This window comes from Manis pentadactyla, chromosome 10, assembly GCF_030020395.1.
Source record: "Manis pentadactyla isolate mManPen7 chromosome 10, mManPen7.hap1, whole genome shotgun sequence".
In the NCBI taxonomy this organism is placed as follows: domain Eukaryota; kingdom Metazoa; phylum Chordata; class Mammalia; order Pholidota; family Manidae; genus Manis; species Manis pentadactyla.
Genome location: NC_080028.1, coordinates 79,449,467 through 79,583,224, shown reverse-complemented (window position 1 = coordinate 79,583,224; position 133,758 = coordinate 79,449,467). Strand labels below are relative to the sequence as shown.

Here is a 133,758-nt window from a genome sequence, read left to right as displayed (position 1 = left end):
CCTCCATTAGGGGAAAAAAAGCAGGGATAGGAGAGCTTCTGGGTTTGTGACCATGTAGAGGTTCAGGGAGAGTGGCCGTTCCGAGCTGGCCTGGAAGCCGCACACCCTCTCCCCATCTTGCCCCATGCTTCCCTTCCATCTTGCTCTTCCTGAGTTACATCCTTTTGTAATAAACCAGTAACCTAGTGAAGTAAAATGTTTCTCTGAGTTCTGAGAGCCACCCCAGCAAACTTAGCTGATTCAGCTAAAGGAACCCAAGGAAGGAGGCTTTGGTACCTCCAGTCTACAGCCCGTGGGCCACAAGCACAGGTGACACCCTGGACTTGCTATTTACATCAGCAAGTCGGGGCAGTCTTGTGGGGCTGGCCGCTGACCTGGGGGACCTGATGCCATCTCAGGGTACATGTCAGAACTGAGCTGAAGAGTAGGACACCCTGCTGGTGTCAGAGAGTTGCTTGGTGGTAGTGGGAAAACTCCACGTGCCAGAAGGGTCCCTGAATCTTACCCTGAGTCCCCAAGTCACACCCCCTACTAGTCTGGAATCCTGGCTGAGCTCTAAGGTGTGATTCCTTCCTGAATTTTCTACAGCCTTTCACCCACCCACCCACTCAATATTGCTACTTATTTTAACAATTGAAAAGAGCAAAGCCTGAGATCTGAAACAGCTAAGCTTTCCTAGCCAGCAGGCAAGGGCTGTCCAGAGAAAACCAAGTGAAGTCAAAGCAGGAGTAAAACTAATGCCGGGGTTCTTGTTCACAAAGCCGAAGAATGAGCTTCACAAACACTCGAGGTGGGAGAGCAAGGTAGAGGCTTTTATTTAGAGGTAGAGTGAGAGGACAGAGCTCCTGGCTCAGGCCAGGAGGGGACAAGAGAGTCCGTGGTGGTGAGTTGTCTAGGGGATTTATAGGCGGTTGAGGATTTTCAGGAATGGGGGTAAAGGACTAGGTGTGCAGATTTGTTGATTGGTCCCAGAAAGCTCATTTTTGATGAGTACAAGAAATTTGCTGTTCTGATTTTTCTCAGGATAGCAGTTTCCCTCTGAGAGCATATCAATTTTAAGACCGCCTGCCCTGCCCCCAAGGGCTGGGCTGTTGCCTGTTTGCTAGAGTGTGTTAAGAATCTGACTTCTTAACTTTTTGGGATGTTTATAGCTGGACTTGCTTACCAAATTAATCTTTTGCCCAGGTAGCAGATTACTTGATTGGGATTAGAGAAGGAAACAGCACATAGGTACAGTTAAAAATAGGCTGGGCCTTTTAGCAGGCTAAGATTAATTTTATGATTTAATTTCATGATCTAATGGATACAATAAAGTCACAGGCTATGCTGAGATACTTTTCTTTATCTGTGGAACACTCAAACATTCCAGGCCAAGATGCCCCTGTCCTTTTGAGCTTTAACTGATTTCACTGAACAATGTCTATATTCCTAGTCTGGTATCTTTATCCTAGAGAATTACTGTGACTCTGACTTTGCATAATGCTTAACACAGAGTTTCCATAGGGACTTCTTTGCACATTGTTGCACTGTTCTGTCTGTAATGATCTTGCGTTGCCTTTTTTTCTGGAGGCCCTCACCCTACTCTGCCTAAACCCATGGTTCCTGTCTCAAAACCAGATACCTTTTATTACTTAGTAACTGTTGAGGCCTGCGGGGGGGGTCACAGCAGCCTCTCTGAGCAGTTTCCTCCAGGGCAAACGATGCTCCAGACACCCACTTCACAGGGCAATAAATGAGGATGAAGCACAGCAGGGACCATGTTGCCACCCCAACTTACGCAGGAGCTGCCTGCCTTGCATTTAAATTGCCACTGAGAATCTCAAGCCTTATTTCTTGTCTTTACTGTGGTGGCCTCAACAAGGAAAAACTGCATTCTCTCTCTCTCTCTTTAGGTTTGGTTGATTCTCTGCTCCCAGAGTCCTGGTTCTCACAACCCTGGGTGGCTGTTCACCTACCGCAGCCGCAGGAGGGTGAGGGCTAAGAACCCAGAGGTGGGGGCCAGGCCCACCCTAGTCCTCATTCCTGCGTCTCTGCTCCCAGCTGTGTGTTCTTGTGTAAATGACTTAAGTACTCTGAGCCCAGATGTTCTCATCTGCAAAAGGGGATGACTTAGTAACAGTGCTTATTATTTTATCAGAAAGACACAGTGAGATAATACACATAATGTCTTCATAACAATAAGATGTTATTTTTCCTTTTTCTCTCCTTGTCTTACTAATGTCCAGTGGAGTTTTCTGGAGGCTGCATGATGTGAAGAATCACCACAGACAGAATGCAGAAGCAGATGTCAGAATCCAGTTGTCTTCTATTAAACCAGACTTTAAAGAGATTTGCAAATATGTAAAATAATGCCACTCTTCTTGCTAAATATTTTGGGAAAATATGGTTGTTTTTCGCTTTTAAAAAGTATTTATTTAACATGCAATGGTTTTGTTATTGTTCTTTTAGAATTACTAAATATTTAAAATTGTTTCTTCATTTAAATGTTAATTTGGCAAATAGCTATAGGTATAAGTCACATAAATGAAAGCTCTTTGGGGTCCTTCCTTGTAGAGGGGTCCTAAGATCATAAAGTTTGAGAACTGCAGCTCTGTGACAGGCTTGTATGAACCTGTACATCTAGTAAAACTCTCTTAAATATTCTTTCTCAACCCAAAGCCATACAGTGTGTTAGCAGGTATGTTCTGCTGAAAGTAACCCTTCTCTGGAAAGCCCATTTGTGGGAATAGAATGGGTAGGAGAAAGTTGTTGCAACTCTACAGATCTTGCTGGTCAGTGTGCAGCAGATTGTTAATGAATCAACAGGGACTCTATTTAAATTAATCGCTAAACACTTTAACAGCAAGTTATCCATGACAGAGAAGCTGAAGTTTGGAGTGTGACTTCTACACACTTGGTGATTATTAGAGTGGAACAGGGCCCCATGGAAGCCCCCTGGGCCAGAACCGCCAAGAGCACGAGTCTGGGTTACGAGAGGCAGCCTGACCGACTGGTGGTCTCTGGCATCATGTGAATCCAGGGTGGGGCCTGCTGTGTAGCACAAACTCAGGTGCCTGGGCTCTGCTTTTCCTGTTGGGTTCAGTCCTGGCTCTACTGCCTTTGTAGCTTGTCTCTCTGTGCTTCCGTCTCTCCATTTGTCAAATAGTTAGGGTTGTTGTTTTAACAATTAAATAAAAGAATTATCTGAGTTGGGGACTGGCCCGCAAAATCTGTGATTCTTTTCCCCAGACTGGCCAGCCAGTGAACGAGGAAGGATGTGGTCTATGTGACATCTGTCTCCCTTGCTCAAGAGGGAGCTCCAGACCCTGAGCTTCCATTCTTTTCTGCCTTCCCACTGGTCAGGATGGTGGCCACCAGAATGGCCTTGGAGTCCACGGATGGAAGATGGTACTGCAGCCTCTGAGGCAGCAGAGAAGCCCGAGGGAGCCTCCCCCAGGGACTGAGAAGAGAGACAGAAAGGATTTCCTTTCTTAAGCCATGTCATTGCTGGGTGTCTTTGCACAACAGCACAGCCTTCTACCCTAAAACCTTTGTGCTAAGCACTTGGAAGGGTGTCATAGGTCCCCTCCCCAAACCTACTTCATCATCTGGTAAAGGATGGCAAGATAATAGCACCTCCCACCCAGGGGAGTGGTGTGGCTTTAGTGAGATAAGCTATACAAACTGTTGAGTTTTATTCTGACACTGCTAAAATGCATTCTCTTTAGTGACTATTTTCAATATTTCTGATCATCTCGTAAATTTCCACCTATAGCCATTGTTCTGAAGCTTGATTCAATCACTGCATCTAGCAGGTGCTTTCCCCAGCTGGGGAGCACCTGAAAATTAGGACCGTCTGGTTTCCATTCCCAGGCCCCTCCTTGTCCCCACATAGCCACAGCCCATGGGGGCTGGAATAAAACAGAGAAGCAGGTAATGGGGTCCAGTAGCCATGTCTTAGGAAATGTCCCTGTGCTCAAGGAGCCTGTTGACACCATGGTTATGGTCAACACCTTAATCCAAGCCTGACTCCAGAAAGCAAACAGTCCCAAATGTTTCATAAGTCATGGCTCTAATATTCTATAAATTGTGCAACCTCCACGATCACACTGATGACACCCCACAGTGAGCAGCAGGAGGGGAGCCCTTCCACAGCATTCATGGCCGACAGAGGTCGGCAAACTACACCTCCTGCCTTCTCCCCCACTTCCCTGCCATATGGCCCCCTGCCTGCTTTGTAAATAAAGCTTTATTGGAACACAACCATGTTCATTTATTCGTGTATTGTTTCTGGCTGCTTTGTGCTATATCCGTAGAGTTGAGTATTTGTAACAGAGACTGAATGGGTTTCAGAGACTAAAATATTTACTGTCTGGCTCTTTACTAAAAACTTTTGCTGCCACCAGACCTACAAAATCACCCAGGAGTTAACGTCCCCAGAGTTCAGGACACTGTCAGGGAAGACTTACGTGCCCCCCTTTCCCTCTCAGAAGGTAGTAAAATGCTTGAGGTGGGGGAAATGTAGGTGGGAGAGGAAGTAGTCCAAACACCTGTCTGGTAACAAAGATGAGCCATCCTCAGAAGCCCTGCAGTTTGAAAGACAGACCATTGCCATCAACATGGTTAGTTTGAGGATTTCAATATAAATATAATCTTTTCCTATTTTTGTCTAAGCCACGGAGAAAAGCATTGAACAGGACAGGATTGTGAACAAAGTATTCTCTAGAGGCATATCTCCGTGTGAGATGTTTCCAAACATGTAATTTCAAAATAATTATGCCAAGGGGAAGATGCCAGACGAAAAAGAGTACATACTGCATGATTCCATTCACACAAAATTCTGGAAAACATCAATGAATCTGTTGTGGCTACAAATCAACATTCACTTGAGGATGGGGGTGCAGGAACAGAGGAGGAGTATAAAGGGGAACATGCAAACTTTTAGGGGTGATGGACATACTTATTAGCTTGATTGTTGTAATGGTTTATCAGTTCAATGGTACACGTACAGTTTATCATATGTCATTTATACTCAAAAGTTGTCTTGGGGAGGTATAAGAGCCTTTCTATAAATGGGGTCTTACATGGAAATGTAGACCATCCCAACATGAAAGAGAAGCAGTGGGACTAAAGCCCAGCGGGGCGAATCAGGGGACCTGCTAGGCTTCTAAGGGGTTTCCGTGAGTCCACGTGGACTCCACAGAGTGTGGTTATAAAGGTGTGGGGGCATGTGGGTGCCCTGGTTCCTCCCGTACGTACATTTCTATATTTAAATGGGTGTGTATTTCTTGGAAGATACATGTTGGTGCTGTTTCTTCTGTTTGGTGTTAAAAAGTCTTGAATTTATTCATTCATGGGCTCAGCCATTTACCAAGTGTAGCTACATGCCAGGCCATGTTCTGAGCTCTGAGGATGAACAGAAAGCATGACAAAGCTGCGCTCACCGGGCCTCCCATCACTGTTCTCCATCCTCCTGTCTGCATTCTCCCAGCTTACAGCCACACCCAAGTGTTTCCCCGAGTTACCCAACATAGAAACACGCAAAAGCTTTGCTGGCTCTTTGTCTCCCTCTAGCTGCCCCAGTCTCTCCCCCTTTTTCTCTGTAGATCAGTTCCTTGGGAAAGAAGCCAACACTGGTCGCCTGCAGTGGATGCTCTGGATGGTAACCAGGTCTCCTTACAGGGCCCAGACACTTCGCCCACTGCGGGGACAGCTGCTGGTGCCTCCCAGGTGAGTCCCTCCCTAGGAACTGTCCTGGACCAAAGGGGGTGGCTTCCCCTGCACCCAGCAGGGGTCCGTGGGGGGTCCAGGCCCTTCCACTGTGACGGCCGTCTCAGCTACACAGTCCCTGGAGGTGGGCGGAGGTCTCCGATGCCACCCCATCACCACTCAATCCCTCCCTCTGCCCAGTCCCGCCCCCCTCCCTCTCTCACAAGGGGGCACATTCCGACAGACCGCAGCTGCTCAGATGTCCTCTTAGAACGTGACTCTCAGACCCACAGCACCACGCCCACTCCGTTAGCCCCTCGCCCCTCTGTGAGGCAGCTTTTGCTCCTAGCCATGGACGGTCCCCTCTGTCTCAAATCCACGCATAGCTTTTCCCGCCAGATTTCATTTCTTGACAGACAACATTGGAGAATGGGCTTTCTTCCCCTGAAATTTCCCCCTCCCCAGATTCTGAGATTTCCATTTTCTCCTGCCACCCTCCCACCCCCAACCTCTTTGTCTTTGAACTTTTGACCCTTCCTTCCCAGGCCCCCAGGCTCCTTCCTCTTCTCAGGTGATGGTGTTACCTGAACCTTCATTCTACATCCACTTCCATTTCCACAGCGTCAGCCACTGCTTTTGATAAACCCAAACTGGTATCTCCACTTACAACTTCTTCTTTAAACATATATACATGCAATCTCTCTATCCACCCATCCATCCATCCAACCATCTGTCTATCCATCCACCTATCTTTCCTCCCTCCCTCCCTCCCTCCCTCCCTTCTTTCCAGCAAGTATTTCCTGAGTACCTACTATGTGCCAGGCCTTGTGCTAAGAGCTAAGGATACAGTGATGAGCAAATGCAGTGTCCACTTTACTAACACCCAGCTGCCACCTGGACAGCTCCACTGGGCTCTTCCCTCGGCTCTTTGACTCACAAAGAGCCAAGCCAAACTCTCTGCTACCCCCTCCATCATGAAACCCACTCTTTTTTTTTTTTTTAATTAAGGTATTATTGATACCTCTTATGAAGGTCTCACATGAAAAACAATGTGGTTACTACATTTACCCATATTATCAAGTGCCCACCCACACCCCAACGCAGTCACTGTCCATCACTGGAGTAAGATGCCACAGAGTCACTATGTGCCTTCTCTGTGCTACACTGTTCTCCCCGTGATCCCCCACACCATGTGTACTAAACATAATACCCCTCAGTCCTTCTCCCTCCCTCCCCACCCGCCCTCCCACACCCCTCCCCTTTGGTAACCACTAGTCCCTTCTTGGAGTCTCCTGAGTCTGCTGCTGTTTTGTTTCTTCAGATGAAACCCACTCTTATCCTCTAGGATCCCCTCCCCTGGCTAGTAGCAGTTCACAAAATCAGGAATGGGGGGATCATCCTGGACGCCTCTTCACAATCCCAGCATCAATCTCAATGGTCCTCCCTCAGGCATTCCTCTCTTCCCTGGATCTTTATGCTACAGTCCTGGTTCCGGCTTTTATAATTTCTTGCCTCAATCTCCATGTGTTTCCCAGCTAGCCTCAAGTCCCACCTGCTTCCAGATTTTCCTCCACAACCTTCCAGAAGGAGATGGCTAATCGCCCCTGCTCAATCGCATGCCCACCTTGGATCCCCTTTCTACTCTTCCCTCTGGGCTCTGAGCCCCAGGAGGCTGATTCCGACATGTTGTACCACTGGGGAGCCTTTGCTTTCTGGCATCCAATTAGATTTGGACAGTGAGAGGCACCAGCAGGAGATCAGAGGCTGGAGGAGCGCAGTCGGTCCCTCTGTGTGCTCCCCATCACCCCTGCCTCCCTACTGCCTCCCTGTGGTTCTAGTAGCTGCTTCCTCTGTGGCCACAGCTCTGCAGAGCTCCAAAACACTCTTCTCTCTGCCTGCCAGTCTGGGAATAACTGCTCCCTATAATGGCTAGATGACAAGTGTTTCACCAACCCTTGCTGGTGCTCCTAACCCTGTCTAATCTCAGTAAACACTCCCTTTATGAAATTGTCTTTAAGTTATTTTGCATGTGATATCTCTCTTTCATGAGGGAGCCCTGACTCAGAAGGCTTCCCGCTGTCTGTAGCATAAATTCCATATGGTACACTCTACTAGGATCATTTGCCCATATGTTTACTGCCCTCCTTGGTTGCCTGGACCTTGGGTGTGGAGTTCTACTTTCTTTTTTGGTATGAGTTTAGTAGATTTTCCAAGGAGAAAGGCTTCTGGGGGTCTAGTTGCCTGCTTTTTTTTCCTGCAGGGAGTTATATCATTAAACACTCTTTTGGATACAAGCTACAGAAACCCAACTCAAACTAGTTGGAGCAAAAATGTTGGCTCACGTGACTGGAACGTCCAAAGCTTCAGGTCTGGCAGGATCCAGTGTCTCGGGTCATGTCATCCTGGCCTGGTTTCTCTGGCTAGGCTTTCTTGTCTTTCTTATCAAGCAGACTTTTTCTTCACCATGGCCTTTAGAAGCTCCAGCTAATGTCCATTCAGGTTCAAGTCCAGTAGGAAGCAGAGATTCCCCAACAGATTTGACAACAGTCTTAACAGCCCTGGGTCACACGCCTATTCCTGAACAAAATACCTGGGCTAAGGAGTGCAAGCTCTTTGTCTCTGCAATCTTTGGGTTGTCCCTGAAAAAGTCAGGTTGGTATTTTCTAGAAGGGGGAAGACAAAACAATGGACAGACAAAACCAATGGACATCCACTGTCTTTGCTTATCAGGAAATTGGATGCCCCCAAACCCCTGCCATGAAAGTGTGGATGTGCCTGGGAACAGAGACGGTCCTTTATCTTCTTGCCATGACCCTTTCCTATCACACAATATCCCCCAGATCCATACGCCTCCTGAGAACCATTTCAGACTCTTTCTTAAACTAAGCAATGTAGTTATAGACTGCATGTGTGACCATCAGTTTTATTTTCCCCAAAATAAAAATGAGATCACACTAGGACTTCCAGCTCAAGATGGAGGCATGAGTAGGGTGGCAGAAATCTCCTCCCAAAACCATATATATTATTGAAAATACAACAAATACAACTATTCCTAAAAGAGAGACCAGCGGATATAGTACAACAGCCAGGCTACATCTACATCTGTGAGAACTCAGCACCTCACGAAGGGGGTAAGATACAAGCCGCGGCCCAGCAGGACCCAAGCACCACCCCACCCAGCTCACCAGTGGGAGGAGAGGAGTAGGAGTGGGGAGGGAGTGGGAGCCCAGGACTGCTGAAGAACCAGCCCTCATAACTGCACTGGGAGCGCAGACACGCACTGCATGGTATGCTGGATATTAGAGAAATGGAGGGGTGGAGTCCGAGACAGAGACTGTGAGCGGGTCCCCACAGCCGGCTCCCCTGGGACAAAAGAAAAGCAGGGCTTTTTAAAAGTCTTAAAGGGACAGGGACTTAATAGCTGGATGGAATCGTCCCAGCACACTCAGCCCAGCAGGCTGGGAATCTTGAGGAACTTTGGACCCCCTAACCCCCTGGGGGGTAAAGCAGCCTAAAGCTCCTCATGGCGATAAGCAGCCTGCCATTCTCTTCCCCCTGGCTGGTGCTACAAGCAAACCGGCCGACCCCGCACAGCTGCGGAGCAGCCAGAAAGCAGCCCCGCCCACAGCAACCAGAGTCCCCTCCCAGTGTGCAGCTAATTGGGACAGGCAGTGGAAGCCGAAGTAAGGTCCGGAAGGCACAAAGGGGCACTGTTCTCGCAGGAGAACACACCTGGTGAGGCTGCGACCCCCCGCAGCGCTCTAGGCTAGCCTGAGGGCAGCCCTGCCCACAGCAGCTCAGGAGATTGTCCCAGAGTCTGTTCCCGGGGTGCAAGTAACTGGCACAGGCAGCAGAGAAGGGCAAAGTGACCAACAAGCAGGAAGGGACTTTGTTCTGCCACCTGCCTGCGACTTATCATCATGAAAAGGCAGAAGAATCTGGTCCAGTCAAAAATCACTCAGACAACCCCAGAGAGAGGGCCTGGTGAGACAGATATAACCAATCTTCCTGAAAAAGAATTCAAAATAAAAGTCATAACCATGCTGATGGACCTGCAGAGAAATATGCAAGAGCTAAGGGATGAAGTCAGGAGGGAGATAACAGAAATGAAACAATCGATAGAAGGGCTTAAGAGCAGACTGGATGAGGTGCAAGAGGCCATTGATGGAATAGAAATTAGAGAGCAGGAATGCAGAGAAACTGAGGCAGAGAGAGATAAAAGGATCTCTAGGAATGAAAGAATATTGAGAGAACTGTGTGACCAATCCAAGTGGAACAATATTCACATTATAGGGGTACCAGAAGAAGAAGAGGGAGAAAAGGGATAGGAAGTGTCTTTGAGGAAGTAATTGCTGAAAACTTCCCCAAGCTAGGGAAGGAAATAGTCTCTCAGACCATGGAAGCACACAGAACTCCAGATGGGACTCAAGGAGGTCAACACAAAAACATACAATAATTAAAATGGCAAAGATCAAAGGACAGAGTACTAAAGGCAGCCAAAGAGAGAAAAAAGATTACCTACAAAGGAAACCCATCAGGCTATCATCAGACTTCTCAACAGAAACCTTACAGACCAGAAGAGAATGGCATGATATATTTAATGCAATGAAAGAGAAGGGCCTTGAACCAAGGATACTGTATCCAGCACAAATATCATTTAAATTTGGTGGAAGGATTAAACAATTTCCAGACAAGCTGAAGTTGAGGGAATTTGCCTCCCACAAACCACCTCTACAGGGTATTTTAAAGGGACTGCTCTAGATGGAGGCACTCCTAAGACTAAATAGATGTCACCAGAGAAAATAAAATCACAGCAAAGAAAGCAGACCAACCAAATACTAACTAAAGGCAAAAAATGAAATCAACTATTCACAAAAACAGTCAAAGGAAACACAAAAGAGCTCAGAATAAAACACCTAACATATAAAGAATGGAGGAGGAGGAATTAGAAGGGAGAGAAATAAAGAATCATCAGACTGTGTTTATAATAGCTTAATAAGAGAGTTAAGTTAGATGGTTAGATAGTAAAGAAGCTACTCTTGAACCTTTGGTAACCATGGATCCAAAGCCTACAATGGCAACAAGTACATATCTTTCAATAATCACCCTAAATGTAAATGGACTGAATGCACCAATCAAAAGACACAGACTCACTGAATGGATAAAAAAAGCAAGACCCATCTATATGCTGCTTACAAGAGACTCACCTCAAACCCAAAGACATGCACAGACTAAAAGTCAAGGGATGGAAAAAAATATTTCATGCAAACAATGGGGAGAAAAAAAGCAGGTGTTGCAGTACTTGTATCAGGCAAAATAGACTCCAAAACAAAGAAAGTAACAAGAGATAAAGAAGGACATTACATAATGATAAAGGGCTCAGTCCAACAAGAGGATATAACCATTATAAACATATATGCACCCAATACAGGAGCATCAACATATGTGAAACAAATACTAACAGAATTAAAGGAGGAAATAGAATGCAATGCATTCATTTTAGGAGACTTTAACACACCACTCACTCCAAAGGACAGATCCACCAGACAGAAAATAAGTAAGGACACAGAGGCACTGAACAACACACTAGAACAGATGGACCTAACAGACATCTACAGAACTCTACATCCAAAAGCAACAGGATACACATTCTTCTCAAGTGCACATGGAACATTTTCCAGAATAGACCACATACTAGGCCACAAAAAGAACCTCAGTAAATTCAAAAAGATTGAAATTCTACCAACCAACTTCTCAGATCACAAAGGTATAAAACTAGAAATAAATTGTACAAAAAAAAAAAAGAGATCACAGTAATAGGTTTTTCTGCCACTGTACTTTTTCACTTAACTATGTCAGACATGCCTATTTATAGCAGTTTACGTAGCTCTATCTCATCATCCTAGAGGCTGAATAGCCCAGCTTCTGGATGAACTATTTAACTGGTCCCTTCTTGGAGCAAATACTGTTGGCTCTTGCCCAATGTCCACTCTCTCCTCCTGTAATCACAGAACCCTCAGTTTTGATGGGGAAATGACATTCAGAATAAAGACTATAGGGGGCAGCCTTCCAGCTTGGAGTAATTAAGTTCTGCCTAACGGGAGGTGAGCGTAAGAGATGCACTGACATTGGGGTCAAGCCCTTACAGGGAAGGGGTATGCCCTCCTTTCCCATGCTACTGTTTCTTTCTCTTCTCACTGGCTAGGATGTGACTGTGGGAGGGAGATATCCGGGCCTATGAAGATGAAGGAAACTCAAGGATGCAAGGAGCCTGGGGCTGATAATCCCCAGGCTCCATACAGCCAGATGACTCAGTGACACATAGCTGCAGTAACATGGTCCTTGTTGAAGCCACTGCTCTTTGAGGTCTGTCATCCAGCTGCTGAACGAGTACCTTCAACACGTGCTCCTATAACCAGCAGCATGGGCATCACCTGGACCACACCCTGTGTCTGGCGAATCTGACTCCGAATTTTAACAAAATCCCCAGGCCACTCTATGCACATTAAAGTTTGAGAAGAACTTCCCTGATAACACTTGTTGAAGGGCATTTCGGTTGTCTGTTACAACCAAGGTCGCGGAGTATGTTGCTGTCGGTGTACTCCTCTGGAGCAGAATCTCTCTAGGTCAGATCCTGGACATGGCCTCAGGGCACTGCTGGTCCACAGAAGATGGACCTTTACAAAGGTTTTTGACGGTGGTTTGTTTGGCTGTTTTTGATTCTGGTTTGTTAAGATTTAAGGAGGCTCATGTGGGAAAGCCACCTAATCTCTCGTAGAAAACCTTACTTCTTCAAGCTCCTTCCAGAAAAACAGAGTCACAGTGCACCCCCTGGTGGCTTCTGTCCATTTGCAGGCAAGTGGGTCCATGGCTAGATCTTGGCGACCCCAAACCTGCCAAGCAAACCCACAACTGAGGGTGACACCGTCACCAGGGCCAGTGGGGGTCTGCAAGGCCACGCCCCACCAGGACCCAGAATAATCACATAAGCAAAGGGTTGTTTGCAGGAGTGCTATAACACTATAACACCAGACTGACCAAAAGGAGCCTTTTAAAAATCGTTTAAAAAATGGCCACATGGAGTCATAATTGATGCACAATAAACCACGCATATGAAAAATGCCCAATGGATGAATTTTGACATATGCACACACCTACAAAATTGTTGCCACAATACTCATCATCACCCAAAGTTTTCTAACCACACCCCCATCCCAGATAACCATTCATTTTCTGTCATTAATGCTGACTTGCATGTTCTAGCATGTAAGTGGCATTACAGTGGATGCCCTCATTTTTGTCTGGCTTTGTGCACTCGACATTATTATTTTGAGATTCATCCATGTTGTTGTGCTTATCAATCGTTCCATTATATGGATATACGACTGTTTATCTGTTGGCCTGTTGACAGATATTTGAGTTGTTCCCAGTTTTTGGTGAATGTAAATAAAGCACTATGAACAACAGTGTAAGTCTTTGAGTAGACACACCCCCTCCTTTCTCCTGAGTAAATACCTAGGCAGGGAAACGCTGGATCACGTGGTCTGCGTATATTTAACTAGGCAAGAAACTGCCCAGCTCTTTTCTGGAGTGGGTGCACCATTGGACATTCCCACCAGCAGGGCATGAGAGCTCCCATTGCTCAAAGGGGTTCTCCGGCCTTCCGAAGGCCTGGTGAAGACCTGCCTCCTGTGGAAGTCAGGCAGACAGGAGTTGGGATCCTTGGCTCCATTGCTCACCAGGCACGTGTGGACGAGGCATGTAAACTGAGTGCCTCAATTTACTCATCCTATTTGCTGCCTGACTTTCTGGACTCCTTTGTTTTAAACCCTAATCGTGTCCCCGCCCCCTGCCCCCAACTTTAACTGGGAACTGTGTTAGGACAGGGCCCTCTACCCACCTTACACAAACTCACCTCTTGACAGAGAGTTGCCTCTCAGCCGCGACATTGCCACCCTGGAGGCAGGCTCTACTTGGCACCAGATCTGGAGCTCAGTTTCACCTCAGTAATGTGAAGATGACACCTTAATCATTGGTGGTGGTGGGTGATGATGCTATTTTATAAATCTTCCTGTGTTTTACAGTTGGCTGGCTGGGGCAATTCTCTATACCAAACACATCAATCTTTGTGCAGGAACCCTCGAACTTTTCACCCAATAAACAAGGCCTGTAAATAGCCTCAGGGCAGGTTAGCACCAAAGGGGATCGCCCCCAAACTTAGCTTTCAGAGCCTTTGGCTCTCATCTATCACTCAGCGTGTCCTCTTCTGTGAGTTGGCTGGACTGTGCATATGGCTTCCCTCATTAGCCAACGCCAAGTCCTGCTCTACCAGCAGGCTGGGGTGCTTCCCAACCCAGTGGGTCAAAAGCCAGCCAAGACATGGGCATCCTGGTCCCCAAGGGCTTGGACGGGGCCTGCAAACTCAGGGTGTGTCAGTGGGAAGGGAAGTCCCTCTTCTGCCCCTTTGTGGGAGCTGTTTCTGCCCCCTACCTCATCCAGAACTGAAGCTCTCCATCCCTGCTTCTCAAAGCGGGGTACACGGGCCTTATCACATCTCATCTTTCTGCAACTTCAAAGACTTTTTGAAGACTGATTTAATTGGCTGTATAAAACCCCATTTTTAGATGAGAACAGGTATGATGGAGTAGAAGGTAACATTCATATGTAGTTTTAACCTAAAATACAGAGCCTCAAACTCCATCCCCAGATCCCAAAGGACCCATATATTCCCTTCGCTCCCTAACTTTGGGGGTGTGTTGGTGGAGAATCTGAGAAACACTGTACTATGACTGTTTTCTGTTCTAGTGGGTGCTCTGAAAATGAAGTGGGGAAATGCACATAAAGAACAAGGCATGTAGAGCACCCTTAGCATACCATTCCTCATCCCCACCACCCCATGACCTTGCAAATGCTCTCAGAGGAAGTCCCTCCTGCAAAGGGCTGGCCTTTTTAAGGGGCTCTCAAGGTTCATTTGGGTGTTGGTTCTGACTCGTTCAGTGACCCTGCTGCTGACACTTGAAATCTAAGGATGGGTAGGAAAAGATCTCCTAAACTTTGGAGAAGAGGGAAACCCAGTTAAGTCCTAATGCATGGAAATGACCTCTCACCTACCCACCGAGCCAAGTCGCTCAGTGCCAGGTTCAATTTGTTCTAGATCTGGACATCTCCCTCTTTACCCAACCAGTCTTCATGCTGTGTAACCTGGGTGGACCTTACCTGTCAATAGCTTCACCTCTACCTCCCCCAGTTCATTTGCAATTTAACAGTCAACAGACAGCAGTTGCTGCTCCTGGGGGTGTTTATCAGCAACTACCATGTGGCTGACCATGTGGACTACAAAGACGAGCACATATACTCGCCAGCCGTTGGTGGGTGCAGTGCCTCATGACGGCGATTGGACAGGGGTCCCATTTTTGCAGTAAGCAGCAAAGGGAGGAGGTGCCTATTCTTGACAGGAAGGAGTATGGGGCAAAGTAGGTTGTTGGGCAGGCCCGCGGGTGGAGAGCAGAGTCGGGCAGCAATACAGACCTCGGTATGTTCAGACCCAGAAGGCATCCCAGCAGGCAGGGGCCATGTGGCTCTTGTAAGCTGGGTTTGGAAACACGTGACTCGACACATTGAAACGTTTAGACTGACTCTCGCAGCCTGTCAGTGACTCGAGGCCACTAAGCCAGGGGAACATCACTGTTGGGACTAATGGCCTGAACTAAGGCATGGGCACTTGAGAGGGCTCTGTTAAGGGAGGTCAGGGATAACACAGCTGGGTAGGAAATAAAGCTGTATTTTTTAAGGGCTGGGCAAAAATCAGTAACACTTTTAAATGTTTTAAATCAAACACTTTATTTCCACATAACAAGCGCAAAAAACTCCCAAACACTTTAACAATACAAATAACGCAGATATGAAGTCAATTATACACTACTCAAAGCCCCATAAGGTCAATCAGCTTAACGTTCCAAACATTTCCAGACATGGTTTTTCAAAGCTACCTTTGGTTTTTGGAAAAACCAGTATGGAGAGGTCAATATACATCGAATGCACTGAACAACATTTGCTTATAGTAAGGTGTCCAACGTCAGCTTACACCCGGCAAGGTGGAGCAGAAGGTGAAGTCACACACTGAAATACATACACAGGTTTTGCCCCTGAGCTCCTGCAGTGAGGAGTGAGGGCCGTGAAGGGGGCAGAAAAGGCCAGTCCAAGTTGTGGCGTTTCTCATTTTGTAACAGAGGTATGAGAGTTTAACACTAGAACACTGTCAAGTCATTAAGCTTCATGTTCCAAATGGTCTCTTGCTGAGGCTTGAGATGGGCACAAATGGTGGGGAAGATGAAGTCACAGAAGAATTTTGAGCAACAAGATCCCAAAGATGCCCAAAGAGGGTAGGAAGGAGCAAGCTACAGTTTCCCATTGTCCTCACATTATTTCAGGGTGAAATGGTGAATAAGTTCAGATAAAATGTTCAAATATTTGCTTACATTTTTGTTCAGTTGCTCTGTGAGAACCCTCATACATAGCAACTGTGAAACTTTCATTATAAAAAAGTGTACAAATAAATTCACAAAAAAGAGACAATTAATGGTGAGCAGCCAAAAACTCATGGTTTATTATATCTGAAGAAAATTTCATAATTCAAACACAACCAAACTGTACATTTTACAATCACATTCTATTTGTAAACAGTTAAAAGCCACTGACTTCTTTTGCATCTTAGGACACAAACAGTTAGAATCAAGGCAATGAAATGATGGCAAATTCTGTACTGTTAAAATTTTTACCCTTGTTTAGTCTCTCTGACTAAGCAAGCATTATAATACCATTTGTGGGCAAAAAAAGGGGGGGGAGGAGAGAAAGAAATTTTAAAAATGGTGTAACTCGTTAGTTTGCAACAACATTTAAAATTTTCTTTATACAACGAACAATTCTGTAAGCCCAATACCTTGGTTACAGTATGCATAGTTACTGATTTCGGCTTTAAGGTACAACAGTTAAACATTAACACAGTCACAAGAGAGCAGAAACATATAGAGCCACTTGATGGATTACAAAAAATTATTATCTATTATTAGCAAACCATTATCACTCACTAATAAAAAGACAGCATCTGAAAGCAGAATGTCATATTCCAGCTTTAAGCGTTTTTTTGTTTTTTCTTTTTTTTTCGGCAGAGAAAATTCTTTAACAGAGCAAATACGTAGTAGTATCAGTGCTAAAAGTTGGGGTTTTTCTTTTTTTCCTATAAGAAACTACAAGGAGTTTTTTTTACTGGGGAACTGGTTTTCCTGAGAACCATGCTCTTTGATTTAGGACAGGAATAGAAAAACAAAAGAACATGGCCAAATGCTGCTCCTTTTTCCCAGAGATAGAAAGCATCTTTTAAATCATCCTCCATTTTTTTTTTGTCTTTTAAGTTTTTTTTTAAATGATGGAAGAGTAAACATTTTTTTTTTTCTCAAAAAACAAACAAAAATCTGTAAACAAGAAGGTTCAACGTGGGAACCTTCAAAACAAAATGGAAAGCCTATTCAAAGTGCAGGGCCCGGCCTGGGTGGCAGGTGGGCTGCAAGTCACAGCTGTGGCCACAGTTTTTCAAACTGCAGAGCGAAATTCTTTAGTTTTATAACATGAAAAAACTGGTGCAATACTTTTCATTTATAGTCCTAAGTCAGCATCATAACTTGATCTTTTAAACTCCACAATACCACAATAAGGTAGGCAAACATCAAGGCATAGTAGAGAGCGCACACCTCTTCAGAACATCCTTGAGTAAACATTTACACTGGAACAGCTCCCCCCAAGCGGCCGACGGGGCGGAGGGAACAGCATTCAGTGCAAAGTTAAAAGCTCATACATTATCAGCCCAAAAAAATGGTCTTGCAAAAAAAAAAGGAAAGAAAGACAAAGAAAAAAGGGGTGAGGAGAGAGGAGAACAGAGGATGAAAAAAAGAACCCAAAGGCTAAACACGATGAATATACACAAGTGAGCTCATTCTATATGGTTCAGCATGTATGGCGCTTTTTGGGAGTGTAAATAGATAGATACCTTTTCACATTATAATATTGGCCTGCATGATTCAAGTATTCAAACTGATATGTTTCAGGGAAAACAAAGTGGAAAATGTGCAGAGAACAGCTGTTCCCACAGGTGGCCCCTGGCTGCAGGCGGTGAGCCCAACTTAGTGCTCCTTTCTTTCGCATCTTGAGGTCACAGTTCGTGAGTCTACATCTACATGTCACATGGACTCTCCACCCCCACCCAGGTGGTCAACAGAAAGAAAAGCATTAATGGGGGATGGGCTGCTAATTCCCCGGGGGTCGCTGCTGCTTGGGGGACCCCACAGGCTTGTGGAATAATGTGGGGTCCCCCAGAGTGAAGTGCCGTGAAGGTCTCCACAGTTAGTTCCCGACAGCCCAGCACCATTCCAGTGATTGAGATCGGTCCGGCTGGAGAACGAGTGGGAACAGTCGAGGGAGCCCAGCCGGCTCTGGCTGGACCCGAGAGACTGCCAGCCAGGAGAAGGGGTCAGAGACTGGCTTTGTGCAAAGAAACGACTGATCTCCTCTTCACTGGCAAACTCAGCAAGAATAGTAGTGTTCCCCAGCACACACCTGGAGGAGACACAAGCAGGCCAGTGAAGACGCAGCTATCTGACGGCTGGGACTGCTTCCCAAGTGAGGGTGGGATTCGGTCTCTGACCGGTGGAGGAACGCACAGGACCAGGCAAGAGACCCACGGCTGGAAGGACACACACCCACGGTACCCAGCACGCCCTGCTTGGAAGGGGGGATGACGACACGGCTCCCAGGGCTCTCCAGGGTCCAGACACGCTGCCCCAAGAGAACCTCCCCCGTGTCGCTGTGGCACAACATCACAGCTTTTTGTCTCCTATTGGCAATTAAGGGACCCTCTAGGGCCACTCTGACCATGTGTGACACTTCCTTTATTACTACCAACCTTGGAACCCAAGGTACAGTGAGGCTGCCTCACTGTGAAGCACCCCCCGCGGGACCCCGTGCGCTGGCCCAGAGTTGGTGCACAGTGCCACTGGCTGTGCCTCCACGCACAGGGGGAGCCTCAAACTTCCCATCGGCAGGCGCTTTTCAGGCACCACACATCCAACACCCAACTTACATGTGCAGAGACTTCTGTGCCTTCACCACCTCTTCTTTTGAACTGTAACGGACCAAAGCATTTCCATGTGGGAGGTTCAGGTGGAATGTTATCAGTGGGCCATGCTGCATGCACAGGGTCCTCAGAGTTGAGCCATCGATCTAGGAAACAGAGTGGGGAGCCGCCCATGAGAGGCGTGTCACCAGGCCCCTGGGGGAGGTCGTCCCAGGCCGGGACTCTGCTCCTCTCTCTCTTGCCCAGGGTTCTTCACTCCTGGTGCCACTCTGCACTGGGGCTCACTGCTGTGATGGGGTCCAGTGCCCCCCTCCCTCTTCCACTGGTCCCAGAGCCGTACCTCTGTGGCCTCTAGACTCCTGGACATTCCCCAGATCCCCAATTCCTTAGTTAGCCATTGCCCCTGCTGTGGCTTCATGTCTTCGCTCTTCCCTGCCCTGAGGACAGGATTCATCAAGGCACTGCTCCCTGGGGGAGGAGGGGGGTGGGCTCTTAACATCCAGCCTCCAAAGGAGGGGGTGGTCCAGGGACTACGAAAACAGACTCATCTAACAGGGCGGCCCCAGGCCTCTCACCGCACCAGATTCATCTGAGTGCCCTTATAAAACAGCAGATGGCCCATCCCAGCCCAAATCTACTAAACCAGTCTTTTGGGGTGAGATCTAGGTACTTATTTTTGGTCAGCTCCCATGCACACTTACAGTGTGGAAATGCCTGGGTCCGACCACAGCCTGTCTGAGGCATCTGCTATCTCCTCTGCCTGGCCTGACATCCACTTAATGCCACTCAGTGGGTTTGGCAGCCCTCATCTCAAAAGTAAACCAGGCTGGAAACCTTCGCTCCCATGCTCCCTGGCATAACCACATAAACCAGGACACTTGGCACCCTTACCTGAGGCGTGAGGTTTTTCAAAACAAGCCAATTTGTTATTCTCCCTGAGCTGCTCTCACCCCAGCTGGAACCTAAACAAGGAAGAAAAAGGGCAGGTCAGTTTTCCAGAATTGTGGCCAGACGACTCTCTGGGACAAACACATCCTGGCCAAATCACAGGAACTTAGGAGGATCCTGAGCTCTTGATGCCCTCTTCTTCCTCTGACTTGCCTGCACTTCCATGTGGGGCACTTTCTGCTAGTCCCAGATGCCAGCTCACTCTGACCCTCACCAGGCATTAATTCCTGGGGCAGGTGGCTTTACCTCTGGGGAAGAGTGGCTCAGATGGCTCAGATGGCTCATCACACGCAGGCTAGTGAGCCAGGAAAAGCATATGGTTTCATTTATAAAGCTTTTGGGAGCTTTTCATTTATAAAGCTAAAATGCTCTCAAAACAGTGCCCTTTGGGAAAAGGCCTTAGCCTGTGATTATCTCAGGCACTGTCTGATGGCTCTGCAAGCATCTCACAGGGTATGAAGCTTACAGATTTAAGAGCTTGCCATCACCCAGACATTTCTCATTTTTGTCTGTGTTGCCACAGGAGCGCCCCACCTGGCCTTCCTGCTCAGCCCCATGGTGCGCATTCTCCCCCAGCAGCAGAGCTTTAGAACATGACCAAGTCACCCCGCTGTGCTCACAGACACTTCAGTGTGGCTTAGGAAGCTGGTTCCATGACACAGCTCAGGTCTACTCATTTCTCCCAGAACACTGCCCCGCACCCCCCAAATCTCTAATGACCCTAACGGGGAACCCTTGTGCTGTCCCAGGTCTGAGCCTTGGCATATGCTGTTCCCTTTGCTTTGCCTGGCTTACTCTCTCAGGCTTCCTGACGCCACTCAACTCCTCCAACCTGCCTTAGTGTGGGGGCTCCTCAACCACGTTCACTATCATCCCTCACTGTGTACTACCAGCCACTCAGTTGGCATCCGAAGATGTCTGTGGCCTGAAAGACCCACTTATATACAATACCAGTTATATTAATTTGCATCTAGTAGCTTGGAACAGATTCAAGGGTTCTTTTCACGTAATTAAAACTTCCCCCCAAAGGAAACACTGCCAAGTTTTATTTTGGCCAATCACCTGTCTAAAGATCAGAAATTACTAATGAGATTTTACTATCATTTTCAGCCTGGAGATGAGAAAAATTCAGTACAGTTCTGGGGCAGGTAAGAAGGAAGAATAAGACCATGTTTACTGGTAGAACTGGAAGACAGCTTAGAGTTACATTTGTGGTGCACGTATTTGGCAGGAGGCAGGTGGGGACATGATGTCAGCACAAATCCAGTGCTCATTCTTTCGAGCAATACCCTTTGTCCCAGTTTTCCTGGGCCAATCTGGTTTATGCCCTTGGCCCTGTATGGCTAATTAACAGCCTCCCTTTCACTCTCAAATGGCCCTGTTTAAACAGGAGGTTTTATGATCACCCTAAGCATAGGCTAAGCTTCCACCCAAACAGGACCCATCCTGCAGGGCCCAGATGCACTGCTGTCACCATCCCCGCCTCATCAAACAGCTTCTGTTCTGTGTGACCTGCTGTTAATCTGCAAGCCTGCCATGAACGGCAAATTACTATTAATTTGAAGATGAGCTTTCAAGGAACTTCTGAAGGAAAGGAGATTCTCCATTACAGCAACTTTATCAATGACTGTCTGTATCTTTGGGTAAATAAATGTTCTTAAGTAAACTGGGCAAAATTTAAACTAAAATTTAGGACTCACAAAAACATGGGACCTGCAGGAGAGAGCAATGCACTAGGAATTATTTCATTTAAGTTCTAATCCTACTTCACTGGGAGTAGGTAGTGCACTAATTTACTACTGAGGTCTCTGTTGAACTAGTCTGTTGGTACAGGTTAGTGTTCAGCCCATCACCCACACGAAACTACCTTCTGCACTTCATCTTACCTGGGGTATACCTGGCGTCAGAATTTCCCCATCCTCCACCTACACGCAGGGGAGAGTTATCCCACGTAGACAAGGGTGGCTTCTGACCAGTCAGTCCCGGAGGTGGGCGGGACGGAGCAGTGATGTTTTTAGGTGGCAAAGGGACCTTCCACAGCTCATGAGCCAGAGAGGTGTTTGTAACTGAACCAGGAGACCATGTCAATTTGGAATCACTATTTCTGGCTACTCAGAGGGAGGAGACAAAGTCAGGGAGGGGAGAGAGAATGCTTTCATAAAAGAGAAAATTTAAATAGTGGTAACATCCATTCTCCCACTAAAGACAAACAAACAAACATAAAGAAACTCTACTGAAAAACTGAAATCAAACTGAAATGCACAGGGAGAAGAACAAAAAGCTGAAAGGCAACTGTGCCCTCAACTTCAAAAGCAGCCCCCACTCAGGAGGCATCACAGAAGTTACTCCCAGGGTGTGTGCCGAGGGCTAGGGCTGCGGGGTGCTGGGGTGTGTACGCCACCTCTAATCCCGACACATCCTCGGAGGTCGGGGAGGCTTAACAACTTGCCTATGGGTCCAGGGCACAGCCAGGACTCAAACCTAGGCCTGTCCGGCTTTAAAGGGAAGAAAAGAGAAGAAAAAAAGGAAGCAAGCAAACTCATTTCCTGACCCACACCGCCTCACAGCAATGGGGTGTGCAGGGGCCAGGGGCCAGGGACCCAGTCACCTATTTCAAAATCATGCTAAAAAACATGAGGGGCCTTAGGGGATGGAAAATTTTAAACATCTGTCTCTGTCCTCTATTTTTCTGCTTGATTTATAAAGTGCATGTCCTTTATTTAAGTCAGCATGACTGAGAAGTGTGGTCAGAAGACTGGTCACAACACAGTTAATCACTGGCCTGTGACAGCCGAGTGCTCACTCAGAGTGAGTGGGTGTGAACCTTGATAGCAATGGGGCAGTGCCGTGACTCCCAAGCGTGTCACCTTTTTTCTAGCAATTTCAAGTTGAGGTTTATTTTATTTTAGAAAAATACCACTTTGCGAAGGTTTGGAAATTACAAAACTCCTTCACAAGCAAAGAGACTGAGAACTGCTTTCAATTAAAATAATTTAATCACAGAGCTGATGGCTCTCAGAGGAGGGAGGGAGAGCTGTTCAGTGAAAGTTGATTCTTTTAGTCAATGACTGCTAGATATGGCAAACTTTTAAAAGGGACAAATGGTGTTAAAAGTGTTTCCCCTGGCTCACAAATATATTCCCCTACCTCCCCAAAAAGAAGACTGTAGAGAGAGGAGAGATTAGGAGAGATTAGAAACAACAGCCGAAGCCCCGGTTTGACTTGCCCCAGCTCTGCAGGGCCTTGGCAGCCCAGGACAAGGCCCACCTGCAGTGCTTTGTGCTGTACTGCTGAGGGGGACGCTGTAGTTGGAGGCACGAATGGATGACCAGGCACTAGTTGAAGGCAGCGTGGTGTTCAAGGATGAGGATGACCCTACATGGGGGAAGAGCCCAATTAGCCACCCCAGGGGCAAGGGACACGGCCTCTGAGAATAAGCAAAAGAACCCAGTGAGTGGCAACCATCAGCCCCGAGAAAAGGGACAGGTGTACTCGGCAACCAGGTGGTGGTGTCCAGAGCCAGCCGGCTGCCCCCTGTGACTCAGGAGTCTTCCTTCCCTGTTTTCTCCTAGTGGCCTGTGAGAGCACCCTGCAACCACCCCCAGCGCGACGTCCCAGTACCGGCTACAAAAGGAGGACAAATTCTTACTGTCCCTAACCTCCAATGACTTCCTGACCCTGGCACTGCCGCTAGCAGTCAGCCAGGCCTCATCCTTCTCCACTGTGCCCCATACTCAGTCTGCAAGCCAAGTCTTTCCCCCTGTTCTTTTAAACCCCGCTTGACCACTACTCTGGTTTAGCTCCAGACTGGCCTTATCGGGATCAATCCGACACCTCCCAACTGGTCTCCCACTCCCATCCATTCTGCTCACCACTGTCAGATTACCCCACCTTGAATGTTGATTCTTCCACTCAAAACTTTCAATGGTTTATTTAATATCACATCTAAATTCCTCTCTTGCCTTTCAGAATCTACGATCAGCAAGCAGCAGCCCTTGTTTCTGCAAGTCACCAGATTCCTTAATTAACCACCCAGCTGTAAAGTTTTGTTTGGCCCTGTCCCCAATTTGCTCTTGTGAAAGTAGTGGCTTTAACTACTTCTACATAGTTGTCTGTTAAATCCAGCCATGCTAGAATGATGAGGATTCTTTTCTTACCATTGTGATACAGCAAACACCTGTTAACAAATTATACATTTAATGTAAAATGTGGACTATTTTACATTTTATTACAAACTGTTTAAAGGGATAGATGGGAAGATAAATGTTACAGAAACAAAGAAACTATTTTCCTTCACCTCCTCCCCCTTTCTCCTTGTGCAGGACTGGAATGCCTGTAAACGCCTGGGATGGGATGTGGGAAGGCGGGCGGCGACTGTGCCTGATGGCCCACAGGAAGTGTACCTGGGCTACAGGGGCCCCTAACTGGTCTTATTTTCACTTTCTGAGAGACAAAGCCAAATTGCTTCTCCAGATCAAAGTCCTTTAATATCTAGAGGACATAAACAAATAATGTAACAGCTTTTATGAAACACCCATTTCTTAATAACCACAATACTGGAACCTGTTATGAAGTAGTAGTAATTACAATTATTGGAAAGTGAATGCTTGTTGGTCACCTGTGTTAGTTTATTAAGTAATACCTGTGTTAATTTATTAAGTTAATATGTGTGTTTACTCTATCAAGTGATAATAAATCCTCATCATTCTAAAAGAGGCTAAGAGTCATCTACGGGAAAGCGGAGAATTCTGTCCTCACTGTCCTGAGTCCCTGGGGAGCCAGGTGCTGGGGTTTGCTTAATCTACTTTGAGACATTCTGAAACTGTGTTGTCCAGCATCATTCAGAAATTGACTTGTGCCCGCCTACATACCACTGTTCCTGTCCCTGAGGTGGTCAACTTCCCGCACAGTATTAATTGAAAGATTGTTTATGACACTGCCAGGAGTGACGTAAGGGTCAGTTTCAGGGTCAATGTTTGGATAACCTTTCCATGGTTCACCAGGGCGAAATTCTGAGAATGAAAATTTTAAATTAGTTCAGGCTTAATCATCATTTAAAAATCCATTATTAAATATCTGAAACTTTTACCTCTGAAGCCTATACAATTTTCAAATATTTTCTAATTAATAGCACCCTCAGAGGCTGAATCAGTAATACAATAGTAAGTAATACAATATAAGCTGTTATTTATAAACAACTTGCAAGTTTCTGTCACTGAAATCATTTCACTGGGTCTATGTATTTTTAAACATTAACACTTTAAAGTGCTGCATTACAAATCCCGAAGCCACAGCAACTCACATAGGACAAAGCAGACCACAGGTATGTTTGTGGTAATTCCTCAGTATACCTGAAACACTGTCAAGTTAGCCCCCTGACACAGCTAAAGAGGAATGACAAATGAAGGCTTGCATACTGTTCCTCCCTATGCCGGTCAGCGGGGCTAATCCCACTTCCCCTGCTCGCAGGGAGAGTAAAGCTGCTGGTAACAAGCCAGACACACTCGCCTGCACAGCACTCGATGCTCAACTTTTTGTTCCTCCTTTCTGCATTCCTTCTTATTCTTAGCACAGTGCGGTCCAATTATGGAGAGCTGGGCTAAATCACGACTACATCTAGACGTAATGAAATAAATCTTGATGCAAACAAACTCTCCAGAGAGAAGCTATTAGCATTTTACCTGGTGGCCAATTAACACTGCTAGAGCCGTTAGGCGATTTGGCACGTGGCCAGCCATCTCCTATTGAACCTGGAGGACTGGCTGGTGAAGTACTGCTATTCATAAAGTCATAGGGAACAAATGGAGACTCTTCCAGCCTGAAACCACTTGAAATAGCACCTGGAAAGAGAAAAATGACTGTGAAATGTGAGCAAAATATACTGAATTTCTTGCAGTTCCTTAAGTACAGTAAGAAAACGTTCTACCATAGCCATAGCTTCCAGGCTGCATTATGTAGATTATGTGAAGATACAAGGAGAAAAGAAAGCTCTGTGATCTCATCCAGACTTCAAATGCTTTTAACTCTTATATATTGAGATCTGAAAATTACCACAGTGGATTTTATTCCAAGAAGGACATAAGTACCATAACCATCAATAAGTGACCAGAATGTGAGAATAAAACTATTTCCAAACCAATAAAAGACCTGTATTGTGGCCTAAACTGAGGACAAGTACAGTGACCTATACAGTATTGGTAAAGATATTCATTACCAGAATTAATGAAATCCCATAAAAACACAATCTGCTCTCACTTAGAAAAGATCATTTGCTTTCTTGTGATTTATTCTCCATACACATCTTTGAACACATCATACAAGGACTAATGCTTCCCATAAGCAGCAAAACACATCATTCTCTCGCCATTCACTCATGAACAGTGCCGGCCACTAGGCTAAGTGCTGAACACAGAAAGGAAAGATAAATGGAGATCTTGCCCTCAGGAACAATGCAGTCTTAACAAAAAGCCAACTACATGAACAGAGAATGGAAGGAGCGTATGTGGCCTCGCCAGGGCAGGGCTGGCATGTAAAGGATTCAGGGAAGAGATTCTACGCAGTGGGTACAGCCTGCAGAGAGACCCTAGGAGAGAAACAGCTAGGCACATCTAAGGAACTGAAAGACCATTTTGTCTGAAAAACAGTAAGTGGGAGAGTGAACAACATGGAGTGGGGCCCTCACCTTGAAGGGCAGGGGTGACTAAATATGTTTGGTTTTAAATGTTTGCAATTCAAAGGTCATGAGGTGGGGTGTGCCTGCTCTAGCCGCCCCGGGCGCTACCTCTCCAAACCAGCCTATGCCCTGCTTCTTCCCTGAATGCACAGAATTTGCAGGGTTTTGTAGGACACAGCAAAGAGTTCTGTACATTGAAGGGTTTTCAGAAGAAGAGTAGTACAGTCTGCTTTGTTGTGAGATGACTTTTGCTGCAGAAGTGGAAGTGGGAAAACCATTAGGAGGAACGCTGTTAAGCCAGTGAGACACAAAGGATGAATGAACTGTATTTGGAAGTAGAATGGGTAACTACTCAGATGGGCTGGATGTGGAGGTTGGAGAAAGGAAGAAATCAAGACTCCCTCTTAGATCCACATATCAATCAACTGTGAACAGACAAAATGTGGTACCATCCAAGTATAAAAGGAATGAAGTTCTTATGCATGTTACACTGTGGATGAACCCTGGAAACATTATACTAAACCAAAAATGCTAGTCATAATGGACCTGACAGCACATGCTTCCATTTACAAGAAGGACGTAGAGAAAACAGAAAGACTTGTTTTTACTTATGGCTGGGAGACATGGGAAAATGGAAGTGGGAGGAGTGATGCCTCAGGGGTTCTTCTGGGGCAAGGAAAATGTTAAAAAACTGACTGTGGTGATGGATACACAACTCTGAAGATATACCAAAAGTCACTGAATTATACCCTTTAAATGGAAGAATTGTATTATATGCATAAATACATTACAAAACTTAGAAGAGAATGTCTCAGGTTTTTTACTTCAATAACTTGAGAGGAGGAGGCATCAATACACGGGGACAAAGGGGTTAGGAAAACAAAACCAAGGAAGCACCCAGTCCAGCAAGTTAAGTTTGAAACAGATGAAGGAAAAGCCCTGGTTCATGGATTCAAGGCCGCTCTCTAGCTACGAGCTTCTGGTCAAACACAGCAGAGTCCTGGACTTCGTTTCAGCCTTGCTCATTCTATCAAGGTCCCCCTGCAGGCAGGTCACAACACCCAAGCTCCTATGTCAACAGCTCAGAGATGGCTGAGCTGGACTTGACAGGACCTCGACAGGACCTCGTGCCACCACCATCGGCAGGCACAAGCCTAACCCTGACTGCACCACTTCAATTTCATTCCTGCCTGTCTCTGGCTTTCCCATCTAATCACTTCTTATCTGAATGAATTTGATATCTTTTTTTGTAAACTGAACTGAAACCATATGGGAGTGAAGTGGATTTAATAAAGCAGTAGCTTCAAGTACTACAGTAAGCAAGCAGAGCTGCCAAACTGCAAGTGACTAATTCTTACCCAAGAACCTGAAGTGATAAAACTATTCCCTTCTTTTAGTAAGAAACAATTTTGATTTATTAAGACTACATTTTATTAAAAAGGAAAATGGACTTGACATAAGAGGCAACTAGGTTCCAGTTATATTCAATTAATCATTGCATGGGAAAATACCAGAAAAATGAAATGTAAATTTATGCAAAAGTTCTAGGCAAACAGAGCTGGCTTTACCCTGGAGAATTGGCCTTGTCTTGGAGGTAGGGCATCTAATGAGGTAACAGTGAAGACAGTAACAGTAATGGGGACTAAGACTTAATGACCAGTATGTGCTTAACTCTGTTCTGGTGCCTAAGTGCTCCAGAGATACTGCCTTATACATCCTCAAAACATTGTAAGAGGTACTATTAATATTCCCATCTAGCAGATGAGGGACCTGGAGTTCAGAGAGCTATTGACAAAGTAACTTATCCTGATGAGTAGCAGAGCTAGTTAGTAGCAAAGCTAGGTTTCAAATCCAGGGGCCACAGTTCTGTTACCACTTTGCCACTGCTAAGACAGTGGCATTCCCACTCTCAAGAAAAATTCCAAATGTAATATACCAATGAGTGGCAAATTCAATTTAGAAGCCAAGTCTATTTGATTTATGGTCCAATGTTCCTTCTATTACATGATAATTTCACCTTTAGTTTCTGATAACCATCAGTCCAATGTGTATAAACTAGCAAACCGAGCTTTAAGCCAAGTGTAGTCAAAGTTTCAAGAAAAAATCCAACTGAAAGGAAAAGAATGAATGCCACACACAAAAAAAGTCCTTTTAATACTAACTGGGGAGACACAGATTTGATTTTGTTTAGATTAGAAGACAAAGTCTCTTGTCAATTCCACTTCCTACATAGCTGTATGTGTGTGTGATTGCAAATATTTCAAAATTATTTTGTTGTGCATCTCTCGTACAAAGCATTGAGTCAGATTTTGCTACTGTATGAGTCAATCTGATTTTAATAATTAATGTGGCCCATTTATATTTATCAAACTGACATATTTGATTTTAGTTTACTCATATTTTTATTTTATATCATGCCTTCTATTTCTTTAAGGGTTCTTTAAAAACTCTGAAAATGTGTCATTTGTTTTCATTTTTTCTGAAAATGTGGAAGGCTTATATTTTTATTTTAGTGGGTATCTTTTTAACTTGTACATTTAAGTCTCCATTTCTTTTTAAAATTTTTTCAAATTGAGACATGACTGGCATATAACATTAGTTTTAAGTGTACAACATAATGATTTGATATTTGTATATACTGTGAAATTATCACATACCTCTTGAATATAATGACAATACTGGGTCAGGCTGCTGTCACCTCTTGTTTGGCTAACCTCTGAATTAGGCAGAGAAGTTTCCCAAATGCTCTGACTGAAATCTTTCAAAAATGCAAATTGGGTCATGTTACTTCTCAACTTAAAAATCCTCCAGTTCTCCCTCACAGAGGGGGTAACATTCACAAGCTTCACAAGTTTAAAAGGCTCTTATAAGTCTATCCCCCACCCACCCTCCCTTCACCTCTGCTTGGCTAATTTCTACTTATCTTTCACATCTCAGTTGAAAAGTCACAGGCTTCCTGGAAGCCTTTCCCAGCCACCCTCAATCCCAAGACTAAAATAAATATCCTTCTGTATATCTATCCCCTCCCCAAAACATTGTAGAACTCTCTAGGTACGAGGAAGGGGAGAGGATTTTGTAAACTGCCTTGAAGTCACAGCACCTTAGGACCAATACCACAGAATCCCAGGCCAGCCCTTCCTGGATGCACAACTTTCTGGTCAAATGTCCTTGCCTCCACTCCACTCTCCCTCCCTTAATGAATCTGGTTTTCTCAGGACATGGGGTAAAGGGTTAGCGCAGCAGGCTCAGGATGCACACTGCGGAGAGCTTCAGGACTGGCTCTTGATCAGCTCTTGGGCTCTTCTAAGGCCAGAGAATATACTGCCAGACAAGAGTACCTCTGCATACCGTGGGCTTCGGCCATGCCTGGTAGTTTATGGTAACAATCTGATTTCTGCTGGATGCCTGTTTTTGTTTGCATGGGGCCTGGGTCATATTGTACTTGACCACTGAAGGGTCTGCAGGGGGCTGGAGACTGAATAGCTAAGATCAGTCACACTGGTGCCTGTATAACTGATCCCTGATAAAAACTCTGGACACCAAGGCTTGGGTGAGCTTCTCTGGTTGGAAATACTCTGAACATGTTTTCACACATTATTGCTGGGAGAGTAAGTCCACGAGACTCTACTGGAGAGGACAATAGGAAACTTCTCCTGGACTCTGCCCTATATGCCTTTTGCCTTTGCTGATTTTAATCTGCATTATTTTGATGTAATAAACCATAATCATGAGCATTACAGATTCTGAGTTCTCTGAGTTTTTCTAGTAAACCAGTGAACTTGTCACAGAGGAAAGGATCTGCCCTTTCTTCTTTGCCTAACATTCTGTTTCACTAAATGCAGATAAAAATAGGACCCACTTAAGATTGTGTTGCAAATTGAGGCCTTTCCCACAGGCCTCCCTCCCCAGGCTCAGCCTGTCTCTGATGTGAGCCTGAATACTGCTATCAGATTGCTCCCCCTTAAATATCTCACTACTATTCTCTACACTATGAAACAGGAGACCCTATTTTCTACAATAGGTAAACACAAATGTCATCATTAATGACAGGAATGACTTGATTAACATTTCTCTATTTTTTTTTAAATATAAAGGGGAAAAAAAAATCAAACAAATAGAAAGAATATGCTTGAGAAGAAGATTCTAAGTCTCCACCAGGAGGGAGGGAGGGCAGAAGAGATACTAAGAGAAGAAAAAAAGCCACTTATAAAAAGTAGTAGTGCTGGGAGAAAATGACAGTATTAACAACTGGAGAGTTATTACGATAAGAAAAAGAGCTTTCTATAAATAGAAAAAAAGCCAAGATTTTAAGACTTGAAATTTAGAGGACTCTCATATATATACATATACATATATATATAAAATGAACCTCTTTCTTTCTAGAGATGAAGACCAAAACCACAACCAGGTCAAGGTGTATTTTTGAAGTTATTTTTACAAAGAAGGAAAAAAATACAACAATGAAGAAATAATATAAGCAACCAAACAGAAGAAATCCTATCAAACTTTCTTGATTTTTAAGAGGACAAAATAAAAACCTGAGGACAACAAATAATATCAATGAAAGGAAGACTACTGGCCCTGGATTGGTTAAGATTAGTAACACTGCCTGCTCAAGTAAATAAAATGAGAACTCTAGGGGCGGGGCAGTAAATAGAAGATAAAATACAAAATTAAAATTAAAAAACAAAAATATAAAATTACCTTATTAATTTAAGTGAATAAAAACAAACTGATGAAAACAGCTAGCTGCATATAAGATGACACCCAACTGCCTGCATGTCAGATGCCAGGCAACGAGATGAGAGCTTAACAGTTATTCTCTCATTCAATTCTCCCAACAATTCTATGAGGTATCACTTCCTTTTTACAGGTGCAAACACTGTGGCTGAAAGAGTTTAAGACCTGGGGATTTAATCCCATTTGCATTTGACTTCAAAACCTATGCTGCCTGATGATGCCCCATGTTTACAATGCATACTACATGCCAGCACGCCCTAAGTATACTGGGCACTGAATAATATATGAACACATATATTACATCTACAGATGCAATGAAAGGAAGGGAATATTTTATTTCTACAAAGAAACTGAAGCTCAGATATACAAAACAGACACAGAAAAATTCATTTTAACCTGAGACAACAGAAAACCACATGGTACAAACATTTTTCTAGGTCTCCATGTTCTATCTCTCCAGCCATTCTTTTCCAGGTTTCTTTACTACTAGTGGCTCCAAGATTCCATCCTTGTTCTTTTCTCTTTGAGCCCTCCCTCTGGGCAACCTCATCCATGTCCATGACCTCAGTTCTGAGGAATATTAAGTCTTACTCTAGCCCAGTTTTCTTCTGAGTGCCAGACCTCTCATTTCTTACTGGGCTTTTCCACACTGAGTGATCCCCAAAATACCACACTCAACACATCTAAGAATTTATTATCTGTCCACCATCCTGCTGGGACTCTTACATGTGTTCTACCATTAACGGCGCCGCCAGGCATTCATCCTTTCACCTAGCCAATCTCACTGTGTGCTGCCATGTGCTGGCTGGGGTACCAAGGAAGCAAAAGATAGGCATTCTCCTTCAGTTTATGTCCTGTGATGGAGACAGGCCTAGACAGTACTCACACAACATAGAGATATATAAAGAGGTGCTATGGGAGCAGAAAGCCTGGAAAAGGTTTCTTGGAAATGACTCAAGGTGAGTCTTAAAGGTCAGCCTGAAGGAGGTACATGATATGTAAGCCTATTTTTACAGAATGAGTTTAGTTACCAAGCCCACCGTCCTTACCACTCTCTTCAATGCATTCCTGTCTACTGCCCTCCTTCTCTCACACTTAGACTACTTTAAGTCTTACATTCTGCTAGATATCCATCATTGTAATGTTTAAAAGGATTTATAGCATAAAAGTTTCCCATGATTTGCCCCCTACCTATGACTCCAGCTTCACCTTCCTCCCTCTGTCATTTGCTCCTTCACCTCTAGACATGCCCACACAATAGAATTCACCAGGCTGTTCAGTCTCTGAACTTTTCATATGCTCTACTACTTCTGTTACTTATTTTCTAGCTGTTATTTGGTAAACTTGGAAGACTCCATTCATATGAGTCTCTCTATAAAGCCTTTCCATACCTGCCACACCCATAATTTGTTATTTCTGACTCAATCCTCTAATGAATTTCACATCATTATGTGTACTATTATACTTTTGGTACGTATTTTTGTAGTACTGTCACAGTGTACTAAAGCTGTTTATTCATTTTTGCTACCAAATAATGAGCTCCTTTAGGGCAGGGATTTTTAACCTGCTGCTTACATATACTTAATTGCCTGCATGTATGTACATATATATCTATGTACTCCAGGTGGCCTAGCACAGTCCTTGGAGAGAAAATATTCCATTAATATCTGCTAGATGAATAGATATATAAGATGAAAATTCTATTTAAAAAAAATTAACTGGTGAGGAGACAAATATTGAATCTGTATGATTTACACATAGCAAAACAAAATATGCAAAGAAATGTGTCAGTACACAAGAAACTGATAAATCAAATTATGGAAGTTTTTAATATCCTACATTTAATTGAGTAAATTAAGTGGAACATTGGAAAAATAAAACCAACTGCAAAAATCTAAGTGACCAACAAAGGAGGAATAATTTAAAAAGTAATAAATGTATTAATCTCATTGCTATTCTGTACAATAGTACAATAATGGTCAATTTTGTTTTAATAACCAATAAAGCACTGTTTAATAATGAGGAAAGGTTCTAAGAGAACTTGACTTTGAAAATAAATATTTAAAATAAAATAAAGGCCTAAATTTAGTATTCTACTACAGGTTTTTGTTTTCAAAGGCAGAATGTAAGCAAATATTTTATACCATGTTTGCTGGAGTTTTGATCCAAAGACGTATTCACAGAAATGCTGTCCACTGTAGTCCACTTCCTTAGTCTTGACTGTGGCTCTTTAATACTGTTCATATCCATATTTACATTCAAGTTTGAGTTCAAGCCTAAAAATAAATAATTAGGAAAAAACCACTTTATAAAATACAGTACATTTTCCTTCTGGTTCCATGACTTCCATTTTCTAGAAAAACATATGTAACTAATCTAACATTTTCAATCCTGCCTAATGTCCCTTAATGAGTCTCATCCTGCAAATGTGACAGGGCCAGGTGATTACAAAGACAAGGTGCACGGGACAGACACTCTGGGCTCCTGGCCACGGTCATGCAGAAACAATGTCGGGAGAAAGAGCCACAGCCAGGTTATCAGAGAGGGCGACACATACAAATCCTAAATAGCTACTCTAATATTCATTACAAAGTTTTCAAACCACAAAACTGCTAAAACTATAATTGCATTAACTGTAGAAAAATGATGTCCCTACATAATTTTGATTATTTCAAAATTCCTCAGCAAAAATAAGAGAAACACTTAAGGAAGCCAAATATTAAAAAGTTTATTTCTAAAATACATCTTCAGCTATTTCCCAAGACTGCCATGCATGAAGAATTATACATGATTACTTTCAGTTGCTATCTTTTGCTTTTAAACAACTATTTTCAACTGGCTGACCAGCCAAAGGAATATTGTCATTTAAAGGTAAAAATGTCCTATCTCTAATTACACCTCATTATACCTAATAATTATCCCATATCCCAAGATGAAATTTACTTGAACTTTGCTGATAAAAATCAGACTTAGATATTGTGATCCAGGGACCATCAATATCAGAATTATTTTGAGATGAGTGTTAAAAATGAAGGCTTTTCAGTGGGAGCCAGAATCTTTGCTTACCACTCTACTCTACCAGGTGGTTCTTATTCCAAAGTTTTGAAACAAATGGTTTAGATACTAAGGTCTGATAAGAGTCCATGTGGTCTCAGGTTAGTAAAACTTAAAGACTGTAATAATATGAATTCTCTAATATCACTCCTTTTCTTGTGGAGAGCAATTAAATTTGCTGCTCTCTAGACTCATCAATTAGAGCCAAAAGCTGGCAAATTTTTTCTGTAAAGGTTCAGGTAGCAAATATCTCAGGCTCTGTGGGCCACAATATGTCCCACACTTTGGGTCTCAGTGTCTCTATGAACTGCTGTAGCACAAAGCAGCCACAGGAAATACATTTAACAAGAGCACAGCTGTGTTCCAAAATAATTTCATTTACAAAATCAGGCAGCTGGCCAAATCTGGCCAACAAGATGTGGTTTGCCAATTTAGACAACCACACTGGTGTCTCCATGGGTAAAGCAGACTTTCTTAACCAGGAAAAATTACCTCTTGCTGTAAAGATGGCCAGAATAGGAAATCCCCTATTTAGAAACTCATCTCCTCACTGGCCCAAAATGTCCAGTATGTAGTCCAACACTGAGAGTTACTTCCCTTCACTGGTGAAGCCCAAACCTCTCACTGTACCTGGGCAGGCTTTAAACCCTGTACTGTGGCGTCACCTGGGCACCACCTAATGGCTTCAATGGTATTCAATCATAGTGGCAACTGCCAAGGGAATTGCTTCTGGGCATGTAAAGAAATCGCTAATAAGCATCTCAAGGACTCAAAGTGTAATCTGTGTCCTAGCTGAGAGGCCATGGCAACACTAGGGAGAGCGAATCAAGTGCCAGGGGCAATAGCAGGCCCCAACCTCTGCCCACAGCCCAGAACACGCTAGTTAACTAAACCGTCTTCAACACAGTTGGGCTAGCAATCAATCATCAATGCTGGTTTACAACAAACCATTTAAGGGGAGAGAGAAGGAAAAAGCTAATGAATAGGGTGTGAACAAACAGGGTCAAAATATAATCCAAGGCACAAGCAAAAGGGGACCTAAGGAAAGAGAAAACATACAAGCTTGAAATTTCCAGTGGGAATAAAAGCTTAGAGACACAATGATATAGGGATGGGGAAAAGCTATCACAAATGTAATAAAAACAACCCTTTCTCTCACCCCATTTTTCTACCTGAGATGAGTAACCCTTCTTAAGTATTTAGATAGTAACTAAAATTTCAGGTTCTGTCAACTACAGAGGTGGTTGTTCCCAGCTGTTTCCCCAAAAGCAGCACTGCTCAAAATGTCTCTGGTGTGCTGTTCCTAACAGTAATTTCAGTCCTCCCCTCCCCTGCACATCTTACCAGATACCTGGGTATTGAGAAGCAATATTCTCTTTATTCTAACCCACTGAAAATAAGTGTGGAATATTTCAAATACTGTCATTTTCTTGAACGGAGAGAGGCCCCCCTGCATGAAGACAGGTTAACCCTAGAAGAGGTATGGCAACGCTCGGAGAGAGAACAGTTCAAGAACGTGTGGCTTCCACAAGGGATTTGCACTAGCAGGTAAGAGAAACCCGTAAGCCTGCCCTGTGCATCTGCTGGATGCTCTGGCCACAGAGAAACCCACCTATAGGGAAGTTGCTGAAAGCATTTATTGGTGATGGCCCTTTCTGCAGCTCAGGTGTAGTGTGGGGCATGACATTTTCAAGGAAAGATTTCATGGCTGGCTGATGGATTGACTGCTGCTGAGATGGCGGCGTCTGTTGCTTTACCAACAGGTTTGGATCAAGTTGACGAGACTGCTGCATCATTTGCTGCTGCACACTAAGCGGTCGACCCTGAAAACAACAAAATGGGAAAAATTGTGGAGAACTCTTTACAGATACCCACATATTCCTCCTCCCTTTTGAATTCATATTTCTCCACAGGAAGGTGAACAATCCCCACATACCAGTTAATATGACTCCTGGGCAAAAGATGCCTGCATAAACACCGTATTTCACTGCATTTTAAATAAAAGCACCCCGCCTCTTGTTGCACAAGCAGCGTTCAAGCTGAGTTTCTGTGCGGCAAGGGGAAGGGTCTGGTCTACCTGCTGGTCTTGTTGCTGTCGGTTCCCAGAAGGCACGCTTCTCTGACTCTGCGCCCTTTGCTGCTGCGCTAACAATCGCTGCAGGGAAGGTTGAAAAAAGGTCAGTGGTATCATGCCATCGAAGAGTAGTATGCTTCAGAGTGACTGTGGCAGATGGACTCCAAAGGCAGGGCTTTCTCTAGTCAGTGCCAGCCATGTCCTGCCTCTTCTAGCACAATCTTTTCCTTGGATTCTCTGGCCATTCTGCTGAATTCAGTCTTTTGTCCAGTATAAATTTCCACTTCATCAGGGAAATTTTTTCTGACCATGCTACCCCATACTTGGCTAGACTTGCTCACAAGGAATTCTACCCTTCGAGTTCACTATCTGTGCACTGCTAGACTAAGCTCCTGAGGGCCGTAACTAAGACTGTTTTGTTTACTGCAATGCTTCCCAGAGTCTAGTGTTTAGCACATAGTAGACACTCAATAGTTTATTGAATAAGTCTGTTATTCTACTCACCTGTAATTGGGAGATCTGAGAAAGCTGGTTTAGTTGGGATAGCTGGTTCAGCATGGCTACCTGTTGAGGGCCAAAGAGCGGGTTCAGGCCACCGTTGTTTGGTGCATACTTCAGCAATGAAACTGGAACCTTAGGATCACAATGGTGAGTTAATAATGGTGATAAAACAACTAAACAAACTAAATGTACTGCATATTGTAAATTATCAATAAGCAATTAAATATGACTATCATTGGAGGGTTTTTCTAATTGTCTTTCTTTGCTTTACTAATTTACTGTTCCCTATGGCCTTTCATGGGTTAAGCAAAAGATGACAGAGATGAATCTTAAACCAGTCAATTTACTTTGCTATTGTCCTTCTCCCCTCAAGACATTTTATAGACAATGGTAAATTTTAGATTTAAATTATCATTGCCTCATTTTCTTCACCCTACCTACATCCTTTTATATTAAGAACTAATTCAGAATTAGCTTACATCTCAAAAATGCCAATAAATATTAGGATCAACAAGTCATCTCACTTAAATAAAGCATTATCCAAGGCTCTCTTCCAGGTAAACAGAAGACAGTACAGTGGGTCTTTGTTTACCTGAGGGGAGAGTAATGGAGGAGGCACTTGAGCACGGAGATTAGGCTGAGATGAACTAAGAGGTTGTGCTGGAGGCTGCTGCATGCCCCGGGGTTGTGCTGCTGTGTTTCCAACACCAAACATACTGGGATTGCCATTCTACAGAAACAAATCACAACACAGCAACAGTGCGATTCCTTAGGGACAAACATCCCACTATCATCCTGTAATACTGACTTCTACACAACAATGACACATAAGAGAGATATTATTACTTATACAAATCATTCAACAGAGAGCCTAAAATACATATGTGGACTTACCTGTCTAACAGAATTCAAGTTTTGCATACCCAGCCCTGCTATGGAGCCAAGGGCCTGGTTAGGTAGTGCACTATTTGAAGGGGGAAGCTTCATGCTTTGACTGGACATAAACTGCATGTTTTGGGATTCATCTGCTACAATGCCATCCTGATCGGACAGACAAAAAGACGTGCAACACCAGCCAAGCAAACAAGTGGAAGGGAGAAATCATTGCAGGAACAGAAGAGAAGTCACATGACATTCCAGCATCAACAGGAAACAGGTAGAAAACAGAAGAGATCAGATTAGTGTTAATGCTAGAGTACATAAAAAGAACCAAATATATTTTATGGGATTAAGAAGAAAATATATAAATGAAATCCCTATGCTAAACAGAGACATAAAAAGGACAGTGAACTACAAATCCAGAAACAGGATTTGGCACTGGATTATAACACTTTATATTAAATGTTCTAAAATACTAATGAGAAAATTATGCTGTTAAGTGGTTTATTAGCCACAGGACTAAAACAAACAAACAAACAAACAAACAACTTACCTTATCAAAATAAGGACTGCGCTCCATGGAAGACTCTTTGGAAATCTGAGGCCGAGAACCAGGGCCTTTCCCGACCGTTCGATTGTAATCACCAATATTTAGGCTATGTTTATCTATGTCCATTCGTTTGTCTTGTAACATTCCTAATAAATGCAGGAGACTATGTTATCAAGTAGGAAGAAAATTAACATAGCTGGTTTCAGATAAATTTATAGTAGAAAGCAAAATGCTCATTTCCCAGACTGAAGTGACCTCTGCCTTGACAAAGGTGTGTAAAAAATGCACTTGCATTCCTCACAAGTAAAATTGGGTTTAGCAGATAGTTATTTTATTGAACCAATTAACTCAAAAACAGACTGGTAAATGGAAGGTTAAGACACCTTTGGTCATCTTTGATTTGCTTAATTTTATAATAAAAACACAATATCCATTAATAAATAACAAAAACAGCAATATAACAAACCACCATCTAACAGATGCTTACTATGTGCTAGGTACTGTTCTAGAGGTGTTCTGATTTAATGTTTGTAATTCTGTTACTATCACCCCCATCTAACAGATGGGGAAACGAGACCAGTTTTTCATCTACCCTACTCTCTCAGGTCTTGTTCTATCCACTACTCCCCTTATTCTGACTTCTTTCTGATAAACAGGACTTCCTCTCATGGAAACCCTCCATCCTGCAACATCTTTGCTTGAATACTCAGCTCCCAAGCTACCATCCTACTTCAACAAACCGTTTAAAAGTGAGCACTGCTCTCTGCCTCCACATCCTTACCAAAAGACCATTCTGTTTTTGCCTCCTCTCTTTACAGCAGAACCCACTTCTTTGTGTTTCTTCAATGTTGGGACATACCAATGTCACTTGTAATAGGTGAAACCAAGCACGTGGTAATTTCCCCCACCTCTTCCTTCATTGGTCTTAAAAGTGGCATCTTTTTTCTCCCAGTTACACAGCCTTGAAACCTTGGTCTTCAACTTGAAAAAAACCTTTTTTCTCACCTCCCTGTTCCTCATTCTCCACATTTTCTCAGTCCTGAAATCTTACCCATTACTTCTGTGTCACTACTGTCCCTCTCTGAGATGTCTGTTGCCACTGCCACCATCATAATACTCACCCCTCACCCTTACTACCCTCATTCTAGGCAAGTGGGGAGGAAAAACTTTCAACAAAAGAAAAGTATTAATATTAAAATAGTTACAATTTTAAAATGCTGTCGGTTGCCAGAAGTACTGTTCCAGTTATGGGTCAGATAAGCTAACTCACCTTTCAGCACTTCTATGAGTTCTCCCTTGAATGTCAATAATCCTTTGCAACAACTCTTCTTGCTCACTGATACACCCAAGCGAGCCACACTGAACTCTCCTCCCCAACCTCTACATCTAATCCTGTAACTACCCCCAGCCAACTCTACTTCTTTCTAAGTCTCTTTCCTTTCCAAGCTGTTCTTTTTTGATAACCCACATTATTTTTGCCTACCCAAATATTATCTTTTAAAAGAGCAGCATGCTGCATCTTCTTCACAAACCATCCCTCCAACACTTCTGCATCCCTTTGGAAGCCAGCTGACCAAATACAGCAGTCTCCTCTCAGCCTGCCCAATCCTCTAGGAAGATCACGAGTGACTCATTCCAATCCCCACTGTCAAATCCATTCCCTGACAACCACATCTCTCGTCCATCTATTTTTGAGGCTTTACAACCATGGATGTCTAATCACTTACACTTATTATCTCCAGCTCTACCTCTTCTGAGCTCCACATCCAGACTTTCTGCTTACTGGACATCACCACATGGTTTTCATAGGAACTTTAAATTCAATGTCTTGTATATCAAATCTGTTACTCCTATTTTATTTATCTAAAATAATGGCCAGTTACTGATTTACTGTCTCTTAGCTCCAAATTCACCCCTTTTGACTGCTCTGTGAAAATATATCTGGGCTCTTTACATTTTTTCCTCAGCCAGCTGGCACTGAGGCTGTCAGTAGTGGGTGCTGGAGAGCTCCTACAGGAGGAAGGTTTGCTTCCTGGTCCAATATGCTCACTTGGTTGGATGTGGTAGTGTAATGTAGGTGGCTTCTCCCACACCCTAGTCCAGCAGTGCAAGGTGGTCAGCAACACTCAGTGGCTGACTCCCAGCATTCCCACATACCTCCAGCTTTGTAGCACAGTGTCTCATGAACAGCTTTTCCGAGCACCCTAGAGGGCAGATTTCCAGCAAGTTTGACCAGCTCAGCTTCATAGCACCTTCAAGTGGGCCATGGAGGGGGCAGAGCCTTTTTCTCATGGAAACAGACACATACTCTAGATATGGATTTGTTTTTCCTGCCTGTAAAGCTTCTGGCACGCATAGTCTCACAAAACGCCTTAACTACTGTCATGGCACACTGTTCACAGCACTGTGTTTGAGTAAGGAACTCATTTCATAGCAAATGAAGTATAGTAATGGGCTCATTCCTATGGGATTAACTGGTGTTGCCACATACAGCATGACCCAAAAGTAGCTAGCCAAATTGACAGATCACTTACTGAACACTCAGTTACAAGGCAGGCTGGGAGAAAATGTCCTACAAGTATGGGCTTCTGTCTTAAAGGACAGGATACAGTGCCTCCCACATTACTAAAATAGGCCTAGGAATCAAAAGGTAAAAGTGGGAGTGGCTTCTCATACTACCACACCTAATAAGGCACTTAGAGAATCCTTGCTTCCTGTTCCGGCAACTGCAAATTTAGCGATTTTAGTACTCACAAGAGAGAACGCTTCCACCAGAAGACACAATGGCCTGGAAGATGAACACTGCACTTGCACATTCTGCCACTCATCCAGCAGGCAAAAGGGGACCTCATCCGACTGGAGTGACTAACTCTAATCAGCAAGGGAAAATCAGTTTCCCAATACAAATTGAAAGCACTGAGTTCCCTGGAAGCAAGGTATTCTCTGCAGGTGCTTCTTAGAAATTCCATGCCCAGTAGTAAAGGCTAATGAAAAACTACAGCAACCAAAAAAGGTAGGACAGTTGAGGGCCCAGACAGTTTGTGGATGAAGGTTTGGATCACCCACCAGCAGAAGAACCCAGAGAAGCTAAGGTACTGGCTGTGAGTGGGGCAAGTATGGAATAGGCAGAGAGAGCAGGAAGCTACAGACACCAACGACAGCTTGTGACCAAAATGAGAAAGGAGGACAGTAGTAATTGTTACATGTATGTGGTTATTTGTATAGATCAATCACTTTCTTCTTTCTCTTCCCCATTTTTATTTTATTCACATGCTGCTGAAAGGTAATACAATTTAGGTAATAGCCAGTCACTGAATTTGAGGGGTTGAATCATAGCTAGTGACAAATACAATGAATCTTGGGACACTATGTGTCTCATTTTGTTGAGACAGCAAATGGCTCCACTTTTTAGACAGGAAGCTGTGTCTTGTGAAACAGCAAGAGCCCTTGTACCGTCGTGAAGGGACTGAAACGTGTAGAGGGTGCCCAGGAAAGCTGAGTAGTCAAGGGCAGGTGCACCATGCCACCCCTGACTTACTGCCCTTGGCTCCAAATTCACCTTTGAGGGCTCTGTGAAAAAAATGGCTCTGGGCCTCTTACAAGTTTTCCCTTTGCCAGCTAACCCTGAAGCTGTCAGCAGAGGCTGCAGGGGAGACACTGCATGCAGAAAGGCTGTGGTCCCTGGTTCTGGTGTGCTTCCTGGCAGCAGGGCTCCCCTTGCCCCTGGTTAGCAGCTCCCCCAGCAGAGCGTTTCCAGTGAGCCGCCTCCCCTACAAGGTGGATTTCCTGCCCTTCTGAGCATGGCACCAGTGACCTCTGCCATGCAGTGAGCCAAGGTCACATCCGACAGTGTGGATCTCAGCCCTGCAGTCAGATGGGATGTGAGAAGGGGGTTTTTCCTCACTATCTCAGTCCTAATGTTAATGACTTCTATCTGCTATCCATGATCTCTTTATTGGTTACCAGCTAATACCTTGTTAATATAAACGTAAAGAATTACCAGAGTAAACTTTCCATGTTCAAATTACCATGTACCTTCTCTCTCCTGCCTGGACTAAAGACTAATACAGTAATACTACCACCTAATTAACTGTCCAGGCAAGAAAGCTGGGAATCTTTTTTCTTTTTTCTGGTATCATTAATCTACAATTACATGAGGAACATTACGTTTACTAGGCTTCCCCCTACACCAAGTCCCCCCCACAAACCCCATTACAGTCACTGTCCATCAGAGTAGTAAGATGCTGTAGAATCACTACTTGTCTTCTCTGTGTTGCACAGCCATCCCCGTGCCCCCCCCCAACATTATACATGCTAATCATAATGCCCCCTTTCTTTTCCCCCTGACCCTTTAACCCTCCCTTCCCACCCATCCTCCCCAGTCCCTTTCCCTTTGGTAACTGTTAGTCCATTCTTGGGTTCTGTGAGTCTGCTGCTGTTTTGTTCCTTCAGTTTTTCTTTGTTCTTATATGCCACTTATGAGTGAAATCATTTGGTACTTGTTTCTCTCCTCCTGGCTTATTTCACTGAGCATAATACCCTCTAGCTCCATCCATGTTGTTGCAAAATGGTAGGATTTGTTCTCTTCTTATGGCTGAATAATAGTCCATTGTGTATATGTACCACCTCTTCTTTATCCATTCATCTACTGATGGACACTTAGGTTGCTTCCATTTCTTGGCTAATGTAAATAGTGCTGCGATAAACATAGGGGTGCATCTGTCTTTTTCACACTGGGCTGCTGCATTCTTAGGGTAAATTCCTAGATGTGGAATTCCTGGGTCAAATGGTATTTCTATTTTGAGCTTTTTGAGGAACCTCCATAATGCTTTCCACAATGGTTGAACTAATTTACATTCTCACCAGCAGTGTAGGAGGGTTCCCCTTTCTCCACAACCTCACCAACATTTATTGTTGTTTGTCTTTTGGATGGTGGCGATCCTTATTGGTGTGAGGTATTATCTCATTGTGGTTTTAATTTGCATTTCTCTGATGACTAGCGATGTGGAGCATCTTCATGTATCCATTGGCCATCTGAATTTCTACTTTGGAGAACTATCTGTTCAGCTCCTCTGCCCATTTTTTAATTGGATTATTTGCTTTTAATTTGTTGAGGTGGGTGAGTTCTTTATATATTTCGGATGTCAACCCTTTATTGGATCTGTCACTTATGAATATATTCTCCCATACTGTAGGGTGCCTTTTTGTTGTACTGATGGTGTGCTTTGCTGTACAGAAGCTTTTCAGCTTGATATAGTCCCACTTGTTCATTTTTGCTTTTGTTTCCATTGCCCGGGGAGATATGTTCATGAAGAAGTCGCTCATGTTTATGTCCAAGATATTTTTGCCTATGTTTTTTTCTAAGAGTTTTATGGTTTCCAAGAACCAGCTCTTGGTTTCACTGAGTTTTTTCCTATTGTTTTATCCTTCTCAATTTTATTTATTTCTCCTCTGATCTTTATTATGTCCCTCCTTCTGCTGACTTTAGGCCTCATTTGTTCTTCTTTTCCCAATTTCAATAATTGGGACTTTAGACTGTTCATTTGGGATTGTTCCTCCTTCTTTAAATAGGCCTGGAATGCTATATACTTTCCTCTTAGAACTGCTTTTGCTGCGTCCCACAGAAGTTGGGGTTTTGTGCTGTTGTAGTCATTTGTCTCCATATATTGTTTGATCTCTGTTTTAATTTGGTCATTTCTTTGTACAATTTATTTCTAGTTTTATACCTTTGTGGTCCGAGACGTTGGCTGGTAGAATTTCAATCTTTTTGAATTTACTGAGGCTCTTTGTGTGGCCTACTATGTGGTCTATTCTGGAATATGTTCCATGTGCACTTGAGAAGAATGTGTATCCTGCTGCTTTGGGGTGTAGAGTTCTGTAGATGTCTATTAGGTCCATCTGTTCTAGTGTGTTGTTTAGTGCCTCTGTGTACCTTCTTATTTTCTGTCTGGTGGATCTGTCCTTTGGAGTGAGTGGTATGTTGAAGTCTCCTAAAATGAATGCATTGCATTCTATTTCCTCCTTTAAAGGAGTGCTTCCATTTAGAGCAGTCCCTCTAAAATTCCCTGTAGAGGTGGTTTGTCGGAGGCAAATTCCCTTTACTTTCGCTTGTCCTTTAATTCTGTTAGTATTTGTTTCACATATGTTGGTGCTCCTGTATTGGGTGCATATATACTTATAATGGTTATATTCCCTTGTTGGACTGACCCCTTTATCATTATGTAATGTCCTTCTTTATTTCTTGTTACTTTCTTTGTTTTGAAGTCTATTTTGTCTGATACTAGTACTGCAACACCTGCTTTTTTCTCCCTGTTGTTTGCATGAAATATCTTTGTCCTTCCCTTGACTTTTACTCTGTGTATGTCTTTGGGTTTGAGGTGCGTCTCTTGTAAGCAGCATATAAATGGGTCTTGCTTTTTTATCCATTCTATTATTCCGTGTCTTTTGATTGTTGCATTCAGTCCATTTACATTTAGGGTGATTATTGAAAGATGTGTACTTATTGCCATTGCAAGCTTTAGATTTGTGGTTACCAAAGGTTCAAGGATAGCTTCTTTACTATCTAACTGTCTAACTTAACTTGCTTATTGAGCTATTATAAACACAGTCTGATGATTCTTTATTTCTCTTCCTTCTTATTCTTCCTCCTCCATTCTTTATATTTTAGGTGTTTTATTCTGCGCTGTTTTGTGTTTCCTTTGACTGCTTTTGGGAGTAGTTGATTTTATTTTTTGCCTTTAGTTAGTATTTGGTTGGTCTGCTTTCTCTGCTGTGATTTTATTTTCTCTGGTGACATCTGTTTAGTCTTAGGAGTGCTTCCATTTAGAGCAGTCCCTCTAAAATACCCTGTAGAGGTGGTTTGGCGGAGGCAAATTCCCTTTACTTTTCCTTGTCTGGGAATTGTTTAATCCCTCCTTCATATTTAAATGATAATCATGCTGGATACAGTATCCTTGGTTCAATGCCCTTCTGTTTCATTCCATTAAATATATCATGCCATTCTCTTCTGGTCTGTAAGGTTTCTGTTGAGAAGTCTGATGATAGCCTGATGGGTTTTCCTTTGTAGGTGACCTTTTTTCTCTCTCTGGCTGCCTTTAATACTCTGTCCTTGTATTTGATCTTTGCCATTTTAATTATTATGTGTCTTGGTGGTTTCCTCCTTGGGTCCCTTCTGTTGGGAGTTATGTGGGCTTCTGTGGTCTGAGAGACTATTTCCTCCTCCAGTTTGGGAACGTTTTCAGCAATTATTTCTTCAAATACACTTTCTATCCCTTTCTCTCTCTCTTCTTCTTCTGGTACCCCTATAATGCAGATATTATTCCGTTTGGATTGGTCACACAGTTCTCTTAATATTCTTTCATTCCTGGAGATCCTTTTCTCTCTCTCTGCATCAGCTTCTCTGTGTTCCTGTTCTCTGATTTCTATTCCATTAACGGTCTCTTGCACGTCATCCAGTCTGCTCTTAAGTCCTTCCAGAGATTGTCTTATTTCTGTTCTCCATCCCAACTTTAGCCGTTAGCTCTTGCATTTTTCTCTGAAGCTCCATCAGCATGGCTATGACCTTTATTTTAAATTCTTTTTCAGGAAGACTGGTTAAATCTATCTTCTCAGGCTCCTTCTCAGTGGTTGTCTGGGTTATTCTTCTTTTTCTGCCTTTTCATGGCGATAGAGGTAATCGTGGGCAGTTGCCGCATGTGTCAGCTGGGAGAACAAAGTCCCTTCCCGCTTGCTGGTTGCCTTCCTCTCCTGTAAGAATGGCGACACCTAGCGGCTTGTGCTGGGCAGCTGCGTGGTGATGGGGCCTCTGAGTCTGGCCCGGGTGGCTGCGGAGGAATCTCTGGGCTGTTGCTGTGGGTGCGACTGCTCTCAGGCTGCTCCCCTGCTATGGCGGGGCCGTGCTGGATGGGGAATGGACGAGAGGCTGCTTATCGCTGTGAGGGGCCTCAGAGCTGCCCTGCCTCCCAGAGGGTTAGGGTACCCGGAGTTCCCTGGGATTCCCAGCTGCTGAGCTGAGTGTGCCAGGACACTTCCATCCAGCTGTGAGGCCCCTGTCCCTTTAAGACCTTCAAAAAGCACTCTTTTCTTTTGTCCCAGGGGAGCTGGCTGTGGGGACCAGTCGCAGGTTTTACTGTTCTGTTTCCCTAATATCCAGCACACCACGCACTGTGTGTCTGCACTCCTGGTGCAGATGACTAGGGCTGGGTATTTAGCAGTCCTGGGCTCCATCTCCCTCTGCGCTCTGACTTCTCTCTTCCCAGCAGGAGCTGGGGTGAGGGTGCTTGAGTTCTGCCGGCCAGGGCTTGTATCTTACCCCCTTCGTGAGGCGCTGAGTTCTCGCAGATGTAGATGTAGCCTTGCTGTTGTACTGTATCTTCTGGTCTCTCTTTTAGGAATAGTTGTATTTGTTGTATTTTCAAAAATACACATGGTTTTGGGAGGAGATTTCCACTACCCTACTCATGCCGCCATCTTGGTTCCTCTCACTTATCAGAATCATTTTTTTATCACACCCAGTCCCTCACCCTCTGTAATAAATTGGATCAAACCGGTTGTTGACTTTTGTTGACTGTAACTCCTGTTATCTTCATTGAATTAGATTCTTCCTACCTACAGTCTTAATTTAGAGCTCTGTGAGAGTTCTCATTGACTACTGCAACAAATCTCTAACTGGTTTTGCTACGGTCAGTGTCTCTTTGTCCTCTGCTGCCAATTTTTTCTGGCTTAGGTATTTTCAATTTATAGCCATGATTATTTTTCTAAAATAAAATCCAATGTATTTTTCTAAAACATTAATCTACAACATAAAACAAATGTCTAATGCTTAAAATTCTTTAACTGCATACTTTTAGAATGAAGCTCAGACCCCCAAACTCCCCATGACTTAGCACCTACTAGTTTCCTAACATCTTCACCTCGGTGAGGCTTTTACCATTAAACACTTCTACCATCACAAACACCTTAAACTGCTTCTCCCACTACATGCTACTTGACATTTTCCCAGTATGGTTTAAGATGTTTCTGCCATATATCTGAACCTTTGTACACAGCTCCTTAAATTAAGAAGACTCTATCACCTAACCCAGATAGCTCACTCTTGCTAAGACTAGATTTGAAGTAATCAGGGGCTGCCACCTTGGATTTGCACTTTACAGGCCCCTCAGCGCACAGCATCACTGCATCCTAACGTATGCTAGAGAGCCCAGGAGTACTGCAGCAAGAACTCGGGTCTCCCCTCTCCTGGTCTCGGTCAGCACTCTCTCAGTAAGATCATGCCACAAGTATGTTTGTCCATTAATGATGAATATGAACTTGAACTGTTAAATTTTTCTTACCTCCAGAAAGGTCCATCTTATTGCTCTGTACATTTTCTTCTGGTGAGTCTCTCTGAATTATGAAAAAGCAGCATGTTAGCAGGCTTTAACTTATCAATGAAAATAAATTTAAAAAGGAAGAATTTTACTTTATTTCATTATTTGTGAAATCCCAGGGGATCATGAAAGTTCATTTTTCACACATACACATACACACTTAGAAAAGATTATACTGACCAGTGTTTTTAGCTGAAACCATAAAGATAAGAAAGGCTTCATAGTCTATTTTACTCTAACCTCAAGCATACTCATATGGACTCAAAGATAAAGAATAACTTGTTAAGAAAACAAAAAATGAAATGAAGGTAAATTTATGGACCCCATTAAAAGGGGCAGGAGCAGCTAAGAAAACACTTACCGAAAAACTGATATTTGAAAACTGCTTTACAAATGGATTTATCCATGCTTCTTCTTGTTTGTTTCCACCTTTCATCATTCCCTTTGAAAAATACAAGAGCAGAAAGATGCCATAGCCACCTTTATTTATCTGAGCATAGTGATGGATCAATAACACTTAAAGACAATTCCCAACTCTCATTTTTAGCCAATAAGTTTTCCTCCAACCAACTCTTTATCAGAGTCATTAGCAATTAAAAATCAACTTATTTGATTTTCAACTTCCTTTGCTCCAGTTCTCTGGTATAGCTGTAATGTACAGAGAAATCTCTAAAGGCAAGCAGTCAGAAGGAAAAAACAGAAGCAAACGGCCTCAGTGACCCACAAAAAGAAAAATGGTCCTTTGAATAATGAAGAACTGTACATCAGATAGCTTCCTGTTTACAAGTATGTCTTCCAAGATTAACTTTAATTTGGACTTGTTGAATTCTCACACCAAATCAAAGTAAAAATAATCATTAGGTTCTCAGGTTAGTCAAAAGAAACCAATTCAACCCGTAATCCCATAATTTAATTATGCTATGGTACACTGTAACAAAAAAACACATTTCCATATGGAGAAGTATTTTAAAATTTCAATTTGGGTTGCCAAGAATACAATATCCCCAGCAGCAGCTAGAGCTGGGATTTCTCCTATTAGGTGTTGGCCTTCTGTGGCTGGGTGGGGTATGGGCAGTCCAGAAATTACTTTGAGACTTGAATTGAGAGAATGAATGGCCCATGGTCAGCAATCTGGTATATAGGAGTCTGGAAGCCACAGAGACAAGGTTTCCCTTTCATGTGAGGATCACAGGACCATTCTCAGCCTCTTCCTCAATTTCCCTTTCCCATTGCTACTGCCTGTTCCTTCTGACTGTGAAAGAGAACACAGCTTCATAATTTCCCCCTCTAAATGCAGGTCTCTGAAGCAAGCAGCTAACCCTTTCTGAGACTTCTGGTCACCTTTCATTCCTTTTCCTCTTTCACCTCCATCCCCATGCCTAACTGACTTCCAAGGTCTTCTGTCCATTCTATTCTGAAATGTTTCTCAAATCAGCCCCTTCCACTATATATCCATTTCTGGTTCCCAATTCAGGCCCTCCTTTCTAAGCTTAATGACTGTGGAGAAGTTTCCTGAGATCCTTAACTCTGGCTTCTCCTCTGCTCCAATATATCTTTTATACTATCATTGGGTAGCTCTCTTTAAAAGGAATTTATTAAAAAAAAAATAAACTGATGTTAACTTTTATTCAATTTCATGGCTCCATATTTTATACAGAACAAAGTTCAAATTATTTAGCACGGTACTGAAAACACTTTACAACGTGCCCTTTATCTAACTACAGAGCCAGAGCACTTGTTACCTCTTTCCAGAAATTCTACATTTTAGCATGCCAGGCTACTATTCCTTAACACGTCCCACCCCAGGAATCGTCCAAATTCAAGCTGACACTCCTCAGTGCTCTCCTAATGCCCCATGCTAGACTCTGAGCTCCTTGAAGGTATAGCTCATATTCTCGTATATTTGAACCCCCAGCACCAAGCACAGTACCTGGCACACAGCAGAGGCTAAATAAATGTTTGCAGTTGCTTTCTAAAAGATTTTTTACTATAGAAACAAAGGAGAAAGAGTAAAAAGGCTACACACCCTTTCCCTTCTCCTTTTTTTGCCACTCAGACCCTGTAAGGAAAGACAAAGTCACAAAACAGCATGGTCCAGTGGGAAGAACACAGGGTTTGGAATTGGAAGACCTAAACTTAGGTACTTGCTCTGTTACTTACTAGTTATACAAACTTGGGCAAGTCACCACACTTTTTCCAGATTCAAATTCCTCATCAGTATTCTATACCTCAGAAGGTAATGAGGATTAAATGATTTATGTAAAATATGGGAAAGCTATAAGCTTCATAAGGTATATAGTGAGGCAATAAGCAAATCAGCCAAATGAAAAAATTTAAAAAATGAAAATGGCAGGTCCTAGACTAGAATCCCAGGATTCAAAGGGAGCTAGATGAGCTACTGCATAGTTGACTCTAAGGTGCCAACAAAAAGAAATTATTCTTAAATTAGGTGAGGAAGATATATAAGAATTAACTGGGGGACTGGGCACCTATTTTGCAAATAGTCCCCAGGGTAACTGAGACCAGCATTCAGAACCACCTCTTCAGAACTAGTGCTCTAATCAGTTGTTCTCAAACCTGGCTCTTCATCAGCAATACTTGGGGAGCCTTTTCAGGATAAGAAACTCAGTCCTATTTCCAAAACTACAGCAGGCCTGGGGAACAGGAAGTCTTTTAACAAATGCAGCATGATTCTTATGCGCAGCCAGGTTTGGGAATAACATTTGTCCACAAACAAAAGAGCAAAGCCAAATCTGGCTCATTCCTAGGGATTCTTGTCAAGGGACCTTTGCGATAGGGGAGGGTCAAAGATAAGGAGGACGGTGACTCTAGGTAAAGGGAAGGCTGGGAACTCCAGGTGAGGAGGTGGAATGGGAGATGAACTGGAAAGTGGGATGGAAAGGGTCAACATGGAGATCTGCCCTTCTCTGCATCCTCACCAGCGCAGGTACCACCCTGGGGGGGGCGGGTTGTCCCAGGCAGCACTGGCAGAGGGGGAGGAGGAGGGAAACCCCAAGCTGTAGCAGTGGGGAGAAAGGAAGTTCCTGTGGTCTCATATTTTTCTAGGTGGCTGCCCATTCAAGAGGCTATACCTAAGTTGGGGACTGCCTGGACTATACTGATTGCCATAAATGGGCAGGTGGAACATTAATTTTCTGAGGGTGAACTACCTTTGGAATTTCAAGTTTCAAGGGCTTTGCCCTTGAAATGTTTACCTTCGATGATATTTTCTTTGTATATGGAGGCCAATTTAAAGATGAGTTAAGCTCTTGAGACGAATTACTATTCCACATTCCAATCTCTACATCCTCTTCCTCTTCCCAGCCAGTGGGGCGATTTCCAGGCAATGGCATATCATCACCACACCAGCCATCTTGCATAGATTTTGGCCCTGATTGTGGATTTGTGATACAAAGAGAAACATATCTTAATCAAACCATTCTTTCTGGAGGATGAGCAATCATTGAAGGGGTAAGGTAGGGGGGGAACCTAAAAAAACCCACTTTTATTAACCATCCCAAATTTTCAATTCAAGAATGTATGTTAAATACTGAGTTAAAAGTTCCATTAAATAAGAATTTATTTAAAAATTTATTAAAAACTTCAATAAAACATCACCCATGCTTTTACAAATAAAGGGTTCCTAACCAATGGTGGTATTCTTGTTCACACTTCCTAACAATCCTCATGGTGACACACAGGGAGAAGTGTGGATGAAATTTAAAAGAATTAATTTTGATATATATTTTCAAGGGGAATGGCCAAAAAGTATGACAAGTAATAAGCAGAAAGTATCTCTACATTCAGCCTTTGGAGTTCCTGCTAGGTATCCCATATCCAACCTATGGGATAGTGACAATGCTCATCTGAATTCTGCAGGTCCTTCCTGAGCTTTTGCTCATATTCTGTATAAATCTCAGGGAATTATCTGGAACCTCACCCAGACAGTGTGGGTACATGTCCCCATGACTATTATATTCAGTCTCTCATGTTGATAGCCTGAAAGTTGCTTGACTATTCTGGATAATCTAATTTACTAAAACATAATTTAGATTTGGAAATCTAAACAATATGCAAATCCTTAACAGTTACACAGTTATAGAAGAACTAAGATAGGAAAATTCAGAAAGATGAAGAGCAAACCACGTTACAAATTCAAAGAGCCAAGTAGTGAAACCATCAAGTATGATGATACATGGATACATTATCTACCTTGTAAACACTATCCAATTACTTGATTATAGCCAATGAGAGACCACCACTACTACTGAACAGCTATCAGGAATGATCAATAACTTACCAGATTTGCCTAGTGCTTGTGGACCAACAGAGCTGGAGCCCCAGGTGGAAGTGCTGGACGCCGCAGCAATGGGTTCCCCCCAGCTGGGACCACTGTCTATGGGTTTACCCCATGCTGAAGTACCATTATCCACAGTTGTGGCTGGAGTAGAAGGTTCCCCCCAGGGCTCACCCCAGCCTTTAGAAAGTGTGGGAAAAGAAGTCATCAGCACAAGGTAGGGAGGCACAGTGGAATAAAGGGCAGTAGGAATACTTAGGGAACAAAACATGAAGACCTTCACATAAATGTACTGAATAATGATGCTGTGATGGGCAAAAGAGACGGCATCTGTTTTAAGTAAGAAGACAAATCATTTCCCATTTTATAGTTTAACTATATGGTGTAAATTTTTCTTTCACTTCTTCTTTCATAATTGCCCTCTAGGGGTAGGGCAGATTCTTCTGAATGACCTTAATTATGGCGAGTCATTTTTTTATCTCTTGGAAAAGTCAAGTCATTCTGAGCCAAACCTAGTTAATTAAAGCAGGTGATCAAGATGGAAAATAGTGTATAAAAAATTTTTACTGTAAGTGCAACCTTTCAACATCACTCTTCTGGAAAAAATAATTAATGACAAAACTGGTAATAGGTATTCTATATTTATATGTGCTTAATAGTGCTTCTTAAAAACTTTGAAGTATTAAGTTCTTCAAAGCAAAGCAAAGCCATCAACACATTATTTAAAAGTTTCAAAATAGCTTTCCCCTTACATACATACCTGTGTTTTCTAAGAATTCAGAATTCAACCTAAATCAATACAATAAACTATACTCAGGAAAAAAACAAAAACAAAAACACCCAGGTGCTGAAAGCTTAGTTCATGAAAACCTTTCTATCTCTATGTCCAATGGGATTATTGCTCAATTAACCCTCTAATGACAATGCATTCCAGTAACACTTGGTGTAATGTCATTGTCAAGATAATCTGCCGAGACAGGAATCAATTCCTGTTGTAAGAGGGAAGTGGGACTATACTAGAAACGCAACAGCAAACGCTCTTAAGTGCACACACATACTTACTGTATCTAACAGACTTGGATTTCTTTCCTACTTAAATAAATCCCTTGTAGGCCAAATACAATACCTAGTATTTGCAGAGTATTGTATCTAAGACCTGTTTTATTTCTGGTGATACTGAAGTCAAGTAATAGATCCAAAAACTAACAGAACTGAAAAGAGTGTAGAGAATTCCCACTTGACCCCACTTTCCCAAGTCTGCCTGTTGTGACATTCCTTATAGAGGATGGAGTATGTGAACTTCTCAGCCAGTAGTGCCAGAGGTAGGGCTCTGCTCCCTGATGGTGAACACGTCTCCTTATAAGCTTCTCCTGGACTGGAGTGACAAGGCCTTTGTGCGCATATCCAAATACTTTGTTACCTAGATCTTACAGCAGCAGTGAACTGAAACAAGGTTTATAATACTGTGAAGTATTTGGTAATCCCAACAGAGGCCCTGAAATGAGAACTTACCGGAGCCACTGCTGGCCTCTCTGTTTGACACGGCACTTGCAGATGGTAGCAACTGATGTACCTGTGCTTGCTGGTCTGAACGGCTGCTGCCATTTGGGATGTTTTTGTTCCACATGTTCACATTTTTGTAGTTGTATTTGCTGGGATCTCCCCAAGCTGAAGTTCCATCATCAATCTCCATTTTGCGACGTATGGATTCTGGGGATGGTTCCTCCCAGCCCGTGGGCTCTTCTTCTTTTGTTGGGGCTGGTATAGGTCCTCCCAACCAGCCTGTCCCAGGAGGTTTGCTTGTAGCTGGTGGGATTCCCCAAGACCCGACAATGTCCTGGTGCTTGTTCCAGTCTGGAGAACTGACTGACTTTGATGAATCTCCCCACCCTAGAGACTGATTTGACTTTGGAGGGTCTCCCCACCCCTGGGAAGGATTAGGTTTAGAAGACTCATCCCATCCTGATGAATTATTTGGATTTATGTTATTTCCCCAAGTAAAAGAACTCGTTTTACCAAGTTCATTCCAACCAGAAACGGACCTGTCACTGTCACTCCCTCCTGAGCTAGATTTCTTATTAGCCTCACCCCAATGGTTACTCCTTGAAGTTTCTCCCCAGTTATCACTGGCAGAAACGGGCCACCCTTGGTTTGACTTCTGTCCATCACCCCATCCCTGTTTGCTCTTTTGCGAATCATTCCACGCGGCCTTATCTTCTTTGCAATTCCCCCACTGATTGCTCTTGACCATTTCTGTAGCAGCAGAATCATCTTCCCATCCCCCCTGGCAGTTTGAGCCTTTGGAATCTCCCCACCTCAGAGCAGGTTTGGGCTCTCCCCACCCCGAAACAGATGAGGTATCGTTACTGTTAGGGCTAGTCTTATCTACACATGCCCCTGAGTTACAAGTCTGTGTTGCAGAGCTTCCCCAGGCCTCTGTCCCATTGTCAGTCTTTCTTTCCCCTCTAGGTGATGTTTCAGTATCCCAGGCAGTATTCTGCTTAATAGGAGTCTGTCCCCAACCAGAGTTGGATAGGACACGTGGATCTAAGTCAGTTCTGTTGACAATGCTTTGGAGTAATATGTGCTGATCGATTTTTCTTCTATCTCTACTCTGATTTTCCCCAGTTGCTTTTTCCTCAAGGCGTCCAGTGCTTTCTGTACTACCTTCACTCTCCACTGTACCTCCTATTTTGGCCCACACACTGTTCTGCTCGTTTGTCTGAGATGAGGCAGAACCCTGATCCTCTTCCTCAGTAGATTTCCATCCATTTGTAAACTTCTTACCATTGCCATTTGCACTGTCATTGGAATGCTGATTGCTAGGCAGTTTGTTCCACTCCACGCTGGGTATATTAGTGCCAGTGTTTTGTGCAGGAGTTCCCCATCCTCTTCGACTTCCTCCAGAATCTGCACCATTTACACTTCCCCATGATGCACTCTGGGAATTTGCTGCCCCAGATTCCCACACATTTCCTCCTTTATTTGTGTTAACTGGAAGGTTAGTGCCTGTAGGCCCATTTATGCCAGGCTGCATTAGAGTTGCATTCACAGTGTCACCATTAGCTTGGCCATTAGGACTTGAACATTTGTCTCCAGAGTAATTAGAACCATAGGCACCCCATGTAGTACCGTAAGAGCCTCCGCTTTTTGATTCTCCATTGCTCAAGTGAGAAAGGGAAGTGCCATTCATAACCGACGGAGCCTGTATCTGAGGATGATTCATTGTGCTCACACGCCAGGCCCCTGTATTACTAGGCAGTTCATTATTCTGTACTGAACCGGAGTTTGGTAAACTAGAGGTCATAAAGTTAGTAGTGTTATTTGGTCCAGTCATTTCAGTGGTAATATTTTGAGGTTGACCACTGAATGAAACCTTCTGTGTACCACTTACTTCAGATTCACAAGTTTCCTGAAGGCTTCCCCAGGTACCATGGGTAGAAGAGCCACCCACTTTAGAGTTAATACTCTGATTGTTAGGCATCTGGCCTATGGTACTGCACTGATTCGTGATGCCAGAACTACTGCTTCCTACAGGCCCTTTTAGGGCAAGTCCGTTGTTCTCTAATACTGGCCAGGCACCATGGTTGCTAGCTGAATTCAAAGTGCTTGGATTTAACCCTCCATTTGATGAAGAACTCACAGTGCCCCAAGCATTCACTCTATTGTTGCTACTTTCTGATTTGCTCTCAGGAGCATCCATAGAGACCTGACATGTGCTTATTACGGCTCCATGGGAAAACCCCCATGGCCCAGGACTACTTCCATGGCCCACATTATTGCTGCTACCAACCACAAACTTATTTTGGGAACCAAGTCCAGCACTATTCCGAAGACCATCTTTTTCACCTCCTGTGCTCCCTGAAGCCATGATAGTGATGTTCCTCTCTGATTCAGAACTGGAGGCAGAATCAGCATCCATGCATTCTGAAGCCAACTCTGGATCACTGCCAGGGACTGAGTGCCATGCTTCTTTTTCAGGGGAGTCACTTATAACAGCATTCTTACAGTTTGTGCTAGAGTCATTTGGAGATGACACAGGTCCCTGCTGCAAATTTTCATAATGGGATCCTGAAGTATTGTGGTTTATGTCTAGAACAAAGGAGAAGTACAAAAAATTATGAAGTGTCTGAAAATATACACTTATAATATATTAAGTGTATGTAGCTCCTGAACATTAACAAGATATAATACTTGGCAATATGGTTACAAGGGCATTATTGGTTATATCCCAGCCACCAACTTTCCATATCCAGTAACTAATTCCACATAGGCAGCGAATGTACAGCTTTGCTCATTGATTTTTATCCTATGAGCCCAGAGCAGTAGTACTCCAGGAACATAAGAGCCCCTCAATAAATATTTGCTGAATGAACAAACCGTTATCAGTAAGTAAAAGAATTTTGGAGTCAGGAATGACTAGGTGGCATAAATGTATTAGGATAATGGAACAACCCAGGTTTAGAGGCCAGACATGGGAAAGCAGCAGCTGGGATGCAGCTGGGTAAGGACAAGTAAACAGGGAAAACTTGATGAAGTATATTAGAAAAAGATCCTTTTCCATCTTCCCTTTCTTAGAATGGCTTTTCTCACAACTGTTTTGGTTATTATAACAAGTTTATAAGAATTACAAAGCCTTATCTATTATGTTTTCATTTAATTAGTATTCATATTCAACCTGAAACATTGCACACAAGAATACTTTTATTTTCATAAAAATTTCTTAATTTACCTTCACAGCCACGTTAATTAGAAGGAAACAGAGAAATGATTAATTGATATAAAGACCACAGAATTAAAATAATTAAAAAACCAACTGCTGACACAGAAGATCATTAATAAGCAGTCATACATCCTCTGATTTTAGGTTTACTGCGATAAATTATCATCTAGTTGTTTTGGTGAAGAAGGGCAGGCAGTTCTTGTGCTTCTGATACTTCCCCAGACTCATCACTCTCATTCAGTCTAAAGGTCTGGTAGTTATAAATTCCTGAGATATTAATGTACGATGCCTGCATTTAGACTGTCTTTAGGGCGTTGCTTATATTGTAATGCTGTGCTAGAGCAGTAATCAGAATCATATGCAGTACTTTTAAATAATACACACACTAAGTCATGTCCCAGAGTTAATGAACCAACTGCCAGAGGTTACAGGCCTAGAAAATAAATGTAACTCATTGTTAGAGTATTGCTAATATGGAAAATCAGATTCACTTTGTATCATTCCCTATCAAAGCACTATTAAGCAGCAAAGGGTGATGAGCTAGAAAGCACAGCAGGCAAAAGGACTAAAGAGAGAACAAAGACATATAATTCACCAAACAGAAGTATTTTAAAGTTCCATAAATGATTCTGATTTCCAATCCCTGCTTAACAATCATTTTTCCAGGCTGCCAAATAAAGGTTGTCATCTTTCAGTGGTCAAGAGGAGGATTTTTCTCATGAAACAAAGGATACCAAAAAAGACAGGCAGTCTCTCTGGGTAAAAACCAATCAATACAGTAGCACTTACACAGCAGTAGGGTCACCCACACTATCAAGCACTTTACATGCCCTTCTGTCCCTGAATGCTTTGACGCTAGAGCACAGGTGTTACCTTCACTTTGTAGATAAGGAAACTGAGGCTCAGAGGTTCGTTTATAGAAAATCAAGTGAGAAACTCAAGATTGCTCATTAGGTATAAAGTAAGGTGTCTAAGAACACAGCTGTATCTCTGGAGACACCTGATTCAAGTCTGGACTCGTGGTAGTAGTTTATGACCAAATCGGGACACAACAGTACTTCTTTACCTGTTTGTTTAGTTAACAAAACTGTCATATGTACTCAGCTCAGTGCCGGCTTCAAATAAGGGCTCCACGAAGGGCAGATTGGCATAGTGGTTAACAGCACAACTCTGAAGCTAGACTGCTTGGGTTAAAAAGCTGCTCTCCCAATTATTAGCTGTGTGGCCACAGGCAAGATCCCCAATCTTTCTGTGCCTTAGTTTCCCCATCTATAAAGTGACAGCAGTAACAGTATCCACCTCACATTTGAGAATTAAATGACTAACAATTAAAAGTGTTTTGAACCATATCTGATCCAGACTAGGTGCTTAATAAATGAGGGCCATTTTTATCACTAAGCATATTAATGATTGTGTTATTTTTCAGTCCTGTCTCCAAAGCACATTTTTAATTTCACCATGTCTTCTTCACAAAGAACAAAATGAAAAATCGTATCACAACTTGCTTATTTCACACCTCTGCTTAGGTATCTCAAACAGAATGCTAACCCCTGGATTATACCCCACAGGCACCTCCTCCCAAAGGAAGAAAATAATCCTGATTATTTACTAGTTTTCCTCATCTCAGCAAGTTTCCTAAAACCTAAGATTTATGTTAATTCCTTCCTGTGCCCAGCAAATTCAACACATCACCAAGTCCCAAAACCACTCATTTTTCTCCAAATCTAAACAATCCACCTATTACTATCCTTTTCTTACACACTGTAGCAAAAGTAATTTCTGCTGCCATTATTTGCTTTTTCTTATGTGTGTGTGTGTGTGTGTGTGTGTCTTGTCACTTTCATATAGCAGGAAGAAAATAAGATTAGTAATATTACATAAACCTACCTAAGGTAAAAATAAAGGAATGGACCTGTAATTTAACAATGAAACATCAGAGCATTCCCATAAAAACAGAAAAAAGATAGGAATGTTTGTCATCAGCTCTAGTACTCAATCTTCTTATGGAAGAACTAACTGATGAAATATGACCTAAAAACAAGGTAAACATGGTAGAAAACAAAAAAGGTTAACATGTAGAAAGCAACTGTTTTCCTATAAGCCAGGAATTATCAATGAGAAAATGTGATGGAAAAAAAGATGCTCACAAGAACTATAATGAAACTTGGAATAAAGCTAACAAAAATACTTAGTCACATATTAAATTGTACTGCAGACCACAGAAAGCAACTTGAGTAAGTATAGAAACTTGTTTCTGAATAGGAAGATGTAGCAATGTTCTAAGTTAATTCAATTATTAAGAAATTGCTAACAGGAATCTGTAGCTTGATTAAAGTGACTTAAAAATTCATGTAAAACAAAAGAGAGAATAATACAAAAGAAATCTCAGAAAGAAGAGTCATGGTGGGGGGTAGGGGTAATTGCTCCATCATGCAACAAACAGCATTACACTGCCAGGGTACAAAAGCACTGCTATTGAACAGGAAAGTAATCCAGAGACAGACCCAAGTACATGTCAAAGGTCAGCATTTTAAATCAGTAGGAGAGAAGAAATACTCAGTACTTGTATTTTTAGTTTATTTCAAAGTAATTTATCAAAACAAATTTTTCAAATTTATCAAAAATAATTCCACATGATTAAAGTGTTAAAAGATGAAATCATGAAGTTATTCATGAATGAGTACTTTTTGTACATAAAAGCAAATAAATAAACATAGAAAATATGACACAGATTTGACTACTTACAAAAAAAAAGTGAACTTTTATGTCAGAATACATCAAAGGAAGGAAGAAGGAAAAGTAAACCAACCAGCAAACAGAATACATTTTGCAAACCCATTCTATCACTTTTAATGATAGTAAAAAATTCAGAATATGGTTGTGACCTGGATGGGAGGTAACAGTGGTCTAAATTTGTCTTTTGCTATATACTCCTATGTATTTAGGAAAATAAGGAGAGACGCCATCAGTAATTATTAGTTAAAATTCTGTTTTTAATCTACTCTATACTTTCAAAAAAAAAACCCTAAATTAAAAGGCTATTTTGAAAACTGCATTTATCAAGGGCGGAGCACAAGGACCTTTTTGGTTACAAAAATGTAACTTAGAAGTCTAAGAGTCGAGGGTGGGTGGGGTGGGGAGACAGATACTAGCTTAACTAAAGGTATAAAAAGGAACAGGACTCCTTAGCAATCACAACTAAACTGTTTCACAGAGAAAGAGACTATTTCAGAATTGGAAGAAGTCAAATAATGTATTTCCCTTACAGAAAAGGAAGTCAAAATCCACCATTACAAATGATCTGGAGGATAAACATACAGGAACATCATTAAGAAGATGATCATTAAGCTTTTCCAAGAAATAGTGAGAAACAGTAATACTGTAAAACGCTGTGCTGGTGTGCGGAAAGGGGGCAGTGGCTGAGTTTTACTGAATGTGAGGTAAAATGCAAAGTTAAACACTGCACTAGTGTACTGAGATTTGGAAGATTGTACTTTACTGACAGCATACAAAATTCAAAATATCATCAGCATCCTACTCTCATGCAAAATTACCTTAGAAGATTGGGGGCAGCTGCAGTAACCATGCCTCAAAAAGAATAGTGCACAATTGCACAAGATCTATTCAAAAGGTCAGAAAGGATATATGGGGGCAGAGCATATAGACTGGTGGTAATTGAAGTGATTTATAAAGAAATGGCACAATTTATTCAGGAAGAATTTAGGGCCAAGAAAATTCATGTATTTTTCTTATTAAACATATTGCCTGTAACAAACAAAATAATATGTGTGCCTTAAAGACTTTTAATCTCACCAAAAGGAAAAGACCTTCAGAAATAAATAGTACTTAAGTTTTACTTACTAAAGTAGTTCCAAAAGTAGGTAATGGTATTGTTGGGAATATGAGCAAACCTTAGATGCACAATTTTAAATAGCACTTAAGTGAGAAAGTTCAAAATGTTTCTTTCACTTTTTCCAGCCTCTAGTAAAGAGGTTGGCAAACTTTTTCTATAAAGGCCTAATTAAGCAAGTATTTCACGTTTTGTCACCAGATGGTCTCTTTGGCCAGCTACTCTGCCCCTTTAGCTTGAAAGAAGTCACAGACAGGTAGATGAGTGGGTGTGACCATCTTCAAAATGACTTGGCTGAAACAGGCTGCAGGTCAACCTGCTCTAGATAAAGAATACACAATGTAACACAGCCACATGTAACGCATGGATCGTGAACTGTTTCGACTGAAAAATGGAGCGAGGGTCATGAGTAGAGAGCTATGAAGACAGCGAGGAAGGCTGCTGCTCTGCCCAGATGGTCAGTGCCTCCACCAGGTCAACGGTGGGGGCGGCACACGGCAGAAAGCTGAGAGAGATCTTGGAGTTAAAATCAGCAGGGTAAACCAGTTTCCTGTGAGACAAGAAGAGGGAGAGTCAGCATGTTAAGACTTCTTGATGGATGACTGGATGAAGAATAGAGGGCGCCAATCTTTTGAGCAATGGAACCCAGAAGGAGAAACAGGTATGTGGTGCCACAGTGAATTCAATTTTGAACATGCTGAGTTTGAGGGGCCAGCATCAGCTGATGACGTATAGAGGACATGAACCTAAAGTGAAGAGAGATTTGAAACAAAGCCACAGGAGGTAAAAGATCTGAAAACTGGTCAAAGAAAAATGAAAGAATGAAAAAGCTTTAAGGAGGAGGAAGTGATCAGCAATAAAAAGTGTAGACATCTATTAATAGAGATTAAAATGGGTAAGTCTGCTTTTTAACACAATTAAAAATAAAAAAGTCTGAATATAACGTTCACAAGACCAGTGACCTTAGTAAGGGCTACCTGAGTCAAGTGAACCAGATTACAGAGAACTGAGTTATGTGAAGTAATGAAGAGCAAATACAGACTACTGCTTTAGGAACTCTGAGAGAAATTCTTTAACAGCCTCCACAGAATAGGGTTTAAAGGAATTTTTTTAAAGGATGATAGAGACCTGAATGTTTATACACCAAAGGAAAGGTACAAATTGAGAGCAGGAAGTGGAAGTTATAGGATGGCAAGGATGTATACCACACTGAAAAGACAGTCAAGAGCACAGATAGGATCAACAGTGCTTTAATCTTTAACTCTGGAAACTTTAATGTTATCATTTATTCATTAAACAGCCCCAATTCTTAGTCATTCATCATTATAGCTCAAATGCCTTTGAGCTTCTTTTTTAAACAAGTTCAAATGTAGGAAAAGAGATAAACAGTAACAGGAAAACACCCACATACTCCTCCCCCTTAAATATACTACTAACACAGTAGAAAACTACAATGTACCCCTTCTCTGATTACATTATATATATATATGGGAAAATATTAACTGTTGGATTTGGGTGGAGGGCAGATGGGTGTTTGCTGCTCTATTTAACTTTCCTGCATGTATCTTGTCAGTCAGATGATAAAATTTGGGTTGAACACTGGCTAGTAAGAATAATATTGCTGCCAGCCCTGTTATACATACTAATCCCCCACTAATCTTTTATTAACATGGTCTATAGGCACCTCCTTCATTCAAATAAATAGAAGGTATATTTGGACAATAGCAGGGCTTGGTACCTTAGGACTCTAAGGAATCAACTGCAAAAGAAAGGTCTTAAAATGTTGACTGAGACCATCATTGAGTGTCTGATGTAACAGTCACAAACTGGCAGCTCAGCCTGCAGTTGTCTGGTTTGACCAGTACAGGGTTCTAAAAACTTCAAATGAGAATGTAAACATATTTAGGCTGGGTACAAAATTAAAATATTTACCACAGGTCTCATCATTCCTTTTCATCTTTTACTTCACTTACCTGCTAGCTTGTGAAGGCATTTAGTTTGTGACCTGATTAAAAGCACCTAAACTCATCTAGGTACTATCCCCACTCTGATTACACTGCACCAATGAGAAATGCCTTGTATGAGGACAAGGGAGGCACAGCCAGTGCTCTTCATTTTTACCAGGAAAACTTCAAGCAAATTTCTATGACTGTATTATGTGTATTAATTAAAATGCCAAATCTACTTTTGTTCAGGAGAAACAAATAAGCCAAACACAAACAGACAGAAATGAAAATAAGATTATGTTCCTATGATTACAAAATACATGTAGTTCACAACCTAGAATTTTCATGTTTCTAGGCTGTTGCTCATGCTGTTTATACAAGCACATACCCTTATTGATCCCTAGGCTAATCTCAAATTTATCAAATAAAGGTGATACTATCTAATCTGTAAAATGAGGATTAAATGGGTTAATACAGTGTGTGGGTCATAGTAAGAACTCCATAAGGGTTAATTGTTATACTACTTTTCTTCTTATTATTATTATTAACCCTTCAGGAGCCAGACAGACTGGTCTTATCTTCCCTGATTTACAGACACCCAATGGCCTAGCAGGTGGCTAAAGTTTCTATCATCATTCTTAGTAATACCTATAAAGATAATTTAATGTAAATATATGACATATGCTGATAAGTAGGGATTCACAAGATTTTTAAAAAGACAGAAGCACCAATCTGTGGTCTTCTGCAGAACGCTTTACTTTCACCAGCTGCATTCTGATTGGGGATTTAATTCCAGACCTCAGATTGCTGTATTCTCTTAACCCTGACCTTAACACCGTCCACCCCTACAGTCCTTTCAGAATCAGGCAGGACATTTTGCCTTCTCAGCCTTTTTTTGAAGACATCTTCCTATGTCCGTATCTTTGGCCTTCTCATCTGAATGTACACCTCTAACACTTGGATTTTTTGACCCATACCCATTTTTGAGAAACAACATTGTTACACTCCTGTTGTTTCCATTTCAAAACAGCTTTGCTTTTTCATTTACCAAATTGAAAAAGCATATTTAACATTAACTTTCTAAATTTATTACCCCACTTCCCTGTTTGTTTTGTTATCACATACCATCACTTAGCTTACAGTAGTAGCTACTCAAGCTTATTTGCTGTATTAAAAAACTTCTCCTAAAGTTTAAACCTTTTTTATTATGCTGATAACTCAATATATCTGCTTCTAATCTGACATCCCAGATGAACTTCAAGACAAATTATTAATTGCTTGGCATTTAATATTTCTAAAACCAGGCTCTTCTTCCTAAAAAGTGCAAGCCCCTATAAAAATTACAAGATAATTCATTCAGTGCCTAAATATTAGTCACTAAGCTAGTTGCTTTAACACATCACATGATTTAATCCTCAAAGCAACCTTATAGTTTGGGTACTACTGACCACACTTTTAAGACTGGGAAAGTGGGTCAGGTGTGTTTTAAGTGATTTGACAAAGTTTGCACAGGTAATAAATAGCTAAGGGGGCAAAGCAGAGAGTAAATATAAATGCAGGAAGATAATTAAAGTTTGTATCCTCTCCAATAATAATAAGCTTCTCTAATTACCTATGCTAGAAAAGAATCACGTGTTCTCTTCCTCTTTATCTACTCAGTATGTTGCCAAAGCACAGCATGTGTGTTACAAGCATAGCTCTGGAATCAGATCGACAGCAGTCCAGTCTCTGCTACTTAATATTTGTGTGAAATACCATAATATAATGCACAGTAGTTCCTAATATATATAAGAAAGCACAGAGGAAGAAAGAGAATAACTCTAACTGGGACACTTAGGAAAGGCTGCTCAAATGGGATTCAGACACATGAATTAAGTAACCTGCCAAAGGTCACACATGCTGGTACAGAAATGTTAGACTTAAACACCAGGTCCACTTGGCTCTGGAGACTTTTTGTTCATAATGAGGATGCTGTGCCAGTTTTCATGTATGGGAACATTGATTTTCCTCAATTCTCTAACTTTCGGTAAAAAAAAAGCTTCAAAAATTGTTCAATAAATGAATGGGCAAACCAACCGTCAGAGCCTATCAAAACATGCTGAAACAAACTGAGTTTTGAGAAAATTATAACCACATACTAGACTGATTTTTTCTGCCTCACCATCATTACTGAAGTAGAAAAGCCATTCTGACACAGTAACTGAATGCATGTGCTGTCAGAATACAATTTTCATGTGTGGCAGTCTTTTTATGGCACATAGTAACTGGGTGATTGTGGGCAAGTTATTTAATGTCTGGTGTCTCAGTTTCCTCTACTGAAAGGTGAAAGTAAGAATAACTTACATCTCAGGGGGTGCTGAAGATTAAGTGCAGTAACACGTACAACTGCTTGGCACATAACTTGGGGCAGAGGATACTCAATTTTAGCTAGTCTTATGATTTTTAGCTAGAAGTTGCTTATTAAAATGGGTAGAATCACTTTAGAAGTAGGAGGGGCAGTTAGTTAACCCTACAGGAAACACTTTAAGATTCCCCACTTATAATTCCCTATACAGAATTCTTATTTTGCAAACCAGATACTGATGAATATAAATACATCCCAAAAGCCATGAGTTTATGAACTTGCTACACTGCTAATGATGACAGTTGGAATCTTGTAAGAAATGCCTTCTCTCACCTGACTCATTTTTGCTGTTCTGCACCTCTCCGTTACTTTGTGGCTGTTGATTTGTTAAAGCACTGCTTTCTGACTGGCTGCTTAACACTTTAACAGCAGATCCCAGGTTTGCTGCTATGACGGGAAAATGCTGACCCCTCTTTAGAAGCTGTTTGTGTTCCTGGTGGCGAAATCGTGGTGGAACTTCACGAGGATACCGAGGCAAGGCCTGTGGTGGCTGTGGCTGCGGTGGCTGCTGCTGTGGCTGTGGCTGCGGCTGCGGCTGCTGCGGCTGCTGCTGATTGTTGGCTGTGGCTCGCTTGGCATTATTATTAGTGCTGGTTGCTGTGGAAGTGCCGTTATTAGAGTTGGCAGGCTGAGGCTGGCTTACACTGGGCTTTATCTGTTCTGGCACTAATCCCAACAAAAGAAAAGGGGTGGAAAAGATTAGCCAGTAAAGTGTACCTCCAAAGCAAGCCATCTAAGTAAAAAGGTGCTAAGAAAGCAATCCTAAAGGAACATTAGCTTTCCATGTGTAGAGAATATCCTCATTCACAGGCTCCAGTTTTCTTAGGAGAGATCACTGCCCAAAGTCAAATTTTACTTTCACTAATTACCTATCCCATAAGGGGCATGGAGACCATTGTCAGGCATTCCTGGCCTGGATGACAATTCATGTTCACCGTGTCTCTCCCATATTATTCTGCGATCAGGGAACAAGCACTGATTATACAAATACAGAATTCACAATAACAATAAAGACAAGAACAAACATGGCAAATAAAGTTTTGGTGATCCTAAAAGAATCTTCAACTCCCTGGTAACTGCTCTTCATCTGCCTCATTTTAATGCATTTGGTCCCTATTTTTCATCTTTGAAAGACAACACATCAAGGATAGAGAACCACCTGCCAGTTTCCTTACAAGAAGGCTTATAAGGAAGTTTTTTTGTGGTTAAAATGTAAGGTCTGAATCAAATTAGACAAACTCAGAATAGGGAAGTAAATACAAACACAATAAAATTAAATCTATGAGCTAATCAAAATTGGAGAAATAACTTGGATACCCAATCTTAAGCAAATCTGAGAAACAGCCATTTGTCTGTTGTATGAACAATCAAAAACTACAGTCAGTTTTGGGACTCCTAAATGAGAGTAAGCAAGCAAATAAATTGATGGCAATGCCTTAAGTTAGTGAAAATATACCCGACTTCTAAAACTACAAGGAAGCAGCAATGCATATAACCTTTTGGTGCCAGATGGATCCAGGTTTCAACCACAGCTCTGCCTTTACTAAGCTTTATGTCTTTGAGCCATATGTGTAAACCTGACTGGGCCTGTGGTCTCTTCTGCAAAATGGGGTGACACCTACACCTTGTAATGCTAAGGTTACATGTTAATGTTTACAGAACACCAAACACAAGACTATATAAACAGTGGCTATTTTTTAATGACTAGCACAATACCACCCTGTACTTCTGTAACAGTTTAATGTTTCTGGGAGATTTTGATGCACCCTCAGACATGCCACTGTGTCTCCATGGGACCAGTGAGGACCCTGAGAGAAAACTCTGTTCAAGGGTTAAAAGCTCTAGGCCTGAAATTAAAAGGTCCACCACTCACTAGCTGGGTTATCTCTGTATCTTTTTCCTTATCATACAGTACAGTCTTCGTCTAGCCCCCATAGCTACCATAATGTAAACATTCAGTAAACAGAAGCTATTACTCTGGCCCAAATTAAAGAAATACTTATCAAATACCTACAATGTATGACACTGTGATAGTACTGGTTACCTGTGCTGTTTCCAATAGTCATTCAACTTCCTCTCACACACCCTCAGGTCTAGGATCCCTTAGACTTAAGTCTAGCCTCACTGTTGTCTTCTTTCTCTGAACAACTGGTGGATTTGGTCTATATTATTAATACTTTTTAATATGTGATTTGGCCTCTCTTTTTTTTTAATATGGCTGATTTTTCTGAAGTAATACAAACAAACTTTAATTCAAGAGGAATTATACTGAAAATATAAATAGCTGTTGCTTGGAATCCTTTCCATTCTTCTTGAAGGCAAATGAAAAGCCTCTTATTAATAATTTGGGCCAAGTACATTCTAGGCCTAATTACTTTATGTATGAAAGCTTTGTCTCCCAGACAATTTAATGCTCCCAGATATGTTCCTTTGTCATGAGGAAAATAAGGCACTAGAATATTCTAAAGGCACTAGAATATGCTAGTACCTTTGAAATCAAAGGAGACAATAAAGTGTATGTAACTAAGACATTTAAAGGAACATAAGATGCTAACTCAGCTTCTACATGCTTAGTGCTGGGCTCAGCATGATATCTGGCAATTGCATGTAACCTTAAAGTGGTATAGTTGCCCACTGCTGAAATACAGGGTGGCTGTCTGCCACTTAACTACTAAAAGGGGAAGACTGGATAATTTAATACCCAAACAAGATGTTATCTATGTGAAACAGCAGAAGGAAAATACCCTTTAATACATTCAAGGAATTAGAAGACAACCTACATGCGAACACTGTGATGACCAAGATGAAGATGTGTACAGGAACCCTAACACTACATCAAAAAGTGATGGGGAATTCAGAAACAATATCTACATCTATCACCCAGCAACCTCACCCCTACCTCAAATTCAAAGAACTGTTACACTTCTTACTGGTAAAGTACCACAGGCAAAATAAGGCTAAGCTAGGTACTCGCTCACTTCCGGGGCCAGAAAACTCACTAAAACCAGTAAAAACATTAGACAGTAACTATTTGATTATAAAACCAAGTAATGTGAAATAAAATTTCAAAGGTAAAAATGGAAAGTATAGAAGCAAACAGTGTATGGGTGGATGGCAAGGATGGGGTTGCTGGATAACAGATATAAATATTGAATAATTTTGGTTATCATGTACATGTAGTTAAAATTTAGACTAATTATGTCAGGAAGTATCCAAACCACTGGAAGGCAAAAAATAAAAATAATAAAACCTGATTTGCTCAACAGATACAAAAAATGCAATAGAAATAATTATTTCAACATTGTGCTTAATATGAAATACAAAATAAGATACCAAGCATAAGCTCCAAAATATGTTGTCATAATAAATGTGACTGGGTTAAATTCACTTGTTAATGGAAGCTCTTTAACTTAATAAAAGCTCTTAAGTCTGTTAAGAAAAACATAAGGAATGTATTTTTGTAAAAATCACCCCTGCAACAAAAAAACAGTACAGGAAAACTGGGGGAAAAACAGAGAGACACATATACTGCCAAATAAGATTAACAAAATTTAAATGAAAGCAGTATTAATATCAGATTTTAAAAATTCAACAGGCAGTAAAAAAGGTATTTCATATTGATAAATGAAACTAAAAGATATAAACAGGTAAGAACCTTTATACAAAGAGTTAGTATCAAAACATGTACTCCAAATGAAGAAAACCAGAAAAAATATAAAAACCATATACCTTGAAAAGTTTAATAGAATACCTTTTTTGACAACTATCCTTGAAACAGTCATAAAAAGTAAACACACACAAGCACACCATCCAGCCCAAAAGAAAACATCAATAAAGTGTAAACAGAAATAATATAGGTATTTCTGAATTACTATGCAATCACAGTAGGAACAAAAAAACTAGCAAATGAAGCTGCCTTAAATAAATTTTGTGTTGAAGAAATAAATACCAAAACTACTGCAGGGTTATCAAGAAAATAGTGAAAACAATATACATACTTTAAGATATGTCTAAACCAGTGCTCAAAGAAAAATTCATAGCCTTTATTTTCAATAAACAGGAATGAATATAATGTACCCAACTCAAGTGTAAACTGAATTAAAGAAAAAAGAAAGGAATTAAAGGTAGAAATTGATGAATTTACAAGTGAAACAATAAACCCAAGGCATAGTTCGATGAAAAAAATCAGTTAACCTAGCTCTTAAAACATGAAAATAGAAAAAGAGATGATTTTCTAAAATTAAGATATCTCTTTAGGCTCAACTCTATAAATAATTTGAAAACAGGAAAAATAGATTATTTAGCATAGACAAAATGGAGAAATTTATGAAATCACCTATCAGGATCAGAAAGTTTCACTGATCAATACTACCATATATTCTTTTTTTTAATTAACATACTTTAAAGAAACATTTATCACCAAGTCAATGCTATTTAAATTGTTGTAGAACACAGCATAAGATGGGATAAATAAATCAGACAAAATTTAAGAAATCCCAAACAATGGGGAAAAAGAAACATAAATAGCACTGAGAATTAAAAAAAAGACATTAACTTCAAATACAGATTCTAGAAAGACAAGAAAACACTATCTACAATCTAAACCAATAAAACAGAAAACACAGCTAAAATAAACAATGTTCTAGAATATGGCTTGGCAAATCTTATCTGTAAAGCATCAGAGATAAACACTTTAGGTTTTGCAGGCCACAGTCTTTGTTCCGCCTACTCTGTCATTGTAGCACAAAAAAAAAAACAGTCACAAGCAACACATTAAATGAATGGATATGACTGTTCCAATGAAACTTTATATACAAAGATACACAGTGGGCCAAATTTGGCCTGTAGACTCTAGTTTTTCATCTCTACTCTAAGATATAATTTACCAGAATGAGCTATAAAGGAGAAGATCCTCTAGTGTAAGAGAAGGTTTTATGCATCAGGTCCAGATGACTTTATAGGGAGTGTGTATATAAAACCTCAAGAAACATAGTATCAATCTCCAAAAAACTGTTCCAGAACAAAAAATAGTACAGGTTCAAAAGACTGGCTGGATTCAAATTTTGGCTCTGCAACTTACCTACCAGCTGTATGGCCATGGGCAAGGTACTTAACCACTTTGTTTCTTCATCAGTAAAATAGCATGGTAAGTATTAATACCTATACCATGTTGGGTGGTAGTGAGGCTTTAACAAGACAATGGATATAAAGAACTAAGACTAACCCCTGGAACATGATTAGTACTCAGTAAATATTAGTGATTACCATTACCATCTAGGTGAGAAAAAGAGGAGCAATAAGGATGAACCCTAGATTTCTGGTCTGGAACCTCAGCAGACAATGGTAGCACTGACAAGACATAAAATAGGAGACAAAAATTAAGTCTGGTAAGAATATGAGAGAGGCTGAGTTTTATTTTTTGATGTTGGGCTTGTTGTTGCTATTAGACAGCAATTCTCCAACTTTTTGGCCTTAAGACCCCTTTACACTTTTAAAAATTATTGAGAACACCAAGGATCTTTTGTTTATGTGGGTTACATTTTACCATATTAGAAATTTAAAAAATATTTAATTCATTAAAAAATAAACCCTTTACATACTTAAATATGTTTTGAAGAATAATTTTCCAAAACAAAAAAAAAGTTAGTTTAGCACATGCATTGTTTTACATTTTTGCAAATCTTTAATACCTGGTTTAACAGAAGGCAGATAGACTGATTCTCACATCTGCATCCAGTGTGTTACTCAGCCTCAGGCAACCTCTCAGGAGTCCTTAAATAAACTCTGAAAACCACTACTATCAGATATGTGTAGAATGCAAGTGAATAGATGGTTCTAGAGTTCAGTAAAAGTTTGTGGCCTGAAAATATGGATTTAGGATTCAGCAGACAGGTGAAAAAGAAGTCACGAGAGTTGCAGAATGAAAAGCCATGGCAAGACCTAAAGAATAAGTTTAAGCAGCAGACAGAAAAGAAGTAAACAAGTTGCAACCATCAGAGGCAGGACAGGAGGACTCATTTATTTTAGCAAATGGCCTCATTATCAATTTGATTACTCAAGCAGAGATCTCTTCCTCAAATTCTCCCTGTATGTAGATCTAGTCAGTCAACAGGTCCAATAGATTATCCCCTGGATATAATTCAAATGCATCCTGCAGTGATTGAGCCTCTCATTAATTTACTCTTAAAAAAACCTCCTAATTTGTTTCCTGGGCTTAAGTCTTGACCCTGTCCCCCATGCCCCTCTCATTTTTCTCCCCAAATCTATCATCTCTCTGCCCCAAATTATCTATTGCTAAAATGTTTTCAGAATTAATCTAAAGTCCTTCACATGGCCTCTACCTACCCTTTTCCAGATTTATATTCCGCTATGTCCACATACATCTCCTCTTCCACACCAAATATCTGCCATTCTCCAAAAGGTATCCTGCTTTATCATGCTATTCCTTTTGCCTAAAATACCTTGATATTTTCTTGCAAATCTTTCCATCTTTCCTAGGCAACAACAAATTGCTGCTCCCACCTCAGCTAATCTTAGAAGCATTTTATGATTAGCAACTTCCCCTCCTCTACTCCCATAAAACTCTTATTCATCCTTTACTTCGCACGTACTCTGTAAGTGCTGGCTTCTTAGTTTTCCCCTTTATCAATGGCATTCCCAACACAAGCACAGAACATGGTCAAGAACTACTGCCTGAATGAACAATTTAGTAACTGTCAGCATGTGAGATGACTGAACCTGAAGAACAATGCAGAATGATACTGAGGAGGAAACTTTGTGGAACACCGACATCCACATGGCAGAATCATCAAGAACCAGTCAGAAAAGAAGAGGAACGAAGAATGATCAAGAGAACTAGAAAGAGTAAGTACAACGATGGCAGCTGGTTTGTATGCTGCTGAAGAGAATAACTCAGTGGTTACAAATCTCTACTCTAAAATAAAAACCAGAGCCAGTGTCCAGAGAACAAGATGAGTTCAGACAATGTGACTGCTAATGTGGAAAGACACCCTATCAGTTATAACATATTGTCCACAATATCAGAAAAATATCATGAAGAATTTCATTCATCTAATATAAAACACACAAATCCACTACACTTTTTTATTTTTACATTTTTTTGCCATAGTGTGGCCTAACTGGTCTTTTGCAGAGTTTAAAGGAAATGGGCAAAATCTGAGTTTGGCCCAGAAATAAACAAGTTTTTTTAATTTTTAAAAAGGAAAAATCATTTATTCAAAGAATTTAAACCAACATATTCCTAAATTGTCCTCCAAATCAAGACTTCTTCCCAATCTGTGAAAGAATGAAATGGACCAATATTGCAATTAAATTAACTTGCTATTTCATGCATTTTCTGGTATTTCTTATGTAAAAACACCCTAAAGTGTTCTTAAAAAGCCTATGAACCGGAAAAAAAAAAGCAGCACAGCAATTGTCTTACATTCAAGTAAAAAACCAAGGAGAGATAACAGGTAATTTAATATCCAATGTTCTAAAAATACCGCGTTTTAAACTTATAAAGATAAATGTTATTTTACTTACTATTTTAAATATTTACTTATTTAGATCTTTAAAATAATATTTTCTAAATGCTATTTTAATAAATTTATTTCAGAAAATAATAAAGGAACTTCCTTTTGGCTAGCTACAAATTTAATAGAAACAACAGTTTAAATATGAACCAACCATCAACCACCTTGGATTACTACCAAATTCCCCAAACACCAATTACCATCCCTTACTCCCAAGCCCCTCCTTTATTCTTATCCTTCTTAAATCTATACAATTTAGCTTTACATAATAGTTTACAAATTGGCTGCAGTGTAAATCTGAAAATACTGAGACAAATAATAGGGATACTATACACAAATGCCATTTAAAGACATGATTTCACTTAAAGTACTAAATTGACCTCCAGAAAATAAAACCACATACAGATTTGCATTTAAATTCTTAAAAGGATGAAGTAGTTAAAATTGCCAGTTTTAAATACTGAATAAGCAACTACAGAATGTAGACTGCTTTTTAAGACTTTTTTTTTGGCAATTTATAAGTTCACCTAAAATTAGTATTTCTAATCTCAATATGTACCACTTATACAGGCAAAACAAAACCATCAACTTAAGCTCTTTGAGGACAAGATGGCATGTACAAAGGAAAGCTCCTCAGAAAATCGTATTCTCACACCAAAGAGCAATATAGGATTCTAAGTGATTTATATTTTATTTTTATTAAGAAAAAATTTCCTACATTCTCAAATGAGATTATGCCTAAACAACAAGATTAAAGTGTACTGAAGCAGTTCACTAACAAGCTAGGGTTTTCAAAAATTCAAAGGCAAAATTTCTAGCTGTCAAATAATCAGGTTAAATGCCAAATGCTCAATGCTTAAAAAATCCTTATAATTGTTCAAATGATATTTACAAAATATTTGTCATCTATAGATAAATATTCTTTAAAATTTTCATTACAGGGATTATTTTATGCTCCTCAGAGCCACAAAATAAAATAACTTTTGGAATAAAGGTTTAACATGGAAATCCAAAGAAAGTTGTGCTTTCCCACACTGCAGCTTTCAAAGGGAAGACATAGTGCCACTCCACTGCCCTGAAATACTGCCTGCCAACTTCCACTGTATTTGAGGCCCAATAACTTGAATTCCATCTCCTTATATTCTTATATTTTAGAAGGTGGGGGTCAGGAAGGGAAAGAACCCAGCTGCAGATGCAAAGAGCAGTTCTATTCAATTGAAATGAACTTATAAATCCAATTTATTTATAACATGACCAAACATTGTACTGCTACAAAAATCCTCCTCATTAATAAGCATACAGAATGATTTATAGTATACTTCCCCTGTATAATATACATCCCCCCTCCTGTACTAACTTCAGTCTGTTCTAGAATACTGAAGGGCCCTAAAGGGCACAGAGCAGGAAGTATGGCTTTTAAGCTGATACACATAGATGCAGTGCTAGAACTTTTGTTGTGGATAATGACTGCAGTTTCAAGTGCCACCAACCAATGTGGGAAATACCTAAATGCTTGCCAATCCTTCTGCTAATCCTTAGCAAATCGGTTTAACAGGATATGGCTGTTTTATAAACTTGAAATAAGACTTAAAAACTAATATAAAATATAACAAAAACCATATTTCCATTTTATACAGGTACAAGCAAATATTATTGTTAAAAAATTCCTAAGGAAAAATACCGAACAGCAAGATATCATAAACAAAATTCAGTTTTTGATAGTTTAAAATTAGCAATCAAATTTAAAACAAATATTACACTGAATTCAGTTAGTTTTAATTCATTTCACAGACCCTAGAAAATAAAGAAGTTTTAGGGAAGTCTCTGGGTCTTCTTGGGTAAGCACCTCATTCTGCTCCCTTAAACTCTATTTTCCTACTCAATGCAGAAGTAGGAACTCTATTTTCTACCCAAACACCTCCCATCTTAAATTACCAACACAGAGAAACAAAGCTGACTTGTCTCTGATAAAATCCTCTAAGTTTAGATCACCAAGTGAGGTATTTCCCTGAGCATCATTAATGAAAGTCAGGATGAAACCACCCTAATAACAAATTCTGCTCTTCAGCAAGGAATCTGAGCAAGGTATATCTGTTCTGAAGTATAGATTTTTAAGAGCTGGAAGATACAGACATAATATTCACAATATGATGTTCCAAGATCTTTGGTTAATCTGTCCATCAAATCTTGTCCAAGTATGTGAGATTTTGTAAAGTGCTGCAGGTAAAATTGTAATATTTCCAGAATATATCGCTTGGCTTTAGTACATCTGCATATCAATAGGTGTTCAGAGGTGGAAAGAAGTATAGCTTTAGTGCATTTGCATCATTCCTCAAGAGTGGAGAGAAGTTCGTCTTCATATCAATGGGTAATTACCTGGACAACAGAGGGCTTATCTTTACCTGAGAGGTGAGGGGGAGGGCTGGTTTTGCTTCTGCTGGAGCAGGAAAGAGAGAAGGGACCGGGCTGCAGTTTGTAAGCAATAAACGATTTTAAACTTTATTTCTCCCTTTGACTGATTTCGATTTCTAGAGGTATTTTGCCCCGGGATTTCCTTTTCACAGACTTACATCTGGCGCAGTCAACAGGACTCCTCTGAACCTGAAATCTGTTATAATGGGTGCGACCTTTGGGAGGGCCGCCCCTAGAAATGATGGGGAGAAGTGGCACTCGCGCCGAGGGACATGGGTCTACACTCGTGTGGTCGTGGAGGCACCACCACCGCTGCTGGCCACGTTAACCCCAGCCCATGACCCGAGCCTAAGGCTACTGCTTCTGCCACTGCTGCTGCTCCTGCTGCCGGCTGGAGCCTGGCCACAACTATGGAAAGGAGCAGAGGTCCAGGTCACCTTGATAGAGAAGCAACTGGCTGCTATGTACCACACCTTGCTGGCTATGGAGCCCATTGCTGGAACAGCTCCGACCAAGGTAATAACCAACTATCCCATCATGGGGTGGATGAGAGACTGGACCCAAAGGCCACAGAGTGGTGTGGCACAGACACCTATATATATATATCATGTGACTGGCCATTTGCCTTTGGCATCCCCAGGATATAATGAAGCAGACACAACATTGGCCCAAGTGCGCTGGCTAGAAGGAAAGCCTGCCTCTGATGTGGCCCAATGACTTCATCAATGTTTATTGCACATGGGGCAAAAGACAATGTGGGCTGTGGGCTGTAGCCTGTCAGCGGGGCTTGCCATTGACCTCTGAAGAAGTCATCCGAGCCCAGAACGAGTGCCCTGCATCTTATGCAGATCAGCAAACCACCAAGAGGGGCCTAGAGTGTCTCTTTGCAGCCTATGGCTGATTCCTGGTGATTGAGAGCGATCAAGGCACCCACTTTACTGAACATGAGTTGCAAGATTGGGTGCAGCAATTAGGAATAAAATGACATGGCCATGGACATTTCAACACATGGACCGGCAATAGCTGGCTCTTCTGGCACCATGGGGAAAGGCCTGGAAGCTGGCCTCCTCTGTATTCCTGGAATAACAGCAAAGTGGCCCCCCAAAATCATCATTATTTGCTTCTACAGTCCTTGTATCCTGGATGCAACCCCTGGCTGCAGCTGCCATGTGAATGCTGGAATGGATGAGCTTTGGACTTAATCTGCATGGGACTTTGAACCTAGCTAAATCCTCTGGCTTGAGAATTATCATAATTGTGTTGCTGTTGTCAAGAAAAAAAAAACACTTAAAGAGAGGCTTGACTTTGTCTAATGTTTGGTAAAAGTTTAGTGAGCTATATAGCATGGTTGTTAAGAATAAGTAAACAAGTGTAGAAACATATTTTGTGCTTAGTAAGAGATTGTGCAGTAAAGTACATTTACTTAATCTGCATAGGATGAATCCTCTGGCTTGAGGATTATCATGATTTTATTGCTGTTGCTATTGTATGTCATTAGTTTGGTTGGAAGAGGGGAACAAGTAAATTGTAAGGGAAGATTTCTAAAGGGGTGTCCTGTAGGTAAAAATTGTATTTCCAGAATATCTCGCCCGGCTTTAGTACATCTGCATATCAATAGGTGTTCAGAGGTGGAAAGAAGTATGGCTTTAGCACATTTGCATCATTCCTCAGGGATGGAAAGAAGTTCATCTCCATATCAATGGGCAATTACCTGGGCAATGGAGGGCTTATCTGTACCTGAGAGGTGAGGGGGAGGGCCGGTTTTGCTTCTGCTGGAGCAGGAAAGAGAGAAGGACCCAGACTGCAGTTTGTAAGCAATAAACGGGTTTTAAACTTTATTTCTCCCTTTGACTGGTTTCGGTTTTTAGAGTCATTTTGCCCTGGGATTTCCTCTCCCTGGACTTACAAGTGGAATGATGCAAAATACACTTTTCAGGTAGTACGTGCTTTACAAGAAAAAAAGATGCCCTTAAGTATCCCTTTCATAAAAACTTAAAATTCTAGAAATTATCCCCAAACTTATTTAATTAGAACTGCTATGGGGCACTTGTTAAAAACAGATTCTTTAGCCTCACAAATGTACTAAATTATAATTTTATGTTTTAAAACAAATATTGCATGTGGTTCTCATGTCTGAGTAAATTTGGAAAACTGTTCTCACAGATACTGTAGGAATAACGAACAAGCTTTTGACTTCCATTTGTGACTCAAAAAAGAGACAATACCTAACAATTCAACCGGAAGTTAGTAACAAGAACTAAAAAAGTCCCCAACACACTGCAGTGCTTTTAAAAAATTTGAGGGTCCCAAAAGTTACACAATTAAAGAATTGTTGTAAGTCACTAAAGATACAAATTATTTAAGAAATTACAGTATGGGTAGCTGATTTTTTTAAATTAGAAAAAATTAAGTTCAGATAAATCCAACAATATTCTAAAATGTTGAAGTATTTAAAAGCTTTCAGAAAACACAGGCAAAAATTTTTCTAAATCTGGATAAATGTAGGTTCCCTCAATAAAGGTGAGTAAAGGAATCAAAAGTAAAAAATTGTTAAGTTTGACCAAATAAAATTATGCAGTATACTTTTTCAAGGTGTGTATGTGCGTGTATGTGTATTCCAAATTAAAAGGCAAACTGGAAAACATTTGTTCTTTGGAACAACTTCAAGTAATCTATTCTCTTCCTTCCCACCGCCTACCTCAATTTTTCCCTAATGGAAGGAAAAGAGGTACTGTTCTGGTTTAAGGCTGTTAAACCTAACATAGGGAAGCATTCAACAGTCACTAGAGTTTAGGACTGGAGTTCAGGATTGGAGTTCAAACTAAGAGCATAAGAACATTAGTTAATCCATTCCTTCTTCTGAATTTACATCTTCACCTTCTGCATATGCACTCCCTATGGGATCTGGTATTGGCAAAATTTAGATATTTCTGCCTGGTATCTCATCCTCAAACATATGATATAGTCCACAATGTTGGAAATATTTGCATCAAACACATCAGATGGAATGCTAACAAGCTTATTATATACAGAGAGCTCGTGTAAGTTGGTAACAAACACTTAGGCACAAGAGATGAATGGGCAACAAACAAAAATGGGAAATTCTTAAGAGGGAAAAAGTACAAGTTACTGAGCATCTGATTCCATTTTAAATATAAACCAAAGCAATAAAATGCCACTTTTGGCCTGCCAAACTTACAGATGATACATCACATGCTCATGTTGCAAGCTATTCCTTGCACTACGGCCGAGACAACACACTGTGATTCACTCATGCTGGGCTGGGTTCTACTTTAATGAGAGGAAAGAGCAAATCATCGTCTAAGTGAAGAGGAATTCTGAAATGACTGGGGAAATTGCTAGTTTGTTGTTTAAAGGGGCTGAAAGGTGGCTAGGATACTGCACAACCACAGTGATGAAATTAAAATTTATCAAGTATCATCAGCTGGATGTCAGGCAATATATCTTGTATCTCTTAATCCTCATCATGATTCTGTAAATTTGAAATATTACTTGCATTTTACAGATGAGACGACCAAGGCTTAGAAGAAGGCTGCCATGACCAAATATCTAGTAAATGGCAGAGCTAAAATTTAAAACTAAATCTGACCCCCAAAACAATTTCCTCCTAGTATAAAGTTCCAACTTACTTACAAAAGCAAAAGCAAACTTTCCAAAAAGAGAATGACTAACTATGGCTTAGTCACTCTGAAAGCTGAAAATCAAAAATTTATAACCAATATCTATAAGAACTATACTAAGCATTTAGTACCTCTAGATCCTGTGGCTTAAGTTCTATAGTATATCATTTCAGTCCCACAACATTAAGTAGCCTGGATTACCTCCTTTTAAGAGTCAAAGTGAGGTTTAGAGGTTAAGGAATTTGCCCAAGGTCACAGAAATAAGAACTACAAAGGCAGTATTAAAATCCAAGTCCATCTGACCCAGAAGCCTGGACTTTCAACACTAAATTGTGTTTATGTTAAAATTCCAGGATTATCTTTAGTAGATGACTCAATGCTTTTTGCTTCTGGCCAGATGTTGCTTTTAAGTCCTGTTTTTTTCAGGCATTTTCACTATGGCTACAGCACTGAAAGGGCACCCTCACTCATATGCATTCTGAGGCACAGCTGCTTCTCTTATCAGAACTGAAGAATATAAAAGTACAAATTATGATATAGACTGTTTTTTTCCCAGTCTGGAGCTTTCTCTTACCTGGTTTTAACGGGTAACACTACACTTGCTAATCTATCCTTATTCTTACTCCAAAATTTAAACCAGAAGACTCCTGATTTGTTTTCTTTGAAAATGAAGACCTAACTGTTGCCAAGGCAGAAACTCAGGACTCAGGGCACAACCTCAGGATGCTCCCACAAGCTGCCAACAACAACGGGTCAGTCTACGAACCTAGTTTTTAACAAGTTTACCTTGCTAACTGCACTAATCTCTGCTTCTCGTATCTATTTTCTGTCTTCTTTGTTTTGCTCTAGTCTCATTACAGATACTTAAGTTAAAAAAAATCTTTTATTTCTATTTATTTTAATAATTTAGTATTTCTAAGCAAACACACCTACATTTGCTAGAAATAAAATGGTTCTTACCTAAAGCAAAGAGGAGTCCTTAGCATTTTCCATTACCTCACTGAGTACATAAATTTAGGTTTACATGTATAAATCTGTATAAACTTCCTTTCTCAATAGGAGAAATGGAAAAATGGTGACTTCGATATGCCTAAAAATAAACAGTTTTACTGACTATATCCTAAGTAGCCCATTTCTCCCCACCCTTGTGAGTGCAGAGCTACAAATCTTATTTGTTACGTAGCTCAAAGACATCTTCACAAGAAGAAACATATTCACCATTAGTAAATTCTTGGCCAGTGAGAACCTCTGCTTTTCCTTCGAAGAGATAGCACACAACTCTTTGCCTTCGAAATCTCTCATAAAGCAAAAGTACTCATGGCACATTTGGAATCAGAACTGGTCTGAACAGTATTACTTAACACCTGGCTGCAAGACAAAAGTCACATTTCCATTATACAATGCGGAGAAAAACACCGAACTGAGCCCCAATTTCAACAGCGGAACTTCCCAACCTGTGTGGCAGAAACAGATTGTAGGTGCTGATGGAGCACCCCAGAGCCTGGGTAACCAGACTCTCTAGGATTGGCATTTTTGGCTCTAAGTGGCCTCTTCTGTTTGCCCTAACAGCCCCATGAATACAGTTTTCTACGGGCACCATTATGTGAACAAGGTTAGGCAACACATTTCAAGTCACGATCGATTTGGTCCTCTGCTCTCTCCTCTGAACATCTATGCAGTACGGCAATCCGTTGTCGACCCACTATCATTATCATAGGAAGCTTGGGGACTGAGAAACTTTGTATGGAAAAAAATGAAGTGGTAAGCTGAGATCACAGGTAAATATACTTACCTTTACTACACTAAAACAAAAATGAGAATGGGAACAAAGCACAGTGGAGAGAAGGACTTGGGGTGATCACCAACAGTGCATGAAACAGGGTCAGCACAGAATAAATAGTTCATGAATGTTAAATGAAGAAAACAAAGGCACTTTATGTATGGATTGGATCTTAAGTTTGGCTTAGTGGATTACTACCCAATTATTTTTCATTTTTTGTTGTTCCCAAAACGACCTCATGCGATTGTGAAACATGGCTGACCCTGGCAGTGACGATTAAAAGAGAAAGTAAAGAACTGCTTTATTTATTAATGGGAAGGGGCAAACATTTTCCTTTCTTAGATTCAAACTGAGTCAGTCATCTCAGTTGTATTACAAAAGTTAAACTGTGCCCTTTGACCTTATCAATTTCTCGTTCAACAAGCACAGTGGAAAGGGACTTTACTATCACCCAAGCCCTTCAGAAGGTGTTTCCTCCGTCCTCCTGAAGAATGCATGAAATGGAAGCTATGTATTTTTTTTGGTAAAAGTCTCTTTACATTCCTTGAAAGAGTTGGAGCAAGACATTTCAAACTTAATTGGCAGTCAGGTTTTGCTCTATTAAAAGGATCAGTTTTCATTGCACAGAGGTCTGAAAAGCATGGAGAAAGCTTCTAGAATCAGCTTCTTGCTTGGTCCTCAAAACCCCTATTTTTTTCAATTCAACACTCAAAGATGCAATAAATAATTTAAGAGCTTTCTCTTATGATTCCTGAAAAGCCAACCACCTCACACATCACTAAGTTGTTAATGTCTTCCTGAGTCACACAGTTATACTGGTGATAGAATTTTAAATTTATTTCTTTGTGTTCAACCAAGAGGGAAATACTATAAAGTCTGTTACAATATCTTCCTGAATTTTTTAAAGATTTGTTGTTTTAGTTCATTCACTGAATATTATTGAAAGCATAGGCAGAAGTGTAGCATTCCTGTTTTGTCTTCCACATAACTACAAGGTGTTTTCAAGAAAAGGCAGCCCAAAGTCCAGCAGAGCTGCTGGTCAAACACCCATCAGCTGTGACCACAACTGTTACTACCTTGATTTCATCTACAAAAATGCAGGCTTACACTGTGCTAGTACACACTGTTGAAGCCCTACTGCCACATTAGTTCTAAAACATCCTACTGTATGAAGTCTCAGAGTTGCCAGCCTGCTGCCCTGGCCCCTCCCCTGGTCTCACACATTTCCCAAAATTCAACAGCTAAAGGGTTACTCTTAGCACACTAAGCTTTTAGGACCTTTTCCTACTACATGTTCTGAGTCACTGGTGACCATTTGTACTAGTGATTACATATTTATTTTCCTTGTTTACATGAAGTATACATAAAGCACAGTGCATGGCACAAAGTGCTCAGTTAGCTATCATGATGTCTCCAATGTAATGACTTGCAGCTGACTTAAAGCTCTCAAATATTTTGATCACTCCCTAGATCAATGGATTTAAGCAATGTAATTGTGTTTGATTTTAAAAAAAACAAAGAAAACAAATAGGTAAGAATTTATGACTTCTAATTGTGGCAGGTACAAAAATGTTTTAAATGTTGATTCACCAAAGCAAAACAGAATGAACAGCAGTAGACTCACAGACACTGAGAAGAACTAGTGGTTACCACGGGGAAGGAGGTGGAGGGGAGGGTGAGGGGAATAAAGGGGTACAAAAATTGTCAATCATAAGTTGGTCACGGGAATGGCAGTACAGCATGGAAAATATAGCCAATGATTCTATAACATCTTTCTATGCTGACAGATAGTAACTGCACTAGTGGGGGTGAGAACTTAATAATATGGGTAACTGTTGAACCACTGTGTCATATATTTGAAACCAATGTAAGACTGTATATCAATGATACTTCAATTAAAAAAATGTTGATTCACTATTTTTATGAGTTTTTAGCTAATCCAGAAAAAAGAACAGCAGTAATAATTTTTAATTTTTTTGGACTGATGTGACATCAAAAAAAAAAAAACTTTCATTCATTTTTCTCTGTTCCTGTTTCCATCCCAGCAACCCTTCATCTTTTGGAGCTCTAGGGTTTATTATTCTCTGGAATATAGCTTACTTATGAAATCACCTAAAGAAAGCACTGGCAGGGTACACAGGTAGGTAGGCAGATAAAAAAAAAGAAATTAGCTGTAAAAATTAACAGTGCTTCAGAGAATCAGTTAATGATTCTGTAACATCTTACTATGTTGACAGTGACCACACTAGAGGGGGTGAGGATTCAATAATGGGGGTAACTGTTGAACCCACTGTGTTGCAGGCTTGAAGCCAACATATGATAATATATCAATGATACTTTAATTTTAAAAAAACTAACAGTGCTTTTTCTTTTGCAAGGACTGTAAAATCAGCAAGTGTGCTTCCAAAAAACCAGTGTCAGAGCTAAAAAGCTACTTTTTAAAACAACTTGTATTCTTAACCAAGTGCCCAAGGACATTCTGAAGAGGGAAGATTAACACCTTCCTTGCCTCCACATTATACAGGCCACAGGGCATCTTAAACTTTATCTACCTATTCCTATAAATTTTTCAGCACTTTACTCCTTGCTGTTTGTTTCAAGGTGATATTCAAAGTGTACATATTTTTAAAAGTCATTTCAAATATTTACATATTCAGATATTCCTGCTCCTTACAGTTTTTCAAAGTTCAAGTCACAAAATAAGAATAAAAACTTTCTAGAATTTCGTTATGCCACGCATTATACTGGTACACATTTTTATTAGATCAATCATGAATCCACTGCATCAAAAAATAAACATCTTAATTGTCTTTACATACAAAAGGCTGGTCAAAAATTTACTTTATGCTACTTTACAAAAATCCAAAATTTGTATGAACTGTTTTACCACTTAGTGGCAGCAACTTCAGTGGGTGTTATTTAACCAGAAACAGCAGAAGCCGTCGTAGAATGAAACAGCTCATTAAGGCAGAATTCATAGGGGGTGCTGCAGTGTAACTAGCTGTGCTCAGTCTGAGCACTAAATCTTGTCTCTCAATAATTAAGAAGGCTCTAGAGTCACGCAGTCCAAAAAAATTAAAAATTCAGTTCCTCAGTCATGTTGGACACATTTCAAGTACTCAGCAGCCACATGTGATACAGACTCTAACGGAGAAAGACAAAAATGAGGTGGACAGTATAAACTGCAAAAGAAACTACAGTTCTGGACTAGGTAGATCCCCCTTATTTTTAAATGTTGGCAACCAATTAAAAACTTAAAGGGTGATAATAAAAACATGACATGGAGACCACAGAAAACTAGGACACTGGGGAGACATGACCACTAAATGCACTGTGTATCTAGCAGGATCCTAGAACAGAAATGTTAATGAGGAAATGGTGAAATCTAAATAAAGCATGGAGTTCTGTTAGTACCAATGTCAGTTTCTTAGTTTTGAGAAATGAACCACAGACATGTAAGATGTTAATAATGGGGAAACTGGATGGGTTGTATATGGAAACTCCCTATAGTATCTTTTCAACATTTCTATAAATCGTAAGTTATTCCAAAAAAGTTTAGTAAACAATTGTGTGGGCCAAGCACGTCCCACAAGCCCTCAGTCTGTAATCACTAATCACGACAAACCCAAAACCATGAACACCACACAGATATTACACACGGCACAAAGACAAATACATAAGCGTGACCAATTATGAGGGAGCTGCCATCAAAGAAAGGATGAAGTGAGCAAAACAGCTGGCAAAACATCGTAACGCATTTTGAAGTTACTTTCATATAGTCAGCCTAACATCCTCAGAACTGAGGAAAACGTAAAAAGATAATGATTCAACAAATATATTCATATTTTATGTACGGATATAAACAGATGATTTACATTTGAAAAGGATATAAACAGTAGATATTCAAAGATCATCTTGGAGAAACAAATACCCATGGGCCAGTCAAAAAATCTAAGAATATAATGAATTGCCCCAAATTTAAGATATATTAATAACATCCTAAGAAATCAGGAAGGAAGGGATAATGGTAATTGGAGCGATCCATTAGAAGATAAACTGAGAGGTTTAGAAACTTTCAAAGGCATTCAGGGCTGAGAAATTGCATCAAAAAGAATCAGAAACAGGAATGAACATGAAAAAGGTAAGAATGATCTGAAAGGTACAAAGGAGTAATGAGAAACAGGTTGCTTAGATAACAGAAGCTCAAATTAAAGAGGGTCTTTAAAGCCAACCTGAGTACTTTGGTCTTGAAGCAGAGCAGCAAGGGACAACTTAACATTCCAATACAGGGAGTGGTGTGAAAAAAGGTGGAGTTTTAAGGAAATTAATTTGGTCATGCTCCTACTAAATTAATTTGGCAATGTTCCTCTCTACATCATTCTACATCCCTATAACTTTCCTAGATAACCAGGTTCAAAGCCACAGTATCACCTTCATGTCCTCTTCTGATCTCACCAGTTGTCAATCCTATTACACCTCACACATCTGTCACCCACTCCCTACCCCCTACTGCAAAGACCTCAGTTCAAATCCTCATTACCCTCTCTATGCCTTCTCTTCCCTCTGACCACTGTCTCTTCAAACAAAAACAAAAACAAAAACCCTTCAATCCTGCCCACTTATCACTGGGTACTTAATACTTTAGGAATATCACAACTGCAAACAAAATCGCATTATTTCTGGTCTCTGCCTTCAATCATGCTGATCCTTCTGACATTTCACTTTTTTTGGCTGTTTTACCTTTTAAGGTTCATAATCACAAGATCTTCCTTAACCCCCTGTGTTAAATAAGCTAATTATCACTTCTCTGTGCTCCAGGACAACCTAGGCACTTTTACCTTACCAAATCATATTTTACTATGCTGTGTTTAGTTATGTGCTTCTATTACCACTATTTCTCAAGTAAACTAGAAGCTGAGACTGCTCTTGTTTAGCCCTACACAACTGCACCTAGTAAACGTTACTGTGACCAATGTTGACCTCAAATAAAAAATACAGTAAGTACTGACTGCATATAGCAACCATATGCAGGTATCAGTTCTGATACAGCTAAAAGTAAAAATTCCAACACTTTAAGCCTAACAAGTTCAGCATCTGAGAGCCCTGTACCTTTCATTACCAGATAGTCAACCCCTGGGAGGGCTAGGAATTCCTGACTCAGGATCTGGGAGGGATTAGGTTCCTCTTTCCTTACCACCCAGTTGTCTTTTGCTTGAAATGTGCCCGGGGCTATTCAACCTGGCACAATGACAGTAACGTTAGCAATCTATTCTCAGTGACAATATAGAGTGGGCGTCGCTGCCTGCCTACATGAAGAAGTGGGGGACAACAGTATACAAAGAACAAAAAATAAAGTAAGAGACAGGGTGAGAGTCCTAGAGATAATGCCAGATAAGAAGACTTTAAATGGAGGAGGGAAGGAAAGGTACATATGCTCAAAGACTGAAATCAAGGGAGCATGTTAGGAAATAGCGTTCTCCTAGGAGACAGTTGTAAGGTAGCTGTTGAGGCAGTGTGTTTTAAAAGCGGTAATATATACCACAATAAACCATAAACCCCAAAAGATGACTCCAAGGTGATGTCACTGAAGAAGTCTGTCCCCACCCCTCTGTTCCTTTCATGCTCTCTCTCCCATCCTGGAGGTGAATAAAAAGCATATCAACAACCTTGCTTTAATGAAAAAAACAATAAAAATAGCTTTAAACAACGTACCTTTGATTTTTTGTTCAGTGGCCTAAAATAAAAACAAACAAACAAAAAACAATGTAAATATGAAACTGAAAGAAATGGATTGTTATGATAAAATGCTTGTATAATTACTATTATATAAGACATATACACTTCTATTAAATAAGGAACCTGTCATTTAGATGAACTGCCCAGGAAAAGATATGCAAAAAAAGCATGCTTTTCCCACAGATGTGCCCCATTGTCCCTATACAATGTTTAATAAATTTTGGAATGTTTCATTAAACAAAAAGCAGAAGACATCACTGTTTGACAATATGTAATTAATTTTAAAAATGAACTGCACTTTCCTCATCATTTACTTTTTTTCCCCCTCATCATTTACTTTTAAAGTGATTTTTATGTAACTGTCACCTTTACATTTAATGGATCTAATGAATTTTGCATGTTTAAATGGCTTCAAAACTTCTTGCTTCAAATGAGAAAAGGTAAGTTTTCTGAAAGAAATGTTGCATATAACCATTCTGGCCTAATTAATAATAAATTTAACTCCTGGAGGTTGGGCTGTTATTACAGTTAAACTCATAGTTAACTTTTAGCTATTTTTGAGTGTGAAAAAATTTCAGAATTATTTGTCACTTTTGACACATCTGACAACTCATTAAAAGCACTGTGTTCAGAAGCTAAGCTGACAGGAGCCCTGCTTTCCCACACCTGCCCTTACTGCTACTGTCTCTGATACCACAGGGACAGAGGTGGCTCAAGAAGCGAAGGGACGCCTCCAGGTGCCTCACTTAACCTGCAAGACCTCAGATAGAAAGAAGTGACTATAAACAGAGGCCGAAAGCAGAAATCAACCTTCTGACTAACACCAATTGTATGGGAGTCCTAAAAATAAAAGATACAAGGATAGACAGGGAGATGAGGAAAGACTGAATAATTAGTAACTGAATAACCAGGAATTGTTCCTAAATGAAGATAAAATTTTTCTTAACTGCCATGGGGCAAGATAATTCATTTTGCTTAATCATATCAAATTACTGTTACCAAAAATATCTTTATAGAACCATATGGCAATTACCCTAATTCTGAAGCCATGCCAAACATTAATCTCTCTGGAAAGCCAGAGTCAGTCTAGACACTGAAGTGCTTTACGGAGTTTTAGAGAACTAGTGATACGTTGAATAATGGAGGCCCATCTTTTACTAATATGTGTAAAAATTTTAAAAGAAATTGATGGAAGGACAATGGCAGAAGACCACTCAACTAGCCTGAACACTTCATTTATTTTGGGAGAGATTGTTTTTAAACTCTGAAAGTAGAAAACAGTTTTACTAGAACTCAGTATATTAATAATCTGAAGTAGAAATCTCATCTCAAACAATTAAGTACATAATTTTCTGAAGACAAACATTAGCACAAAAATTATTTTGATGCTGAAAATCCTTCTTTTTTCCAACTCTTATGGTCTCTTGCACAGTTTACTTCCTAAGGAAAGTCACAGTACATAGAAACCATGACCACAGTACTAAATTCCAAGACACACAGTGTTGCTCTTCCAGGCCTTACAACATAAAGGTCATCTATTTTGCACTCCTTTGGAAAAACAACGCCATGATGCTTCAGAACAAGTCAACCTCATTGGATATTTTGTCATCTACACAGAATGGCACCAAGGAGATGCCCAAAGGAGTCTGCCCAGCAAAGCCCTGGCAGAATGAAGGAACCTAGGTACTAGAACCCAAGAGCTCCTAAACTGCTAAGGAGGAAATGGCACCGACGGAATTCCATCTTCCGGGGACTTAGTATGTTACTCAGACTATCAAAAAGAGATTTTTCCAAGTGGTTTTAAGAGAATTTATCTGCACTGTTCAAAATGGTAGCCACTATCCACGTATTACTGACTACTGACCACTGAAATAAAGCCAGTCCAAAATGGTATGTATAAAATACCAGATTTCTATTATGTAGTATTTTTAAAAAGAAGGTAAAAACTCCACTAATTATATTTTATACCGATTACATGTTAAAAGTACTATTTTTGATATACTGGGTTACATAAAATATATTAACTTCAACTGTTTCTTACTTTTAAATGGCCTTGTCATTTAAACCCTCTGGGTCTCAGTTTCCTAATTCCTGAAATGGCGTTGGGGGAATGGTATTGCTTATTTTTCAGGGTCATTACGAGGCACAAGTAAAATATAAAAAATCTTTTCTTTACAACACTATTCAATCATGAAGAATCATTGTAGACCCTCTTGCATAACAAAATTAAAGGATTCTGGCAAACCTAGGAGCAAAATGGTTTTCCATTTTGAATATTTTTTTCTTTAAATAAATAAACCAGAGCTGGGATTCCACAACCAATTAACACAACTGCCTCAATTTGCTAATGAAAGGATGAAACAAGTGGCAGACACACAGCATGCAACATGCTTTGTTTCTGTTAGGCTCTGCACAACTTGTCCCAACTCCTGGATCCCAAAGCACACTTGAGTTTTTACAACTCAGAGTCTAAAGCCAGACTGCCTGGCTTTGAATCTTGGCTTCACCACTTAAAACTGCATGTGACGTTGGTCAAAACTGGTTAACTTCTCTAAAGCTCAGTTTCTTTATCTCTAAGACAGAAACAAAACACCTACCTCAGAAATGTTGTGAGGTTGAAAAGGTTTAACTCATATAAAGAGCTTGGCCAGGAAGGGAGGGAATCTTAGGACCGTGCCTAGCATAAAGAAGAGCTTGCGGCTGCCATCAGCCCCACCTGGCTCAGTCCTTTCTCTTATGTTGGGAGATGAGCGGACAAACTCACTCCCAGTTCCTAAATCTTGCTTTTTTCTCTTTTTCCTAAGGACCTACAGTGTCTTTTAACAATGCCATGTAATGTTAACTACCATTAGAAATAAAGAATTAATAGTTCAATTCACCTATTTTAAATGAGATAATTAGTGATCAAGAGCTTTTCTGTGATTTCTTAGGAAGCAGCGCCCAGTCTAGAACACAGGTCTGCTGAACAAAATGAGTTAAATAAAAAAAAGTAAAGAACAAGAAAAGAGAATAGTAAGCTGAAATAAGGGGCAGGCCTGTAAGAGAACACCCAACAGCCCTAGAGGAGTGCAATGTACCAGGCCTGGTTATGGACCACCTAGGTCATGAGAAAATTTGCTACTACGCTGCTGAGTATGATCTCTAGTCTCACAACAAAATGGTCTTTAAGAGACACAGCAATACTGAAATTTCCAAAGAGGGGAATGAAGTTGGAAGTTTTCTGCAACCTACGTCTCATTTAAACTAGACCACAGTGCCTTTAAATCCACAAAGTCTATAAAAATCCCATCAGCTCTTAACAGTGACAAAAATACTTAGGAAGACATTCTCAACCCCAAATGATTCCAATTGTATTGCTGCTTCCCTCCAGCCCTCAACCATTATACGCTTTCTAGGAACTACAATTACATATTTAAAGTAAAGGTTACACTAAATTACCTCTCTATAATTAACCTATTTCTCAGCCTCCTTTTTCCTCCTCACTACTCTAGAAATTTCTTCAAAAAAACAGAACCTGGAAATAAATCCACAGTAGCAACCTATTGTGACTACTGTTGCCTTTTTTTAACGTACAGAAACTACATTCTCATGCTGTATTATTTTCCAAGCATTAGAATCAGAAGGTAAGTAAATAGCCATGATGCTTAAATGTGAAACAGAAGGCTTTTCAAAAAAAAAATTAGAAACAAAGCCACCCAGTCACTGATCTCTGCTATTAACCAGAGATGTATTTGGGCTGAAGTACAATAAAAATCACATAATTTTCCTGTAAAATTTCTTTTAAAGAGGCATTTAAATATCTAAGTTTTTATTTAAATAACAAATAAGAAAAACTGTCATAGTCAAAATATTCTTGGTGTCTTATGGTTTATATAAGGAGTTGTGTTATCTGTTTTTTTATTTAAAATAGAAAAACAACTTATGGTCTGAATTTAAATTTCTTTAAGACTACAGTGGTTATTAGAAACTGTTAAATTTGTTTCTGGCATAAAGATTAACTGCCTTATAAAAATTATCATATCATATCCTAATATAAAGTTCACCTTTAGATTGTGAAAAGTAAAGCAAAAGTATAAAGGATAAAGCCATGGCACTGAGTTTTGGAAAAGTAGCAGCTGGGAGACTTAGCTGCTTTTAATTCTATTCCTAGTTATGTCACCTTGATGAAACCACAATTAGTCACTTAACTCATTTTAATGCTTGGGCTCCTTATATACAAAATGAATGGATTAGAACAGATAATATCTGAAGTCTTTTTAGGAAATAAAAACAGTTTTTTCCAAGCATACACAGATTACATTAAACAGGTAGACTGTTCTTACCGTAGTGAGTTTATGTTCCAACATTTACATAAATGGACCTGCCTAAACTGACTTAACATTGATGCCTGTCACATACGTGCATACACCTACCTCCAACTACAGACAAAACAACAGTCTTGAGGAAAATTGCCTTGAAAACTCCCTTGATTCACAATCTTTCATATGGGCTTTAATAGTGCAAATCTAGGAGTTTATTTTTTATTTTTTAAAAGATATTTGGTAACAGCTTGTAAACATACCAACTGTCCTCACTTCACCAATGAGTTGTATTCAAATTCAGATATAAGCTGGTTACTTGGAATTTAAGCAGACAGTGGCAGTTTAGCCGACTAAACATAGTGTTTATTAGAGTTTATTAATCTTTCCTTTATATTATGCTCAATGACTAAATATCACTGTGTCTATGGGACACCCAGGAATACCGTATCAAGGTTAACGACCTGGCAAAGGAAGATAAACTCCCCATTACCACTAAGCCTCTGATGATGTGGGTTCTAGGAGGACGTGGGTGAGAGCCTGGAACCGTGGGGTGAGGCAGGGATGAGTGGGAAAGAATATGAAACACTGTCACTTCAGATTTGGTGAAAAGCCAAATGGCACAAAAACCATTATTCACGTGTTAAAGACACTGACTTGGTGATTTAGAAAATGGTTATAAAAGAATATAAAGATGAACTTTAACAATAAAAACCATTACAACTTAAATTTTATACTTGTGTTGACCATTTTAAAAACACATTTAAAGAAATCATTCCAGTGACTGATCCTCCTTTCTTACAATTTCCACAGTAAAAAGGGTAAATTCCAAATAAACGTACTTCATTACATACTCCTTAGGCCTCTCCTCCAGCCACTTCACATACATCCTGACTTAGCAGCTAAATCTTGAATTCCTCCAAAGCAGGGATCAGCGGGCTCTAATGCAACACTCGGATGCTTGCCATACTACTGATTCCACGTAAAGTATACCCAGGCATCTTTCTCCCCACATCTCTTCCTTAGCAGCTTTCTTTGTTAAGCAAATGGCCTTCACACCATGAAACAAAAGTCTGATAAGCCTTTCCCCAACCTTGTAGACTTACATAGGATACAACTTTTTCATAACAAATCCTGAGCAACAATTGAGCAACATACATCAACAGGTCTCTGACAGAAACCTAAGGCAAAGTCAATGTGAAAACGAATACTAGAAACCTACTCCAAACCCTATGACAATCACAGAGGCACCTCTTCCAGTCACTCTTGAGAACAACCAAAAGGCTGATGCCTCGGGCCCCCCCCACCTCATCACTCTTCATCGTCCCCAGTGCTCTGCACTCTGCCCTTCCCCAGTACTTGCTGCTCACACCCGAAACTCAGCATGTCCAGAAAGGAATTCTATTTTTTTCCCTTTCTTTGTATTCCCTAACCTGGTTAGTTGCTCCCAAGATGTACTTAGTCACTAAATCTCGAACCTAAGCGTCAATCTTGGTTACTCTCCCTTCATACCCTTTCAACGAATTCTGTGGGTTCTTTTAATAGTGCCTTCACCCGTATCTCAGGCTCTGGTTTCTAGCCCTTCCAATCCAACCCCACAATTTGCCAAGGTAAACATTCTAAAATACAAACTTTCATGCCATTCTACTAAAACATCTCTGGTATCTTCCCCAACTCCAATGGCCAAAACCCTGAGAAGGGCAGGCAGCTGCCCCAAGTTCTCCAGGCTCACCCTGACATTCCTCCCCACTTGACTCCCAAGGCCTGGCCAACCAAACCTGTACACGCAGACTATGGGTGCTCACATCTGAATTTACTCTGCTTGGAATCCTTTTCTATTCTGCTTTTCCCTACTCACTTGGCTCATTTCTATTCTAAGAACACCTCCCTGTCCCTCTGCCCCATCTCAGACTGTTAGCACTTCTCTCTCTGCTCCAACAGTTCCCTACATTTTTTCATATTAAATAATGTGGAGGTAAGTATGATGCTGCAGTCAATATCCAGTTCCTGGCACAGAACAGGTATACATTAAAAATTAAAGTCACAGTTTTTCATTAGAATACAGAAATGGAAGAGTAATTTCACTGGTTCTTTCAGAACATTTTTGAGGTCCTTGAAACCTTGATACAGTAGGACAGCACCCAGCTGAGTTATCTGCCATCAGCCTTTATAAAAACTATAAATTATAAAAATTTTTATAACTATGGACACAATTTTTTATTTTTCTACAATTTGGATTGCTTTGGTTACTGTTTCTGACAATGTACTGGCCAGACATCCTTTGCAGCAAATTATGTCTCAGGCTTATTTACAAATATCCTAATGTAAACTGAAAATTTTTTTAATCAGTCCAGGTACTAAATAAAAAGAGAAAAGGAAATTGACACTTTATTTCCTATTATGTATATTACTATTCCCTCTATTACTCTACTACTATATTACTTTATTTCCTATTATGTGTATATATTACATTATCACATTTTACAAAACATGAGGAAACTAAAGCCCAGAGGAGCTAAATAAAGTTTAAGGCCACTGTTCTGCATGGTATGTGGGAAAGCCAGATTTCAAACCCTCTCTATGCAGCTATAAATTCCACACTCTTCTCACTCATAAAATGATGCTTATGAAAAATCTAGGAACAGCTAATGAAATATAAAGACCTATATAAAGCACTTACTTACCTTTGAAAAACTACACATGATTAACTATGCATTAAATTGTACCCACTTGGCAAGTCACTATAAATGCACATTCAAAAACATTTAATATTAAAATGAATCTCCACTGAAATTAAAACATTAAATGAAATGCTTTTAAAAATCAGTTAAGAGTTTCCTTTTAAATCTATGTTTAAACTGCTTAACATAAAATTAGTTTATACAAATACTACCTTCTTTTGAGCAGCTTCCTTCTTTTTCTTGTCGTCTTTTTTCTTTTTCTTTTCTTCCATCAACTGTTCTTCTTCTTGCACTAAATCCCTGAACCACACAGTTGCAATTAACTTTCCCAAAATGTATTAAGAAATAAAAATAATGTTGCATACAGATTCATTTTCACTCTTATTAGGAGACATGGCAAATTATCCTTTTATCATTCATTGAAATAAAACACAACTTGCAACCTAAATCTAACTACACAGCCACTATATGGCGCTTTCCTTTAAGTCAGTCACAAGTAGTAGAGCTTTAATTATCTTAATGTCATGTCAAGGAAGACAACATAAAATTAGCAAATTTTACACTGGGGAAACAAGCTACTCCCTCCAATTACAGAATGTAAACAATATCCCGTGAGCCAGAGTCACCTTGCTTCTGGGGCCAATTATCAATTGGTAGCTAAGGGCAGTCAGTGCCTGGAACCTCCTACAGTCCTCTACTGCCCAGGTATCTGAGCTACCTTTCTCGTTCCTTGCTCAAAAAAGTTTTACAGGTATTTTTATAACACAGATTATTCATAAATAGATGATGTATTTCAGCATTACAATAATTCTGCATTCTATAAATATTCCAAACTGTTCTATCAATGCTTGGGAAACAGTCAATAATGCACTCATTATGTAAGTTTATTTTAATTCTTAAAATCACAGACACTCAAAGTGGTCAACAGAACCTCTGGCTCAGGATTTCAAAATGACAGACTGGGCAAATGTCTGCCTCTGCCTTTCCACTCTACCTTACTGAAATGACAGGAAGAGAGGTAATAATTTGAGTAAGAGCTGAAGAAAAAACAAGAGCAAAGGAAGCTACAACACAAGAATAAACACAAGAGAAATCTTAAGTACATCTTATGTGTTATCCCTGGTGGAGCTCTAGAGAGGTTCAGAGATCATATCTGGCAGAGTAGAAACAGGCCGGGAGTAAAACAACTGCCAAAGGAACAGAAAGGCCACGGCCACTCAACCCTTCCCACCACTTTTCAACCCCATGCTTACAGGGCCACAGGAAGCAGCTACATTTGAAATCAGCCTAAAACCAAAGAAACACTCTCAAGAAATTAAACTTTGGCAGGAAGCAGGTAAGGCTCCTACAACAGGTTTGGTGTCCCAGATCAAAGACTTTCTTATTGGAAACTACTGCCCCCTCCACCACATCCTCAAATGAAGCCTGCCAATCAACACCCTTCGCACATACAGAGCTCAGCCATCAGCCCTCCTATTCCAGGTAGGAGACTACTGGGTAATTTGAAATCTACATAGTTAGAGCAAGCTACCATACATTAATCACCCTGGAGTCTAGAACTAAACCTTCCTTCAGAGTATCAGCAGACAACCAAACATCATCAGATATGTGTACAGTAGTGGGGATAGAGAAGATAAAACGAGAAAGGCAAATACATAAGAAACTTTCAGTGCTGTAGGTGTGCCACAACTGGCTTTGCTAATAGAAGAAACTGAGAGGACATGCAGATAGACAGTGAAAAACAGAACAAGTGACATGTACGACTAAGGCAATTCTGTAAAGTTATAAGTATGTGACTGCTTACATCACTTAGCAGTTAGAAGAAGAGTATGATACTGTGGCCATATTTCATTGTCATTTTGTTCTGAGTACAACTGTCTGTAGCTAACAGAACAACAAAACAGATTTTTGCCAACTGCAACGTTGACTCACTGCCTTTCACACATTCTGTGTGAGGGGGGCAAAGAGAATAAGCCAGATGCTCGCTCACACCATGATGCCAGACAAGCCGAGGATCAAGACAGCCACAGCTTACAAGAGGAAGAGTAGAATAAGTAAATAAAGGTGATTAAGTTACATCGTCATGCTACCCTTAAGAAAGAGCACTAGCTCTGAATATTTAACCTTCTTTAGCCCCAGTTTCTTCATTAGAATTGGGGATAAATTACTGCATACATCTACTTATCATTTTATAAGGATTAAATGAGTGCTTACTTCACAACAGTGCCTCTAGTAAGCGCTCCGATGTCCAGTCATGTACCCGCCTCACCAACACTCAGGGGCACCAGAGAGACTGCATCCCCTCTGACTCTTCTCAACACATATCGGGCACTTACACAGAACATACACAAACATCGGGAAGCTTCAGTATCTGTTCTTTGTGTTCTGTGAACTACAGACACATCCTTTTCTAACCTTGTTCTTTGTCACTATGATTTTACCCCAAGGGATCCCTTACTATTTTCCTGGAATTTCTTCTCCCTACTCAAACTTCATTTCGAAGGCTTTTTGATGAGGTTAGCACTGCTTTTCTGGCCTAAAATGGTCTCTTTGGTACTTAAAAGATGTAAGACATACCACAATTGCAGTGAGGGAAGTATTACAGTATTAGCCAAAACTGCTAAGCATAAAGAAAAAAAGTTCTGATCTTTAGCACTGTCCTCACATTCAACTAACCACATTTTTCTCACATCTACTTCAGAAAACCAACTGGAAAAAATATATAAATATGCCTCCTGGCTCCAAACACTTGTTTTCAGGATTTAAATGCTAATAGAGATTCATTAAGACGCTGAGTTTATTATTTACCATATCTATCAAAAGGAATAAGGGCTGACAGATCTGATAGGTCCTAGTGGTCCATCATATTTTAAACACGCTTCACAAAGACAACACTCCAGTCAGCAATCATTCATCCCCTGAAGGTCAGTGGATATTCAAATCTCAGTGGATATTCAAATCTCTTAAGTTCTAGACCTAGGAATGAGAGAACAAACCTCTGAGTGATTAAAATGTTAGTGACTATGATGGGTACTTGATGTACATTTTCCCATTTAACTGTCACTTTAAAAAAATGATAGGTAAAGGTATTTCCTTTTATAGATGAAGAAACAGAAGCTGAGAAGGGCTAGTGAGTTGTCCAACATCATGTAGCTAGTACAGGGTGGAAGGAGTCAGGATTCAAATGTAGGTTCTCAAAGTTATGGTCTTTCCTCTCACCTACACCATGATACCTATTCTCTTCAGAAACCACAGAGAATAAATCCTTTTCTTTACATAAATTAAGTGACAGATCTTCTGACTTAAAATATATCTGTTCCCCAGACTCTGGAAATTAAATTGCTAAGTAAGGTGAGAAGATTGTTGCAGTAATCCAAGTAAATCTGTCATGTCCTGAACCACAATGGTGGGAGTGGGGATAAAAAGCAAAGAAAAAATCCAAGATAATAAGAAGAAATGAGAACAATTGACAATATTAGTAAGAATGACAAAATAGAGATATATTAAGGACAACTCTAGACTTTAGAAAGCAAAATTTTAAGCTGAAGGCTCTGATGTCAGAAATGACAATCATGGGGACAAAGGGTTAGATGTTTTTATCTTGCTTTATGATAGAGAAAATAGAGGCCAACTTTCCAGAAGGCCCAAAAAGGCCAATCAGTCAGCAACTTAACCATAAGTCAGCTTATCTTCACACAGAAGCCAGCAGTACAAGTTAGTTATGAAAATACATTTCACATCTTCTGCCAAAAAATGTTGGTCTCCTACTTTTCCTCTTATTCTTTATTCTATTTTCTCCCACCCTTCCTGTTTCTCCTTTTTCTGTTAGTCAACCCATACCCCCCTTCTTTTCTTCTCCTTCTTGTCCTCCTACACTTAAATTAATCACCAAAGCTGACCTACCACTAATGGTTAAGAAGTCACTGGTAGCTTTCAAACCTGTAGTATCATCAGATAGTCGAGATGGAAACCCAAATGCAGCAAACATAGGTAAGAGTAAAATCAGGATTTGGTCAGTTTTTCAAAAATTCTGGCAGTGATATGAAGAGAACAGGATAAAAATGAAGTCTTTTAAATTATTTTTAAAATAAGGAAGACTAGTACTTATTTGGAAGTAGAAAAGGGGTTAAAGAATAAAGATTCAGAGAAGGTGATAATAGATGGAATAGCACAAGAGGGGCTAGTTTACAGCCACAGTAGTTTAATATCCACAAATACTAATGTAGTTAAATAAAACTGATACAGTCATAAAGTGGAATACTATCCATTTATAAAGCAAATAAAGAAGGCCTCCATGTTCTGATGAAAGGATCTGGAAGTTGTGCAGTTATTTGGGGTTGGGGGGAAACTATGGCTTAGTATACTATCTTTTATGTTAGAAGGTGGAGAGAGAACTATATATATCCTCATGTGCTTGTATTTGTATAAAGAAAGTCTGGAAGCACACAAACTAATAAAAATATCTATTATGTGACAGGAATATGGGGAAAAAAGAGGACAAGAGACAGGGTAGCAGCAATACTGCATTTTCCTAGATAGCATTTGATTTTGAACCATGAAGCACAGGCAGAAATCTTGGAGGCACAGGTGGAACTATATATATCCTCATGTGCTTGTATTTGTATAAAGAAAGTCTGGAAGCACACAAACTAATAAAAATATCTATTATGTGACAGGAATATGGGGAAAAAAGAGGACAAGAGACAGGGTAGCAGCAATACTGCATTTTCCTAGATAGCATTTGATTTTGAACCATGAAGCACAGGCAGAAATCTTGGAGGCACAGGTGGAAGTTAGGAGTCAGCGTATCTTCCTGTTTAGAATGAAGAGAAAGTAGGGCATGAAGAGCAAGCAGTGAGCATCCAGATGATACACAGTCTGGTTCTCTTCAAATAGTAGGAAGCTGAGCTTGAAGGGAGCTTCCACTGGCCCCATAACCTGAACAATAATACTTGCTAAGGATTCCAACCACCAGTTAAATGAAATGGATGATCCCTGAGTCCTTAGTGATAGTAAAACAATGCATGCATGCATGCATGAATGAATACGGTTAAAGGGGTAGATCTTATAGAATGTCAACTAATACAGAAAGAATGGACTTAGAAAATCACTATTTGGCAATCCATTGATTCAGACAAGAATACTGATGAGAAAAAAGATACTTACATAGCCTCAAAGTTCTCCCAACAACATATAGTTGGCCCTTGAACAACAAGGGGTTAGGGGCATCAACCCCCTGCACAGTCAAAAAAACACATATAACTTTTGGCCCCCTCAAAAAACTTAACTACTACTAATAGCCTTGTGTTGACTAGAAGCCCTACTGGTAACATAAATTGTAATTAACACATTTTTTTGTTACATGTATTATGTACTGTATTCTTACAACAGAGGTAGAGAAAAGAAAATTTTGTCAAATTGTCACAAATCTCCAAAAATATTTTCAATATATTTTTTGAAAAAATCCATGATAAGTGGACCCACGAAGTTTAAACCCATCAACTCTAATTATTAATTACAAAGGGAAAAATACTAACTTTACAGGGGCAAAGCCTGATATGTGTCACCTTAAACAAGTTACCATCACCAGCAATGGGATAAACGGACATCATGCACCTTCTGGTATGACGCACTAAGCGAAACACATTAGTTCTCTGCCATTCCTGTCCAGAATGCATAGCCTGAATCTACTCAAGAGGAAATAAAAAAAATACAGGCTGAGGGATAATCTACCAAATAGCTAACCCATACTCTTTAAAAAATATTAAGGTATTCGAAAACAAAGACAGACTGAGAGACTGTTCCAGAATATGGGCAACTAAGCAAACATGAAAACTACATGCAATCTGTGCTCCTGGATTGAAGCTCTTAAACAAAAAAATTTTTTCTGATTTACTCTAAAAGGCATTATTGAACTGGCAAAATTTGCTTAAAATTTGTAGATTCACTATTAAGACTGTACCAATATTACTTTATCAACTTTTAAAACAGTATTGTACTTACTAAGAAAATGTCTTTGATTTTAGGAAACAAATATTCAAGTTTCCTGGGGTAAAATAAAGGAACATCATGTTTCCAAGTTATTCTCACATGGTTCAGGAAAAAACAATACATATGTAAAAAGAGTGATACAACAAATGAGGTTAAATGTTAACATTTGTGGCATATAGGTGAAGAATATTCAGGAATTCTTTGCTCTATTCTTGCAAAATTCCCTATATCTTAAAATTATTTAGCTCAAGTTGAGGAGCTGGTAAGATCAGAAATATAAGATACCCCACCACAAAAGAAACACTCTGATTTACAAAGTGCTCTAAGAGCATCCATTCTGAATCCACAACCCTGAAACAGAACTGGTGGTATTCCCATTTGACACTTAAAGAAACCAAGGATTAGAACACCTAAGTAAGTGACTTGTATGGTGCAGGGCAGTGGTAAGCCTGACCCAAAATCTGGTTTGCGAACTACCCTCCTAAAAATTCTACTCCTCTTTTGAGGCTTAATTTAATAACTTGTTCCTTCATGATTCTTTTCAACTCATACAAACCTCACCCTTGACCTCTAATTGAACAATGCTCATTTTCTATTTATTTCAGATGTTAACCTCACTCTTCCAATCAGACTAATCACTGCTCTGGAGACAAAAACCAGTTCTACTTACAACCCCAGCATTGAGCACTCCAATTAAGTGCCAATTCCTGCTTCCTTCTTTTACTACCATTCTCACCCCATCACCACCACCAAATGTGCACCCTTTTCACTCTTATTCTACCCAACTCTACTTCTTTAAGGGACAGTTTAAATCCAATCTATTTAAACAAGCATTTCCTGGGCAGTGTAGCATACAGTTAAGAGCTCTGCCTCTGATGCCATAGATAAGTGGGCTTAAATCTCAACTCCATTACCTACTAGGGTAAGGAACTTGTTTAATTGCTCTGAAGCTTCCATTTTCTCATTTATGAGGTCTCAAATTGTAACTCCCTCAAACAATTGTGAAGATTGGGTAAACTAATACAGAGGAAGTGCTTAACAGATCCATGTAAGCATACACTAAATGTTAGCTACAAGAGACAAGGTACAAAATCACTGTGCTAGACTACGGTTAGGGTCCAAAGGCTGCAACCAAAGAAGGAAGGACAGACAGTATAAAAGGGAATTGACACACCTTTCAGAATAGCCATCATCAAGAAGAGAAGAGATAGCCAAGTGGTGAGAGGACATGGAGAGAAGGGAACCCTAGAGCACTGTTGGTGAGAGTATAAATTGGTTCACCCACTATGGAAACAATAGGGAAGTTCCTCAAAAAATTAAACATACAACTACCAATGACCCAGCAATCCCACTTCTGGGTATCTATTCAAAGGAAATGAACACAGGATATGAAAAAGATATCTGCATTCCCACGTTTACTGCAGTGTTAGTTACAATAGCCAAGATATGGGATATGGAGACAACCTAAGCATCTGTCAATGGATGAAGAAGATATGGTGCATATATATGCATACAATGGAATATTATTTGGCCACAAGAAAGGAAATTCTGCCATTTTTGATAACATGGATGGGCCTTGAGGGCATTAAGCTAAGTGAAACGAGTCAGACAGAAAAAAAATACTATATGGTATCATTTATATGTGGAATCAAAAAAAGTAAAACTTGTAGAAACAGTACATGGTGGAATGGTGGTTACTAGGCACCGGGGAACTGGGGGTATTGGGGAGTTGTTAAAGGGTATAAACTTGCAACTAGAAGAGGAATAAATTCTGGAAATCTAATGCACAGTCAACAATACTGTATTATGTATTTCAAAGTTGCTAAGAGACTATATTTTAAATGTTCTCACCACAAAAAATGAGTATGTGGCATGGAAAAAGTATTAGCCAACACTTCAGTGGTAATCACATTGCAATATATACGTGTATCAAATCAAGTTATACACCTTAAATTATAAAGCTGGATTTCAGTATCTTAAGACACACACACACACACCACACCCAAGGGCTGTAGAGTACCATGGGGGTGGGGCGTAGGGAAGTAAGTGTAGAAACAGAATTGATTTTTGTCAATCTTAACAAAGCTGGGAGAAAATTTTTTAAATAAAAAATGAAAATAGAACTGAATATATAAAAACCATTATTGCAGCACAATGCACAATGACTTAAATGCCAAACCAACAGCTCAAGACCCCAGATTCCAAACCAGACCAAATCAGAGATATCACAAGAGAAAACTACAGATCATAACTCTATGAGCACAGACACAAAAATCCTCAACAGAAGACTAACAAATCAAATCTAGCAACATATAAAAAGGAGGACTTATCACAAGGCCCACACAAGCATTCACCCCAGGAATGCAATGTTGGCTTAACATGAAAATCAATCGATCTAATGTATTAACAGAATGAAGGACAACACCTACATAGATAACAATGCAATAGACACAGAAAAGCATTTAAAGAAACTCAAAACTCTTTCATGAAAGACAAGAACACTCAAACTAGGAGTAGAAGAGAACTTTCTTCACCTGATAAAGGCCATCTACAAAAAGCTCACAGCTCATCTTCCATAATAGCTAAGGATGAATGCTTTTCTGCTAAGATTAGAATCAAGAAAAGAACATCCACTTTTGTCACTTCTATTCAGCACTGTACTATAGCTTCTAGTCAGGAAATCAGGCAAGATAAATAAATAAAAGGCACCAAGATCAGAAAAGAAGTTATACTTTGTTCACAAGATAACATGATTTTATATATAGAAAGTTCTAAGTAATCCCTCCTACCACAACACATGCACACACACACACAAATTAGAAATAATAAACAAGTTCAGAACAGCTGTAGGATACATGCTCAACATACAAAAATCAACTGACTGATGTGCTACAACAAAGATGAACACTGAGGATATTATGTTAACTGAAATAAGCCAGTCACAAAAGGACAAATCTATATGATTCCACCTATATACATGACGTACCTAGAACAAATTCATAGACACGGAAAGCTGAATGGTGGTTCCCAGGGGCTGAGGGAAGGGGAGAATGGGGAGTTACTATTTAATATGTAAGATGAAGAGTTGAGATGGGTAGTGGTCATACTTGCACAACACTGTCAATGTGCTTAACATCACTGAAATGTACACCCAAAAATGGGTAAGAAGGTAAACTGGACATACCAAAATTTAAAACTTTTGGGCTTCAAGGGACATTAAGAAAATGAAAAAAGCAACCCACAGAATGAGAAAAAGTATTTTTAAGACTCTTTTCTAGAATATATAAAGAACTGTTCAAACTCAACAATAAAAAAAATCAAATTTAAAAATGGACACAGATTTGAATAGACATTTCCTCAAATCAGAGAAACAAATAGCCAATAAGCACATTTAAAGATACTCAACAACATTAGCCAGAAAAACAGATCAAAACCACTATGAGATATCACTTCACACCAAGATGACTAATATCAAAAAGAACAGTTAAGAAGAACAGGTAAGAATGTGGAGAAACTGGAACCCTCATACGTTCCTGGTGGGAATGTAAAATGTAGTGAGCTGCTTTGGAAATAGTCTGGCAGTTCCTAAAGAGTTACACAGAGAACAGCTACATGTAAGAGAATGAAACTGGATCACTGTCTAACCCCATATACAAAAGTAAATTCGAAATGGATCAAAGACCTGAATGTAAGTCATGAAACCATAAAACTCTTAGGAAAAAACATAGGCAAAAATATCTTGGACATAAACATGAGCAACTTCTTCATGAACATACCTCCCTGGGCAAGGGAAACAAAAGCAAAAATGAACAAGTGGGACTATATCAAGCTGAAAAGCTTCTGTACAGCAAAGGACACCATCAATAGAACAAAAAAGCATCCTACAGTATGGGAGAATATATTCATAAAAGACAGATTGATAAAGGGTTGACATCCAAAATATATAAAGAGCTCACCCACCTCAACAAACAAAAAGCAAATAATCCAATTAAAAAATGGGCAGAGGAGTTGAACAGACAGTTCTCTAAAGAAGAAATTCAGATGGCCAACAGGCACATGAAAAGATGCTCCATATCACTAGTCATCAGAGAAATGCAAATTAAAACCACAATGAGATATCACCTCACATCAGTAAGGATTGCCACCATCCAAAAGACAAACAACAACAAATGTTGGCAAGGTTGTGGAGAAAGGGGAACCCTCCTACACTGCTGGTGGGAATGTAAATTAGTTCAATCATTGTGGAAAGCAATATGCAGGTTCCTCAAAAACCTCAAAATAGAAATATCATTAGACCCAGGAATTCCACTTCTAGGAATTTACCCTAAGAATACAGCAGCCCAGTATGAAAAAGACAGATGCGTCCCTATGTTTATTGCAGCGCTATTTATAATAGCCAAGAAATGGAAGCAACCTAAGTGTCCATCAGTAGATGAATGGATAAAGAAGATGTGGTATATATACATCATGGAATATTATTCAACCATAAGAAGAAAACAAATCCTACCATTTGCAACAACATGGATAGAGCTAGAGGGTATTATGCTCAGTGAAATAAGCCAGGCGGAGAAAGACAAGTACCAAATGATTTCACTCAAATGTGGAGCATAAGAACAAAGAAAAACTGAAGGAACAAAACAGCAGCAGAATCACAGAACCCAAGAATGGACTAACAGTTACCAAAGGGAAAGGGACTGGGGAGGATGGGTGGGAAGGGAGGGATAAGGGCGGGGAAGAAGAAAGGGGGCATTACGATTAGCATGGTGGGGAGGAATGGGGAGGGCTGTGCAACACAGAGAAGACAAGTAGTGATTCTACAACATCTTACTACGCTGATGGACAGTGACTGTAATGGGGTTTGTGGGGGGAACTTGGTGAAGGGGGGAGCCTAGTAAACATAATGTTCTTCATATAATTGTAGATTAATGATACCAAAATTTTTTTTTTAAGTTACACAGAGTCACCATATGCTCCAGCAATTCCACTCCTAAGTAAATACCCAAAGAAACGAAAACATATGTGCACACAAACACTTGTACATGAATATTCATGGCATCATTACTCATATTAGCTCAAAAGTGAAAACAACCCTAATGCTCATCAACTGATGAATGAATAAAATGTGGTATGGCTATAGAATGGAAGTATTTTTCACCCACATTAAAAATGAAGTACAGTTGACCCTTGGACAGCATTGGGAGAGGGGTTAGGGGTACTGACCCCCCCACCCAGTCAAAAATCTGCGTGTAACTTCTGACTTCCAAAAACTTTACCTAACAGCTGTTCACTGGAAGTGTTGCCAGTAACATAAACAGCCAATTAAAACATATTTTGTGTATGTGCTACATACCGTTTTCTTACAATAAAGTAAGTTACAGAAAAGAAAACATGTTTTTCAAATTGCTGCAAATCTACGTAACTTTTCCAATATACGTATTGGAAAAAAAATCTACGGGTGGATCCACACAGTTCAAACCCATGGTATTCAAGGGCCAACTGTGCTGATATGTGCTACAGCATGGGTGAACCCTGAAAACATGCAAGGTGAAACAAGCAAGACATACAGAGCCAAATATGGAGTGTCCACAACAGGCAACTCCATGAAAGTAGAGTGTAGACTAGAGGTTGCCAGGGATGGGAGTAGGGTTGAATGGGAAATGATTATTATAGGTATTGGGATCTTGGTGAGGGATGATAAAAATGTTCTGAAATTAGGTAGTTGTGATGACTGCACAACTCTAGACTAAAAACCACTGATTCACATACTTTAAAAGGGTGAATTTTATCTCAATAAGGCTATTATTAAAATTGACGGAGAAATTGAAGGGAACATTCAGAGGGGAGTTGAGGATAGTGCAGTAACAGAAGGGATAAAGGTAAATAGATAAGCTGAGCACAGACAAGAGTATGGGCTTAAATTTCAGCACAGGTTTCTAAGAAATAATGAGTGGCAAGCTCAGAACTGTGGTTTGACAATGAAGAACTTGTAGCAGTGTAGAGAATGCACACTTTCTGTCCCTTTCTATTTTTACATGGTAAGATTTTCACTAATATGCCTCATATCACCCAGAGATTAACAAGTAGAATATTAAGTAAAACATATTTCTCTGACATCCTTCCTATGGTCAAACATCAATACTTAAAAAATACATTTAAAATCAGTGTATATTTCAATAGCCAAGAAATGGAAGCAACCTAAGTGTCCATCAGTAGATGAATGGATAAAGAAGATGCAACGGAATATTATTCAGCCATAAGAAGAAAACAAATCCTACCATTTGCAACAACATGGAAGGAGCTAGAGGGCATTATGCTCAGTGAAATAAGCCAGGCGGAGAAAGACAAGTACCAAATGATTTCACTCATATGTGGAGTATAAGAACAAAGTAAAACTGAAGGAACAAAACAGCAGCAGAATCACAGAACCCAAGAATGGACTAACAGTTACCAAAGGGAAAGGGACTGGGGAGGATGGGTGGGATGGGAGGGATAAGGGCAGGAAAAAAAGGGGGGCATTATGATTAGCATGTATAATGTGAGGAAGGGGGCATGAGGAGGGCTGTACAACAGAGAAGACAAGTAGTGATTCTACAACATCTTACTACACTGATGACAGTGACTGTAATGAGGTTTGTGGGGGGGACTTGGTGAAGGGAGGAGCCTAGTAAACACAGTGTTCTTCATGTATTTGTAGATTAATGATAACAAAATTAAAAAATAGAAAAATTTTAAAAAATTTAAAAAATAAAAAATAAGTGTATATTTAAGCCCCAAATAGTACTGTGCCCTTGTATTGTAGGGAAATACTTCAACAGAATAACAGGAATAGGGGACCATACTCAACAAAGCACAGATGTCAAAATCATGAAAATATTCAATCTCACTGCAGCAAGCTGCTCAGTAAGTACAGGCTGACTCAAAACCACTAGCAAGAACAGCCAAACAAGTGACTTGGTTTAAACTTGTTTGTCATTATACAAAATCCAATCAATTGCTGTTTGCAGAAAATATCTTGTAAGGTTCAAAGTATAAAATTCCTTCACCAGGTTTCAATCTGTTTTGAACATTCCATTTAAAATGGGAAGCCAGCTGAGTCATTGGCACATAACATACTGCTGCTGAAAATTCAAAATGCTTTTCCCTAGACACAAGAGTAGAAATGCTAGGATTTCTGCTTCACAGCCAACTCTCACACACAGAGTATGCAAATCATTTTAAAATAAGAGCACCTTCATAGGAAATTTAAACTGCATTTTTTTTTTTGAAGAACCTTACACCTTAGTCGAATATTACTTTCCCGTTTTGTGAATCTCAAAATCTTCCTTTTATTGTTACTACTCAGTACCTCTGACATCCTTCCTATAACACAGTGTTTCTTAATGTTTGGGGAGCTATGACTTTTTGAAATCTTATAAATGCTAATGGCCATCTTTTCCTCTCAAAGCACACAATTTTTCAACTACCTCATACCATTTGGGGTCTCTCTGTTCAATCCAGGATATGAACCCCTGTTTTGGTGGCACAATGCCACTCTACCTTCAATGGGATTCAGAATGCATATCACAAACCTAGGCCTTATGTCTCACTTTCTTACCAGGGCTATCAGTATATCACCAGTGAAAGCTGAAAACAAACAACTTTCATGTCCAACAATAAGGGAGCCACCTTCAGAATGACCCTTCAAAAAAGTTGCAATCATCACAACTGATCCATTTAAACATGAAGGCCTGTAGTTACTGTAATCTCAACTATTTAAAATAGTATCTCAATTTAAGCTAATTACATATCCAAAAGATTTCAACACTGAGTTAATGTAAAGGTAAAAGTACTGGGTAAACTTTAAAATGGTGGAGAAGGGAGCTTGAGGAGCTGTGTGGAGAACACAGACATCACCTTTAGGATATTTCTGCCCACAAGGTTCACCCTGAAACTGATTAGACAGAAACATTCAGACAAATCCAAATTGAAAGCCGCAAAAACAACTGGTCTGGACTATGCCAAAATGCCAGTGTCATGAAAAGGGAAGAAAAGGGTAAAGAACTGCTCCTGATGTAAGGAATAGAGACAACCAAATATAACCATGGATAGCGGGATTAAGGGAAAAGAACAAACATATTTAAAAAGATGTTATTATAACAACTGGGAAAATTTGGGTATAAACTAAATAGTAACCCAGTTAAACTTCCTTATGTGCAATTATTTGATTGTTTTATACAGTGCTCTCATTCTTGTGAGTTAAGTATTGTTTTATTTATTTTATGTAGCATGATAAAACAAATATGGCCAAAAAAAAATTAATATTCAGTGAACCTAGACAGAGATCCAGGTGCTCAATGCACTACTCTTGCTACTTTGCTGAAAGAGTAATTTAAAAAATTTAAAAGGGAGGACACTTTCTTGATTTTGAATGAGAGACTTGTCATAAATCAGTCTGAGCAGACACATACAGCACATACCTATTTTAGTCTTTCTAATAATGAGCAATACTTCTGTGGTTGCCATAAAACAGAACTAATGGTAAAGGACTTTAATTTATACTTGCAGACTGACTTTAGATGCCAAAATTCTCAAGAGGTTACAGAATGGTACTCAGACTTTTAATGATTTATATTTAAATTTTCCACAGAGGGTTGTTACATTTTTAAATCAAGCTTACAGATTGTGATTATTTATTTTATCACTGATTTACCACACAGCTGCCAAATTCAGCTAGAAAAACACCTACCAACATGAACTGCTGGCCTATAAACCATTTCATAGAAAAGCAACAGAAAAGCTTAATCAAATCAGAAGATGACTTCACCCCCCCCACCCCCCCCAGATAAAGGTTGAGGAATTACAGAAGCAGGGTCCACCTTTTCTACAGAGACCTAATGGCCTGGTTTACTCCTGCTGTCCCTAGTCTTTTATTTAGCATTTGTCAGAGGCAAAAGTGTCTCAGATAGAAATGTCCCAGTTTAGATGCTACATTATATATTACAGCATCTTACAACTCTTTGTATAGGATGGCATTTAACAGTGGGCTTAGAAAAAAAAAATCAGCCTATGAGCAGCATGTAACAGCTACTTTGGACAATACACCCTACATCACAATAAATTCATTACTAGAATGGGTACAAAATACATGCAATAATTCTTACATTTTCAGAAAGAAGAAAAGTCAAAGTTACATTTTTTCTTCTGTGCAAAATAAAATGCTGCATGGTTGAAAGAACCCTACAGTTGAGTCAAAAGGCCCTTTTGAATCCCAGCTCTGAAACTTGTTAGAGACAAGTTTCTTGACTAAGTTACTGGATCTGTCTCCACCAAAGTTTTCTCATTTCTAAAATGAAAGGATCAGAATCTGGCTGGCCTCTATCTGATGTCATGGTCCAGAGCTCTAAACACTCACTGATTCTATGGCTTTGGCCTCCAAAACATATTTTTTAATTAGACCAGTTAAGTTAGAAGAGGTTTTTTTACAACTGGAAAAGGTAACTTACCTTCTGTTCCCAAACTCCTGTTTCTGTCCTGACTTCTATTCTCTCCAGGTGAAGATTCACCTAAGACAGAGATCCCTGTGTATTCAATTCAGACTCCTCTCACAACTAACCCTAAAATCCACTTCCTTAGTACCTAATCCTCTCACTTTTTTTTCTCGACCCCTCTAATTCAGGTTTTTATCACCTTTCACCAAGACACTAGTTACCATTATTTTATCAAAGACAGTAATAGCTCCCTGCCATCTAAAGATGTATGTGAAAAGTGACATTTGCAAACCTCTCCATCTGCCCCCATCCTAACACGCCAATCTAACTGAACTACTGACTGTTATTTCAGAATTCCCTGTACTCTCTGCATTTTGTGCCTTGATTTTTACTATTGTCCTTACACTGCCTTTCACTCGGCCTTTCAAAACCAATTCCAATGGTAGTCACCCCCAACGAAACATGTTGGTTCCCTCTTCTGAATGCACAAGATACTGACATTGACAATTTTAAGGGTCAACAGTGAAATAAGAAAGATAGTTCACCTAAGGTGGTAAACTAAATTTAACTCTTGGTCCAGTTTTGGCTACCTGGCCCACTGTCTTGAGGATTTGCACCTTAGCAGAGGAAAAGGAAAATGGTAACATGACTTGACGTTCAGAGAGTAGAGAGTCCAAACCAGAAGTCCACATAAATAGGAATTAGACTTCCACAGTATTAAAAGATGTTGAAATTAATTTAACATGTAAAGATTTATCATAAAAGAATCCAAATGTTTGACTATCTCCAGGAAATATCAAGTTCTAACACAATGGTTCTCACCTGGGGGTGAGTTTGCCCCCAGGGGACATTTAGCAATGTCTGAAGACATTTCTGATTGTCACACTGGGTAGGGAGCTCTACTGGCAGCTGCTGCTGAACATCCCACACTGCACAGGACACACACCACAACAAAAAATTACCCGGTCCAAAACGTCAACAGTGCCCAAGCTGAAAAACTCTCAACTACAAGTATTGCACGAATCTGCCGGTTCTGCCTCCCCAAAGGTATTTTCAAATTTTTCATGGGTGAAGAAACATGCCTCTAGTAAGAGGTAATATAATTGGAACTCTGACAGCTCCTCCAATTTACGAGGGTGTAACCTCCTGAAAGTCACTTATGTGTGCCCTGAAGTCGTCATCTGTAAAACAGCGATAGTAACAGTTCCTACCTCAAAGAGTGCCCCAGAGCTCAGGTGGGAGCCCATGTAGTCTTCAGGGAAGTGTGCCAGAGACACAGTGACATTTGCTAAGTCTAGCTACTTCCATTCTCCTCCTCCTTAGTGCTTAGCCTTGCATTCGGGACAAGGGAAGATGCTCAAGAAATGTTTACTAGATGAATATAAAATAATTCCTTGACTTCCTGGGAGAGCACCAATGGTTGAAGACAGATACACTCTCCTTATTTGGGGAAAGGCAAACAGACCTAGAGGTGGAACAGTAAAGGCAGCATTTGCCCACCTAATCTCACCTCTCGCACCTCAGAATACTTTGAACCTTTAGGAATTCTTCTCCTACACAGTCCTTAGTACACACTGTCTTTTAACCTCCTTGATACCTGTTTTTTCTTTTTGTCCCTTCTGACCAAATGAAGATGCTCAAGCATGTGAATGAGATAGCATCATCATCTACCTTGTATTAGCTATGTACTTACTACAGTCTTCCTACTAGATTGTACATGCTCTGTGTGGCTAGGGACAACACTGAACTCCTTTAATATAGCCCACAGGGCTGACAGACCTTAGCAAGTGGCTGGTCTCTCTCCTTTTGTAGATCAGAAAAGCTAAGTGATGTGTTGAGTCAAGGTCATATTGTAAGTGGCAGACCAGCATTCAAACTCTGATACATAGCTGAGAGAGACTCCCAAGTTTTACCCAACTGCAATAGCAATGCAAATTATACCCGTGGTAAAGACAATTTTTAATCAAGTCACAGAAAATCTCCACAAAAATTATACTAATACAGCTACCTGACAAAGCAAAAATTGGAGAAAGAGACCCAAACTTCAAGCTCCTTTCTGCTGCTGAAATTACACCTTAAAAACTCAACCTGTTCTTTTAATGGTTTCATATCTTTAACATTTCTTTCATAGCGTCATTCAACAAAACATTTAAACACTTAAGGAACAGTTATTTAGTCAGTGATGTCAGGCTTAATTTCCCTTAAATTATCCCATAATTATTCTGAATAACAGATAATCTCTTATTTGGTAAACCAACCATGCCCACCTTTCACCAACTGAGCAGATTCTTAAATGATTGCCTTAACGGACTAACATCTAAAAAACTCAGAAGACCCACAATTTGGAATGAGTCTGTAAGGTGAAAAATATTCAGATGATCTCAATTGTATAGTGTTAATAACCTCAACATAAACCTAAAACTTACAATCACCAAGGACAAACTATGTTAAGACCTGAGATAAATTTTATTTCTGTCCAAGTGAAAGAAAACAGCTCACTGATTCTGTTCATCTAGAAGTTTCTGAGTGTCCCAATATGATGCAAAAGAAATCGGCAAAAAAGGAAAGACAGAGAAAATGTGCAGAAGAGTTAAATACAGTGTAATGTCTGATGCTCAAGCGATTACACCTCAATAAAGTTAAATATTCCCATAAAGGCATCTCTTCAAAAACAAAAAAACTGCCTTTGTCATGATGAATTAAGTTACCAGTGCGCACTCAGGCCCTAACGGGAATGTAACCCTTATTGGCAACACATTTTTAATAATTTTAGCAGCTGATAAAAACATTAAAAACACCGAATTTGGACATAAATGTAACTTCATAAGAAAACAAATCGGATTTTATGTTTGGTAAAGTTCAAGGGCAAATCTATTTCCAGTCCAAGGGAATCTTCCAGACTATAATGTATTGGGGGGAGAAAATGTGAACACAGTATCTTTTTATAAAGACGACAATTTGAGTTACAAAGGAATAACGGGGAAACCAAAACAGTTTGACAGCCCGCCATAAGGGCCGCCTCAATCATGAGTCACACAATGCCTGCAACCATTGACAATAGTAATTAATGCACAAGCCCCCTAATTAAATTCTAAAAGGGTGAGAATGCTTTAACTAAGTTTACAAGAATTGCTTTTCGCTGTTTTTTCTTTTCCAAAAAAAACAACACACGCGTTAATTACGCAGCTCCCCGCAATCCCTGCAGCCAATACTCCCTCCGGCCTCTATTCCCGAACGTCTATTGCCTGCGTGCGAAAGAAAATGACACGGGGGAATTTCTAAACCCAGAAAGGGCAAACCAAGAGTGGAAATACACGATTAATGGGCGAGAGACAGAAAGATCGCCCATCTTACCTGCTAAGATTCCTTTCTACGTCTTTGGTAGCTTTAGCTTCCAATTCTCTGGAATAGGGGGAAAAAAAAGAGAGAGAGGGAGACAGATGCGCGTGAAAACGGAGCTGCTGCTGCAGAGGCTGGCACCGGGGCCCGATGCGGGAGCGGAGGGGTGGGAGCCCGGGGTGCTCACAAAACTGCGGGGCTGCAGCCCGGACTGCGAGCAGGCGGCGCGGCAAGCCGCAGCCCCCCGCCCGACCCCAGGGCGCAGCCTGACCCCGCCCGGCCCCCGCAGCAGCGCAGCCCGCGCCCCGCCCGGCCCCCCACGCCGAGGCCGAGGTCTCGGGGACGCCCGGAGCCGCCGCCGCCGCCACTCTGTCGCGGGCCCTGCGGCAGCGCCCGAGGCTCCTCCCGCCCGGAGGGAGCCCCCCGCCCCGCTCACCTCATATGTGTAAAGTGCACGAGCGAGTGGGGTGCGGCGAATAAGGCTCGCGAGCCTCAAGCCCTCCGCAGCACCGCGGGGAGAGGCCCGAGCCGCTGCACCAGCGCCATTTTCTACACCGACCCGCTGCCGCCGCCGCCGCTACCGCCGCCGCCGCCGCCGCCGCCGCCGCCACCGCAGGCCCCGGACCGGAAGCGAATGCCCTGCTCGGCAACCCCTTCCGGGGGCGCCGCGGCCAGCGACCTCAAGATGGAGGCCCTAGCAACTGGACCCGCAGACGGGGCAAGCCCTTGGCAACAGTCCCGGCGCGGAGCGCAGTCCCCAGCGGGACCCGCCTGGGAGGTCACTGCCTCCGAGGCGCCCAGCAGAGCGGCCGGCGCCTCGCCGAGCCCCAAGCGCTGCCTTCTACCCTCGGCCGGTTCTGATCTCTTGATTTCCGCTCCTCCTCTGCTGCGACACACGTTTCCTTCCGTGCCGCCCGGCCCTCCCCCCACCAGAACACACCAAAAAAGCCCCACAAAAAAAACCCAAAAAAAATCCTAAACTGCAAATTCTACCCCTGCCGCAGCAAGAGCAGCCCGCGCAGCTTTTGAAATCCGTCACTTCTAAATATTTTTTTACCTTGGGTCAGTTACTTAATTTCTCTGCTTTTCTGTTTCGTTCTCTGGTAAAGAATGCATACCTGAGGTGAGCTGCCAGGTTTAAAAGCGATTTTTATCCACCTAATTTTGCAGACCATTTGACTCAGCAATTTCGCCTGCACAATTTCTGTTCAGGAAAGAATCTTGGGTATCTACAAATATTTCACCTTAAAGATATTAAGTCCTGGCATTGATGATGGTGAAAAGCTGTAACCGGCTAAAAGTCCAAACATTGCGAGATGGCTTTAAAAACTACTGGCATGCGTTAGGATGGTGTAAAAGTGACGGGGAGGGAGGGTAATGGCATGGGGGAAATGGGTACGGTAGAATAAGTGGAAAAGCAGGTTCCAAAGTAGCTCACACGGTAAGAAACAGTAAGATACATACATGTAGATAAAGTGAAAATATATACCTATATGTAGGTACAAGATAGCATATACTTACTGGTACTACAGCCAATATACATACATGCATAGATTCGTGTGTATGTACGTATTCTTTCCATCATCTCACAAGGCTTTTGTTTTCTTCCCTAATCTGAAGATGATTCCTCTGTGCTTTGAATCCATTTCTTCTCAGACACCTCACTCATCCCATTTTCCTCTTTCTAAACTAGGTCCTCCCACAGACTTTAAAACATGCCCAAATCTCTCCCATTAGAAAGAAACAAGATCTCCCTTAACTGCCTAGTTCCTATTCTCTCGGAGGGAGGTGGGTTATAAGTTCATGAATAATGAATGAATACTCTGAAAGTCCTAGAGTATATGTACAAAAATGTTAACTGATGATATGCGGTTTTTACTTTTCTTCTCTTAACGTATCTGGTTTTTTTGGTTTGGGTTTCTTGTTTTGGTTTCATGTTTATACGGTGCTTACACAAATTTTTTAAAAATCAGGTTTACAAAATATAAAATGTAGAGGGCACCAAATAAATGCTAGTGAGTTTCCTTTCCCTGCCACCATCGCTAAGGTCAATTCATCCAAACATACATTTGGTTTGGTTTTCTAGAATGGTTCTTTCTACTTAAAATGTTAAATATTATATTACAGTATTCTATAGGATTTAAAAATATGAACATGGATATATAGCACCGTATGCTTTCATGCCAGGTTTATGAGTAACGTTCCACAACAGCATAAGGCAGTGAAAATAGTCATATTCATCAACACTGACACAGCTGTTAAGATTAGATGATTTTTTTTTTTTAACTAGACTTTCTGAGGTTTGAATAACTCAATGTTCTCAATTGGGGCATTTTTCCCCCCTCCCCACGGGACACATGGAACAATGTGTGGTGTTGGGTTATCATAACTGGATGCTACTGGTATCTAGTGGGTAGAATCGGCTGCTGGCAAACAACCAACAAGGCATAGAACAGCCACCTACAAACCAAGTATGTTGGACCCAAATGCCAGTAGTGCCAAAGGTTGAGAAACCCTGGACCTTGTTCCCAGCCCCAGGGAAGCTGAGAAGATAGGAGCTCTTGAAGATCTTTCCAGAGTGATTTGACATGTCCCACATGATGCCTGCAGGGCTGCATTATGAAGTCAGGCTAATTACCTTTTAATTCTCTCTTACTTAACTTGGTGCATAGGGGTAGGTCAAAGAATGACAATGTAAGATTAGCACTGATTCCTTATCAGGAACATACTGAAGGATCTCCTTCTCTTATCCTTTCTCTCTATTAAGTAATTCATCTCCCTTTCTGTTGAATATTCCCATCACCAAACAAACGTATTCTAGTAACTTCTACTAAAAATAAAACACAAACAAAACAAAAAACAACTCTGTTGGTGCATCATTCCTCTCCAGTTCATTTTCCTGCTCTCCTTCCCAGCAAAGCTTCTGGAGAAAGTGTTCTATACAAGTTGCTTCCAGTTGCTCACCTCTTTTCTCAGCCCACTCTAACCTGACATCCCTACTCCTCCCCTTACACTCTTATCAAGGTCACAGATGACCTAAAAGCTGCCAAACTCTGTAGTAAGATTCCTATCCTGATTTGGGTTTACTTTCTCAGCTGTACTTGCCACAACTGACCACTCCCACCTTCCTAAGTGAAACTCTTGGCTGTCTTGGCAGCATATTCTCCTGCATTGCATTTCTTTTTACCTCTGTAGCCATTCCTTTTCTGTATCCTTTGGCAGCATCTCCTGCTTTATACCAAATAAATACTGGAGAGCCCTAAAACTCCATCCTGGACCTTTTACTCTCTCTCCACTTTCTCCTTGGGGTGGGTGATCTCATCCATCCTCTTGACTTTCAAATACTATTTAAATGCAGATGACTCCCAAATTCATATTTTTGACCCATATTCACCTGTGCACTCCAGAATGCCAAAATGGCTGTTCACTCAGACAACAAATATTTATTGAGCACCTCCTCTGTGCTAGGTACTGTTAGGGCCTAGTTCTCTGGCATGTGAGGAGCTACTCTGGGGGATTAAGTCTAATGGGGTAGATGGGTTTTTTAAAGCAAACTATAAAGTATGATTACAAACTATGACAAGCACACAGAAGGAAAGGAATGTACTATATATTAGAGTCTAACAAAGTCTAATGTCTCAGAAAGTCTAACAAAGGAAACAGCATAGATTGTGTGGTCAAAGAACATTTCAGAGAAGAGGGCAGACAACCTGGGACCCAGGAACAGCAGAGGAAAGGTCTCAGCCTGCAGATTTACATTTGTGGGTCCTCATGGTGAACGAAAACAGGCTTTTTATTGCATTAGGCTTTTATACTGAGGCTACCAAATGTATTTTACTTGCATAATCAATTAAGACCAAAACCATGAACAAGGACCTGTCTAGAGTAATGGGCTTCATTAACATTGCTCCTTTAAGTAAGCAAATGCCATTTCCTACAACAAGCATCCTCCCTAGATCAAATGAGTATGAGAGTATTTTGCATGACTCATGGTTGAAGTTTGCAGCTTGAGAATTTGTATATAATATTAAATACCTTTCCAACTATATTTTTCAATGAGATGGCTCAGACAGCACCTGTAACTCTCTCCAGAAGTGTCCTGCTTCTTCTTAGTGAACATAGTAAGAAACAGAGACTGTATGCATTTAAATTTAAATAAGACCTTTTCTCCATTTGTCTTTCTTGCTGGGGTTCTTTGCTACTTTGACTTCTGAGCTTACCAGAACATAAATGTTCTCCAACCCTTTCTTCCTTACCTTACTAAGAGCAGCAAATGACAAACCTAGTACTTAGAAAATTATGTACTTGAAGGGAAATGATTGTTTTTTTCTCCCAAGGCCTTAATAAACACCATCAGGAGATACATATATATATATCCTGTAGGTAAATGTCACTCAAAATATTTGTAAATTCAGAAAATTTTCCACAATAACGGATAAATGGAGATTGAAGTCACGAACACAAATAAGATTTCCTGAGGAGGGTATATTTATTTTATTTAATTAAAATTTATTTAGTACTTAATGTGTGCCAATCATGCACTGCTCTAGGTGCTCTATAAATATTAACTAATTATTCATTGTTTTCCTCACACAGGCCTATGAGATAGGAATGTTATTCCCGTTTTACATGGGAAGATAATTAGCTTGCCCAAAGTCACATAAAAGCAGTAAAATGAAGCAATTTGGTTTCCGAGCCCAGTCACTATTACATTGTAGATCTGTTTTTCTCAACCATATTACACTCTGCAGCCCCTGTTGATGATAAATATCTTGTAATGCCCTCCTTACTATCCCAAAATAGTAAAAATCATAGATAACATAATCTACCTAAAACATAATTTATATAGACATACATATGTATATACATGTAAAAGTACATATGTATATATGTGTGTATATATATATATATATATATATATATGTATGCCTGTATAATGACTTGTCTCTGATATAAAGGAGAAATAAGAGAAAAGTAAGTGTAATAAAATAAAATGTCTTTCACTAAGTAAATGCTTGGGAAAGGTCTACACTGGAGCCTCAGTTAAGTAGACAGATGCTGGCACTTGTGCATAGAACCACTACTACAAATGCAGAGTGGCAGTAGCAGTGTTGAATTCATTACTCACACACCAAGAAGTGCAGTGATGTTGGAGATGGAACATTTCTGGAGGAGAGAACAACTCTCAGTCAAGTTCTGAACAACTAGAGAAGAAGTCTCCTTTAATCTACATGGTAATTGCATTACTGGAAATTTTAGGCTATATTAAAACTGCAAAAGTAAGGACCTAGGTCCCCAGATCATTATAAACAAGACTTTCACCTATGTGAATGTCCAGGGAGAGGGGAGCTCCTATCCTGCCTGGCAGCCTATCTGCTGGATCACCAGTAGCACACTCCCCACCTCTTCGGAACAACCCAAAACACTTCATTGGTTTCCCAAACCCTCTCAGGAACAGAGGTGAGGTGTTACTCAGTGGAGAACTATCGCTTTGGAGTGAGAAGAGTGGAGAAATGGGTGGTGAGGAGTCTGATACTCCAGTGAAGAAACTAGCAAGGTAAGAGGGAAACAGGGTCAAGGAAGTATAACAGGACCGGATGTTGCCTCCCAGGCATCTCAGGTTGACATGTCAAAATTTAGCCTCCTTATTCCTTCTCTGCTCCCCTTCCCTACACACAACGTGTCCCTAAAGGGACAGATGACACCAGGTCAGTAATAACACCACCTGTCACTGAGATGCCCCAGCCAGAAACCTGAGTCCCTCCTGACTCTTCCCTTCCCCTCCTCCAGTGCATCAATAAGTCATCTGTCTCCAAACTCCTCCACTTCCACCCCCAGTACAACCTGGAGACTCCACAGATTCTCTGTTTTCTTCCTCTCTCTCTTTTTTAATTTATTGTTTTGGTATAGTTCACATAAAATAAAATGCACACATTTGAAGTGAAAAATTCCTTGAGTTTTGACAAATATACCTATGTCACCACTACCACAATCAATAAATAGAATACATCCTTTGCCCCAGAAAATGCCCTTGTACCCCCTTTCAGTCACTTGTCTGCTCCCCCAACAAACACACCTGACACCAGGAAGCCTCTTTTCTTATTTATATCACTATAAATTAGCACCGTCTGCTCTGGAACTTCATATACACAGAGCCGTACATTACATCTCCTTTTGTGCCTGGCTTCTCTTGCTGAGCATAAGGTCTGTGCAAGTCACTCATATAGCTGCGTGTGTCAGAAGTTCATTCTTCTATTACTGAGAAGTGTTCTATCCAACGAACGTGCCGCAGTTTGTTGGCCATCCTCCTGCTGATTGACATCTGGGTTATTTACAGTTTGGGGTTATGATGAATAAAGCTTCTATGAACACTCTTGTACAGTCCTTATTTATGGACAGTAGACATATGCTTTTTTCTCTTAGATCCCTATCTCGGACTAGAACTATTAAGTCACAGGATATTTATATATTTAGCTGTATAAGAAGCTATGGAAGGTTTCTGAAGTGGTGACACCCAGTTATCTCTAATCCCAGAAAGAGTTCTAGTTCCTCCACATCCTCACCAGCATTGCGTATGTTCCCTTGCTTCTTGAAATCATTCTCCATATAGCAGCTTTAGTGATTTTTCTTAAAATGAAAGCTTGATCATCTTACTTCCCAGCTTAAAATAATTCGAAGGCTTTCCAGGGCTTTGATTCAAAACCCAATTACCTTTAACATGGACTTCAGTGTCCCGTCAGTGTTATCTCCAGTCACTCCCCCTTGCTCACAAGCTCCAGGTTATGTAAGGGCTCTTTCATCCTGCTCCTTGTCCCTGCCTGCTCCTCCCCATCTTTCAGCTCTCAACCACCATGTCACTTCCTTAGGAAAGACTTTTCTGACCACCACCTACCTTGATTCTAGTAGGTCCCCAATTACATATTCTAAAGGTGTCCTTCACCTGTTCATAGCACCATCACATTGGTAAGGGAATATTTCTGTCATTATTTGTTTAATGTTTGATTCTCCAAATTCTCTGTAAGCTCCAGGAGAGCAAGGACCACATCTTCTTTGCTCTCACTACATCTCACTGTATCTTTAGCATCTAGTGGAATGCCTCATATATATTAGGCCCTTACTAACACTTATTCAATGAACAAATCATTTTTCCATGCTTTTCTCACCCCCTCTACCCAAATATATACATTGCTACCAAAATGTTTTTCTAGCAAGTAAATCTGGTCAGGTCTTTCTTGCTGCTGCTTAAAATTCTTGCTTGGTTCTCTGTGGTCTATAGAATACAATCTGAAACCCTGTGCCTAGCATAAAAGGCTCTTCAAGAACTCCTACCACCTAAACTGCCCAATTTATTCAAATTCTTTTTTTGTGTTCAAGTGGTATTGTTTTTCAATGACTCTATGACTTGAACATGTTATTTCCTCTGAGCAGAACACCTCTCCTATTATGTCCACCTAACAAACTCCTACTTCCAAGCCAAGTTCAAATGTTAACTCCTTTGATAAGCCTTCTCTGAGATACTCTGGACCTCATAATAACACAGACGGGATTCAAGTACCAATACTGATTCAGACCTTCACTCACTCTTGTCAGCCCCCTACTCAGCTAGAAATTCATCTCTCTAGAAAGGGCCCCTTGAGTATTTAGGGCTGGAATCTCCCGTGTTCCCATGAGATAACTCACTTGGTCCAGGCACTGCTGGCATGTAAGGCTCTGGAGATGGGGACTTGTCTGTCATGTGTGGTGTCATATTCCCTAGTACCTAGAGCAGTGCCCAGGGGGCACCAAATATTAAATTAATATTTGTTGAAAAATGATGTCTTTCTTCCAAGCAGTTCCATAATGTTTGTCAAGGAGCATCAGTTATTCTCCCAGGTACCTGCTTGTCATCATCTTGATACCAAAGAACTAGGTTTGCCTCGATCTCTGCTTGACTTCTTAGATCTGCTGGGTTCTACTTTACTGTACAGATGCAAACAGCATTCTTTCCTTAATACCCAGATCCACCAGGCACCTTCACTGTTTTGTTGAGGATCAAGTGGGTACTTCTAACTCTTCCAAGGTCCCTCAGATATTCACTGCTAAAATAATCAGCTGTTGCTTCCCTATTTCTTCCCTCAATGGATCAAGTGATAACTGACCCTGCTTTTCCTTGAGGATGTAATTTTGCTATGATTTTTAATAAAACCTCACTGCAAACTAGGAGTAGAAGGGAACATCCTCAGCATGATAAAGGGCATCTACAAAAATTCTACAAAATCATATTTGATGAAATACTAAATATTTTCCCTCTATGTCAGGAACAAGACAAAGATGCCTACTCAAACCTCTCTGGCCAACATTCTTCTAGAGGTTTTAGCCAATGCAAGAGAGTGCAACTATGTTTATTCACAAATGGCATGATCACCTATGTAAAAATTTCTATGGAATCTACCAAAAAAGGCTACTAGATTTAATAAGCAAGTTTAACGAGGTTGTAGGATATAAAAGCAATATGCGAAAACCAATTGCATTTCTATACAATAGCAATGATTAATTGGAAATCGGAATTAAAAATCACAACCATTTCCAATGGCATAAAAATATGAAATGCTTAGGGGTAAATCTGACAAAACATGTGAAAAGTCTATATACTGAGAACTACAAAATATTGCTGAAAGAAATTAAAGGATACCTACATGGAGGGATAGATGGTGTTTATGGGTTGGAAGACTCAGTATTGTTAAATTGCCAATTCTTCTCAAATTAGTGTATAGATTTAATGCAATAATAATGAAAATCCCAACCATTTTTTAATTTTGTTTGGAAAAAATTGACAAGTTGATGCTAAGTGTCATATATACATCTGCAGAAGACTAGCCAAAACAACTTTGAAAAAGAACAAAATTGGAGGATGTAGGCAACCTGAATTCAAGACTTATTAAAAAGGAGCAGCAACTAAGACAGTGTGGTCTTGGCATCAAGACAGAAAAATAGATTGATGTAACAGAACAGAGAATACAGAAAGCTATGTACATGTGGTCAATCTGTTTTCAGCAAAAGATACAAAGACAATTCTTTTGGATATCCATATGCAAAAGTAGTAACTTAACTTAACCTATACCTCAAGTCATATAAAAAAAATTAACTCAAAATGAATCATATACCTAAATACGAAAATAAGAATATATAAAAATTCTAGAAGAAAATATAGGAGAGACCTTTGTGAACTTGGGCAAATGATTTCATAGTCACCAAAACACAATCCATAAAACATCAAAATTAGGTACACCAGCTCTTCAAAAAGACATGGTTCAGAGAATGAAAAGACAAGCGACAGACTGGGAGAATGTATTTGTAAATCACATCTGCAATACATAAAGGAGCCACAGGAGTCAATAATTAAAAAAACAACCTATTTTTTAAATGGGACAAATATTTGAACAGATGCTTCAGTAAATAAGATATGCACATGCTCAACATCTTTAGTTTAATTAGGGAAATGCAAATTAAAACCACAATAAGATACCACTACCATTTTAGAAAGACTCACCATAGTATTGCTGGGGAAGGATGTGAAGCAACCACAGCTCTCATACACTGCTGGTGGAAATGTAAAATTATTCAATTACTTTAGAAAATCATTTTGCTAGTTTCTTAAAAAGATACACACCTTAGTATACATCTTCCATATGCCCTAACCATTACATTCTTAGAGACTCCCACAAGAGATATGAAAGCATTTGTCCATACAAAGTCTTGTGCACGAATGTTCATAGAAGCTTCATTTGTAAAACTCCCACATTAGAAGGAACCAATTGTCCACCAGCTGAAGAATGGATAAATAAATTGGTTAATAGTCATATAATAGAATATTCTTCAGCATTTAAAAGGAATGAACAAATGATATGCAAGATATGGATGCATTTCAAAATAATTCTGCTGATAGAAAGAACTCAGACCCAAAAAATGTGTGAACTATTTCCCATTTATAAAAAATTCTAGAAAATGCAACTTATTCTATAGTAATCAAAGGTAGATTAGTGCTTGCCTAGGGATGGGGAAGATTCAGGGAAAAGGGAGAGGAAAAGATTACAAAAAGGCATAAGAAAACTTTTGGGGTGATGGATTTGTTTTTTGAGTGTGGTGATGATTTCACAGCTGTATACATATGTCAAAACTTATCAAATTATACACTTCAAACATGTGAATCAATAAAGCTGTTTCCCAAAAAGAGTTTGACAAGGACCAGAATATTTACATAATTTCAAAATACCTCCCACAAAATACTTACAAATTAAAAGGGAAAAAGAGTAACTTCACAATAGAGAAGCTTGGGAGACACCACCTGGAGTGAGCAAAGTGCACATCACCAGGAGTGGGACACTTCAAAGTCTAGCACCAACTGATAGGATGCCATGAGAATAGAGCATCATTCCTGTGCTCTTCCTGTCAAAGATGCGCAACTTGGACCTAATCATGAGGAAACCTCAGTCCAGGTAAACTGTGGGCATTCTTCAAAATAACTGGCTTGGAATTCTTTTAAAAAAAGTGTCAAGCTTCTGCAAGTCAAGGAAATACTGAGGAGCTTTTCCTGGTTGAAGAAGACTAAAGAAATATGGCAACTAAAAGCAATGCTTGATTCTGAACTGGATCCCTTTGTTAAAAAGACATTATTAAGATAATTATGGACCTGAAAGGGGTCTGAGGATTAGATAATACCAGTGCTAATTTCCTGATTTTAGTGATGTGTATTGAGATTATGTAAGATAATTTCCTAGCTACGAAATATACACTGATTTATTCCAGGGTGATGTGGCATGCATTGGTCTATTTCCAGATTATATCAGCAATTTATTCTCAGTTGGGTCAGGAAAACAGATTCTTTTTCTGTACTTTCAACTTTTCTGTTAGTTTTGTGATTAAGAAAAAAAATTCTATTTATACCTTTGTTCGTGTACTTGAGCTATCTGTGGCATAGATTCATAGAAGTAGACTAGCTGGGTCAAAGGCTAGGAACATTTAAACATGGGACAAATATTAATACATTTTTTAAAGAGATTGTGCCAATTTTTACCCTCACCAGTGATTTATGAAAGAACCTATTTCTTCTTACTCATTTTGGGCACTATTAAACACTTTTATCTCTGCCAATTTGTTATCTCATTTTAATTTGCATTCCTTTAGTCACTAGTAAGGTTGAGAAACCTTTTATGCATTTATAAACAATTCGTATTTCTTTTTTATTAGCTGCAGCTTCACACTCTTTATATAATTTTAAAGTTATTCATATTTTCCTTTTTATTTATTAAGAGCTCTTTGTATATTAAGGAAATTGGGGTTTTTTTGTCTGTCACCCAGACTGTCCATGGCTTGCTACCTACCTTAGTCTGTGCTGTTTTTATACTGTGCAGTTTTCTTAAATTTTATATAGTCAATTTTTTCTTTTTAGGATCTGAGTTTTGTGTTTTGCTTTTAAAGATTTTATCCAATTTGAAATCATGTGTGTGTGTGTTTACTTTTTTTCTTGTTTAATTTGTTTATATTTAAATTGTTTATCTTTATTTGGTATAAAAAATCAGATAAGTATCTAGCTTTAACTTTTATTTTTCCAAATGGGCTAGCCAATTACCTCAACACTGATTACTGTACTGTATAATTTTACTTTTTCCTCCCTGATTTGAGAAATGGTTTTGCCATTTATTAGCTCCTCAAATGTTTAGGTCTATTTCTAGATTCTAATCTGTTTTGTTAATCTGCCTTTCTCTTCATGTACCAGTACCCAACTTTTCATAAATGTAGCTTTCTATTATGCTTCAAATACACTCTAGGATTAATCCTTCTTTATTACTTTCTTTTTTCAGAATTTTCCTGGCTAGTCTCACTTGTTCATTTTTCCATTTGAACTTCAGACTCAGTGAGTCCTACTTCCAAAAAAATCTCTTAATGTATTTTTTATTGATATAAAATTAAAAGTAAATGTTGTTTAGAGAAAATATGCATCTTTACACCATTAGACCTCTTTAGTGATGAACAGGATGTGTATTGTCATTTGTTTCTTTCATTTTCCTTCATTTTGTTTTGCTGATGTTGTAATAATGTTGCTGCTCTTTAAGTATAATATTTTCTTTCATTTTTTTCTAGCTTTTTCCCTGAAACATAGAAATGCTGTTGATTTTGGTTATTAGTTTTATAACCAGTTACCCATCTGACTTAATTCATTATTTTTAAGAGATTTTCTAATAATACTCTTGGATTGTCTAGATATGCAATTACATTACCTGCAAATAATCATCATAATGTCTTCACTTTGGAATTCTTAAAGTTTTTATTTTTTAATTTCAGTACATCTAGAATAATGTTACTTAATAGTGGCAGTATATTTTTCTTGTTCCTGACTTTAATGGAAAATGCTTCTAATATTCTATCTTAAACATGATGCATTTTATCATGTAGATAATGTTGAATTCATTTAAATACCTCTAAGAAAGGTCATGTGGCTATTCTCCTTCAACAGGCATTAAGAGCTTCTCTAATATCAATAGTCTGTATAACATAGAGTTTGAGAGGCCACACTGGCTGGCTCAAATTCCAGGTCCTGTACTTCCTGCATATATGAACTTGGCAAGTTTCTTAACCTCTCTATGTCTTTGTTGCCTCCTTTATAAAACAGTTGATAATAACACCTAACTCTTAGGATGGTTGTGGGATTTAAGTGAAAATATATATAAGTTCCTTTGAACAGTGCCTGGTTTATAGTAAATGCTCTACAAATATTAGCTATTAGCACTGCATTCCTGAAATAACCCCAATTGTAGTGCTGAGCCCCTAGCCCCAAAAAGACACTTAACCCAAATAAGAAGTGTGTGAAGGATCTGTGTAGACATTTCTCCAAGGAAGACATACAAGTGGCCAATAAGCACATGAAAATATGCTGGACATCATTAGTCACTAGGAGAATGCAAATGACAACCACAATCAAGTATCACTTCACACCCACTAGGATTGCTATAATCAAAGAGACAGATAATATCATGAGCTAACAAGAATATGGAGAAATTGTAACGCTTATACACTGCTGGTGGGATTATAAAATGCTGCCACTTTGGAAAATAGTCTTAATAGTTCCTCAAAAAGTTAAACACAGTTACCATATGACTCATCAACTCCATGTCTAAGAATATACCCAAGAAATGAAAGCATTGAGCTATACAAAAACTTTACCTAAATGTTCAAAAAGTAAATAATTTGAATGTCTATCAACTGATGAATGGATAAACAAAGGTAGTACATCCATTCAATGGAATATTATTAGGCCACAAAAAAAATGAAGTATGGATATATGCTATAATGTGATGAACTTCTAAAACATTATGCTAAGTGAAAGAAGCCAGTCAGAAAAGATCATGAATTACATGATTCCATTTATATGAAATGTCCCGGATAGGCAAATCAATAGAGATATGAAGTAGATCTGTGGTTATTTAGGGCTGGGGTGGGGGACTGGGAGATTGGGGAGGGGTTGATAGTTAAAGGATATTGGGGTTTGTTTTTGAGGTGATAAAAATGTTTTAAAATTGACTGTGGTGATGGTTGCACAAATCTTCAAATATACTACAAGCCATTGAATTGTATACTTTATATAGATGAATTGTAGGGCATGAGAATTATGTCTCCATAAAGCCCTTGCCAAAAAGGTGGCGATTTCATGTGGTTCAACAGAATATTCTGCAATATCTTACATAGCTCTGGCACCCTGTGGTATGGACTGAACATTTGATAGAGATTATGTATGAGACTTGGACTTCCTGTAGAGGAGGAGGAGGAAGAACCAGCAGAGCAGGAGATGTTGAAGAAATAAGAGCCAGGGTGACAGATGACTCGAGTCCAGCTGGGCGAAATCACCGTGAAGGAGTCCAGCATCTCTTCCAGGAGACCAGGAGACAGAAGGAAAGGCTGGGATCAGATGCTAATCAGGTGATGGTGTAAAGAGGTTTTTTTCTTACTGGCCCCAATTTTCTCAGAACCGTTTGTAAAAATTAGAGGAGTAGGGGGTGGGTTTCAAGAGAGGAGAAAGTTAGAAGAACTTACTTAGTAAGCGTGTGAGTAAGGAACTCACAGGGGCCTCAGGAACAAACTGCCAGCAGAGAAGCGGACTCCAAACCCAGCCCCCAAAGCTCCTCTGCAGGCCCCAACAGCCTCGTCAGGAGCCGTCTCCTCCCTAGTCAGCTCTGCTTCAGGCAGACAACCCCAAGTGCTGCAGTGTTCCTCAGACATCTTGGCTTTGAGTCTCTCAGTCTCCAGACAGTCTCCTCTGCGCTGACTTGCTTCCTCCTCCCAGAAGTGAATGTTCGTCCCTGGTAAGGGCTGACCCATGTCTGCCTTATGAGTTCTGTGCCCTGTGCTTTAATACTTTTATTAAATTAGCTTGGGATGACCGGATTCCCTGTGGCACCCTCATGGTCTTGGGTCAGTGACGAACAGATCCAAAGAGCAGAGAGAAATCTGTTTGATGTAGCATCAGGCCCCTTTTTTAGTCACAGGATTATGGTGGGGTGGGAGGCTAGCAGCTTGTTAAAGAGACTGGAATAGCTGTTTAACGTGTTGGTGAGTGCAGAATGTCTGAAGATGTGGGGCTAGGGATCAGGAACGGAAGTGCATATGTGGGACATTCCCCACGGCCAGCATCTCAGTGGGCAAGGCGGCCGGCCAGGCACAGCATGCATCACCTTGAACCTAGTTACCAAGCACAGGCAGTCAAGCACCTCCAGCCCGGAGATCAACAGCCAATTAGGGTTCAAGAGTGCAGCAAGAGATAGGGAGGAGTTCAAGGGAACCCTTGGGGGCACTTTTTGACCCTGGCTATTTTCAGATACTGGGGTTACTGTTGGTCAAAATCTCTGGGCACCAGGAGGCATAGGGTCCCTGATTCTAGAAGGGGCTGGATAAAGAGTGGCAGAAGGAACATGGCCTTTTGTGCCAGACCTAGATTTAAAGCCCTTTTCTGGTACTTACTTGCTGCGTGTCACTCATATTTGGCACATTGCTTAGCCTCCTGGAGCCTCGGTTAACACTACTTACACTCAGAGCTAGCTGTTGAAGGGATGGTGTCAATGGTCTTCCGGTGTGAAGCTTTCCTGCCCATCTGTGGGCCTTGGCTTTTGTTATTCCCTCAAAAGCATCTTTTACACAAGCCCGCTTGGCCTATCTCCTGGTCGTCCCTCAGGTCCCTTCCGGTGCCGGTGCCGTCCTGTCTCCCACGGATCTGCCCGGATTCGGCTCCCTCTGCTGTGCTCCCGCTGTCCCGCCCACCTAGCTCACCCCTTTCACAGGGCTGTTCGGGCAGCAGCGGAGCTCTTCACCTGCCCATCCCCGCCCGCCACCAGCGGCAGAAGTGTCTTGCTCACCACGGGATCCCCAGTTCCCGGCACACACCAAGCTCTCAACAAACACATGCTGCTGGAATGGAGTTTGGAAGATTAAATGCGATAGTGAATGTGTAGCCCATACCTTTCAAACCACACTAGTTAGGGGGTAACAATAGGAACAGGAGAGAGTACTTATCCCCCTTCTACACTCTCATCACAGGTTCATTGGCTCCCTTAAAATCTTCCACGAAGACTGGGACGACTCCAAGGAAGAGGGCACAGCCTCCGGGGACAGGAACCATGGGTTCTGGTCTTGGCCACTTACCAACTCTATGGTTTACCTATTTGTGCCTCAGTTTACTTGTTCATGAAAGGAGTCATAAGGTTGCCATGTAGATGAAATAAGCTACTCTCAGGCATAGCACTTGTAATAGCGCCTGGAACATGGTAAACACCTTACAAGTATTAAAGGAGTATCTGGAAAATGTTCCACATCGCAGTAGTCCTGGAGGCTCTGCCGGGTTCCTCCTTTCCCTTTCCTGCTGCCTGTGATATCTCCCACTACTGGGGATGCCAAAAATGGCACCTCATCCAGTTTCATGGGGTCCAGGAGACCTGTGTGTTGGTTAGATTGCATTCAGCCACGCCCCCACCCACTGAAACCACACCCTCTCACATATTAATCAACGAGGAATCTTGTAGTTTTTGATTTGTAATCTGGGTCAGGCCAAAGATTCTGCATTTCTAACAAGCTCCCAGGTGACCTGATGTTGTAGGTCCATGGATCACACTTTAATTAACAAGGACCTAAACAATAAGGACTTGGTTTTCTCACAAATGTGTGATAATCAAGCATATAAGCAAATATCAGTAAGGAGATTAAAAAGGAAGAAATCAAAAGATATCTAGATGTAAGTAGTTATCTGCATTGTTTTAGCATTTTAATGTGATCAGGTCTTTGTGATTCTCTTGGTCACAAAATGGCTTCTTCAGCTCCAACCATCAAGTCCATGACCACAACAGAAAGAAGGGGGCTGGGTAATGGGGAGTGTCAATTCTTAGTGTGCCTTTTAAATACAAAAGCAAAAGCTATCCCACACACCTCTAGCAAAGCTCTGCTTGTATCTCCTTGGCAAGAATGCTTTCACATGGCCACCAGCAGCTTCAAGTAAGGGTGACAAGGTGTTTGGGCACAGTCCAGCCCAAAACAAAATGGGGAAGAACGAGAAGAATGGATGAGCAATGGGCAATATCAGCCACAATCAGTGCTTATGCCCAGAATCATGAACGCATCGCTTCTTGTCTCTCTCAGAAGATTGTGGAATTAGTAAAATAGTGTCTCTACTTCTAGGACCCGGGTCTGTGTCTAAGAGGGTTGGTGGGAGGATGATCTGAGGGCTGGTCTCAGCATCGTCCTCCATCTCTGACCAGCATTTTTGAGTTGAACAGGTGTCTTTAGCATGAATTCTTTCCCAGGAAGCTTCTCAAACTCTCACATAAATAAAGAGAGCAGTGGTTCCTTTTTTTGAGGCAATAGCACATTGATTTTAGTCCTGAGGGAGGTGCGGGTTTCCCCTGCTATGGGAAAGCAGAGCCTTCCTATTACATCTAAGCTGAAATGGCATAAAGTAAAGAATATCCCCTGCTTCCCCAAAGTTCGAGTAATGCCACTTGGCTTTTAGGAAAGACCTACATATGTTAGTACCTGTTTTCGGAAACTGAAAGAAATCTCAAAGCGTAAAAAACCTTTTCGGTATTAATGTTAAGCGGGGATACCTGCAGTCCACGCCCACCCCTCAACGCTTTGGTGGAACTGGCTAACCTCAGGCTTGAGGGGTGGAGCCTGTGACTGAGGATGAGCCTACCAGTGCACTCCATCTCACCAGACTGCTAGGGATTGGTTCAGGGCCGAGTCAATCAGCAGATTGAAAGAACAACCTGCTTTAGCCCAAGGAGCTGGTGGCAAGGCTAAGAGTGCTTTAGGACCATGACATGTACTTGGAAAATAATGTACTCCGAGACATAAATTCCTATGCTCTCACCTACCCTTCGTCTTTATTCAATGCTGCAGATTATTAGTCTATAGATTTTTGGTGCTATGATAGCCAATCCATCATCAAAGTCCGCACAACTGGAGTCCCTCAGAGATCTGCTGTGCTTCTGTGCTCCCGCACCTGGCGCCCAGTGGCTGGCAGGCAGTCTGATGAGCCCGGCCTCCTGCAAGGGGGTTGCTTTCCTTGGGAACATGTGGGTGTGTTAACCGGGTGTTCTCAGGGGGTGAATCCAGTGGTGTCCTCTCGACCACTGTGGCATCTGGGGGTCAGAAGAGGGTGTCTGGGTCCAAGGAGAGATGCTCATCTTGGCCCCCAAACCTGGCCGGTTAAACCAGTCACTAGAGCTAGAAAGACTCGGTCCAGGGCTTTTCATTGAAATTACTGGAGAAGCAGACTTGCTTTTCCATGCTGAACGTCAACAAGGATGGCCATAGCTTCAGAAGTTTTAGGAGGCCCTCTTGAAATCAGAAGGATGTGAACTTAAAACAGACAACTATAAGGAGGTAGAATGGAGAAAGAAAGAGTCGCATTTTGTGACCTGCATAAACCAGGCTTGGATCATTTATTGGTGACACAATAAATTTCTGTCCTTAAATAAACCAGTTTTCACTGGGCTTCTGTGCCTTGCAGTGAGAGGACTGTAGCTACTATTGGTGGGCATAGTGATTCGGGGTGATTATATGCATGGCTCCAGAACCAGACAGACTTGAGGTTGATTCCCCTCCTGCCACTCGCTAACTGCTTGACTTCACTTTCCAGAGTCTCAGTTTATTTATCTACAGAGGAGAAAACAGAACCTCATGGTAGGATTAGGTGAGAGATGCCTGTGAAGTGCCAAGGACACTCAGGTGTGAGGAATGTCAATGTACTTTGTGGGTTTTTTTCTAAATCAAATGAAAGCCCTTGGGGCCCCAGCTCCACTGACCTGCTGGAAGTTTCAGCTCAGCCATAGTGGGTGATGGGCCTGGGAGATCTCTCAGGTCTTGCCCCTGAATCACTGCAGTTGGCACCATTGTTTGGGGCCACATGTTGGGTTTTTAAAGGTAAGTGGCTTGGCTGCTGTTGCGAGGAGCTTGGAATGACGGGCCTTGGCTTACCCAGGAGACCCCAGTCCAAATGGCCTCAAGAGGTCATTTCCCTCAGAAGTACTGCCAGCTTCCTAGGGTGTTGTAAGAGGTGGGACAGGGTGGGGACACACCTGCCTCTGGCCCATTTCTAGTCCTGGAGACCTGTCTTCTTTCCTCGGCTTTCCCTTCTCTGCCTTCTCTCCATCTAAGATACCTGTCTTTCTCCCCCTGTGCTCAGAGATAACCCACATATGTCCCATGACAAATGATATTTAGAAGAACAACCAGAAATGGGAGCTGTTTGGAGCTTCCTTCTGTAGTAACAGACCCACCTCAGGTGAGAGAACTCAAAGCCTAGTTTTCTTCTTAGAGCAAGGGAGAGAAACATCCTTTGGGAACAAAATATAAATTCATAGCTCACTATATTATCTTGCCATAGTATGAGAATGTTTATTTTTTTCATAGTATTATTATTATTATTAAAATATTATTTTAAATATACTGCAGTTGGGAATATATTTACTGATTTACCTTTGAGTAGGTACAGGTTTGGCTAAAATCTGAGACCTCTAGGATTTGTGATAAATGGTTTAGTGTAGTGTCTGGCACCTACTGAAACTATGATATATATTCATTTTCCTCCCTGGATTTTCACTAAGCAAAATTCCTGGTGAGGTGTTAGATACCTCTTAAATAAAGTGAGAATTTCAGAATTACATGTAAGTAGGACACTACTTATGTAAAAAAAAACAAAAACAGCATATGGCAATAGTATATAGGTTCAACAAAAAAAGGAAATGTTTAGAAAAACATCCAGAAGGATATACACCAAACACACTGAACAGGGGCAGGGAAGGGAAGCCCAGGAGTTTGATGGCAACTCAAGGGGATTTTAGCCTTCCTGTTATATTTTAATTATTTTTGTAAAGGAGGATTCATGTATTATGTGTATACTTAAAATAATTTTCCAAGTACAATTATAATTTTTTTAAAATGTAGATGGGAGAAAAGCCATGTGGCCTCAGATAAGGGTATCCACAGAGCACTGTTTGCTTTGCTTTTTGGCCCTTGGGTCCCTAGCATGGGGTTTCCATAACCACATTTTCTTTTTTTCCATGAGAAATTTCAGAGACAAGGAGTCCTTTCTCTGAAATTTGGTTGACTCACTGCTCCAAATACCAAAGATCTTTACCTTTCCAGGTCTGTTCCAGACTATCAACAAACTCTAGGCAGCCCTTGGAGATGATAACTTCGGAAGCAAAAAGGTCAAATATGTAGACAATGAAATGAGAGGTAACCAAGAATATTGGTGAAGAGGTGAGCCAAGTCTTGAGGTCAGGTTTGTCTATCTTTACCCTCCAAAGACCATTATATTTCCTCTCATGGAACACATTTGAAAGATTTCACTTATTTAATCAAACAGAGCCTTCATAATGAACTCATTTTCTCTTTGTCTTATCTAAAACTACTAATTGTAGCTGCTAAGAATGAATTTGTGCCTAAGAGAAGTTACCCTTGGAAGACAGCATCATATAGTCAGAAAGCAAAATGACTTGGTGATGAATGGACCCAGGTTCACAACTCTTGCGGCTGCACCATCTTTGGTGGCTTATTTTACACCATGACTTTTGGTTCCCTTATCTATAAAACAGAGATTAAGTAAAATCATATTTAACAATATTCAGTAAAGAGTTAAAAAAATTTGTGAACAGATTAGAATAATGCTTTTGGTTCTTATGTATTAGGCACCTAATAGATATTAGGGTCATTTTATCATAATAAATTATTTTTGTGTACCCAGTCAGCCATAGCATACAAAAGGTACCATTCCTTGAAGGTTTTTGTTGAGAAAAACCTCCACTTTTAAAGACCATGGATTGGGAATTTCTGACTAACCAACCTCCCTTCCCTGACACTCCCTATTCATTTCCCCTTTAAACATTTTTTTCTCCATAGCAGGTATCACCGTATAACCAACTTTACATTCTTATTCATTCTGTTTGTCTGTCCTCCCACTAAAATGTAAGCTCTGTAAGGGCAGGAATTTGTGTCCATCTTGTTCACTGCTGTATCTCCAGAAGCTAGCACAGTGCTCAAAAAAAGATGCTGCATGAACAAATGAATATTCCCTCATCTTCTCCAGGCCTGTCGTGTGGCCCCACGGTCTTAGAACACTGGGAGTCTGAGGAATAATCCTTGTCAACGTGTGTTTTAGCCTCCAGATCGAGGTGCTTCATCCACTTGTCCTTGATCCGTGTCCACACCAGACATTTCAGAGCATGGTCCCGCCTCTGCCCTCAAATCCTATTCACTTCCCTCACTGTGGCCAGAGGGCTCTTTCTTTTAAGGCACTGGATCCAGTCATGCCACTCTTCTTTGGAAGCATCCACATTTCCTCTTGGTGGCTTGGTCCCCATGTTACATGTTCATACCAGTTAGGATGTGCCTTGATTTTTTTTTTTTTTTAACCAGAAAACATACCTCCAACTGGCTTTAAACAATGTGCAAATTAATTGAATCCAATAGAGAGATCGGAGATGGAGTAGACTTTAAGACCTATTTGGCCCAGGGGCTCCTGGTCCATTTGCCTTGACTCAGTCTTATGCAGACTGTGCTCACAGGCTGTAGAGCGCTGGTCTCACTTCTCCACTCAACAGTGTCCTGAAGAGGAGAGACCAATGTATCTTGAGGCTCTCAGTCTTAAGAGTCATGAGCCCTCATCTAACTCACTGGGCGTTACTGGGCTGAGTTGGGTTATCATGCATTCTTAAACCAATCCTCGCCTGTAGGAGAATGCCATCCTCTGATTGACTCTAGGTCTGGATTTAAGAACCAGTTGATGACATGGAGGATGAAATACCGTAATTGGTTTTGTTGATCAGGATCCTCCCTTTTCCTGCTTTCCTGGAGCTTAGGGTCAATGCCACAAGTGGCCTCAGAATGATGCAGAGGACAGAAAGGGTGCTGAAGAGATAACACAATCTCCTTTATAATCCACCTCTTCGCATGTACACTATCACTTCAATGATCACAGTTATTTTGATTAAATGTGAGTTAATGAATACATGAATGAATAGGGTTTCACCAGCCAGGGAAGGAAAGAAATATGTCCACAAATATTGGAACAGCCTATAAAGCCACAACTTCTTGAAGTTTGTTACAACTAGAGCCTAGGGTAGTAGGGCCAGAAAGAACTTCCAGAAATTTGATTAAGTGAGGCTATTAGTCAGGGTTCTCCAGAGAAACAGAACTAATAGGATGTATATATAAAGAGATTTATTATAAGGAATTTTAACACATGATTATGGGGACTGAGAAAGCCAAACTTGGAAGAGCCAGTGATATCATGTTGGTCTGAGTCTGAAGGCCTGAGAACCAGGAGAGATGATGGTGTAAATTCCAGTCCAAGTCCAAAGGCAGATGACAGTCCCAGCTCAAATACAGTCAGGCAGGGAGTGGGAATTAGTTCTTATTCAGTCTTTTATTCTATTCAGGCCTTCAACAGATTAGATGAGGCCCACCCATATTGGGTAGAGCAATCTGCTTTACTCAATCTACTGATTCAAATACTAATTTCACCTAGAAACACCCT

The 133,758-nt window shown here is 40.5% G+C and overlaps 1 protein-coding gene across 11 annotated transcripts; it reads right to left on the bottom strand.

Annotated features, from left to right (window-relative positions):
* Positions 1-15,509: 15,509 nt before the first annotated feature.
* On the bottom strand, positions 15,510-112,312 carry TNRC6A (trinucleotide repeat containing adaptor 6A). 11 transcript variants are annotated; one of them, XM_057487047.1, is made up of 27 exons: positions 112,138-112,308; positions 111,717-111,764; positions 108,378-108,437; positions 93,117-93,204; positions 85,902-85,923; positions 70,093-70,170; positions 65,095-65,487; positions 53,411-55,990; positions 51,902-52,078; positions 50,817-50,992; positions 49,628-49,660; positions 47,963-48,043; positions 47,566-47,617; positions 38,237-38,379; positions 37,699-37,845; positions 37,397-37,534; positions 36,808-36,936; positions 36,307-36,384; positions 35,842-36,052; positions 33,320-33,451; positions 25,444-25,602; positions 24,634-24,774; positions 23,030-23,137; positions 21,649-21,870; positions 19,706-19,776; positions 18,821-18,960; positions 15,510-18,297 (listed from the first exon to the last, which is right to left on the bottom strand). In XM_057487047.1, the coding sequence occupies exons 4-27, from the start codon at positions 93,174-93,176 to the stop codon at positions 17,922-17,924; spliced, it is 5,847 nt and encodes a 1,948-aa protein (XP_057343030.1). In that variant the 5' UTR covers positions 93,177-93,204; positions 108,378-108,437; positions 111,717-111,764; positions 112,138-112,308; the 3' UTR covers positions 15,510-17,921. The 11 variants fall into 11 exon arrangements, 9 of the variants coding, with proteins under 9 accessions (XP_057343030.1, XP_057343031.1, XP_036772817.2 ...); XM_057487048.1 differs by lacking the exon at positions 70,093-70,170 and having other exon boundaries at positions 112,138-112,307; XM_036916922.2 differs by lacking the exon at positions 108,378-108,437 and having other exon boundaries at positions 112,138-112,307.
* Positions 112,313-133,758: the final 21,446 nt, after the last annotated feature.

Excerpts from the sequence above, each read along its gene's own strand:
- TNRC6A (XM_036916922.2), bottom strand. Across the intron at positions 65,488-70,092 it reads CTCTTTTTCTCACCTAGATG|TGCCAGAACAGATAAAGCCC; the intron begins GTAATGGTAATC and ends TGTTGGGATTAG. Across the intron at positions 18,298-18,820 it reads GCACAGAAGTCTCTGCACAT|GTGTGTGCTGGGGAACACTA; the intron begins GTAAGTTGGGTG and ends TGTCTCCTCCAG.